We start from the raw sequence: 144,179 nt of genomic DNA on the forward strand, positions 1-144,179 counted from the left end.
TGGCGGATGGAGCACGATGGGGGGTGCGCAGCATGGGGGATGGAACACGATGGGGGTGCGCAGCATGGGGGATGGAGCACGATGGGGGGTGCACAGCATGGGGGATGGATCACGATGGGGGGTGCGCAGCATGGGGGATGGAGCACGATGGGGGGTGCGCAGCATGGGGGATGGAGCATGATGGGGATGCGCAGCATAGGGGAAGGAGCACGATGGGGGTTGCACAGCATGGGGGATGGAGAACGATGGGGATGCGCAGCATGGGGGAAGGAGCACGATGGGGGTGCGCAGCATGGGGGATGGAGCACAATGGGGGGTGCACACCTCCCCCCAAAACACACAGACACCGCCACACGCGTACCGCACAACACACCACACACACACTGGGAACCACAAACACCGCCCTACACAGACACCCACACACACAGACAATGCCGCACACACAACACCCAACACACAAACACCGCGGCATACACAAATATATGCACATACTGCGCAACACACACACATTGCGCAAAACATACTTCCCCCAAAACACACACACACGCACCGCACAGCCACACCCACACAAACCGCGCAACACACACAGCACCACACACACAATGCTGCAGACACACAGCGCTCCACAAACAACGCAACACACACAACTCAACACACAAATAACACCGCTTACACACCCCCACACCCAGACAACACCCAGAACATTTACAGTGCTCTACACAAACACTTGGCAACTACACACAACATCTAAATATATAACAAAAATCATACATTAACTGCATAATACGTAAATTTAGAAGGAAAACGGAGGAGGAAAGCGATCAAAGCCCAAAAGAACAATAGGAATCAGATGTTTTCAAAATCATTTTGACTTTATTTTTATTTTGGTTTTAATCATAACAGGTGAATGTGTGAGCGAAACATATTGTCACGCTTCTCGGTCCCCTGGTCCCGCTCTCCGGTCCCCGTGGCCCGCTCCCCGCTCCCCGGCGGCGTCCCCTGCTCACCACTCCGGTCCCGGCCTCCTCTTCCCCGCCTGCGGCCTCCATGCGTCCAGCTCCCCGCTCCCGGCACTCCTCTGCGACGTGCGACTCCCAGCCGGGCACCCCTGCTTCCTCTGCACCGCTCCCTGGACTGGCTTCTGGTACTTGGGCCTCGCGCATGCGCATTAGGGTGCGTGCGCGGTCATTGACCCTTTCTTAAAGGGCCAGCACCCAGAAACAGGAAATTGCATAGACAGGTACAGGGTATATTAAGATTCACTTTCCTGGTGGGCGGGGCCTGTTCTACGTGTTTAGCAAGCTAGTGTTCAGGTCCCCGTATTGCTTTGCCCTGTGCTTTGCCTTGTATTAACCCTGCCTGTCTCGCAGAGCCTGCCCTGCGACGCCAGCCGCTCCGAACCAAGTCCCTGGACCCTGACGGTGACTTCGGCGGATGTCCCACCACCTCTGCAGCTCCGCCAGTCTCCAGTCCCTGGCTCCGTTTGGTGACCCGTTCCATCGCTCAGCAGGTTCCAGATCCCGCCTGACCCTACAACCCGGCCTCGGACCCTGAGCTTCGTCACCCGGGCTACCGTCCTGAACTTCGTGTGCTCAGCGCCATCCACCTTTCCTGCTCATCTACGGACTGTCCAGCTACCAATAGTACCAATAGTGCTTCGGCTGCCGTGCATCAGGACCCTTTGGCGGGGTGACCGGCCTGGCTGCCTCCTCAGGGGAAATCGGTGTACGGTCCAGTGTTTCCACCACCCGGTCGTAACACATATGCATTATTGTACATGCAACGGAACCATATACTCATTTAGGTACAAATTTTTAGCATAATATAAGGCTGGAGCTGTATGTTTACTACATATATATAGTCTAGATGTCCATAATAGGACCTGTCTGCACTATATGTGCAGTGCAACCGCTAATAAAATATATAGAAACAACAGGAGGAGGTTCAGATATTAGATATAAAGAAATTTTATTTGTTATTTACATCAAACCAACCACCAGGTGGCGCTCATATATATTTCTACCACATGGCTGCACGCACGGGGCCACAAAATATCAACTACAGAAAATATGAAGTGCACATACTCATGTATTAAGTAGCATCTGCTTACTAATACACAGCTATAATCTAGATTAAGTTGGTATAAAGTAAACAGGAGAGCCACAACGTATCACTACAAATAAGTAAACTGAAGTGCACATACTCATGTAGTAAATAGCATCTCCTTACTACAACACAGCTGTGATTAGATTAAGTCAGTACAAAATAGGCAGGAGGAGGCTCTAGTGTTACATATAAAATTCTATCTATTTGTATTTACATCAAACAATCACCAGGTGGCGCTCCTGTGTACTACTACCATATGATTGCATACACAGGTCTACAGAGTATCGTTACCATTATATAGACTGAGATGCGCATATTCACATACTTAGAAGCGTCTCCTTGCAAATGCACACTGTGATTTAGATTACATCAGCAGGGGGACGCTAACCACAACATAGCATATCAGCTCCAGAGTACACTATACAGCAAGAGATTATAATAAAGGTTACCGTTGGTGGTGTGCAAGGCACCCGACACATGTTTCGGTTCTTAATCCTTCATCAGGGGGCGTATCTAATCAACCACACAGAGGCTTTTTATATCGCCCGCCTCCAAGAAATATCAATTCTGTATCTAACATTACCCATAATGATATGTACAAATAGATAGAATTTTATATGTAACACTAGAGCCTCCTCCTGCCTATTTTGTACTGACTTAATCTAATCACAGCTGTGTTGTAGTAAGGAGATGCTATTTACTACATGAGTATGTGCACTTCAGTTTACTTATTTGTAGTGATACGTTGTGGCTCTCCTGTTTACTTTATACCAACTTAATCTAGATTATAGCTGTGTATTAGTAAGGAGATGCTACTTAATACATGAGTATGTGCGCTTCATATTTTCTGTAGTTGATATTTTGTGGCCCCGTGCGTGCAGCCATGTGGTAGGAATATATATGAGCGCCATCTGGTGGTTGGTTTGATGTAAATAACAGATAGAATTTCTTTATATCTAATATCTGAACCTCCTCCTGTTGTTTCTATATATTTTATTAGCGGTTGCACCGCACATATAGTGCAGACAGGTCCTATTATGGACATCTAGACTATATATATGTAGTAAACATACAGCTCCAGCCTCATAATATGCTATAAATTTGTACCTAAATGAATATATGGTTCCGTTGCATGTACAATAATGCATATGTTTCGCTCACACATTCACCTGTTATGATTAAAACCAAAATAAAAATAAAGTCAAAATGATTTTGAAAACATCTGATTCCTATTGTTCTTTTGGGCTTTGATCGCTTTCCTCCTCCGTTTTCTTTCTAAATGTTGTTACACGATTTATGCCCTTAATATATGGTCCGTTTTTTCTTATGGTGATCTAAGTATGTATATATTCTGGTGATCTTCAATGTATAACATATCACGACTCACTTTTATCTATACAATACGTAAATTCTAGAATACCCGATGCGTTAAAATCGGGCCACCTTCTAGTATATATATATATATATATATATATATATATATAGCCAGATCACAAACATTTATCCAATGTAGCTTATAGTAATCTAAATACAAAGATGAGATAAGCATATTTTTTTCAGTGAAAATGAATTATCCACAAATTTTACAAAAAATCATATTCACAAGTGTAACACTCGCTACTAGAGATGGTACCGCGGCGAGCAAAAGTGGACCCCCTAGACCACAGAAGTACACGGGCTTGCCCTTTAGTGGAAGGTGCTTGTCTAAGCACTCACCGCTAAAGATGAGTGAACCTTTCAAAGTTCGGTTCACCGAGCCTTACCGAACAACAGTACGTTCGCCAAACTGTTTGTTGAACCGTTCGATAAACCTTTTCGAACCTCATTGTATTGAATAGGAGTTCAAACCTAAGGCAGAGAAAACAGCCTTAAGGGGTTTGAAAAGCTTCTAAAGCAGCAAAACTACATTTTACAGTGCAGCCCCACTGTTTTGGCATAGCCATTAGCTTCTTAAACTATTGACATCAAAAATATAGAGGTAGATGAGAGACAGGTGTAGGGGTGGTACTCCCATACTCCTGCCAGTACAGACAAGACACAACTTGGAGACCCATCTTGGAGTCTTGAGATTTAAAAACCTTTCAGGAAGACATCAGGACAGTGGCATCAATCTCCCCCCTCCCATTTTCCCATAGTGTGTTTGCACAGCTGGGAAGTATGGTGCATGCAACACACAGGATGTGGGCTGGCATTTTCTTTTTAAAAATCCAGAGAATGGAGTGACAGGCATAGGCTTTTTGCTGGAAGAACCTTGGCACTACAGACAAGACACAACTTGGAGACCCATCTTGGAGTCTTGATATTTAAAAACCTTTCAGGCAGGTAGCAGGACATTGGCATCAATTGACGTCCTCCTCCCCACTTCCTCATAGTGTGTTTGCACAGCAGGGATGTATGATCAATGTAACACACAGGAAGTGGGCTGGCATTTTAACTTTAAAAATAAAGAGATGCATGAGTGACAGGAATAGGTCTCTTGCTCCCAGAACCCTCTGCCAGTACAGACAAAACACAACTTGGAGACGCATCTTGGAGTCTCGATATTAAGAAACATTGCTGGCAGACAGCAGGACACTGGCATCAATTGACTGCCCCATTTGCCCCCCAGAGTGTGTTTGCACAGCAGGGAGATATGGCCCATGCAACACACAGGATGTGGCCTCTAACATGGGTCAAAAACACCAGGCATGGTCACATTCATAACAGCTAATGGGCTCTCCCTCACCCCAACTGTAGTAGGTAAAAAAGTGGAGGTTATGCAGTCAGAGACCTGTGTAAGAATAGTTTCGATGGTGACATAGGAGAAGGAAGAAACAGCAGATTTTGCGGCCGGTAGTTTCGTAGGCCCGGTAGTCCGCATTTTAGCGCAGTAAGATTCCCACAGTAATGAATGTTGCTTGCGCATGTGCTGATTCATGGATGTAGTAGTCAAACTATTTTAATTTTTGCCTCTACTGAGTCGTTGTTTACAACTTGTCAGATAACAATAGTTGGGTCATCCTTTGCGGTGTCAAAAAAGACCCAGGCAAAACAACCCTTCCTGCAAACTGCAGATCTTTGACTGCTGCTGGCCACAGAGTTGTGGCTGAGGATGCAGTGTTTCTCATGGTTGCATCACTAGGTGTTTGTGGGGGGAATTGCTATTATAACCTCGTCGTCTTTCTTATCCCCCACCTCTTCCTCATCTGCTGAGCACACCTGTGCATACCTCTGGATTCACACCAAGTGGGATTAGGCGCTATGTTGTCCCACTCCTCCTCTTCCTAACCTGACATCATATAACAGTACGTGTGTGCCTCAGGTATTTGAGTCTCATCATCATCATCATCACCTCCACCCTGGGGGTTAACATCAGTTGACGAGGGATGGAATCTGGCAAAGATTTTAGGCATTGGTGAAGGTGCTTTCTTCCTCTTGAGTTTGGGAATGTTTGGATCAGACCTCTGATGCCCATGGGATAGAATGTGTGAACAGCTCTGCAGACTCGCCCATGTGTAGCTCCTCACAGACAGTTTGCCGGTTGGAGATTTGTGACAGGGCGGAAACAAGTGTAATTGGGGTGGCACCTTTGAGGAATGAACTGTGTGTGATGTTGAGGTGCAGGAAGGAAAAGCAAGGTAGCTGTTAGATAGGAGATCTAGGAAACAAGAGGGGATTTGTTGTTTTGGTTAAAACAAACAGAGCTTTTATGGTTAATAATATTAACCCTCTAACGGCCACTACGCATTTCAACAGCTATTTGCTGTCTTCATCAGGTGATTAGAGGGTAAAAGTGCGGAAGTGACATATATAACTAGAAAAACACAGCGATTGGATGACGTGCCTTACCATAATTGGATAAAGGATTAACCTTTAAACCGCTGATAAGAAATACATGGACAAAACATCAGATATTTGAACTATCAGATGATTAAACTAAAATGAAATAAAATTAAAAGAAACAATAAAATTATAAGAAGAGGTGAGGACATGCTAACACGTGCACATCATGGAAACGTCCACGGGTGTTCATGTCGCCACCTGAATGCACTTTCCTAAAAATATTTACATAAAACCTGCAGCCAGCACCAACTTTCACAGTAACCCTAATAACCCTGAGTAAACCAATGGGGAGAATACCAAAAATTGATGTAACCCCAAAGATGGAAATATTATAATTAGTGCTTGGCAACATTGTCGATGGTGAGATAGTGCCCCTAAGGCGCTAGCGTCCCCAACTTAAAGATCCAAAAGCTCTCTTTTTTATTAAGCTATTCAAACGGTCAGGATAGGTGTCAGCAATCTTATCTATCTTATCTATAATGGTGAGGGGTTTTTTAATTTAGGTTCTCTTTTACGAAACATGTTATAATGTTTGGCCAGACTATGCAGTTGGTGGCCTGTCCGAATATTATTCCTGTGTTTGAATTGAGCATGCATGGTTTGCACAGTACGGCCCACATATTGAAGGCCGCACGTGCCAAAAGATATACTACATACATAGATTGGCAATTCAACTTATGATTGATGGCAAAGGTCACACCAGTGGTATATGAAGTAAAATATGTTCCTTCTTTAACAATGACATCACAGCAGAAACATTTCGGCGTACCACAAGAGTGAGAGCCAGGAGTGACCCCGTCCCGATTGTCGTTAGCTGGAATGACATTGCCTTTATTTAGAACAGATTTCCTTGATATGTTGCTGGGGGCTATCATATTACGCAAACATTTGTTCTTTCTATAGATGATTAGAGGTTTACCTGGTAAATTTTTTGAAAGTATAGGATTGCCCCTTAGAACAAACCAGAACTTATTCAATAAATCTTGGATGACTCTTCTGGATCGACAAAAAGTGGTCACCAAACTCCATTTACTGAAATCGGGTGTCCCCTTTGTATCTTTTTTTATCACGTTTATCTTCTCAATGCATGAGTCTTGGGACAATCCTCTGGTTTTCCTGAAGGCATCTTGTAAAAGTTTCAGGGGATACCCTTTCTGTAGAAAATGTTTTTTTCAAAATGGCGGATTTTTGGATGAAATCCGAATCTCTAGTGATGCTGAGGTGCAGGAAGAGGAGGCAAGGCCACTTGATGTTGTGCTTCCATACACTCTAGCACATCATGTTTATCAGCCTCATTTCGAAGTGGAAACGATGTGCAGCTGCCAAAGAAATCTAATGGAGTAGGCTGTCCAGTAACAAAAGTTGTTCTCATTTCTCTTGGGATAGGATAAACCAGTGTTTGTTCACTAGAGCTTTGACTAAATGAACTTACCACACTTCCAATGCCTCACCTATTCACTCTTCCACCACCTCCTCGTCATGATTTACCACTCATGGTTGATGTACCCTTCCCCTTACAAAGAGATGTTTCGCAACCCTACACCCACACCTGTCAGACCTGACACAAAACATATTTTTTTTTTATTTCCTGCCTGAGTTGGCAATATTGCGAAGGCACAAAAAGTTCCAATAACTGGAAATGGTTTGCTGAATAATTTGGAGCAGACACTGAAAACTGCCAAAACCTTTTTAGCTAGTTTACTAGCAAATCTACACCAGGCAGTAATCTGTGTTAGTGAGCACCTCTACTTTACTGAGATAATTAATACACCTCACAGGAGTGGCATATAAAGAATCTGATTAGACAGCATGATTATTGCACAGTTGTGCCTTAAGGTACCGTCACACATAACGAGATCGCTGCTGAGTCACGGTTTCTGTGACGCAGTAGTGATCCCGTTAGCGATCTCATCATGTGTGACACCTACCAGCGATCAGGCCCCTGCTGTGAGATCGCTAGTCATTGCCGAATGGTCCAGGCCATTTTCTTCAAAGGCGATGTCCTGCTTGGCAGGACACATCGTTGTGTTTGACACTGTGTGACAGGGTCACAGTGACTGCTGAGATCGTTATACAGGTCGCTACTGCGACCGTATCATTCCTGCATCGCTGGTAAGGTCTGACTGTGTGACATCTCACCAGTGACCTCCCAGCGACTTACCAGCGATCCCTATCAGGTCGCATTGTTTTTGGGATCACTGGTAAGTCATTGTGTGTGACTGGGCCTTTAGGCTAACCACAAGAAAAGGCCACTCTAAATGGTGCAGTTTATCGGACAGCACAATGTCCCAAATGTTGCAAGTTTTGATGGAATGAGCAATTGGCATGCTGACTACAGGAATATCCACCAGAGCTGTTGCCTGTGAATTGAATGTTCATTTCTCTGCCATAAACTGTCTCCAAAGGTGTTTCAGAGAATTTCAGGATGTCCACATCGTGCATCTTCACCTCCAAGATCATCTGAGACCAGCCAACAGGAGCTGCATCAATTGGTTTGCATAACCAAAGAATTTTTGCACAAACTGTCAGAAACCGTCTCAGGGAAACTCATCTGCTTCTCGTCATTACTATTGGGGTCTCCACCTTACTACAATTCATTGTTGTAACTGACTTGATTGGGCAAATGATCAAATTTGATATTGTCTGGCAAATTGGAGAGGTATTCTCTTTTAGAGTGACCTTTTAGTGTGGCCAGCCTAAGGCACACCTGTGCAATAATTATGCTGTCTAATCAGCATCTTGATATGCCATAGCTGTGAGTTGGATGGATTATCTCAGCAAAGGAGAAGTGATCACTAACACAGATTTAAACAAATGTGTGAGCAATATTCAAGAGAAAAAACCCTTTTGTGTACATCGAAAAAGTCTTACATGTTTGAAATCTGCTTATGAAAAATAGGAGCAAAAACAAAAGTGCTGTTTATATTTTTGTTCTATGTGTGTATATGTAGCACCCAGAGAAGGGGGTACTCGGTCCCGGGCAGTAACAATTGAGAATGTCACTCTGGTGGCCGTTACCCAGTTCCATGCCCTGGCCCCCTTTTGTTAATGGGGAGTATTTACAGGGGAGATAAGAGTTTTTGTCATGTGACGCCATCTGTGGGTTGCGGTTAAGGATGGAGAACCGCTGCTACTGAATGTGGGTACTCCCAGGGCTGGTGGTAGTGGCAGCTGTGATGGTAGGCCCTCAGCAGGTAGAGCTGTGCTTGGGAGATGTAACGGGGGCAATAACGGAGACCACACTAGGTTGTCTTTAACAGTCTCTACTCACTGTGGACCCAGGGCTTGCTGGTTCAGGTCCCTTGGAGGACAAGTGCCAATGTAGTGACCCAGGTTGTCTTGTCCCAGGCACTCTCAGTTATTGGGTCCCCGTAGCATGGAGCGTTTGGGGACCCTGACTGTCCTTTTTAGGGTGCAGTCTCCTTCTCTGTACAGTGGGCAGTGTGAACCCTGTGAGGACGTAAGTGTCCAAACCCCAATCCTAGTTTACTGCTGATGCCCCCGGATTATTTGGTTCGGTGAAGTCCGTGAAGGTGTCCTCACCGGGCAGGTATTTGCCAAACAGTCTAAAATTTGCGCTTGACCTAGGGCCCTGTGCCCCGTGCGTGCTCTGCTCCCAGCGATATCTCCGGTACCTGTCCTGGTGACCTCTCTCCTGTACCCCCGGGGTCACCGTTACACGGACCCAGCTCAGGCACGTCCGCACACCTCTCCTGTGTGCTACTCAACTGTCTCCTCACTACTGACTGACTGACCCCTCCCATTAGGCTGGCTATACCCAGGGACTTGTTCCCATGGCGACCATCCCCTTACATGGTTAACCCTCCATGCCCAGTGTGGAGTGGAGAACTAGGATTTTGGTCATGTTTCGGTGGAATCGGTACTGGTACTCCAGGTCCATGGGGGTAGGTTGCGCATCCCCAAGAGGATGCAGTTCTCTGTAATGCCCTCAGGGTCTCAGGGGCACTACATATATACCATGTGTATATATCTCATTCAAAGAGTTTTCTTAATTTTCATGACTCTGAAAATTGTAGATTCACATTGAAGGCATCAAAACTATGAATTAACACATGTGGAATGAAATACTTAACAAAAAAGTGTGAAATATCTGAAAATATTCCTTATATTCTAGGTTCTTCAAAGTAGACACCTTTTACTTTGATTACTGCTTTGCAAACTCTTGGCATTCTCTTGATGAGCTTCAAGAGGTAGTCACCGGAAATGGTCTTCCAACAGTCTTGAAGGAGTTCCCAGAGATGCTTAGCACTTGTTGGCCTTTTTACCTTCACTCTGCGGTACAGCTCACCAAAAACCATCTCGATTGGGTTCAGGTCTGGTGACTGTGGAGGCCAGGTCATCTGGCGTAGCACCCCATCACTCTCCTTCTTAGTCAAATAGCCCTTACACAGCCTGGAGGTGTGTTTGGGGTCATTGTCCTGTTGAAAAATAAAGGATGATCCAACTAAACGCACACCGGATGGAATAGCATGCTGCTGCAAGATGCTGTGGTAGCCTTGCTGGTTCAGTATGCCTTCAATTTTGAATAAATCCCCAATAGTGTCACCAGCAAAGCACCCCCATACCATCACACCTCCTCCTCCATGCTTCACGGTGGGAACCAGGCATGTAGAGTCCATCCGTTCACCTTTTATGCGTCGCACAAAGACACGGTGGTTGGATCCAAAGATCTCAAATTTGGACATATCAGACCAAAGCACAGATTTCCACTGGTCTAATGTCCATTCCTTGTGTTCTTTAGCCCAAAAAAAGTCTCTTCTGCTTGTTGCCTGTCCTTAGTAGTGGTTTCCTAGCAGCTATTTTACCATGAAGGCCTACTGCACAAAGCCTCCTCTTAACAGTTGTTCTTGAGATGTGTCTGCTGCTAGAACTCTTTGTGGCATTCACCTGGTTTCTAATCTGAGCTGCTGTTAACCTGCAATTTCTGAGGCTGGTGACTCGCATAAACTTATCCACTGCAGCAGAGGTGACTCTCAGTTTCTTTGTAGCGTTTGATGGTTTTTGCCACTGCACTTGGGGACACTTTCAAAGTTTTCCCAATTTTTCGGACTGACTGACCTTCATTTCTTAAAGTAATGATGGCCACTTGGTTTTTTTTTTACTTAGCTGCTTAGAAGTCCCACTTATTAAACCTGACAGGGCACACCTGTGAAGTGAAAACCATTTCTGGTGAATACTTCTTGAAGCTCATCAAGAGAATGCCAAGAGTGTGCAAAGCAGCAATCAAAGCAAAAGGTGGCTACTTTGAAGAACCTAGAATATAAGACATATTTTCAGTTGTCTCACACTTTTTTGTTAAATATTTCATTCCACATGTGTTAATTCATAGTTTTGATGCCTTCAATGTGAATCTACAATTTTCAGTCATGAAAATAAAGAAAACTCTTTGAATGAAAAGGTGTGTCCAAACTTTTGGTCTGTACTGTGTGGTGTGTGTGTGTGTGTGTGTGTGTGTGTATATATATATACCGTGTTTTTCCAAAAATAAGACACTGTCTAATATTTTTTTTGCCCCCCAAAAAAGCACTAGGGCTTATTTTTGGAGGAGGTCTTATTCTTGGAGAAACAAGGTTGGGGTAAGTTTACCCCCCCAAAAAAGCAGACCCCCCCCACTTCCCAGGAGATTCATACTCACCAGACCAGGACGTCTGTGTGGTTCCCAGGTCCTCCTGTGATCTCCGGTCGGTGCTGCACGCCGTCCTACCCTGCTGCTGGCTGACACGCTGACACACAGAGCAGATCGCAGGCACACACAGCAGATCACACACACACAAACACACACACACAAACACACACACACAAACACAAACACACACACAGCAGATCACAGATATACACAGCAGATCACACACAGCAGATCGCAGGCACACACAGCCGATCACAGATACACACAGCCGATCACAGATACACACATCCGATCGCAGGCACACACAGCCGATCACAGATACACACATCCGATCACAGGCACACACAACCGATCACAGATACACAAAGCCGATTGCAGGCACACACAGCCGATCACAGATACACACATCCGATCGCAGGCACACACAGCCGATCACAGATACACACAGCCGATCGCAGGCACACACAGCCGATCACAGATACACACATCCTATCCCAGGCACACACAGCCAAACACAGATACATACATCTGATCGCAGGCACACACAGCCGATCACAGATACACACATCCGATCGCAGGCACACACAGCTGATCACAGATACACACAGCTGATCACAGATACACACAGCCGATCACAGGCACACACAGCCGATCGCAGATACACACAGCCGAACGCAGACACACACAGCCGATCGCAGAAAAACACAGCCGATCGCAGACACACACACAGCGGATCACAGACACACACACAGCCGATCGCAGACACACACACAGCCGATCGCAGACACACACAGCAGATCACACACACACACTCACATCACATCACATCCAGCACTTACGGCCGCAGGGAATGAGAGCAAGTCACGTGTCCGGCAGCAGGTCCTGTTCGTTGCGCTCCACTGCACTGCCTCTCAGGATTCTCCCGGCGAGAAGAGATCGGTGTCACTGGATGAGGTGAGTGTGTATGCAATCCGATGTGTGTGCGATCCGATGTTTGTGTGTGTGTGTGATTTGATGTTTGCGTGTGATCCGATGTTTGTGTGTGTGATCTGATTATTAGAGATGAGCGAACCGGTCCCGGTTCGGCTCGAGGCCGGTTCGCCGAACAGGAGTCCCGTTCGAGCTCGGCTCGTCGAACGTTCGACGAACCGAACTCGAGCCAATAGGCTATAATGGGAGGCAATCACAAACACATAAAAATGCATTATAAATGTACACAAACAGTTAATAAACATTGCCATAACACTTACCGGTCCCCGCGATCCCTTCTCCACTCTGTCTCCTGCCGCTATTCCATCCGATGATCGCTTAATCCTCCCGGTGACCTGCACTGCCAGCAGAGATGCAGGACCTATCGTGAAGTCAAAATAGCCATGTGACCAGTCACATGGCTATTATCTCATTGGCTACAGACTGGTCACATGACTATGACACGTCATGTAGGACCTGCGAGTGCATCTCTCCGGTACACGGTGCACATATGTGTATCGCCGTGTACCGGCGACATGCTCTAGCACACGGTCGACTCCCCGTTCTGTTAGGGACCGGCTGACACAGCCGGTCATTAACGGAGATCACCGTTGCCATAGCAACGCAGTTAGCGGTGACGTCACCGCTAACCGCGGCTCCGAGAGCACCGTTGCTATGGTAACGCGTCTGTCAGCGTTACCGCTGTTACCGCTGACAGCCAGCACTGATCACTCACGGAGTGAAGGCTGCACGCTGCTTCCCGATTGTAGTGAGGATTGTAGTGAGGATGAGGTTCCCCAGCCCCAAGTGATGAGCTGGTGAATCTCATCCTTCCTCACTACAATCGTCACTACTACTACACTAGTGAGGATTGTAGTGAGGATGAGATGCCCCAGCCCCAAGTGATGGGCTGGTGAACCTCATCCTCACTACAATCGTCACTACTACTACACTAGAAAGAAAGAAGACAGAAGAGCAGGATCGTGGAGGGCTGACAGGGGGGTAATAAAGATGGAGTCTTTAATGTGTCTGTGTATTTATTTCTATTAAAGTATTTTTTCTCTGTGTGGTGTCTTTTTTTAACCCTTTATTGGAGATTCTTAATGGCCGGGTCAAACGTGCCTGACATTAAGAATCTCTGGCTTAATACTGGCTAGTAAAACAAAACCAGTATTAACTCATGATTACCCAACAAGCCACCCGGCTCCAGGGCTGTTGGAAGAGTTGGATACAGCGCCAGATGATGGCGCTTCTATGAGAGCGCCATTTTCTGGGGCGGCTGCGGACTGCAATTCGCAGCAGAGGCGCCCAGAAACCTCGGGCTAACCTGTGCTGCGGATTCCAATCCCCAGCTGCCTAGTTGTACCCGGCTGGACACAAAAATGGGGCGAAGCCCACGTCATTTGTTTTTTAATTATTTCATGAACTAAGTGAAATAATTAAAAAAAACGGGCTTCCCTATATTTTTGGTTCCCAGCCGGGTACAAATAGGCAACTGGGGGTTGGAGGCAGCCCGTGGCTGCCTGCTGTACCTGGCTAGCATACAAAAATATGGCGAAGCCCACGTCATTTTTTTGGTGGGCAAAAAAATTCTGCATACAGTCCTGGATGGAGTATGCTGAGCCTTGTAGTTCTGCAGCTGCTGTCTGCTCTTCTCCATACAGATAGACAGCAGCTGCAGAACTACAAGGCTCAGCATACTCCATCCAGGACTGTATGCAGAAGTTTTTTGCCCCCTGAAAAAATTATGTGGGCTTCGCCATATTTTTGTATGCTAGCCAGGTACAGCAGGCAGGTACGGCTGCCCCCAACCCCCAGTTGCCTATTTGTACCTGGCTGGGAACCAAAAATAAAGGGAAGACCTTTTTTTATTATTTCATGAATTTCATGAAATAATTAGAAAACAAATGACGTAGGCTTCGCCCCATTTTTGTGTCCAGCCAGGTACAACTAGGCAGCTGGGGATTGGAATCCGCAGCACAGGTTGGCCTGAGCTTTCTGGGCCCCACTGCTGCGAATTGCAGTCTGCAGCCGCCTCAGAAAATGGCATTTTTATAGAAGCGCCATATTCTGGCGCTGTATCCAACTCTTCCAGCACCTGCCTGCTATACCTGGCTAGCATACAAAAATATGGCGAAGCTCACGTCCTTTTTTTGTAGTTTTTTGGCAAAAAAAATAAAAAATGCTTCCCTGGATTTTCCATTGCCAGTGAAGGTAACACCAAGCAGTGGGGGTTAGCAGCCAGTAGCTGCTTGGATTACCCTTAGCTAGCAATACAAAAAATGCAGCGGGAGCCCATATATATTTTTTTTAATTATTTATTTAAATAACTAAAAATAAAATGGGCTTCCCTGTATTTTGATTGCTGGACATCACAGTGCTGTAAAAATAAATCTTTAAAAAATGACGTAGCGCTCCGCGGTATTTTTGATTCTCAGCGCAGATAAAGCAGACAGCTATGGGTTGCCACCCCCATCTGCCTGCCGTTACCTTGGTTGGCAATCAAAATACAGGGAAGCCCATTAATTTTTTCTATTTAAAAAATAGTTAAAAAAAAATGACGTTGGGTCCCCCCATTTTTGATAGCCAGCTAGGGTAAAGCAGACGGCTGTAGCCTGAAAACCACAGCTGGCAGCTTTACCGTGGTTGGGGATCCAATGTGGAGGTCCCCTCAGGCTCTTTTTTATAAATATTGTATAAATATTAATAATTACACAATAAAAGTAGGGTCCCCCCCAAATTGGATCACCAGCCAAGGTAAAGCGGACAGCTGTGGTCTGGTATTCTCAGGGTGGGAAGGTCCATAGTTATTGGGCCTTCACAGCCTAAAAATAGCAGGCCGCAGGCACCCCAGACGTGGCGCATCCACTAGATGCGCCAATCCTGGCGCTTCACCCCAGCTCATCCCGTGCCCTGGTGCAGTGGCAAACGGGGTAATAAATCGGGTTGATACTAGCTGTAAAGTAACCTGAGATCAAGCCCAGCAGTTTGTGATGTCATAGCGTCTATTAGATACTCAACATCATAAACTGTCAGTACTAACAAAAAAAAAAAATCGACAAAAGAAATTTATTTGAAAAAACAGTCCCCAAAACATTTCCTCTTTCACCAATTTATTGTAAGAAAAAAAATAAAGGGGTCCCACGACGACTCTGGACCGTCTAGAATATGGGGGGGAGACACTCAGGGAACGTATCCCCCATTTTCTAGGAGTGCGGACCCTTCATGTGAGGAGTGTGGGTGCAATGAATCTGCACTCACTCTTCTCGGGTCCACAGCAGCAGAGTCCATGTCGTAATGGTTGCTACCAATGCTGCAATGCCCTGCTCATGAGGTAAGGGCATGCCTAATCAGGAGAACTACTGTAGAGGAAGCTCTGCTCACTGGTATATAGGTGCTCAGAGGTAATAATAGATAAAATTAGTGAGTAACCTCGGCACTCTAAATCTCCCAGACTAAGTCAGTAAGTCACAACGGATAGTAATGCAAAATCACTCTTTATTGGTCCGTATTAAGAAAAAAATTTTTTTCATAAGCATATATGTTTTTGTCCAAAACAAGTTACAAATGACGTTTCGGCCTGAGCCTTCGTCAGATTGGACTTATCTGCATGTAATTATGAAAAATGACAATAATCAGTATCACATAAGAGTGAGAGAACAATAACATAAACTCGAACAATGTAGAGGTACAATTGGGATGCAGCAAAAAAATTGCAACACAGCAAGAAATGAAACACATGATACAAATGTCATAATACAGTACAAGGACAATATAGTAATGACAAATATGGGGTCAGAGTAGGCTTAGACAGCTCTGGTACGAAAGAGATGTCAATCATAAATCATAACATGTGCAGTAGGTGTAGAGCTACAGTGTGCATGGCAGAGCTAATGGGTAGACCGACCATAGAAAAAGAACGGAGAAAAAGTGGAGAAAAAGTGGAGAAAAAAGTGAAGAATAAGTGGAGAAAAAGTGGAGAATAAGTGGAGAAAAAGTGGAGAATAAGTGGAGAAAAAGTGGAGAAAAAGTGGAGAATAAGTGGAGAAAAAGTGGAGAAAAAGTGGAAAAAAATGGAGAAAAAAGTGGAGAAAAAGTGGAGAAAAAGTGGAGAAAAAGTGGAGAAAAAGTGGAAAAAAAATGGAGAAAAAGTGGAGAAAAAGTGGAGAAAAAGTGGAGAAAAAGTGGAGAAAAAAGTGGAGGAAAAGTGGAGAAAAAGTGGAGAAAAAGTGGAGAAAAAGTGGAGAATAAGTGGAGAAAAAGTGGAGAATAAGTGGAGAATAAGTGGAGAAAAAGTAGAGAATAAGTGGAGAAAAAGTGGAGAAAAAGTGGAGAAAAAGTGGAGAATAAGTGGAGAATAAGTGGAGAATAAGTGGAGAAAAAGTGGAGAAAAAGTGGAAAAAAAATGGAGAAAAAAGTGGAGAAAAAGTGGAGAAAAAGTGGAGAAAAAGTGGAGAAAAAGTGGAAAAAAAATGGAGAAAAAGTGGAGAAAAAGTGGAGAAAAAGTGGAGAAAAAGTGGAGAAAAAAGTGGAGAAAAAGTGGAGAAAAAGTGGAGAAAAAGTGGAGAATAAGTGGAGAAAAAGTGGAGAATAAGTGGAGAATAAGTGGAGAAAAAGTAGAGAATAAGTGGAGAAAAAGTGGAGAATAAGTGGAGAATAAGTGGAGAAAAAGTGGAGAAAAAGTGGAGAAAAAGTGGAAAAAAAATGGAGAAAAAGTGGAGAAAAAGTGGAGAATAAGTGGAGAAAAAGTGGAGAAAAAGTGGAGAAAAAGTGGAGAAAAAGTGGAGAAAAAGTGGAAAAAAAGTGGAGAAAAAGTGGAGAAAAAGTGGAGAAAAAGTGGAGAAAAAGTGGAGAAAAAGTGGAGAAAAAGTGGAAAAAAAGTGGAGAAAAAGTGGAGAAAAAGTGGAGAATAAGTGGAGAAAAAGTGGAGAAAAAGTGGAGAAAAAGTGGAAAAAAAATGGAGAAAAAAGTGGAGAAAAAGTGGAGAAAAAGTGGAGAAAAAGTGGAGAAAAAGTGGAAAAAAAATGGAGAAAAAGTGGAGAAAAAGTGGAGAAAAAGTGGAGAAAAAGTGGAGAAAAAAGTGGAGAAAAAGTGGAGAAAAAGTGGAGAAAAAGTGGAGAATAAGTGGAGAAAAAGTGGAGAATAAGTGGAGAATAAGTGGAGAAAAAGTAGAGAATAAGTGGAGAAAAAGTGGAGAATAAGTGGAGAATAAGTGGAGAAAAAGTGGAGAAAAAGTGGAGAAAAAGTGGAGAAAAAGTGGAAAAAAAATGGAGAAAAAGTGGAGAAAAAGTGGAGAATAAGTGGAGAAAAAGTGGAGAAAAAGTGGAGAAAAAGTGGAGAAAAAGTGGAGAATAAGTGGAGAAAAAGTGGAGAAAAAGTGGAGAAAAAGTGGAGAAAAAGTGGAGAAAAAGTGGAGAAAAAGTGGAGAAAAAATGGAGAAAAAGTGGAGAAAAAATGGAGAAAAAAGTGGAGCACCCTTTGGTGCCTTTCATGTGGCACTAAGGGGTGCTTACCTTTGTATTTAGCCAAAAAAATGAAAAAAAAAAATGACGTAGGGTTCCCCCTAGTTTTGTAGCCAGCTAGGGTAAAGCAGACGGCTGCAGCCTGCAGACCACAGCTGGCAACCTCACCTTGGCTGGTAATCCAAAACTGAGGGCACCCCACGCTGTTATTTTAAATTAAATAAATAATTTAAAAAAAAAACACGTAGGGGTCCCCCAAAATTGGATCACCAGCCAAGGTAAAGCAGACAGCTGGGGCCTGATATTCTCAGACTAGGGAGGTCCATGGTTATTGGACTCTCCCCAGCCTAAAAATAGCAGGCCGCAGCCGCCCCAGAAGTGGCGCATACATTAGATGCGCCAATCCTGGTGCTTCGCCCCAGCTCATCCCGCGCCCTGGTGCGGTGGCAAACGGGGTAATATATGGGGTTAATACCAGATGTGTAAGTCACCTGGCATCAAGCCCTGGGGTTGGTGAGGTCAGGCGTCTATCAGATACCCGACATCACCAACCCAGTCAGTAATAAAAAAAAATAGACGACAAACACATTTTTATTTGAAAAAACACTCCCCAAAACATTCCCTCTTTAACCAATTTATTAGAATGAAAAAGAAATCCAGGTCTGGTGTAATCCAAGGGGTTGCCATGACGATCCACACTGTCCCAGTCAATGAAGAGCAGGATGTTCCCCATTGGCTGGGAGAGCAATGCAGTGATCTGAGCTAACATCAATGGGTCAGCCCAGGTCACTGCAGGGCATGACAAGTGCTGCTGTCAGGAGCGAGGTACATTACCTGCGCTGATCTCCAGCACTGCCGACAGCCCCTGTCACTGAATTCAATGACCGGCTTCACACCAAGTATCGCGAGAGGTCCGTGACGTCACCGCTAGTCAGTCTCGGGTCGGAAGCGAGAGGTGATGTGACAAGCGGCGGCCATGGAGGACAGTGACAGCGCTGAGGTCGGGATGGCGGGACTTCATCACCGCAGGTAAGCCGAGCGGGGGGGGGTGCGCGCGTGTGTGTGTGTGTGTGTATGTATGTGTACATGCCGCGGGCAGGAGGGGGCGGAGCGAGCTGAGCGGGGAAGTGTGGGCTTCCTGCACGTAACTAAGATAAACATCGGGTTACTAACCAAAGCGCTTTGCTTGGATACCCGATGTTTATCTTGGTTACCAGCTTCTGGCAGGCTGCCAGCGATGGCTCCTGCACACTGTAGCTGTAAAAAGCCCTGCTTTTTGCTGCTAGAACCGTTCTCGAACGTATCTAGAACTATCGAGCTTTTGCAAAAAGCTCGAGTTCTAGTTTGATCTCGAACAGCCCCCAAAATCACTCGAGCCCCGAACTGGAGAACCTCGAACCACGAACCGCGCTCAACTCTACTGATTATGTGTGCGATCTGACTGTGTGCAATCCGATGTTTGTGTGTGAGATCTGGTGTGTGTGTTAGATCTGATTGTGTGTGTGTGTGTGTGTGAGAGAGCTGATGTGTGCGGGTGTGTGATCACTGGAGGTCCTGCTGCTCAGTATCGGGTGAGTGTAATTGCCAGATGCCGCTGTGTATAATGAAGTGTCCTGCAGTATCTGTAACTTTTTTACCTGCACGGACACTTCATTATAGATCCGCGACTAGGGCTTATTTTTGGGGGAGGGCTTATATTTAAGCCTTTCTCCGAAAATGCTGAAAATCCCTGCTAGGGCTTATTTTTGGGGGAGGTCTTATTTTTGGAAAAACACGGTATATATATATACACACTAATATATGTGTGTGTGTGTGTGTGTGTGTGTGTGTTTATTTGGATAGAGAATTCAGTAGTTGCATTACATTAGTGTGCACTCGAGTGTATAAAGAAAAATCATTGCTGCATTATGCAGACCACCATTTCCCATGAAATTTCAAGCCATGTACATATTATACATACTAGCCATCTTCTTTGAGACCACCCCTTAAATGTTTTTTAACGCAATTTTGGTGTCTTCTTGAAGATTTTTCACTGTACTTATTAAAAGCTGATCAAAAGCAATCTTTTTTCTAAATTACAGCTACGAGAAGTTATCATACAGCTTTCTTAAAATGTTTAAAGAACCATAAATGCCATTCAATGGTTAGAAACCGCTAAATAAAATGTTTAAATTAAACAGAAGACAACAAATCAGGCACAGATGCATATACACATATACTGTATACAGTGTCATTTTTCGTTTAGGTGTAAAGACAAAAAAATAATTCCTTGTAGTAGCAATATCAGAAGTACCAATATGTTGCTACTGTGTAGCAATTTCATAGCAGTCGCAATAATATGGCACAAGGTACTGAAGTTTTGCAGTAACCTCTAACCTCATACCTAGTGTTAATAAACTGAAGGAAAAGAGAGAACAGCAAGTTTCAAGAAGGCTTTTTCTTGTGGCGTCTCCATTAAGATACTTCACCATCTTTCATCTCACATAAAAGAAAAAATGGAGCGTTGACTACATAGACTTGTTATCATTCTTGCCATTTTCAAAAGTACTTGCAACAGGAGGAAAGGAAGTTGATGATGAAACAGAGGAAGACATGAGGTGGTCAGTTCCTGGATTATTAAATATCTGGCTTCAGGCATTCTACATTTACACAGTCTTTCTAAGAGGACAAAATATGTCTCAAGTTTACTTCTTGGCAGGAAGCATATACTGCAAGCACAAGGTGAATATATTGTTTACTGGTGAACATTGGAAAATATACATTTCAATACATTGCCATGTTATTTTCTTGTATTCCTGAACCTCCACACAGCAATATCAATTAAAATTAATCATTTTGACTAGCCATTAAGTTGATTTTCCAGGTTTATCATATTGATGACTTATTCTCACATTAGGGCATCAATATCAGTTTGGTAAATTCTGGCATCCCCATGATCACCAGGCACCACACAGATTCAATTGTGACAGATTTAAAGAATGAACAGTTGTACATCACCCCCCTGGTAATTGTGTAAACATTCTCAAGTACTACACTTCAGCTACTATTGAATGTCACGGATGGCAGGGAATAATAGGGGATTGGGGCTCCTAAACTGGCCCACAGACTAGGGTAGCCCTAGCTGTCCCTGATTCCAGAGATGCATCTGATGCTGACGATGTTTGGGCCACCTTCCTACCCCTGCTCCTGACCAGCCCTGATCAAGTACCACCACACTAACTACCCCAGGGGGGTAGGAGACCTGGATAGGAGTGTGTAATCAACAACAGTAATAGATAAATAGGGCAAACCAAAACTCTATCACACAGCATGCTCGCAGAGAGTAATCAGACAACAAGTGATAAGGAGTATAGTGAGGAGTGTCAGAGTCTATGGTCTGAACAGCGTCTGATGCCGCCATGACACTTGGCGAGTTTAGAGCAAAACACCATGTGACAAATTCAATAGGAATAGTAAGCAGAGTAAATAGAAAAGGGTTAACCATGCTGCCGGATAAAGAAGCAATCCAGGAAGATCAATCAAAGTTAATCATTCGATTTTATTGTTCTACACATTTCTGAGTACAATCACTCCTTTTCAGGAACAAAATCATCAACAGTTTTTTTGGGTGTTTTTGCTTATTTCTTTTCACTTACAGATTAGTAATGGGGGAGGTCTCATAAATGCCTCCCATTACTAATCTACGGCTTAGTGGCAGCTCTGAGCTGTCATTAACCCCTTATCACCCCAATTGCCACTATACCAGGGCAATTGGGATGAGTCAGGTAAAGTTCCAGGATTGTCACATCTAATGGGTACAACAATAGTTTTTGGCTGCAGGCTGCTATTTTTAGGCTGGGGGTCCAATAACCATGGGTCTCCCTACCCTGAGAATACCAGCCCCCAGCTGTCGGCTTTATCATGGCTGGGTATGAAAATTTGGGGTGACCTCACGCCATTTTTTAAAAATTTACTTATTTAAATATGTTTTTTAAAAAAACACAACCGGCCGCTCCTATTTTGATACACAGCCTAGATAAGCACACAGCCGGGGAGTGCAGCTTGTAGCTGTATACTTTATGTGTGATGAGTATCATAATATGGGGTGATGCAGGGACTGCTGGTGGCCAGAGTAAGCAGTGCATCTGAATGAGGTTAATGAGCAGCCCTGGAAGTAGAGTTACAGTTGTGCGTAGTCTCCCTTTTTTTCCAAAAATTGGGCCCCACACACACCCACCCCTTCAGTGGCAGCAGTTGTGCCCCAGTTGTACAATTCACAGCTAGATTTGCATCAAGCACATTCAAAAATACGCCATTCTTATCCGTCCCCAGGATGACACCGGGGTAGGTAGCAAAGTCTTTCCTGATCCCAGCTCTGTTCATCTTGGCTTCTTTTAAAAACACAGCAAGCAAGGGTTACTCCAAGCGGAGTCTCCCTTTTTTTCCAAAAATTGGGCCCCACACACACCCACCCCTTCAGTGGCAGCAGTTGTGCCCCAGTTGTACAATTGACAGCTAGATTTGCATCAAGCACATTCAAAAATACGCCATAATTAACCGTCCCCAGGATGACACCATGGTTGGTAGCAAAGTCTTTCCTGATCCCAGCTCTGTTCATCTTGGCTTCTTTTAAAAACACAGCAAGCAAGGGTTACTCCAAGCGGAGTCTCCCTTTTTTCCAAAAATTGGGCCCCACACACACCCACCCCTTCAGTGGCAGCAGTTGTGCCCCAGTTGTACAATTCACAGCTAGGTTTGCATCAAGCACATTCAAAAATACGCCATTCTTATCCGTCCCCAGGATGACACTGGGGTAGGTAGCAAAGTCTTTCCTGATCCCAGCTCTGTTCATCTTGGCTTCTTTTAAAAACACAGCAAGCAAGGGTTACTCCAAGCGGAGTCTCCCTTTTTTCCAAAAATTGGGCCCCACACACACCCACCCCTTCAGTGGCAGCAGTTGTGCCCCAGTTGTACAATTCACAGCTAGATTTGCATCAAGCACATTCAAAAATACGCCATAATTAACCGTCCCCAGGATGACACCAGGGTAGGTAGCAAAGTCTTTCCTGATCCCAGCTCTGTTCATCTTGGTTTCTTTTAAAAACACAGCAAGCAAGGGTTACTCCAAACGGAGTCTCCCTTTTTTCCAAAAATTGGGCCCCACACACACCCACCCCTTCAGTGGCAGCAGTTGTGCCCCAGTTGTACACTTCACAGCTAGATTTGCATCAAGCACATTCAAAAATACGTCATTCTTATCCGTCCCCAGGATGACACCGGGGTAGGTAGCAAAGTCTTTCCTGATCCCAGCTCTGTTCATCTTGGCTTCTTTTAAAAACACAGCAAGCAAGGGTTACTCCAAGCGGAGTCTCCCTTTTTTCCAAAAATTGGGCCCCACACACACCCACCCCTTCAGTGGCAGCAGTTGTGCCCCAGTTGTACAATTCACAGCTAGATTTGCATCAAGCACATTCAAAAATACGCCATTCTTATCCGTCCCCAGGATGACACCGGGGTAGGTAGCAAAGTCTTTCCTGATCCCAGCTCTGTTCATCTTGGCTTCTTTTAAAAACACAGCAAGCAAGGGTTACTCCAAGCGGAGTCTCCCTTTTTTCCAAAAATTGGGCCCCACACACACCCACCCATTCAGTGGCAGCAGTTGTGCCCCAGTTGTACAATTCACAGCTAGATTTGCATCAAGCACATTCAAAAATACGCCATAATTAACCGTCCCCAGGATGACACCATGGTAGGTAGCAAAGTCTTTCCTGATCCCAGCTCTGTTCATCTTGGCTTCTTTTAAAAACACAGTAAGCAAGGGTTACTCCAAGCGGAGTCTCCCTTTTTTCCAAAAATTGGGCCCCACACACACCCACCCCTTCAGTGGCAGCAGTTGTGCCCCAGTTGTACAATTCACAGCTAGGTTTGCATCAAGCACATTCAAAAATACGCCATTCTTATCCGTCCCCAGGATGACACCGGGGTAGGTAGCAAAGTCTTTCCTGATCCCAGCTCTGTTCATCTTGGCTTCTTTTAAAAACACAGCAAGCAAGGGTTACTCCAAGCGGAGTCTCCCTTTTTTCCAAAAATTGGGCCCCACACACACCCACCCCTTCAGTGGCAGCAGTTGTGCCCCAGTTGTACAATTCACACCTAGATTTGCATCAAGCACATTCAAAAATACGCCATAATTAACCGTCCCCAGGATTACACCAGGGTAGGTAGCAAAGTCTTTCCTGATCCCAGCTCTGTTCATCTTGGCTTCTTTTAAAAACACAGCAAGCAAGGGTTACTCCAAGCGGAGTCTCCCTTTTTTCCAAAAATTGGGCCCCACACACACCCACCCCTTCAGTGGCAGCAGTTGTGCCCCAGTTGTACAATTCACAGCTAGATTTGCATCAAGCACATTCAAAAATACGCCATTCTTATCCGTCCCCAGGATGACACCGGGGTAGGTAGCAAAGTCTTTCCTGATCCCAGCTCTGTTCATCTTGGTTTCTTTTAAAAACACAGCAAGCAAGGGTTACTCCAAGCGGAGTCTCCCTTTTTTCCAAAAATTGGGCCCCACACACACCCACCCCTTCAGTGGCAGCAGTTGTGCCCCAGTTGTACACTTCACAGCTAGATTTGCATTAAGCACATTCAAAAATACGCTATTCTTATCCGTCCCCAGGATGACACCGGGGTAGGTAGCAAAGTCTTTCCTGATCCCAGCTCTGTTCATCTTGGCTTCTTTTAAAAACACAGCAAGCAAGGGTTACTCCAAGCGGAGTCTCCCTTTTTTCCAAAAATTGGGCCCCACACACACCCACCCCTTCAGTGGCAGCAGTTGTGCCCCAGTTGTACAATTCACAGCTAGATTTGCATCAAGCACATTCAAAAATACGCCATTCTTATCCGTCCCCAGGATGACACCGGGGTAGGTAGCAAAGTCTTTCCTGATCCCAGCTCTGTTCATCTTGGCTTCTTTTAAAAACACAGCAAGCAAGGGTTACTCCAAGCGGAGTCTCCCTTTTTTCCAAAAATTGGGCCCCACACACACCCACCCATTCAGTGGCAGCACTTGTGCCCTAGTTGTACACTTCACAGCTAGATTTGCATCAAGCACATTCCAAATCCACAAGCATTTACTCTCCCCAGGATGATACAGGGGTAGTAAATTCCTTCTGGATCCATGACTAGTTCAGTTTGATGAACGTCAGTCTGTCCACATTGTCACTGGACTGACGCGTGCGCTTATCTGTCAGCACACACCCAGCAGCCCTGAAGACACGTTCAGAGACAACGCTGGCAGCTGGACACGACAAAATCTCCAAGTCGTAACTGGATAGCTCTGGCCATTTTTCTAGATTTGAAGCCCAAAAGGAGCAAGGCTCCATTTGCAAAGTCATGGCATCAATGTTCATTTGGAGATACTCCTGTATCATCCTCTCCAGCCGTTGACTATATGTCAGACTTGTTGTATCTGGTGGCCTTGCAAAAGAGGGTCTAAAAAAATTATGAAAAGATTCCATAAAATTGCTGTTACCAGCACCAGATACGGTCCTACTGGTACGGGTAGACTGTTGAAGATGACGAGACCGTCCCATGTTTGGCAAGTTACAACTGGAAGAATCACTCCCTGCACCTGCACAGTTGTTTGGTGGAAAAGCCGAGCTAAGATCGAGTAACAGCTTCTGCTGATACTCCTGCATACGTGCGTCCCTTTCTATGGCTGGAATTATGTCACAAAATTTGGACTTGTACCGCGGATCTAATAGTGTGGCAAGCCAGTAGTCATCATCACTTCTAATTTTGACAATACGAGGGTCATGTTGGAGGTAGTGCAACAAGAAGGCACTCATGTGTCTTGCGCAGCCATGCGGACCAAGTCCACGCTGTGTTTGTGGCATAGAGGTGCTAACCATTCTTTCTTCCTCTGACATCTCCCCCCAACCTCTTTCAACTGAAATTTGACCAAGGTCTCCCTCATCCGCTGCGTCTTCCATGTCCATGGACAGTTCGTCCTCCATTTCTTCATGTTCTCCTGCACCTTCCTCAACATCCCGCCTGCTACCATGCGCCCTTGTTGATCCCTGTCCCCCATGGTCCCATGCCTGCCGCCTTGGTGATGATGAACGTCTGGACCTTGGTGATGTTGTTGTGTCTTGCGCATATGAATCCTCCTGTAGTTCATCCCCTTCCTGTTGTCCCACCCCCTGACTCCGAATAGTGTTTAGCGTGTGCTCCAGCAAGTAAATGACTGGAATCGTCATGCTGATAATGGCATTGTCAGCGCTAAACATATTCGTCGCCATGTCGAAACTCTGCAGAAGGGTGCATAGGTCCTTGATCTGAGACCACTCCATCAGGGTGATCTGACCCACCTCTGCATCTCGTTGGCCCAGGCTATACGTCATGACGTATTGCACCAGGGCACGGCGGTGCTGCCACAGTCGCTGTAACATGTGGAGAGTTGAATTCCAGCGTGTCGCCACATCGCATTTCAGGCGATGAACCGGCAGGCCGAAAGACTTCTGGAGCGATGCAAGTCGCTCAGCTGCGGCGCTTGAACGGCGGAAGTGAGCAGACAGTTTTCGTGCCCTGTTCAGAAAGCCATCTAGGCCGGGATAGTGTGTTAAAAATTGCTGGACGACAAGGTTCAACACGTGAGCCATACAAGGTACGTGTCTCACCTTGCCCAGGCGAAGGGCCGCACCCAGGTTTGCAGCATTGTCGCACACGGCCTTACCAGGCTGCAGGTTGAGTGGAGACAACCATTTATTAAACTCGGACCGCAGAGCTGACCACAACTCCTCAGCTGTGTGACTCTTATTCCCAAGACATGTCAAGCTAAAGACCGCCTGATGCCGTTGCGCTCTGCTGCCAGCATAGTAATGAGGGGTGCGTGATTCCTTTTGCGCTGTGAGAACGCTGGTGGCCTGACCAGGCAGGCTTGGGGCGAAGGTGGAGGACCCAGATGAGGTGGAGGATGCAGAAGCAGTGGCGGAACTTGGACAGACAGAGGATTGACACACAAGTCGTGGGGACGGCAAGACTTGTGCAGCAGACCCTTCACCATCTATCACCATAGTTACCCAGTGCCCAGTCAGCGACATGTAACGTCCCTGTCCATGCTTACTGGTCCAAGTATCGGTGGTCAAATGCACCCGTTCACACACAGAGTTTCTCAAGGAAGCAGTGATGTTGTGTGCGACATGATGGTGCAGCGCGGGCACACCTTTCTTAGAGAAGTAGTGGCGACTAGGCATCTGGTACTGGGGCACAGCAACAGACATAAGGTCTCTAAAATCCTGTGTGTCCCCTAGGCGGAAAGGCAGCATTTCGGTAGCCAACAGCTTACAGAGGGATAGAGTCAACCTCTTCGCTTTGTCATGGGTCGCAGGAAGTGGCCTTTTATTTGACCACATCTGAGGGACAGAGATCTGGCTGCTGTGTGTAGACGGTGTTGAGTAGGGTGCCCCTGGAAAAATGCAGGTTTGTGAGGAAAGTGCTGGCGGAGACATGATGTTGCCTTCATCCAACGTTGGTGCTATCGATGTCTGAGAGAGCTGTACACACTCACTTGTTTCCCCTTCCAAACCAACTGACGACCTACCAAGCAAACTGCCTGTTGCGGTTACAGTGGTGGAAGTTGTGGGTGGAAAAACAGGTGTGACAGCTGTCCCCACAGTCCTAGAAGATGACGAGCGCGCGGATGCACTGGAAGGGGCAGGCGGTGGATGGTTCGCTCCGCTAGGCCGCATTGCAGCACGGTGAGCTTCCCACCGGGCCATATGATATTTATTCATGTGACGATTCATGGAAGAAGTTGTCAAACTGCTCAGGTTTTGACCTCTACTAAGAGAACCATGACAAATTTTACAGATCACATAATTTGGGCGATCTTTTTTTATGTCAAAAAAGGACCAGGCTAGGCAAGGCTTAGAGGCCATGCGACCTGTTGATCCAGCCCGAATAATGCTCAGAGGCAGAGTGGTGGCTGAGGATGCAGTTGTAGACGTGCTACCAGTACTCCGACTCTTTCCAGGAAGGCGCAAGGTAACTTCGTCATCAGTTGCATCCTCCTCCACCACCTCTGTTGACCTCCTCGAGTGCCTGACTGTGGGTTGACAGTAGGTGGGATCTAGAACTTCCTCATCAATTGTTGTGTTTGCACTCCCCTCCCCCTCAGACCGAGCCTCTTCTTGCCCTGACCGAATATTTAAGTTGTCATCCCAATCGGGTATCTGCGTCTCATCTTCATCAGTATGTTCCTCATTGTCTATAACCACAGGTGTTACAGTTTGTGACAAAGGGTCAACATTATGCTCAGAAACTTGGTCCTCACGGCCAGAATCAGAGTCACAAAGGTTCTGGGCATCACTGCAGACCATTTCCTGTTCTGTACTCACTGTAGCTTGGGAGCAGACCTCTGATTCCCAGGCTATAGTGTGACTGAACAGCTCTGCAGACTCAGCCATCTCAGTTCCACCATACTGTGCAGGGCTGATGGAGACTTCAGAGCTGGGAGAAAGCAAGTTTGATTGGGATGACAACTCAGAGGACTGGTGTTTTTTGGATGCGGTACTTGAAGAGGCTGAGAGGGCACTTGTTGGACCACTTGAGATCCATTCAAGCATTTTCCTTTTTTGGCCATCATCTACCTTTGTTCCTGTTGTTCGTGTCCGTAAAAAAGGGAGCACATCGGATTGTCCACGGTAAGTAGTAGACATCTTACTTTTGCTGGTAGATGCTCTATCTTCAGCAGATGATAATGGAGCTTTGCCACCTTCCCCACGGACAAAACCTTTTTTGCCTTTTCCACCACGCCTCTTCCCCTTTCCACCAGCATCTGTCATTTTGCCACTCATGTTGATTGTGACAAGATTGTGCACTGAAAATGTGGTAGTAAAAATTGAGAGGTGGTGTAGATTGCAGTGGTGATCTAGCTTTATTAACAGCAGAATAATAAAGAATAAATATCCCTGACAATGCAACTACAGCCCTTAAACTTGCAGCAAAAATTGCTAGTATAATGGCTTAGTTATAATGAGTTGGAGTGTGCAATGCAGGCAGAGGTGCTGCAAATGTCTTTGCACTAGTGTGACTAGACAACAGTCCAATAGCCACGTTTAGGATGCCACTAGGTACACTGAGTGTTTGCTAGTATAATGGCTTAGTTATAATGAGTTGGAGTGTGCAATGCAGGCAGAGGTGCTGCAAATGTCTTTGCACTAGTGGGACTATAGCAAAGTCCAATAGCCACGTTTAGGATGCCACTAGGTACACTGAGTGTTTGCTAGTATAATGGCTTAGTTATAATGAGTTGGAGTGTGCAATGCAGGCAGAGGTGCTGCAAATGTCTTTGCACTAGTGTGACTAGACAACAGTCCAATAGCCACGTTTAGGATGCCACTAGGTACACTGAGTGTTTGCTAGTATAATGGCTTAGTTATAATGAGTTGGAGTGTGCAATGCAGGCAGAGGTGCTTCAAATGTCTTTGCACTAGTGTGACTAGACAACAGTCCAATAGCCACGTTTAGGATGCCACTAGGTACACTGAGTGTTTGCTAGTATAATGGCTTAGTTATAATGAGTTGGAGTGTGCAATGCAGGTAGAGGTGCTGCAAATGTCTTTGCACTAGTGTGACTAGACAACAGTGCAATAGCCACGTTTAGGATGCCACTAGGTACACTGAGTGTTTGCTAGTATAATGGCTTAGTTATAATGAGTTGGAGTGTGCAATGCAGGCAGAGGTGCTGCAAATGTCTTTGCACTAGTGTGACTAGACAACAGTCCAATAGCCACGTTTAGGATGCCACTAGGTACACTGAGTGTTTCCTAGTATAATGGCTTAGTTATAATGAGTTGGAGTGTGCAATGCAGGCAGAGGTGCTGCAAATGTCTTTGCACTAGTGTGACTAGACAACAGTCCAATAGCCACGTTTAGGATGCCACTAGGTACACTGAGTGTTCGCTAGTATAATGGCTTAGTTATAATGAGTTGGAGTGTGCAATGCAGGCAGAGGTGCTGCAAATGTCTTTGCACTAGTGTGACTAGACAACAGTCCAATAGCCACGTTTAGGATGCCACTAGGTACACTGAGTGTTTGCTAGTATAATGGCTTAGTTATAATGAGTTGGAGTGTGCAATGCAGGTAGAGGTGCTGCAAATGTCTTTGCACTAGTGGGACTATAGCAAAGTCCAATAGCCACGTTTAGGATGCCACTAGGTACACTGAGTGTTTGCTAGTATAATGGCTTAGTTATAATGAGTTGGAGTGTGCAATGCAGGTAGAGGTGCTGCAAATATCTTTGCACTAGTGGGACTATAGCAAAGTACAATAGCCACGTTTAGGATGCCACTAGGTACACTGAGTGTTTGCTAGTATAATGGCTTAGTTATAATGAGTTGGAGTGTGCAATGCAGGTAGAGGTGCTGCAAATGTCTTTGCACTAGTGTGACTAGACAACACTCCAATAGCCACGTTTAGGATGCCACTAGGTACACTGAGTGTTTGCTAGTATAATGGCTTAGTTATAATGAGTTGGAGTGTGCAATGCAGGCAGAGGTGCTGCAAATGTCTTTGCACTAGTGTGACTAGACAACAGTCCAATAGCCACGTTTAGGATGCCACTAGGTACACTGAGTGTTTGCTAGTATAATGGCTTAGTTATAATGAGTTGGAGTGTGCAATGCAGGTAGAGGTGCTGCAAATGTCTTTGCACTAGTGGGACTATAGCAAAGTCCAATAGCCACGTTTAGGATGCCACTAGGTACACTGAGTGTTTGCTAGTATAATGGCTTAGTTATAATGAGTTGGAGTGTGCAATGCAGGTAGAGGTACTGCAAATGTCTTTGCACTAGTGTGACTAGACAACAGTCCAATAGCCACGTTTAGGATGCCACTAGGTACACTGAGTGTTTGCTAGTATAATGGCTTAGTTATAATGAGTTGGAGTGTGCAATGCAGGCAGAGGTGCTGCAAATGTCTTTGCACTAGTGTGACTAGACAACAGTCCAATAGCCATGTTTAGGATGCCACTAGGTACACTGAGTGTTTGCTAGTATAATGGCTTAGTTATAATGAGTTGGAGTGTGCAATGCAGGCAGAGGTGCTGCAAATGTCTTTGCACTAGTGTGACTAGACAACAATCCAATAGCCACGTTTAGGATGCCACTAGGTACACTGAGTGTTTGCTAGTATAATGGCTTAGTTATAATGAGTTGGAGTGTGAAATGCAGGTAGAGGTGCTGCAAATGTCTTTGCACTAGTGGGACTATAGCAAAGTCCAATAGCCACGTTTAGGATGCCACTAGGTACACTGAGTGTTTGCTAGTATAATGGCTTAGTTATAATGAGTTGGAGTGTGCAATGCAGGTAGAGGTGCTGCAAATGTCTTTGCACTAGTGTGACTAGACAACAGTCCAATAGCCACGTTTAGGATGTGTGAGACTGTGACCGGGGTTATCTATGACGGCCGGTATGTCTCGCCCCGGTTGTGCTCACTCCATGATAATCCACTATAGGGTTAATGCTGTTTTCCCTACAGGCTGAAGGGAGGGATAAATAGATTCAGGAACAAGGGCAGGTGTGCCGGGTGTGAGGGGGTGATCACATCTCCCTGAGTTCTCTGCCGGAAAGGCACCTATGTACTATTGTGAACTTTTTCTTTGGAATAAACCGTGTGCTGTGAACCTTGGTGCCTGGATCCCGTGTCTTCTGCAGCGCAGCCGACGACGCTACCTCACATATGGTGGAGAATGCGGGCATGACAGCCGGTGAGGTGTAGCATCCATCCCTGGTGACCCAGCTGCGCATGTCCTGGATTCGAGCGGCTATACTACAGCCCAAACCCGGCGACGCCATGGAGGACATACTAAAGCATTTGGCTCAGGCTAATGCACAGCAGCAACAGACCAATGCACACCTGCTCCAATCCTTGCAAATGCAGGAAAAAAAATTCCAAGAACAGATGGATCAGGCCAATGCACGTCAGCAGCAATCCTTGCAAGTGCACCAAGAACAGATGGAGCAGGCCAATGCACGTCAGCAGCAAGCCTTGCAATTGCAGGAAAAAAGGCACCAAGAACAGATGGTCCTCCTGGCCAAGTCGATCCGTGCCGGACCGGCAGCAACAACCCAGGGACCGGGTGACGACGGCAGCGTCCGGAAAGCGGTGAGACAAGCGTTGCAAAAGATGACCCTGGGTGATGATGTGGAAGCGTTCCTGGCGGTGTTTGAGCGGGTGGCTGAGCGGGAAAAGCTGCCGACCCCGCAGTGGGCTGAGGTATTGTCGCCCTATCTGACGGGGGAACCCCAAAAAGCGTACCTGGACCTCTGTGCCGAGGACGCCATTGACTATGTGACCCTGAAAGCCGAAATACTGGCTCGGTTGGGGGTGAATACCTATGTACGGGCTCAGCGGGTAAATCAGTGGTTCTATGAGGAAGCCAAACCCGTACGCTCACAGGCCTATGACTTGTTACATCTTGTAAAAAAGTGGTTGCAGCCTGACACTCTGAGCCCGGCGCAAATGGTGGAAAGGGTAGTAGTGGATCGTTTTGTGCGCACTTTACCCGTCACCGTTCAACGGTGGGTCGGACAGGGTGACTCGAGTACCCTGGACCAATTAGTGTCCCTAGTAGAGCGGCATGTGGCTACGCAGGACTTGATACGGGACACTGAGACTTTGCGTACCGCCCGTCGGTCCGGCCCCTCCAAGCCTAGGGCCAAGGACTCACCGCTGACACCGGTGCGGGAGTCCGCTACCGTCCCGTCTGAAGCCGCACCCTCCGTCCCTGAGGTCCGGAAAACTATGTACCCTAAACGACAACTCGTCAAGGGGGTGTCCTTCCCTATTAGATGTTGGCGGTGCCAGCGGGTGGGACATATGGAAGCCCAGTGTCCACTCACCACGGAGCCCATGGATTGTGGGGTTACCCGGCGAGGTTCAATGTATGCTCAGGTGGTGTGTACCGCTGACCTGGTCTACCCAGAGACTGAGCCCCACTTGTGCCAAATTCAGGTGAATGGATGTCCGGTTACAGGCTTGTTGGATTCCGGAAGCTTAGTGACCCTTGTGCGATCAACCCTAAGGGCTAAAGTAAAGGCCACAGGACGTACCGTGGGGGTGGTTTGCATACATGGGGACCGCCGAGACTATCCCACGGGGATAGTCACCATCACAGCACCTTGCGGTCAGTTGCAACATGAGGTGGGACTTATTAATACTCTTCCTTATGATGTGATCCTAGGAAGGGATCTGCCCTATTTTTGGACTTTATGGAAGGGACCTCCTAAGTCCCCTCAGATATTGGTCAGTCCGGGACCTGAGCCCTACAATCCTGAATCCGGGACGCCTGCCGTAGGGGTCCCCACGATAGGGACAGGATGTGAACCTGATAGGTCGCCCCTAGAGGTATTGGCAGGAGAGGCTGAGACGGTCGAGCCCATCCCGGAGTTGGAGGCGTCCCCGGATACATTTGGGACAGCCCAACTCCAGGACCCTACATTAATACATGCCCGGAGTCGGGTGACAGTAGTTGACGGGGTGGCACAGCTGCCTGGTGCCCAGGTAAGATACCCCCATTTCGCTCTTAAGCAGGATTTACTCTACCGGGTAGATAAAATACGGGGCGTAGGGGTAGAGCAGTTGGTGGTGCCCCAGCCGTATCGCCGGCGGGTCCTCGACTTGGCTCATAAACACCTGATGAGTGGTCACCTAGGGGTCAAGAAAACGCAGGAGCGAATATTGCAAAGGTTCTATTGGCCCGGGGTCTTTGGGGAGGTAAAACGGTTCTGCGAAACCTGCCCGGAGTGTCAGCTTACCGCACCCCTGACCCACTTTCGCAGTCCGTTGGTACCGTTACCCATTATAGAAGTCCCTTTTGAACGGATAGGGATGGATCTGGTGGGGCCCCTCGTAAAGTCTGCTCGAGGGCACCAGCATATCCTAGTGATCGTTGACTATGCCACCCGGTATCCAGAGGCGATACCTCTCAGACATACTGCAGCCAAGCTTATAGCTCGGGAGTTGTTTGCTGTGTTCTGCCGGGTGGGGTTGCCCAAGGAGATCCTTACGGATCAGGGGACCCCATTCATGTCTAAAGTGACCAAAGAGCTATGCCGGCTACTCCAGATCAAGCAGTTGCGTACGTCTGTGTATCATCCTCAGACTGATGGTTTAGTGGAACGATTCAATAAAACCCTTAAAACCATGCTCAAAAGGGTGATTTCCAAAGATGGGAAAGACTGGGATATGATGCTTCCCTATTTGATGTTTGCCATACGAGAGGTGCCACAGGCATCCACGGGGTTTTCGCCTTTTGAATTGTTATACGGGCGACATCCCCGGGGATTGTTGGACCTGGCAAAAGAAACCTGGGAGCAGGAACCCACCCCCCATAAAAGTGTGATTGAACACATTTTGGGTATGCAGAACCGCATAAGCGCGGTCATGCCAATTGTGAAGGAGCATTTACAGGAGGCTCAGGCCGCGCAAAGCGGCCGCTACAATAGACAAGCCACCGTGCGGACAGCCCGTTCTGGTCAACCCTGATTTCCGGAAGGAGTTCATAGTACAGACTGACGCCTCGGAGGTCGGCCTGGGGGCAGTGCTGTCTCAGGTGGTTCAGGGGGAGGAACACCCCGTCACCTTCTTAAGTAGGAAGCTCACCCCTCCCGAGCGGAATTATAGCGTAGTGGAGAAGGAGTGCCTGGCGATCAAGTGGGCCTTGGAGTCCCTACGCTATTACCTGCTGGGACGTCAGTTTCGCTTGGTGACGGATCACTCTCCACTGGTCTGGATGAGGTCCGCCAAGGAACGGAATGCCCGGGTTACCCGGTGGTTCCTTTCTCTGCAGAACTTCCGGTTTACGGTTGAACACCGGGCCGGTAGGTTGCAGGGCAACGCCGATGCCTTGTCCCGCGGCCCGTGTTTGATGGCAGGAGTTCAACCCCGCACGCTTGAACTGAGGGGGGGGTATGTGAGACTGTGACCGGGGTTATCTATGACGGCCGGTATGTCTCGCCCCGGTTGTGCTCACTCCATGATAATCCACTATAGGGTTAATGCTGTTTTCCCTACAGGCTGAAGGGAGGGATAAATAGATTCAGGAACAAGGGCAGGTGTGCCGGGTGTGAGGGGGTGATCACATCTCCCTGAGTTCTCTGCCGGAAAGGCACCTATGTACTATTGTGAACTTTTTCTTTGGAATAAACCGTGTGCTGTGAACCTTGGTGCCTGGATCCCGTGTCTTCTGCAGCGCAGCCGACGACGCTACCTCACAGATGCCACTAGGTACACTGAGTGTTCGCTAGTATAATGGCTTAGTTATAATGAGTTGGAGTGTGCAATGCAGCTAGAGGTGCTGCAAATGTCTTTGCACTAGTGTGACTAGACAACAGTCCACTAGCCACATTTAGGATGCCACTAGGTACACTGAGTGTTTGCTAGTATAATGGCTTAGTTATAATGAGTTGGAGTGTGCAATGCAGGCAGAGGTGCTGCAAATGTCTTTGCACTAGTGTGACTAGACAACAGTCCAATAGCCACGTTTAGGATGCCACTAGGTACACTGAGTGTTTGCTAGTATAATGGCTTAGTTATAATGAGTTGGAGTGTGCAATGCAGGTAGAGGTGCTGCAAATGTCTTTGCACTAGTGGGACTATAGCAAAGTCCAATTGCCACGTTTAGGATGCCACTAGGTACACTGAGTGTTTGCTAGTATAATGGCTTAGTTATAATGAGTTGGAGTGTGCAATGCAGCTAGAGGTGCTGCAAATGTCTTTGCACTAGTGTGACTAGACAACACTCCAATAGCCACGTTTAGGATGCCACTAGGTACACTGAGTGTTTGCTAGTATAATGGCTTAGTTATAATTAGTTGGAGTGTGCAATGCAGGCAGAGGTGCTGCAAATGTCTTTGCACTAGTGTGACTAGACAACAGTCCAATAGCCAAGTTTAGGATGCCCTAGGTACACTGAGTGTTTGCTAGTATAATGGCTTAGTTATAATGAGTTGGAGTGTGCAATGCAGGTAGAGGTGCTGCAAATGTCTTTGCACTAGTGGGACTACAGCAAAGTCCAATAGCCATGTTTAGGATGCCACTAGGTACACTGAGTGTTTGCTAGTATAATGGCTTAGTTATAATGAGTTGGAGTGTGCAATGCAGGTAGAGGTGCTGCAAATGTCTTTGCACTAGTGTGACTAGACAACAGTCCAATAGCCACGTTTAGGATGCCACTAGGTACACTGAGTGTTTGCTAGTATAATGGCTTAGTTATAATGAATTGGAGTGTGCAATGCAGGCAGAGGTGCTGCAAATGTCTTTGCACTAGTGTGACTAGACAACAGTCCAATAGCCACGTTTAGGATGCCACTAGGTACACTGAGTGTTTGCTAGTATAATGGCTTAGTTATAATGAGTTGGAGTGTGCAATGCAGGTAGAGGTGCTGCAAATGTCTTTGCACTAGTGGGACTATAGCAAAGTCCAATAGCCTTGTTTAGGATGCCACTAGGTACACTGAGTGTTTGCTAGTATAATGGCTTAGTTATAATGAGTTGGAGTGTGCAATGCAGGTAGAGGTGCTGCAAATATCTTTGCACTAGTGGGACTATAGCAAAGTCCAATAGCCACGTTTAGGATGCCACTAGGTACACTGAGTGTTTGCTAGTATAATGGCTTAGTTATAATGAGTTGGAGTGTGCAATGCAGGTAGAGGTGCTGCAAATGTCTTTGCACTAGTGTGACTAGACAACACTCCAATAGCCACGTTTAGGATGCCACTAGGTACACTGAGTGTTTGCTAGTATAATGGCTTAGTTATAATGAGTTGGAGTGTGCAATGCAGACAGAGGTGCTGCAAATGTCTTTGCACTAGTGTGACTAGACAACAGTCCAATAGCCACGTTTAGGATGCCACTAGGTACACTGAGTGTTTGCTAGTATAATGGCTTAGTTATAATGAGTTGGAGTGTGCAATGCAGGTAGAGGTGCTGCAAATGTCTTTGCACTAGTGGGACTATAGCAAAGTCCAATAGCCACGTTTAGGATGCCACTAGGTACACTGAGTGTTTGCTCGTATAATGGCTTAGTTATATTGAGTTGGAGTGTGCAATGCAGGTAGAGGTGCTGCAAATGTCTTTGCACTAGTGTGACTAGACAACAGTCCAATAGCCACGTTTAGGATGCCACTAGGTACACTGAGTGTTTGCTAGTATAATGGCTTAGTTATAATGAGTTGGAGTGTGCAATGCAGGCAGAGGTGCTGCAAATGTCTTTGCACTAGTGTGACTAGACAACAGTCCAATAGCCACGTTTAGGATGCCACTAGGTACACTGAGTGTTTGCTAGTATAATGGCTTAGTTATAATGAGTTGGAGTGTGCAATGCAGGTAGAGGTACTGCAAATGTCTTTGCACTAGTGTGACTAGACAACAGTCCAATAGCCACGTTTAGGATGCCACTAGGTACACTGAGTGCTTGCTAGTATAATGGCTTAGTTATAATGAGTTGGAGTGTGCAATGCAGGCAGAGGTGCTGCAAATGTCTTTGCACTAGTGTGACTAGACAACAGTCCAATAGCCACGTTTAGGATGCAACTAGGTACACTGAGTGTTTGCTAGTATAATGGCTTAGTTATAATGAGTTGGAGTGTGCAATGCAGGCAGAGGTGCTGCAAATGTCTTTGCACTAGTGTGACTAGACAACAGTCCAATAGCCACGTTTAGGATGCCACTAGGTACACTGAGTGTTTGCTAGTATAATGGCTTAGTTATAATGAGTTGGAGTGTGCAATGCAGGTAGAGGTGCTGCAAATGTGTTTGCACTAGTGGGACTATAGCAAAGTCCAATAGCCACGTTTAGGATGCCACTAGGTACACTGAGTGTTTGCTAGTATAATGGCTTAGTTATAATGAGTTGGAGTGTGCAATGCAGGTAGAGGTGCTGCAAATATCTTTGCACTAGTGGGACTATAGCAAAGTCCAATAGCCACGTTTAGGATGCCACTAGGTACACTGAGTGTTTGCTAGTATAATGGCTTAGTTATAATGAGTTGGAGTGTGCAATGCAGGTAGAGGTGCTGCAAATGTCTTTGCACTAGTGGGACTATAGCAAAGTCCAATTGCCACGTTTAGGATGCCACTAGGTACACTGAGTGTTTGCTAGTATAATGGCTTAGTTATAATGAGTTGGAGTGTGCAATGCAGCTACAGGTGCTCCAAATGTCTTTGCATTGTGTGACTAGACAACACTCCAATAGCCATGTTTAGGATGCCACTAGGTACACTGAGTATTTGCTAGTATAATGGCTTAGTTATAATGAGTTGGAGTGTGCAATGCAGGCAGAGGTGCTGCAAATGTCTTTGCACTAGTGTGACTAGACAACAGTCCAATAGCCACGTTTAGGATGCCACTAGGTACACTGAGTGTTTGCTAGTATAATGGCTTAGTTATAATGAGTTGGAGTGTGCAATGCAGGTAGAGGTGCTGCAAATGTCTTTGCACTAGTGTGACTAGACAACAGTCCAATAGCCACGTTTAGGATGCCACTAGGTACACTGAGTGTTTGCTAGTATAATGGCTTAGTTATAATGAGTTGGAGTGTGCAATGCAGGCAGAGGTGCTGCAAATGTCTTTGCACTAGTGTGACTAGACAACAGTCCAATAGCCACGTTTAGGATGCCACTAGGTACACTGAGTGTTTGCTAGTATAATGGCTTAGTTATAATGAGTTGGAGTGTGCAATGCAGGTAGAGGTGCTGCAAATGTCTTTGCACTAGTGGGACTACAGCAAAGTCCAATAGCCTTGTTTAGGATGCCACTAGGTACACTGAGTGTTTGCTAGAATAATGGCTTAGTTATAATGAGTTGGAGTGTGCAATGCAGGTAGAGGTGCTGCAAATATCTTTGCACTAGTGGGACTATAGCAAAGTCCAATAGCCACGTTTAGGATGCCACTAGGTACACTGAGTGTTTGCTAGTATAATGGCTTAGTTATAATGAGTTGGAGTGTGCAATGCAGGTAGAGGTGCTGCAAATGTCTTTGCACTAGTGTGACTAGACAACACTCCAATAGCCACGTTTAGGATGCCACTAGGTACACTGAGTGTTTGCTAGTATAATGGCTTAGTTATAATGAGTTGGAGTGTGCAATGCAGACAGAGGTGCTGCAAATGTCTTTGCACTAGTGTGACTAGACAACAGTCCAATAGCCACGTTTAGGATGCCACTAGGAACACTGAGTGTTTGCTAGTATAATGGCTTAGTTATAATGAGTTGGAGTGTGCAATGCAGGTAGAGGTGCTGCAAATGTCTTTGCACTAGTGGGACTATAGCAAAGTCCAATAGCCACGTTTAGGATGCCACTAGGTACACTGAGTGTTTGCTAGTATAATGGCTTAGTTATATTGAGTTGGAGTGTGCAATGCAGGTAGAGGTGCTGCAAATGTCTTTGCACTAGTGTGACTAGACAACAGTCCAATAGCCACGTTTAGGATGCCACTAGGTACACTGAGTGTTTGCTAGTATAATGGCTTAGTTATAATGAGTTGGAGTGTGCAATGCAGGCAGAGGTGCTGCAAATGTCTTTGCACTAGTGTGACTAGACAACAGTCCAATAGCCACGTTTAGGATGCCACTAGGTACACTGAGTGTTTGCTAGTATAATGGCTTAGTTATAATGAGTTGGAGTGTGCAATGCAGGTAGAGGTGCTGCAAATGTCTTTGCACTAGTGGGACTACAGCAAAGTCCAATAGCCATGTTTAGGATGCCACTAGGTACACTGAGTGTTTGCTAGTATAATGGCTTAGTTATAATGAGTTGGAGTGTGCAATGCAGGTAGAGGTGCTGCAAATGTCTTTGCACTAGTGTGACTAGACAACAGTCCAATAGCCACGTTTAGGATGCCACTAGGTACACTGAGTGTTTGCTAGTATAATGGCTTAGTTATAATGAGTTGGAGTGTGCAATGCAGGCAGAGGTGCTGCAAATGTCTTTGCACTAGTGTGACTAGACAACAGTCCAATAGCCACGTTTAGGATGCCACTAGGTACACTGAGTGTTTGCTAGTATAATGGCTTAGTTATAATGAGTTGGAGTGTGCAATGCAGGTATAGGTGCTGCAAATGTCTTTGCACTAGTGGGACTATAGCAAAGTCCAATAGCCTTGTTTAGGATGCCACTACGTACACTGAGTGTTTGCTAGTATAATGGCTTAGTTATAATGAGTTGGAGTGTGCAATGCAGGTAGAGGTGCTGCAAATATCTTTGCACTAGTGGGACTATAGCAAAGTCCAATAGCCACGTTTAGGATGCCACTAGGTACACTGAGTGTTTGCTAGTATAATGGCTTAGTTATAATGAGTTGGAGTGTGCAATGCAGGTAGAGGTGCTGCAAATGTCTTTGCACTAGTGTGACTAGACAACACTCCAATAGCCACGTTTAGGATGCCACTAGGTACACTGAGTGTTTGCTAGTATAATGGCTTAGTTATAATGAGTTGGAGTGTGCAATGCAGGCAGAGGTGCTGCAAATGTCTTTGCACTAGTGTGACTAGACAACAGTCCAATAGCCACGTTTAGGATGCCACTAGGTACACTGAGTGTTTGCTAGTATAATGGCTTAGTTATAATGAGTTGGAGTGTGCAATGCAGGTAGAGGTGCTACAAATGTCTTTGCACTAGTGGGACTATAGCAAAGTCCAATAGCCACGTTTAGGATGCCACTAGGTACACTGAGTGTTTGCTCGTATAATGGCTTAGTTATATTGAGTTGGAGTGTGCAATGCAGGTAGAGGTGCTGCAAATGTCTTTGCACTAGTGTGACTAGACAACAGTCCAATAGCCACGTTTAGGATGCCACTAGGTACACTGAGTGTTTGCTAGTATAATGGCTTAGTTATAATGAGTTGGAGTGTGCAATGCAGGCAGAGGTGCTGCAAATGTCTTTGCACTAGTGTGACTAGACAACAGTCCAATAGCCACGTTTAGGATGCCACTAGGTACACTGAGTGTTTGCTAGTATAATGGCTTAGTTATAATGAGTTGGAGTGTGCAATGCAGGTAGAGGTACTGCAAATGTCTTTGCACTAGTGTGACTAGACAACAGTCCAATAGCCACGTTTAGGATGCCACTAGGTACACTGAGTGTTTGCTAGTATAATGGCTTAGTTATAATGAGTTGGAGTGTGCAATGCAGGCAGAGGTGCTGCAAATGTCTTTGCACTAGTGTGACTAGACAACAGTCCAATAGCCACGTTTAGGATGCAACTAGGTACACTGAGTGTTTGCTAGTATAATGGCTTAGTTATAATGAGTTGGAGTGTGCAATGCAGGCAGAGGTGCTGCAAATGTCTTTGCACTAGTGTGACTAGACAACAGTCCAATAGCCACGTTTAGGATGCCACTAGGTACACTGAGTGTTTGCTAGTATAATGGCTTAGTTATAATGAGTTGGAGTGTGCAATGCAGGTAGAGGTGCTGCAAATGTGTTTGCACTAGTGGGACTATAGCAAAGTCCAATAGCCACGTTTAGGATGCCACTAGGTACACTGAGTGTTTGCTAGTATAATGGCTTAGTTATAATGAGTTGGAGTGTGCAATGCAGGTAGAGGTGCTGCAAATATCTTTGCACTAGTGGGACTATAGCAAAGTCCAATAGCCACGTTTAGGATGCCACTAGGTACACTGAGTGTTTGCTAGTATAATGGCTTAGTTATAATGAGTTGGAGTGTGCAATGCAGGTAGAGGTGCTGCAAATGTCTTTGCACTAGTGTGACTAGACAACAGTCCAATAGCCTTGTTTAGGATGCCACTAGGTACACTGAGTGTTTGCTAGTATAATGGCTTAGTTATAATGAGTTGGAGTGTGCAATGCAGGTAGAGGTGCTGCAAATGTCTTTGCACTAGTGGGACTATAGCAAAGTCCAATTGCCACGTTTAGGATGCCACTAGGTACACTGAGTGTTTGCTAGTATAATGGCTTAGTTATAATGAGTTGGAGTGTGCAATGCAGCTACAGGTGCTCCAAATGTCTTTGCATTGTGTGACTAGACAACACTCCAATAGCCATGTTTAGGATGCCACTAGGTACACTGAGTATTTGCTAGTATAATGGCTTAGTTATAATGAGTTGGAGTGTGCAATGCAGGCAGAGGTGCTGCAAATGTCTTTGCACTAGTGTGACTAGACAACAGTCCAATAGCCACGTTTAGGATGCCACTAGGTACACTGAGTGTTTGCTAGTATAATGGCTTAGTTATAATGAGTTGGAGTGTGCAATGCAGGTAGAGGTGCTGCAAATGTCTTTGCACTAGTGTGACTAGACAACAGTCCAATAGCCACGTTTAGGATGCCACTAGGTACACTGAGTGTTTGCTAGTATAATGGCTTAGTTATAATGAGTTGGAGTGTGCAATGCAGGCAGAGGTGCTGCAAATGTCTTTGCACTAGTGTGACTAGACAACAGTCCAATAGCCACGTTTAGGATGCCACTAGGTACACTGAGTGTTTGCTAGTATAATGGCTTAGTTATAATGAGTTGGAGTGTGCAATGCAGGTAGAGGTGCTGCAAATGTCTTTGCACTAGTGGGACTACAGCAAAGTCCAATAGCCTTGTTTAGGATGCCACTAGGTACACTGAGTGTTTGCTAGAATAATGGCTTAGTTATAATGAGTTGGAGTGTGCAATGCAGGTAGAGGTGCTGCAAATATCTTTGCACTAGTGGGACTATAGCAAAGTCCAATAGCCACGTTTAGGATGCCACTAGGTACACTGAGTGTTTGCTAGTATAATGGCTTAGTTATAATGAGTTGGAGTGTGCAATGCAGGTAGAGGTGCTGCAAATGTCTTTGCACTAGTGTGACTAGACAACACTCCAATAGCCACGTTTAGGATGCCACTAGGTACACTGAGTGTTTGCTAGTATAATGGCTTAGTTATAATGAGTTGGAGTGTGCAATGCAGACAGAGGTGCTGCAAATGTCTTTGCACTAGTGTGACTAGACAACAGTCCAATAGCCACGTTTAGGATGCCACTAGGAACACTGAGTGTTTGCTAGTATAATGGCTTAGTTATAATGAGTTGGAGTGTGCAATGCAGGTAGAGGTGCTGCAAATGTCTTTGCACTAGTGGGACTATAGCAAAGTCCAATAGCCACGTTTAGGATGCCACTAGGTACACTGAGTGTTTGCTAGTATAATGGCTTAGTTATATTGAGTTGGAGTGTGCAATGCAGGTAGAGGTGCTGCAAATGTCTTTGCACTAGTGTGACTAGACAACAGTCCAATAGCCACGTTTAGGATGCCACTAGGTACACTGAGTGTTTGCTAGTATAATGGCTTAGTTATAATGAGTTGGAGTGTGCAATGCAGGCAGAGGTGCTGCAAATGTCTTTGCACTAGTGTGACTAGACAACAGTCCAATAGCCACGTTTAGGATGCCACTAGGTACACTGAGTGTTTGCTAGTATAATGGCTTAGTTATAATGAGTTGGAGTGTGCAATGCAGGTAGAGGTGCTGCAAATGTCTTTGCACTAGTGGGACTACAGCAAAGTCCAATAGCCATGTTTAGGATGCCACTAGGTACACTGAGTGTTTGCTAGTATAATGGCTTAGTTATAATGAGTTGGAGTGTGCAATGCAGGTAGAGGTGCTGCAAATGTCTTTGCACTAGTGTGACTAGACAACAGTCCAATAGCCACGTTTAGGATGCCACTAGGTACACTGAGTGTTTGCTAGTATAATGGCTTAGTTATAATGAGTTGGAGTGTGCAATGCAGGCAGAGGTGCTGCAAATGTCTTTGCACTAGTGTGACTAGACAACAGTCCAATAGCCACGTTTAGGATGCCACTAGGTACACTGAGTGTTTGCTAGTATAATGGCTTAGTTATAATGAGTTGGAGTGTGCAATGCAGGTAGAGGTGCTGCAAATATCTTTGCACTAGTGGGACTATAGCAAAGTCCAATAGCCACGTTTAGGATGCCACTAGGTACACTGAGTGTTTGCTAGTATAATGGCTTAGTTATAATGAGTTGGAGTGTGCAATGCAGGTAGAGGTGCTGCAAATGTCTTTGCACTAGTGTGACTAGACAACAGTCCAATAGCCACGTTTAGGATGCCACTAGGTACACTGAGTGTTTGCTAGTATAATGGCTTAGTTATAATGAGTTGGAGTGTGCAATGCAGACAGAGGTGCTGCAAATGTCTTTGCACTAGTGTGACTAGACAACAGTCCAATAGCCACGTTTAGGATGCCACTAGGTACACTGAGTGTTTGCTAGTATAATGGCTTAGTTATAATGAGTTGGAGTGTGCAATGCAGGTAGAGGTGCTGCAAATGTGTTTGCACTAGTGGGACTATAGCAAAGTCCAATAGCCACGTTTAGGATGCCACTAGGTACACTGAGTGTTTGCTAGTATAATGGCTTAGTTATAATGAGTTGGAGTGTGCAATGCAGGTAGAGGTGCTGCAAATATCTTTGCACTAGTGGGACTATAGCAAAGTCCAATAGCCACGTTTAGGATGCCACTAGGTACACTGAGTGTTTGCTAGTATAATGGTTTAGTTATAATGAGTTGGATTGTGCAATGCTGGTAGAGGTGCTGCAAATGTCTTTGCACTAGTGTGACTAGACAACAGTCCAATAGCCACGTTTAGGATGCCACTAGGTACACTGAGTGTTCGCTAGTATAATGGCTTAGTTATAATGAGTTGGAGTGTGCAATGCAGCTAGAGGTGCTGCAAATGTCTTTGCACTAGTGTGACTAGACAACAGTCCAATAGCCACGTTTAGGATGCCACTAGGTACACTGAGTGTTTGCTAGTATAATGGCTTAGTTATAATGAGTTGGAGTGTGCAATGCAGGCAGAGGTGCTGCAAATGTCTTTGCACTAGTGTGACTAGACAACAGTCCAATAGCCACGTTTAGGATGCCACTAGGTACACTGAGTGTTTGCTAGTATAATGGCTTAGTTATAATGAGTTGGAGTGTGCAATGTAGGTAGAGGTGCTGCAAATGTCTTTGCACTAGTGGGACTATAGCAAAGTCCAATTGCCACGTTTAGGATGCCACTAGGTACACTGAGTGTTTGCTAGTATAATGGCTTAGTTATAATGAGTTGGAGTGTGCAATGCAGGTAGAGGTGCTGCAAATATCTTTGCACTAGTGGGACTATAGCAAAGTCCAATAGCCACGTTTAGGATGCCACTAGGTACACTGAGTGTTTGCTAGTATAATGGCTTAGTTATAATGAGTTGGAGTGTGCAATGCAGGCAGAGGTGCTGCAAATGTCTTTGCACTAGTGTGACTAGACAACAGTCCAATAGCCACGTTTAGGATGCCACTAGGTACACTGAGTGTTTGCTAGTATAATGGCTTAGTTATAATGAGTTGGAGTGTGCAATGCAGGTAGAGGTGCTGCAAATGTCTTTGCACTAGTGGGACTATAGCAAAGTCCAATTGCCACGTTTAGGATGCCACTAGGTACACTGAGTGTTTGCTAGTATAATGGCTTAGTTATAATGAGTTGGAGTGTGCAATGCAGCTACAGGTGCTCCAAATGTCTTTGCATTGTGTGACTAGACAACACTCCAATAGCCACGTTTAGGATGCACATAGGTACACTGAGTATTTGCTAGTATAATGGCTTAGTTATAATGAGTTGGAGTGTGCAATGCAGGCAGAGGTGCTGCAAATGTCTTTGCACTAGTGTGACTAGACAACAGTCCAATAGCCACGTTTAGGATGCCACTAGGTACACTGAGTGTTTGCTAGTATAATGGCTTAGTTATAATGAGTTGGAGTGTGCAATGCAGGTAGAGGTGCTGCAAATGTCTTTGCACTAGTGGGACTACAGCAAAGTCCAATAGCCTTGTTTAGGATGCCACTAGGTACACTGAGTGTTTGCTAGAATAATGGCTTAGTTATAATGAGTTGGAGTGTGCAATGCAGGTAGAGGTGCTGCAAATATCTTTGCACTAGTGGGACTATAGCAAAGTCCAATAGCCACGTTTAGGATGCCACTAGGTACACTGAGTGTTTGCTAGTATAATGGCTTAGTTATAATGAGTTGGAGTGTGCAATGCAGGTAGAGGTGCTGCAAATGTCTTTGCACTAGTGTGACTAGACAACACTCCAATAGCCACGTTTAGGATGCCACTAGGTACACTGAGTGTTTGCTAGTATAATGGCTTAGTTATAATGAGTTGGAGTGTGCAATGCAGAGAGAGGTGCTGCAAATGTCTTTGCACTAGTGTGACTAGACAACAGTCCAATAGCCACGTTTAGGATGCCACTAGGTACACTGAGTGTTTGCTAGTATAATGGCTTAGTTATAATGAGTTGGAGTGTGCAATGCAGGTAGAGGTGCTGCAAATGTCTTTGCACTAGTGGGACTATAGCAAAGTCCAATAGCCACGTTTAGGATGCCACTAGGTACACTGAGTGTTTGCTAGTATAATGGCTTAGTTATATTGAGTTGGAGTGTGCAATGCAGGTAGAGGTGCTGCAAATGTCTTTGCACTAGTGTGACTAGACAACAGTCCAATAGCCACGTTTAGGATGCCACTAGGTACACTGAGTGTTTGCTAGTATAATGGCTTAGTTATAATGAGTTGGAGTGTGCAATGCAGGTAGAGGTGCTGCAAATATCTTTGCACTAGTGGGACTATAGCAAAGTCCAATAGCCATGTTTAGGATGCCACTAGGTACACTGAGTGTTTGCTAGTATAATGGCTTAGTTATAATGAGTTGGAGTGTGCAATGCAGGTAGAGGTGCTGCAAATGTCTTTGCACTAGTGTGACTAGACAACAGTCCAATAGCCACGTTTAGGATGCCACTAGGTACACTGAGTGTTTGCTAGTATAATGGCTTAGTTATAATGAGTTGGAGTGTGCAATGCAGGCAGAGGTGCTGCAAATGTCTTTGCACTAGTGTGACTAGACAACAGTCCAATAGCCACGTTTAGGATGCCACTAGGTACACTGAGTGTTTGCTAGTATAATGGCTTAGTTATAATGAGTTGGAGTGTGCAATGCAGGTAGAGGTGCTGCAAATGTCTTTGCACTAGTGGGACTACAGCAAAGTCCAATAGCCTTGTTTAGGATGCCACTAGGTACACTGAGTGTTTGCTAGAATAATGGCTTAGTTATAATGAGTTGGAGTGTGCAATGCAGGTAGAGGTGCTGCAAATATCTTTGCACTAGTGGGACTATAGCAAAGTCCAATAGCCACGTTTAGGATGCCACTAGGTACACTGAGTGTTTGCTAGTATAATGGCTTAGTTATAATGAGTTGGAGTGTGCAATGCAGGTAGAGGTGCTGCAAATGTCTTTGCACTAGTGTGACTAGACAACACTCCAATAGCCACGTTTAGGATGCCACTAGGTACACTGAGTGTTTGCTAGTATAATGGCTTAGTTATAATGAGTTGGAGTGTGCAATGCAGAGAGAGGTGCTGCAAATGTCTTTGCACTAGTGTGACTAGACAACAGTCCAATAGCCACGTTTAGGATGCCACTAGGTACACTGAGTGTTTGCTAGTATAATGGCTTAGTTATAATGAGTTGGAGTGTGCAATGCAGGTAGAGGTGCTGCAAATGTCTTTGCACTAGTGGGACTATAGCAAAGTCCAATAGCCACGTTTAGGATGCCACTAGGTACACTGAGTGTTTGCTAGTATAATGGCTTAGTTATATTGAGTTGGAGTGTGCAATGCAGGTAGAGGTGCTGCAAATGTCTTTGCACTAGTGTGACTAGACAACAGTCCAATAGCCACGTTTAGGATGCCACTAGGTACACTGAGTGTTTGCTAGTATAATGGCTTAGTTATAATGAGTTGGAGTGTGCAATGCAGGCAGAGGTGCTGCAAATGTCTTTGCACTAGTGTGACTAGACAACAGTCCAATAGCCACGTTTAGGATGCCACTAGGTACACTGAGTGTTTGCTAGTATAATGGCTTAGTTATAATGAGTTGGAGTGTGCAATGCAGGTAGAGGTACTGCAAATGTCTTTGCACTAGTGTGACTAGACAACAGTCCAATAGCCTTGTTTAGGATGCCACTAGGTACACTGAGTGTTTGCTAGTATAATGGCTTAGTTATAATGAGTTGGAGTGTGCAATGCAGGTAGAGGTGCTGCAAATATCTTTGCACTAGTGGGACTTTAGCAAAGTCCAATAGCCACGTTTAGGATGCCACTAGGTACACTGAGTGTTTGCTAGTATAATGGCTTAGTTATAATGAGTTGGAGTGTGCAATGCAGGCAGAGGTGCTGCAAATGTCTTTGCACTAGTGTGACTAGACAACAGTCCAATAGCCACGTTTAGGATGCCACTAGGTACACTGAGTGTTTGCTAGTATAATGGCTTAGTTATAATGAGTTGGAGTGTGCAATGCAGGTAGAGGTGCTGCAAATGTCTTTGCACTAGTGGGACTAGACAACAGTCCAATTGCCACGTTTAGGATGCCACTAGGTACACTGAGTGTTTGCTAGTATAATGGCTTAGTTATAATGAGTTGGAGTGTGCAATGCAGGCAGAGGTGCTGCAAATGTCTTTGCACTAGTGTGACTAGACAACAGTCCAATAGCCACGTTTAGGATGCCACTAGGTACACTGAGTGTTTGCTAGTATAATGGCTTAGTTATAATGAGTTGGAGTGTGCAATGCAGGTAGAGGTGCTGCAAATGTCTTTGCACTAGTGTGACTAGACAACAGTCCAATAGCCACGTTTAGGATGCCACTAGGTACACTGAGTGTTTGCTAGTATAATGGCTTAGTTATAATGAGTTGGAGTGTGCAATGCAGGCAGAGGTGCTGCAAATGTCTTTGCACTAGTGTGACTAGACAACAGTCCAATAGCCACGTTTAGGATGCCACTAGGTACACTGAGTGTTTGCTAGTATAATGGCTTAGTTATAATGAGTTGGAGTGTGCAATGCAGGTAGAGGTGCTGCAAATGTCTTTGCACTAGTGGGACTACAGCAAAGTCCAATAGCCTTGTTTAGGATGCCACTAGGTACACTGAGTGTTTGCTAGAATAATGGCTTAGTTATAATGAGTTGGAGTGTGCAATGCAGGTAGAGGTGCTGCAAATATCTTTGCACTAGTGGGACTATAGCAAAGTCCAATAGCCACGTTTAGGATGCCACTAGGTACACTGAGTGTTTGCTAGTATAATGGCTTAGTTATAATGAGTTGGAGTGTGCAATGCAGGTAGAGGTGCTGCAAATGTCTTTGCACTAGTGTGACTAGACAACACTCCAATAGCCACGTTTAGGATGCCACTAGGTACACTGAGTGTTTGCTAGTATAATGGCTTAGTTATAATGAGTTGGAGTGTGCAATGCAGAGAGAGGTGCTGCAAATGTCTTTGCACTAGTGTGACTAGACAACAGTCCAATAGCCACGTTTAGGATGCCACTAGGTACACTGAGTGTTTGCTAGTATAATGGCTTAGTTATAATGAGTTGGAGTGTGCAATGCAGGTAGAGGTGCTGCAAATGTCTTTGCACTAGTGGGACTATAGCAAAGTCCAATAGCCACGTTTAGGATGCCACTAGGTACACTGAGTGTTTGCTAGTATAATGGCTTAGTTATATTGAGTTGGAGTGTGCAATGCAGGTAGAGGTGCTGCAAATGTCTTTGCACTAGTGTGACTAGACAACAGTCCAATAGCCACGTTTAGGATGCCACTAGGTACACTGAGTGTTTGCTAGTATAATGGCTTAGTTATAATGAGTTGGAGTGTGCAATGCAGGCAGAGGTGCTGCAAATGTCTTTGCACTAGTGTGACTAGACAACAGTCCAATAGCCACGTTTAGGATGCCACTAGGTACACTGAGTGTTTGCTAGTATAATGGCTTAGTTATAATGAGTTGGAGTGTGCAATGCAGGTAGAGGTACTGCAAATGTCTTTGCACTAGTGTGACTAGACAACAGTCCAATAGCCTTGTTTAGGATGCCACTAGGTACACTGAGTGTTTGCTAGTATAATGGCTTAGTTATAATGAGTTGGAGTGTGCAATGCAGGTAGAGGTGCTGCAAATATCTTTGCACTAGTGGGACTATAGCAAAGTCCAATAGCCACGTTTAGGATGCCACTAGGTACACTGAGTGTTTGCTAGTATAATGGCTTAGTTATAATGAGTTGGAGTGTGCAATGCAGGCAGAGGTGCTGCAAATGTCTTTGCACTAGTGTGACTAGACAACAGTCCAATAGCCACGTTTAGGATGCCACTAGGTACACTGAGTGTTTGCTAGTATAATGGCTTAGTTATAATGAGTTGGAGTGTGCAATGCAGGTAGAGGTGCTGCAAATGTCTTTGCACTAGTGGGACTATAGCAAAGTCCAATTGCCACGTTTAGGATGCCACTAGGTACACTGAGTGTTTGCTAGTATAATGGCTTAGTTATAATGAGTTGGAGTGTGCAATGCAGCTAGAGGTGCTGCAAATGTCTTTGCACTAGTGTGACTAGACAACAGTCCAATAGCCACGTTTAGGATGCCACTAGGTACACTGAGTGTTTGCTAGTATAATGGCTTAGTTATAATGAGTTGGAGTGTGCAATGCAGGTAGAGGTGCTGCAAATGTCTTTGCACTAGTGGGACTATAGCAAAGTCCAATAGCCACGTTTAGGATGCCACTAGGTACACTGAGTGTTTGCTAGTATAATGGCTTAGTTATATTGAGTTGGAGTGTGCAATGCAGGTAGAGGTGCTGCAAATGTCTTTGCACTAGTGTGACTAGACAACAGTCCAATAGCCACGTTTAGGATGCCACTAGGTACACTGAGTGTTTGCTAGTATAATGGCTTAGTTATAATGAGTTGGAGTGTGCAATGCAGGCAGAGGTGCTGCAAATGTCTTTGCACTAGTGTGACTAGACAACAGTCCAATAGCCACGTTTAGGATGCCACTAGGTACACTGAGTGTTTGCTAGTATAATGGCTTAGTTATAATGAGTTGGAGTGTGCAATGCAGGTAGAGGTGCTGCAAATGTCTTTGCACTAGTGGGACTACAGCAAAGTCCAATAGCCATGTTTAGGATGCCACTAGGTACACTGAGTGTTTGCTAGTATAATGGCTTAGTTATAATGAGTTGGAGTGTGCAATGCAGGTAGAGGTGCTGCAAATGTCTTTGCACTAGTGTGACTAGACAACAGTCCAATAGCCACGTTTAGGATGCCACTAGGTACACTGAGTGTTTGCTAGTATAATGGCTTAGTTATAATGAGTTGGAGTGTGCAATGCAGGCAGAGGTGCTGCAAATGTCTTTGCACTAGTGTGACTAGACAACAGTCCAATAGCCACGTTTAGGATGCCACTAGGTACACTGAGTGTTTGCTAGTATAATGGCTTAGTTATAATGAGTTGGAGTGTGCAATGCAGGTAGAGGTGCTGCAAATGTCTTTGCACTAGTGTGACTAGACAACACTCCAATAGCCACGTTTAGGATGCCACTAGGTACACTGAGTGTTTGCTAGTATAATGGCTTAGTTATAATGAGTTGGGGTGTGCAATGCAGACAGAGGTGCTGCAAATGTCTTTGCACTAGTGTGACTAGACAACAGTCCAATAGCCACGTTTAGGATGCCACTAGGTACACTGAGTGTTTGCTAGTATAATGGCTTAGTTATAATGAGTTGGAGTGTGCAATGCAGGTAGAGGTGCTGCAAATGTGTTTGCACTAGTGGGACTATAGCAAAGTCCAATAGCCACGTTTAGGATGCCACTAGGTACACTGAGTGTTTGCTAGTATAATGGCTTAGTTATAATGAGTTGGAGTGTGCAATGCAGGTAGATGTGCTGCAAATATCTTTGCACTAGTGGGACTATAGCAAAGTCCAATAGCCACGTTTAGGATGCCACTAGGTACACTGAGTGTTTGCTAGTATAATGGTTTAGTTATAATGAGTTGGATTGTGCAATGCTGGTAGAGGTGCTGCAAATGTCTTTGCACTAGTGTGACTAGACAACAGTCCAATAGCCACGTTTAGGATGCCACTAGGTACACTGAGTGTTCGCTAGTATAATGGCTTAGTTATAATGAGTTGGAGTGTGCAATGCAGCTAGAGGTGCTGCAAATGTCTTTGCACTAGTGTGACTAGACAACAGTCCAATAGCCACGTTTAGGATGCCACTAGGTACACTGAGTGTTTGCTAGTATAATGGCTTAGTTATAATGAGTTGGAGTGTGCAATGCAGGCAGAGGTGCTGCAAATGTCTTTGCACTAGTGTGACTAGACAACAGTCCAATAGCCACGTTTAGGATGCCACTAGGTACACTGAGTGTTTGCTAGTATAATGGCTTAGTTATAATGAGTTGGAGTGTGCAATGTAGGTAGAGGTGCTGCAAATGTCTTTGCACTAGTGGGACTATAGCAAAGTCCAATTGCCACGTTTAGGATGCCACTAGGTACACTGAGTGTTTGCTAGTATAATGGCTTAGTTATAATGAGTTGGAGTGTGCAATGCAGGTAGAGGTGCTGCAAATATCTTTGCACTAGTGGGACTAAAGCAAAGTCCAATAGCCACGTTTAGGATGCCACTAGGTACACTGAGTGTTTGCTAGTATAATGGCTTAGTTATAATGAGTTGGAGTGTGCAATGCAGGCAGAGGTGCTGCAAATGTCTTTGCACTAGTGTGACTAGACAACAGTCCAATAGCCACGTTTAGGATGCCACTAGGTACACTGAGTGTTTGCTAGTATAATGGCTTAGTTATAATGAGTTGGAGTGTGCAATGCAGGTAGAGGTGCTGCAAATGTCTTTGCACTAGTGGGACTATAGCAAAGTCCAATTGCCACGTTTAGGATGCCACTAGGTACACTGAGTGTTTGCTAGTATAATGGCTTAGTTATAATGAGTTGGAGTGTGCAATGCAGCTACAGGTGCTCCAAATGTCTTTGCATTGTGTGACTAGACAACACTCCAATAGCCACGTTTAGGATGCACATAGGTACACTGAGTATTTGCTAGTATAATGGCTTAGTTATAATGAGTTGGAGTGTGCAATGCAGGCAGAGGTGCTGCAAATGTCTTTGCACTAGTGTGACTAGACAACAGTCCAATAGCCACGTTTAGGATGCCCTAGGTACACTGAGTGTTTGCTAGTATAATGGCTTAGTTATAATGAGTTGGAGTGTGCAATGCAGGTAGAGGTGCTGCAAATATCTTTGCACTAGTGGGACTATAGCAAAGTCCAATAGCCATGTTTAGGATGCCACTAGGTACACTGAGTGTTTGCTAGTATAATGGCTTAGTTATAATGAGTTGGAGTGTGCAATGCAGGTAGAGGTGCTGCAAATGTCTTTGCACTAGTGTGACTAGACAACAGTCCAATAGCCACGTTTAGGATGCCACTAGGTACACTGAGTGTTTGCTAGTATAATGGCTTAGTTATAATGAGTTGGAGTGTGCAATGCAGGCAGAGGTGCTGCAAATGTCTTTGCACTAGTGTGACTAGACAACAGTCCAATAGCCACGTTTAGGATGCCACTAGGTACACTGAGTGTTTGCTAGTATAATGGCTTAGTTATAATGAGTTGGAGTGTGCAATGCAGGTAGAGGTGCTGCAAATGTCTTTGCACTAGTGGGACTACAGCAAAGTCCAATAGCCTTGTTTAGGATGCCACTAGGTACACTGAGTGTTTGCTAGAATAATGGCTTAGTTATAATGAGTTGGAGTGTGCAATGCAGGTAGAGGTGCTGCAAATATCTTTGCACTAGTGGGACTATAGCAAAGTCCAATAGCCACGTTTAGGATGCCACTAGGTACACTGAGTGTTTGCTAGTATAATGGCTTAGTTATAATGAGTTGGAGTGTGCAATGCAGGTAGAGGTGCTGCAAATGTCTTTGCACTAGTGTGACTAGACAACACTCCAATAGCCACGTTTAGGATGCCACTAGGTACACTGAGTGTTTGCTAGTATAATGGCTTAGTTATAATGAGTTGGAGTGTGCAATGCAGAGAGAGGTGCTGCAAATGTCTTTGCACTAGTGTGACTAGACAACAGTCCAATAGCCACGTTTAGGATGCCACTAGGTACACTGAGTGTTTGCTAGTATAATGGCTTAGTTATAATGAGTTGGAGTGTGCAATGCAGGTAGAGGTGCTGCAAATGTCTTTGCACTAGTGGGACTATAGCAAAGTCCAATAGCCACGTTTAGGATGCCACTAGGTACACTGAGTGTTTGCTAGTATAATGGCTTAGTTATATTGAGTTGGAGTGTGCAATGCAGGTAGAGGTGCTGCAAATGTCTTTGCACTAGTGTGACTAGACAACAGTCCAATAGCCACGTTTAGGATGCCACTAGGTACACTGAGTGTTTGCTAGTATAATGGCTTAGTTATAATGAGTTGGAGTGTGCAATGCAGGCAGAGGTGCTGCAAATGTCTTTGCACTAGTGTGACTAGACAACAGTCCAATAGCCACGTTTAGGATGCCACTAGGTACACTGAGTGTTTGCTAGTATAATGGCTTAGTTATAATGAGTTGGAGTGTGCAATGCAGGTAGAGGTACTGCAAATGTCTTTGCACTAGTGTGACTAGACAACAGTCCAATAGCCTTGTTTAGGATGCCACTAGGTACACTGAGTGTTTGCTAGTATAATGGCTTAGTTATAATGAGTTGGAGTGTGCAATGCAGGTAGAGGTGCTGCAAATATCTTTGCACTAGTGGGACTATAGCAAAGTCCAATAGCCACGTTTAGGATGCCACTAGGTACACTGAGTGTTTGCTAGTATAATGGCTTAGTTATAATGAGTTGGAGTGTGCAATGCAGGCAGAGGTGCTGCAAATGTCTTTGCACTAGTGTGACTAGACAACAGTCCAATAGCCACGTTTAGGATGCCACTAGGTACACTGAGTGTTTGCTAGTATAATGGCTTAGTTATAATGAGTTGGAGTGTGCAATGCAGGTAGAGGTGCTGCAAATGTCTTTGCACTAGTGGGACTATAGCAAAGTCCAATTGCCACGTTTAGGATGCCACTAGGTACACTGAGTGTTTGCTAGTATAATGGCTTAGTTATAATGAGTTGGAGTGTGCAATGCAGCTAGAGGTGCTGCAAATGTCTTTGCACTAGTGTGACTAGACAACAGTCCAATAGCCACGTTTAGGATGCCACTAGGTACACTGAGTGTTTGCTAGTATAATGGCTTAGTTATAATGAGTTGGAGTGTGCAATGCAGGTAGAGGTGCTGCAAATGTCTTTGCACTAGTGGGACTATAGCAAAGTCCAATAGCCACGTTTAGGATGCCACTAGGTACACTGAGTGTTTGCTAGTATAATGGCTTAGTTATATTGAGTTGGAGTGTGCAATGCAGGTAGAGGTGCTGCAAATGTCTTTGCACTAGTGTGACTAGACAACAGTCCAATAGCCACGTTTAGGATGCCACTAGGTACACTGAGTGTTTGCTAGTATAATGGCTTAGTTATAATGAGTTGGAGTGTGCAATGCAGGCAGAGGTGCTGCAAATGTCTTTGCACTAGTGTGACTAGACAACAGTCCAATAGCCACGTTTAGGATGCCACTAGGTACACTGAGTGTTTGCTAGTATAATGGCTTAGTTATAATGAGTTGGAGTGTGCAATGCAGGTAGAGGTGCTGCAAATGTCTTTGCACTAGTGGGACTACAGCAAAGTCCAATAGCCATGTTTAGGATGCCACTAGGTACACTGAGTGTTTGCTAGTATAATGGCTTAGTTATAATGAGTTGGAGTGTGCAATGCAGGTAGAGGTGCTGCAAATGTCTTTGCACTAGTGTGACTAGACAACAGCCCAATAGCCACGTTTAGGATGCCACTAGGTACACTGAGTGTTTGCTAGTATAATGGCTTAGTTATAATGAGTTGGAGTGTGCAATGCAGGCAGAGGTGCTGCAAATGTCTTTGCACTAGTGTGACTAGACAACAGTCCAATAGCCACGTTTAGGATGCCACTAGGTACACTGAGTGTTTGCTAGTATAATGGCTTAGTTATAATGAGTTGGAGTGTGCAATGCAGGTAGAGGTGCTGCAAATGTCTTTGCACTAGTGTGACTAGACAACACTCCAATAGCCACGTTTAGGATGCCACTAGGTACACTGAGTGTTTGCTAGTATAATGGCTTAGTTATAATGAGTTGGGGTGTGCAATGCAGACAGAGGTGCTGCAAATGTCTTTGCACTAGTGTGACTAGACAACAGTCCAATAGCCACGTTTAGGATGCCACTAGGTACACTGAGTGTTTGCTAGTATAATGGCTTAGTTATAATGAGTTGGAGTGTGCAATGCAGGTAGAGGTGCTGCAAATGTGTTTGCACTAGTGGGACTATAGCAAAGTCCAATAGCCACGTTTAGGATGCCACTAGGTACACTGAGTGTTTGCTAGTATAATGGCTTAGTTATAATGAGTTGGAGTGTGCAATGCAGGTAGATGTGCTGCAAATATCTTTGCACTAGTGGGACTATAGCAAAGTCCAATAGCCACGTTTAGGATGCCACTAGGTACACTGAGTGTTTGCTAGTATAATGGTTTAGTTATAATGAGTTGGATTGTGCAATGCTGGTAGAGGTGCTGCAAATGTCTTTGCACTAGTGTGACTAGACAACAGTCCAATAGCCACGTTTAGGATGCCACTAGGTACACTGAGTGTTCGCTAGTATAATGGCTTAGTTATAATGAGTTGGAGTGTGCAATGCAGCTAGAGGTGCTGCAAATGTCTTTGCACTAGTGTGACTAGACAACAGTCCAATAGCCACGTTTAGGATGCCACTAGGTACACTGAGTGTTTGCTAGTATAATGGCTTAGTTATAATGAGTTGGAGTGTGCAATGCAGGCAGAGGTGCTGCAAATGTCTTTGCACTAGTGTGACTAGACAACAGTCCAATAGCCACGTTTAGGATGCCACTAGGTACACTGAGTGTTTGCTAGTATAATGGCTTAGTTATAATGAGTTGGAGTGTGCAATGTAGGTAGAGGTGCTGCAAATGTCTTTGCACTAGTGTGACTAGACAACAGTCCAATAGCCACGTTTAGGATGCCACTAGGTACACTGAGTGTTTGCTAGTATAATGGCTTAGTTATAATGAGTTGGAGTGTGCAATGCAGGCAGAGGTGCTGCAAATGTCTTTGTACTAGTGTGACTAGACAACAGTCCAATAGCCACGTTTAGGATGCCACTAGGTACACTGAGTGTTTGCTAGTATAATGGCTTAGTTATAATGAGTTGGAGTGTGCAATGCAGGTAGAGGTGCTGCAAATGTCTTTGCACTAGTGTGACTAGACAACACTCCAATAGCCACGTTTAGGATGCCACTAGGTACACTGAGTGTTTGCTAGTATAATGGCTTAGTTATAATGAGTTGGGGTGTGCAATGCAGACAGAGGTGCTGCAAATGTCTTTGCACTAGTGTGACTAGACAACAGTCCAATAGCCACGTTTAGGATGCCACTAGGTACACTGAGTGTTTGCTAGTATAATGGCTTAGTTATAATGAGTTGGAGTGTGCAATGCAGGTAGAGGTGCTGCAAATGTGTTTGCACTAGTGGGACTATAGCAAAGTCCAATAGCCACGTTTAGGATGCCACTAGGTACACTGAGTGTTTGCTAGTATAATGGCTTAGTTATAATGAGTTGGAGTGTGCAATGCAGGTAGATGTGCTGCAAATATCTTTGCACTAGTGGGACTATAGCAAAGTCCAATAGCCACGTTTAGGATGCCACTAGGTACACTGAGTGTTTGCTAGTATAATGGTTTAGTTATAATGAGTTGGATTGTGCAATGCTGGTAGAGGTGCTGCAAATGTCTTTGCACTAGTGTGACTAGACAACAGTCCAATAGCCACGTTTAGGATGCCACTAGGTACACTGAGTGTTCGCTAGTATAATGGCTTAGTTATAATGAGTTGGAGTGTGCAATGCAGCTAGAGGTGCTGCAAATGTCTTTGCACTAGTGTGACTAGACAACAGTCCAATAGCCACGTTTAGGATGCCACTAGGTACACTGAGTGTTTGCTAGTATAATGGCTTAGTTATAATGAGTTGGAGTGTGCAATGCAGGCAGAGGTGCTGCAAATGTCTTTGCACTAGTGTGACTAGACAACAGTCCAATAGCCACGTTTAGGATGCCACTAGGTACACTGAGTGTTTGCTAGTATAATGGCTTAGTTATAATGAGTTGGAGTGTGCAATGTAGGTAGAGGTGCTGCAAATGTCTTTGCACTAGTGGGACTATAGCAAAGTCCAATTGCCACGTTTAGGATGCCACTAGGTACACTGAGTGTTTGCTAGTATAATGGCTTAGTTATAATGAGTTGGAGTGTGCAATGCAGGTAGAGGTGCTGCAAATATCTTTGCACTAGTGGGACTATAGCAAAGTCCAATAGCCACGTTTACGATGCCACTAGGTACACTGAGTGTTTGCTAGTATAATGGCTTAGTTATAATGAGTTGGAGTGTGCAATGCAGGCAGAGGTGCTGCAAATGTCTTTGCACTAGTGTGACTAGACAACAGTCCAATAGCCACGTTTAGGATGCCACTAGGTACACTGAGTGTTTGCTAGTATAATGGCTTAGTTATAATGAGTTGGAGTGTGCAATGCAGGTAGAGGTGCTGCAAATGTCTTTGCACTAGTGGGACTATAGCAAAGTCCAATTGCCACGTTTAGGATGCCACTAGGTACACTGAGTGTTTGCTAGTATAATGGCTTAGTTATAATGAGTTGGAGTGTGCAATGCAGGCAGAGGTGCTGCAAATGTCTTTGCACTAGTGTGACTAGACAACAGTCCAATAGCCACGTTTAGGATGCCCTAGGTACACTGAGTGTTTGCTAGTATAATGGCTTAGTTATAATGAGTTGGAGTGTGCAATGCAGGTAGAGGTGCTGCAAATATCTTTGCACTAGTGGGACTATAGCAAAGTCCAATAGCCATGTTTAGGATGCCACTAGGTACACTGAGTGTTTGCTAGTATAATGGCTTAGTTATAATGAGTTGGAGTGTGCAATGCAGGTAGAGGTGCTGCAAATGTCTTTGCACTAGTGTGACTAGACAACAGTCCAATAGCCACGTTTAGGATGCCACTAGGTACACTGAGTGTTTGCTAGTATAATGGCTTAGTTATAATGAGTTGGAGTGTGCAATGCAGGCAGAGGTGCTGCAAATGTCTTTGCACTAGTGTGACTAGACAACAGTCCAATAGCCACGTTTAGGATGCCACTAGGTACACTGAGTGTTTGCTAGTATAATGGCTTAGTTATAATGAGTTGGAGTGTGCAATGCAGGTAGAGGTGCTGCAAATGTCTTTGCACTAGTGGGACTACAGCAAAGTCCAATAGCCTTGTTTAGGATGCCACTAGGTACACTGAGTGTTTGCTAGAATAATGGCTTAGTTATAATGAGTTGGAGTGTGCAATGCAGGTAGAGGTGCTGCAAATATCTTTGCACTAGTGGGACTATAGCAAAGTCCAATAGCCACGTTTAGGATGCCACTAGGTACACTGAGTGTTTGCTAGTATAATGGCTTAGTTATAATGAGTTGGAGTGTGCAATGCAGGTAGAGGTGCTGCAAATGTCTTTGCACTAGTGTGACTAGACAACACTCCAATAGCCACGTTTAGGATGCCACTAGGTACACTGAGTGTTTGCTAGTATAATGGCTTAGTTATAATGAGTTGGAGTGTGCAATGCAGACAGAGGTGCTGCAAATGTCTTTGCACTAGTGTGACTAGACAACAGTCCAATAGCCACGTTTAGGATGCCACTAGGTACACTGAGTGTTTGCTAGTATAATGGCTTAGTTATAATGAGTTGGAGTGTGCAATGCAGGTAGAGGTGCTGCAAATGTCTTTGCACTAGTGGGACTATAGCAAAGTCCAATAGCCACGTTTAGGATGCCACTAGGTACACTGAGTGTTTGCTAGTATAATGGCTTAGTTATATTGAGTTGGAGTGTGCAATGCAGGTAGAGGTGCTGCAAATGTCTTTGCACTAGTGTGACTAGACAACAGTCCAATAGCCACGTTTAGGATGCCACTAGGTACACTGAGTGTTTGCTAGTATAATGGCTTAGTTATAATGAGTTGGAGTGTGCAATGCAGGCAGAGGTGCTGCAAATGTCTTTGCACTAGTGTGACTAGACAACAGTCCAATAGCCACGTTTAGGATGCCACTAGGTACACTGAGTGTTTGCTAGTATAATGGCTTAGTTATAATGAGTTGGAGTGTGCAATGCAGGTAGAGGTGCTGCAAATGTCTTTGCACTAGTGTGACTAGACAACAGTCCAATAGCCTTGTTTAGGATGCCACTAGGTACACTGAGTGTTTGCTAGTATAATGGCTTAGTTATAATGAGTTGGAGTGTGCAATGCAGGTAGAGGTGCTGCAAATATCTTTGCACTAGTGGGACTATAGCAAAGTCCAATAGCCACGTTTAGGATGCCACTAGGTACACTGAGTGTTTGCTAGTACAATGGCTTAGTTATAATGAGTTGGAGTGTGCAATGCAGGCAGAGGTGCTGCAAATGTCTTTGCACTAGTGTGACTAGACAACAGTCCAATAGCCACGTTTAGGATGCCACTAGGTACACTGAGTGTTTGCTAGTATAATGGCTTAGTTATAATGAGTTGGAGTGTGCAATGCAGGTAGAGGTGCTGCAAATGTCTTTGCACTAGTGGGACTATAGCAAAGTCCAATTGCCACGTTTAGGATGCCACTAGGTACACTGAGTGTTTGCTAGTATAATGGCTTAGTTATAATGAGTTGGAGTGTGCAATGCAGCTAGAGGTGCTGCAAATGTCTTTGCACTAGTGTGACTAGACAACACTCCAATAGCCACGTTTAGGATGCCACTAGGTACACTGAGTGTTTGCTAGTATAATGGCTTAGTTATAATGAGTTGGAGTGTGCAATGCAGGCAGAGGTGCTGCAAATGTCTTTGCACTAGTGTGACTAGACAACAGTCCAATAGCCACGTTTAGGATGCCCTAGGTACACTGAGTGTTTGCTAGTATAATGGCTTAGTTATAATGAGTTGGAGTGTGCAATGCAGGTAGAGGTGCTGCAAATGTCTTTGCACTAGTGGGACTATAGCAAAGTCCAATAGCCATGTTTAGGATGCCACTAGGTACACTGAGTGTTTGCTAGTATAATGGCTTAGTTATAATGAGTTGGAGTGTGCAATGCAGGTAGAGGTGCTGCAAATGTCTTTGCACTAGTGTGACTAGACAACAGTCCAATAGCCACGTTTAGGATGCCACTAGGTACACTGAGTGTTTGCTAGTATAATGGCTTAGTTAGAATGAGTTGGAGTGTGCAATGCAGGCAGAGGTGCTGCAAATGTCTTTGCACTAGTGTGACTAGACAACAGTCCAATAGCCACGTTTAGGATGCCACTAGGTACACTGAGTGTTTGCTAGTATAATGGCTTAGTTATAATGAGTTGGAGTGTGCAATGCAGGTAGAGGTGCTGCAAATGTCTTTGCACTAGTGGGACTATAGCAAAGTCCAAATAGCCATGTTTAGGATGCCACTAGGTACACTGAGTGTTTGCTAGTATAATGGCCTAGTTATATTGAGTTGGAGTGTGCAATGCAGGAAGAGGTGCTGCAAATGTCTTTGCACTAGTGTGATTAGACAACAGTCCAATAGCCACGTTTAGGATGCCACTAGGTACACTGAGTGTTTGCTAGTATAATGGCTTAGTTATAATGAGTTGGAGTGTGCAATGCAGGCAGAGGTGCTGCAAATGTCTTTGCACTAGTGTGACTAGACAACAGTCCAATAGCCACGTTTAGGATGCCACTAGGTACACTGAGTGTTTGCTAGTATAATGACTTAGTTATAATGAGTTGGAGTGTGCAATGCAGGCAGAGGTGCTGCAAATGTCTTTGCACTAGTGTGACTAGACAACAGTCCAATAGCCACGTTTAGGATGCCACTAGGTACACTGAGTGTTTGCTAGTATAATGGCTTAGTTATAATGAGTTGGAGTGTGCAATGCAGGTAGAGGTGCTGCAAATGTGTTTGCACTAGTGGGACTATAGCAAAGTCCAATAGCCACGTTTAGGATGCCACTAGGTACACTGAGTGTTTGCTAGTATAATGGCTTAGTTATAATGAGTTGGAGTGTGCAATGCAGGTAGAGGTGCTGCAAATATCTTTGCACTAGTGGGACTATAGCAAAGTCCAATAGCCACGTTTAGGATGCCACTAGGTACTCTGAGTGTTTGCTAGTATAATGGTTTAGTTATAATGAGTTGGATTGTGCAATACAGGTAGAGGTGCTGCAAATGTCTTTGCACTAATGTGACTAGACAACAGTCCAATAGCCACGTTTAGGATGCCACTAGGTACACTGAGTGTTCGCTAGTATAATGGCTTAGTTATAATGAGTTGGAGTGTGCAATGCAGCTAGAGGTGCTGCAAATGTCTTTGCACTAGTGTGACTAGACAACAGTCCAATAGCCACGTTTAGGATGCCACTAGGTACACTGAGTGTTTGCTAGTATAATGGCTTAGTTATAATGAGTTGGAGTGTGCAATGCAGGCAGAGGTGCTGCAAATGTCTTTGCACTAGTGTGACTAGACAACAGTCCAATAGCCACGTTTAGGATGCCACTAGGTACACTGAGTGTTTGCTAGTATAATGGCTTAGTTATAATGAGTTGGAGTGTGTAATGCAGGTAGAGGTGCTGCAAATGTCTTTGCACTAGTGGGACTATAGCAAAGTCCAATTGCCACGTTTAGGATGCCACTAGGTACACTGAGTGTTTGCTAGTATAATGGCTTAGTTATAATGAGTTGGAGTGTGCAATGCAGGTAGAGGTGCTGCAAATATCTTTGCACTAGTGGGACTATAGCAAAGTCCAATAGCCACGTTTAGGATGCCACTAGGTACACTGAGTGTTTGCTAGTATAATGGCTTAGTTATAATGAGTTGGAGTGTGCAATGCAGGTAGAGGTGCTGCAAATGTCTTTGCACTAGTGTGACTAGACAACACTCCAATAGCCACGTTTAGGATGCCACTAGGTACACTGAGTGTTTGCTAGTATAATGGCTTAGTTATAATGAGTTGGAGTGTGCAATGCAGGCAGAGGTGCTGCAAATGTCTTTGCACTAGTGTGACTAGACAACAGTCCAATAGCCACGTTTAGGATGCCACTAGGTACACTGAGTGTTTGCTAGTATAATGGCTTAGTTATAATGAGTTGGAGTGTGCAATGCAGGTAGAGGTGCTGCAAATGTCTTTGCACTAGTGGGACTATAGCAAAGTCCAATAGCCACGTTTAGGATGCCACTAGGTACACTGAGTGTTTGCTAGTATAATGGCTTAGTTATAATGAGTTGGAGTGTGCAATGCAGGCAGAGGTGCTGCAAATGTCTTTGCACTAGTGTGACTAGACAACAGTCCAATAGCCACGTTTAGGATGCCACTAGGTACACTGAGTGTTTGCTAGTATAATGGCTTAGTTATAATGAGTTGGAGTGTGCAATGCAGGCAGAGGTGCTGCAAATGTCTTTGCACTAGTGTGACTAGACAACAGTCCAATAGCCACGTTTAGGATGCCACTAGGTACACTGAGTGTTTGCTAGTATAACGGCTTAGTTATAATGAGTTGGAGTGTGCAATGCAGGTAGAGGTGCTGCAAATATCTTTGCACTAGTGGGACTATAGCAAAGTCCAATAGCCACGTTTAGGATGCCACTAGGTACACTGAGTGTTTGCTAGTATAATGGCTTATTTCTAATGAGTTGGAGTGTGCAATGCAGGTAGAGGTGCTGCAAATGTCTTTGCACTAGTGTGACTAGACAACAGTCCAATAGCCACGTTTAGGATGCCACTAGGTACACTGAGTGTTTGCTAGTATAATGGCTTAGTTATAATGAGTTGGAGTGTGCAATGCAGGCAGAGGTGCTGCAAATGTCTTTGCACTAGTGGGACTATAGCAAAGTCCAATAGCCACGTTTAGGATGCCACTAGGTACACTGAGTGTTTGCTAGTATAATGGCTTAGTTATAATGAGTTGGAGTGTGCAGAGGACAGGAGGGTACAGTGCCAGGATTGTGGGGCTCTGGGTAGAGGAAAGGAATCCTGCGTTTCTATTCCCTCCTAATGGGGAAATGCAGGGAGGAAATCTCTGACCTGACCTTAGATACACAGACTGTCGCTGTTTTCAGGACCTGTCACCTATGGCTCTGACCCTGCCGGTACGAGCCCTTAAAAGAACTGATGGAAAGTGCTATCCCTATGCTGTCCAGCGCTGTGTATGGAGCGCATACAGCAGTATCGGCGATAGGACTCAGGACGGAGCTGCCCAAGTGATGTCTGACACCAAGGACGCAGAAGAGATAATGGCGTCCTGGAGGAAAATGTCCGGTTTTACAATGCAGGGACATGTGACATGGACATCCTATCACACATGCCGTTGCTTCTCTGGCTAAAAGTCCACTTAGCTGTGTGTGTGTCTGGGATTGGCTGACATGCTGTCCCGCCCCATAAGACGCGCGCGCTTAGGGAAGGAAGACAAGGAAAAAAAAAAAAAATGGCGATCGCCATTATACAAACAGCAGTGAGCTGAAGACGCTGTTCACGCACACTATACACTGAAATGTCATAATAGTGTGAGTCACAGAGTGACTTACACTATTACAGCGGAAAGCCAGCTGGGAATTAGCTGTTTTTTTGCTGCTAGAACCTTTCTCGAACGTTTCTAGAACTATCGAGCTTTTGCAAAAAGCTCGCGTTCTAGTTCGATCTAGAACAGACCCCAAAATCACTCGAGCCTAGAACTGGAGAACCTCGAACCGCGAACCGCGCTCAACTCTAAACACAACCTGTTGCAAACGTCTGTAATACTGGCTCCTTTAATCATCTCTAAGGCTAGGGCCCCACTTTGCGTTCACCTACTTGCAGTTCTAAACGCACGTTTTGGGCTTAATTGATTTGACCAAAGTTGCCTTTTTCAGAAATTTAGCGCTGAAAACGCATGCGTATTTACCGCGTTTTAGATGCATTTTCAGCGCTTTTTACCTGCTTCTCCACCTGCGTTTTGATAGATGCATTTTTTACATCATGACAGTGCTAAATAAAGTTTAAATAGTCAAACTCAATGAAAAAATTGGAAAAAAAGAAACATCTATATTTTTGTGAAAAATAATTAAAATAGATTAATTTAATGAAGTTATAGCGGTAATATGATATTTAATGGAAAAATAGCAATAATTTATTAAAATTCTTATTTTTAATTGTCGGACTATGTGTGTGTGTATAGGGACATATGAAATCATTATTTTGATGTCCAAAAAGCATGCGTTTATGAAGTCCAAAATGCATGTTTTCTGCACTGGAAAAGCAGGTAAAACACAGGAATTTGCTGGAATCTTTATTTTTGCCATTTCTCATAGACTTCAATGTTAGCAAAACGCACCCAAAATGGCAAAAACAATTGACATGTTGCTTCTTTGAATGCATGTTTTTTGACACAAAATATGCAAATTAAACGCAGCGTTTTAAAACGCAAAGTGCGGACAAGAAATCACCATTTTCCATAGACTTTGCTGGGAAATCAAAACGCATGCCTTTTGGCATGAAAAAGGTGCCTCTCAAAAAGGACCTAAAAAGCACCAAAAATGCAGGTGGAAACGCAAGGCTTTTATTGAGTTTGACTATGTTAAACTTTATTTAGCAGTGTCATGATGTACAAAACACATCTGTCTAAACGCAGGTGGAAAAGCAGGTAATAGCGCTGAAAACACATCTAAAACGCGGTAAATACGCATGCGTTTTCAGCGCTAAATTTCTGAAAAAGGCAACTTTGGTCAAATCAATTAAGTCCAAAACGTGCGTTTAGAACTGCAAGTATGAGAACGCAAAGTGGGGCCCTAGCCTAATACTGCCTGGTGAAAACACCTCAAATATAGACTGGTGCACTACTGCTCTAAAACCGCCTGGTGCGAACAGCTCGAATATAGCCTTGTACATATCTACTCTAAGGCTGTGTGCACACTTTGCTTTTTTTCATGCGTTTCCGCAGCGTTTTCAACTGCAGCGTTTTAATGCAAAAATGCAGCGTTTTGATTTTCAAGCAAAGTCTATGGGAAATAGGGCTTTTTTGTGCGCACAATGCTGTTAAAAACGCATCAATTTTGATGCTGAAAATTTGTCAAAATCTCTGCATTTAAAGAAGCAACATGTCAATTGTTTTTGCCATTTTGGCAGCGTTTTGCTAACAGAGTCAATGAGAAGTTTCAAAACGCATCCTAAATCAAAATCCTAGCGTTTTACATGCTTTTTTGATGCTGAAAGCATGCTTTTTTTGACAAAATAAAAGCATGCATTTTTGACATTATATTAAGGGCATGATATGTCCCTTTACACACACACATAGTCCGACAATTAAATTAATGAAACTCAATAAATTAACGTAATTATATGCATAAATATTAGAACACAGTTATCAATTTAATAAAATTAGCTATTTTGTATATGATTTTAATCATGATATTTGTAATCTTTTTTTTCTTTTTTTTCATAGTGTTTGAATGTTTAAACTTTATTTAGTAGTGTATTTGTATTCAAAACGCATCTGACTTTAAGCAATGAAAAAGCATGTAAATCGCAGTAAAAACGCGGCCAAAACACGGTAAAAACGCAAGCGCATTTTTAGCGTTTTTGTGGTCAAAACCAAATTTGACAAAGACAATTTCTGCCAGAGGATGCATTTTGAAATGCAACTAACTCAACGCAAAGTGCGCACATAGCCTAATACTGCCTGCTGCAATACTGGTCTAATAAGCGTGGTGCAATATTGTGCTAATATGGCCTGGTGCAAAAAGCCGTAATATGGGCTGGTTAAATCATCTCTAATATTGCCAGGTGAAATACTGGTCTAATACAGCATGGTGCACTGCTGCTCTAATACGACCTGGTCTAAACAGCTGTAATACCAAAGTCTCATACATCGCTATGCTAAGTAGTGATGACACCTTCATGTAATCAGTAACTACTTGTAAGGTACAGTGCAAAGATGAGAAGACAAGGACCGCCATATTGGACTTCACTATTTGCTGGAATAGTTTGTGGGTGCCTTGTCATATTGCCAAAGCCCTTCAGGTGCCAGAAGAGCAGAAATCCCCCATAGGAGATCACATTTTACAAACTGCACCCCTTAACATTAGAAGTCCCAGAAATTTTGAGCTCCCCCCTGAAGTCCCGAAAGAGGGTCAAATGACATACAATAAACTGAATAGAACTAACTAGAAACTAAATGGCTAAACTTAATGGAAAACAACAACCTCCTGTAGTGCGACAGTAATGGCCTTAATTACAGAACTAAAGACGGTGATTATAGGATGTCAGCTAAAATTCTTCAGGTTATTCGACCCGTCTCTGGGTTCCAAAAGTAGAAATGTTAAATGACCCCTATCTGGGACTTCTAGTGTTAATGAATCCATCTAGGGGTGCAGTAAGCATATTGACACCACAGGTGTCTCACAAAATGTTATACTATTGGGCGGTGATGAAAAAATAATACACATTTTTACCACTAAAATGATGTTTTAGCCCCAGATTTCGAATGTTCACAAGTGGAATAGATAAAGCAGGCCTCATAATGTGTTACCACATGCCAGGCAGGAGTTCAAAGTGACTCCATCTGTCTCATTAAAGTGAATTTTCCGTTGTGAGTTTTGACTGAATCACGTTTTTCAGAGATTTACACGTAAACCCCAATGTAAGCGCTCAGCGTAGAGCACAGGATAAATGTGAGCTGAGCCTAAAGGGGGCTTTATACGCAGCGACATCGCTAGCGATGTCGCTCGTGAAAGCACCCGCCCCCATTTGTGCATCACAGGCAAATCGCTGCCCGTGGTGTACAAAATCGCTAGTACCCGTTACACGTACTTACCTTAATAGCGACGTCGCTGTGGCCGGCAAACAGCCTCTTTTCTAAGGGGGTGGTTTGTGCGGCGTCACAGCGACGTCACACGGTAGGCGTCCAATCGAAGCGGAGAGGCGGAGAGCAGCCGCATGAAAGTCACGCCCACCTCATTGCTGGAGGACGCAGGTACGGTGGGGTTCGTCGCTCCTGGGGTGTCACACATAGCGATGTGTGCTGCCTCAGGAACGACGAACAACCTGCGTCCAGCACCAGCAACGATATTTGGGAAATGGACGACGTGTCAACAATCAACAATTTGGTGAGTATTTTTGATCGTTAGCAGCCACTCGTACATGTCACACGCAATGACGTCGCTACAGAGGCCAGATGTGCGTCACGAATTCTGTGACCCCCAACGACATCTTGTTAGCAATGTCGTTGCATGTAACGGGGCCTTTACTGCAATCTTTGGGAAGCACAATGAACAAATCAACAGCAGTTGAAGAAATCTCTTTATTAATTTATTTTTACACATTTCACCTTGTGGCATAAGTGATTAGGCAGTTTTATGCTTCAGGCCAGTACGATTACAGCTATATATATTTATACAGCTCTTTTTAACTTTGGCTACTATCACTCTAAAAAAACCTTTTTTTACATATAGATTTTTTGCATCACTGAAATTTGAAGGCTATAGTCTTTTTGATATCTCTACTTACTGAGTCATGTGAGGGCTTGTATTTTGCGGGATGAGTTGCAGGTTTTTTTATACCATTTCGGCCACATAATATTTTCTGATTGCTTTCTATTCTACTTTTTGTGAGGCAGAATCAAGAAGAAACAGCAAACCAGGAATTGTTATTTTGTGGGGGGGGGGTTTATTCTTTGGGTCAGTACAAATACAGCTATTCTACAATTATATTTTTTTTTCACATTTTACTGTTTTTACATAAAAACAATGTTATAAAAAAATCTGTATTATTTTTGCATTGCTGTACTTTGAGAGCTGTAGATTTTTTATATTTTCCACTGGCAGAGCTGTATAGTGGCCTATTTTTTGTGAAACTATATGATGTTCTGAGCCACACCATTTTTTTTTTTTTCGGAACGTTTTTTTGTGATTTTTCCATTTATTTGTTTGCTTTATTATGAAAATACATAGTTTTTGCTACATTTTGTATTTTTTATGATGTTTACTGAAAAGTTTAACTAGTGTGGCAGTTTTAAAGGTAGGATTGTTACGGATATGGCAACACCAAATGTGTACTTTTTTATTTATTTTTGTTTTTACATAAATATGTACATTTATTGGTGTAATATTTTTTTTTCATTTTTTTCATTTTTATTTTCTGATTTTTTTAATCTTTTTACAATTTTGTTTTGCCTTTGCTTTAACTTTTACTTAGTCCCTATATAGTTTATTACCTTTTATTAGGTCGGTGTCACACTTGCGATTGCTTCGTGTCTATCTTGTGCGAGTTTCGCGGTGCATCAATCGTCACAGACTCACACTCTCCTCACAGGAGCGAGTTGGTTGCATAGAGATGCATGCAACTGACCCACTCCTGTGAGCAAAGTGTGAGTCCGTGACGAGTGATGCACCCCGAAACTCGCGTGAGATACACGCGAGGCACTGGCAATACCGGCCTTACAATGCACAAGGATTGCAATGGATCATACCTGTCGATGTTACACTGACAGAACCCCTGTTAGACCATGCTTGCAATAGCTGGCAGACCTGGAAGTCGTCATTTGACCACGGGTTGCCATGGCAATGATCGGGCCTTCATGATAACATTATGTGGGTCTTGATTAGGTGGGAGAGGTAGTGCTCTCCCTCTCCCAATCCCCTAAATGCTTCGATCGCTATTGATTATGTCATCTAAACAGCCAGGGGCATTATGGCCACCAGTCCTGTCTGTGACAGCAGAAGATTGGCTACAACTTATGCTATGTTCCTGGTGGCGATTGTGAGGGCAAAGCGCCTGACATAAATTTATGTCCTTTTGCGAGAACCCATTCTCGACCATGAAATGAACGTACGCCAAAAGTCGTGGTGAGGTTAATGGGTTACAGTTAAAGAATGCACAGTAATAGAGTTGCCAAAAGGACTCGATTAGTCATTCATAGGCATATGGCAATTTTTCCTGTTGGACACATCCTAACCCAACGGATTTAAATGTGCTGTGCTCCATCAGATATATAGCATCTGCCGAGTCTTTACAGCTCCTCCTAAGGTCCTTTTTGCACTGCTGGACTCTGCACAAACTGCTCTGCCATGTCCATGAGCTCTTAATTGAAACATTCCAGCAGATGTTTATGTGATAATGATAATTCAATGCATTTTATAATACAAAGTCATTGCATGTAGACAGCAGGTGATACCATGTTCAGATACCGTACATGTTTTTATTGTGTATGGTAAAATTGTCCATGCTATTTGAAAACGTTCAGAAAATGAATATTTCAGATACTTGATGTTCAGTCGTTATACAATACAAAATATTGGCTGTTTAAAACTATTCGGAACAGCACAGAAATAAGTTTTTTCCTTAAAGCATACTTTAAAGGTGTCCTATTCTTCCAGCTGGTGCATATATCACACGCAATTAACTGTGCACAGTAAAGACAGCTGACTAGTCTGGTCGCCCGCTATTACTTTGAATAATTTTGCTTGCCATGCATGACAGCTTCAAATTGGAAAGTAATTTAGTGTATTGAGTAGAAAATAAAAGAAGGATAATACAGGATTTTGTTTCCCTCTGGTTGTCAAGTCAACCCTGGAGAGTCGTCAAATCCACTTACACTTCACCTGCATGATGCATCACATCGAAAATATTAAAGCAAATAAAATATTAATGTTCCGCCATGAACACTGGGTGAATAGATTGAACATTGTTGTCTAATTTATTATCCTGACAATCTTGTCTCTGTGCAATGATTAAGATAAAGAGCCTTGTCTTGGGAGTATATGGTTGACAGCAATCTTATTTTTTTTTATACATTTCTGACAAATAGAATTCAGAACGACCATTATGTACCACAATGCTAAAATCAAGCAAACAATATATCAAAAACTAATTATACAGATATAAGAAAGTAGCAGGAGAAACTTTCTCATGAAAACTTTATTTTAAATCACCTGAAATATAAATGTCATTGCAAAGCACATACATTGTTAAATAGGCCAGATTTCGCTGGTGAGATATCATGAGCAACGACTTAGTATCTGATGATGAAAAAAAGTCGCTCTTCTTAGTCAGTAACGTACTAACATTATTAGCAATGAAAAAATAAAATACACAATTGCCAATCATAATTGTCCTTATGGTTATGACTACTGCAGATCTTTGCATTTCACAGGTTTTTTTCTTTTGATTTAACCTGGTCAGTATTATATACTTTGAATATTATCTGATCTCTGAGTACCAATATATTAATGAATTGTGGTAATATTGAATCACTGTATGGCAGTACTAGTATATAATTGTATTGCCTTAGTATTCTGTCATGCAGTCATAATATTTAGACACTGCATGGTGGTACTATTACAGTATTTTAACAGCAAGGTCTTGAATTACAAAAATCTCCTAGGAGACACTAATATAAAAAATAAAAAATAAAACTTAACATTTAATACCTCAGTTTAAAAAGTGAACAGGGTCACTGGAGATCGTGACATTCTACACAACAAACAAAAAACAAAAAATATACATCTAGTGTTTGATCACAGCCCTACATGGAAGTTTTCACCTGTAATGCCTAAGTAAACCGAGGAAGCAAGTACACTCGATATATGAGAATCGATTTTCCAGGTTTGCTGCATAAACATAGCCCGCTTACGGTTGGTGAGACCTGTTTCCTTTCTGTTGACGGAACCCCTTGGTGAGGAGGGTAGTTCCTTGAATAGTTAAACAGGGGATAATCTTTGGGTCTCCATGTCCATGGTGTGTGTATGGACAATTTGATGTGTCATATACATCGATGTTGATCCTTGAATAGCCTAACCTTGATACTGGGTGTTATTGTGTGCTCTCTACACCTTTGTGATGGTCTATGTAGGGCTGTGATCAAACACTAGATGTATATTTTTTGTTTTTTGTTTGTTGTGTAGAATGTCATGATCTCCAGTGACCCTGTTCACTTTTTAAACTGAGGTATTAAATGTTAAGTTTTATTTTTTATATTAGTGTCTCCTAGGAGATTTTTGTAATTCAACACCTTGCTGTTAAAATATTGAAATTAATTAAGGTTGATATAACTACGATTATTCTGCTATTATAATGGTACTATTACAGGACAATGTATAGCAACATTATTTGGCAGCTTGTGGTAGTATTATTTATTAGTTTGCAGTGTTAGGCTGGATTCACACTAGCATATGGCATCTGATGCAAGAGCATTGGATGCGATATGCTAATGACCCTTGGCCCAGGCTCTGCTGCAAGCATGAGCCGAGTGTAATGCAACTGTGATCCGATCCTGCGATCAGATCACAGCTGCGGAGGAAAGGAAGAGATTTATCTCCCCATCTCCTCCATTGTTAGCCTATGTGTTTATCACACTGTACTTGGATGACATCTGAGTGCAGTCCAATGATTCACTCATTCCCACAGACTTGTATGGCTACAAGTGATCCAAGACTCGCAGACAATCGCAGCATGCTGTGATTTTGTTCTTCAGTCCAATTAGGGCTGAGGAAAAACTCTCAGATCTGATCTGCAGCTTTGTCTTACATGGACTCAAGTGCAATGCCAGATTTTCTCACATTGCACTCGTGCGAGTGGTACACATGTGTTACTCTAGCCTTATAGTTTTGGTATTATATAGCAGTATAAATTGTATCTCATGCATATAAAGTGTTCTATAAAAGTGTTGTCATTATTACCTGCAGTAACAATAGGATTGATGGCCTTTTCAATAAAAGACAGAACTTAGCATGACAACAAAATGAGCAAATTCCCAGTACTAAGTAAATGAATAAATAGCAATAGTACATGGAAAAATCCTAATTAGTTAAGACTATTTAATCAAAAAAGCATGAAAGCTATCTACCTGAGACAAGGTGTACCCAATCAGTATGGTCCTTAACTCTTGTATCAAAATGGAGGAGACAGAGCAGGACCCAGACCTGACAGTTTAAACAACCTCCCGTGGAAAGCTATATAGACAAAATGCACAGCCTAAAGAGGTGGATCCATTCACATGTATGTACAGTGTACAGAAAACTAAAGTTAAGCCAAATAAATGAGCTGAAACACAGGTTGTTATTAGTGAAATGTGTAAGTGCACATTCCCACTGTGGTCATTTACAGACAGAACCTAGGATAAAAACAAAATCAGCAAATACCCTGCAGTAAGTAAATGAATAGTAATAGTACATATAAATAATATAGGGTGCTAATTTGACACCATTTTTATCAAAAGAGCAAAAAACCATCCCATCGTAATAAGGTGTACCTAATCAGGATGGGCTGTATCTATTTTAGTTCACCTCTCTATGTTCCAGCAGACCTCAAAATAGAGACGAGCAGCACTCTGACCTGATGGTTTAAACATCTGCCCTTGGAAAGTTATACAGATACAATGTAAAGCCAAAAAATGGGAGCCATGCATCTATTTTAACAAAGTATAAAAAAATACAAACCAAAGAATTGAGCCACAACACATGTTGATATAAGTGCAATGAGTACAGGTGCCCATTCACACTGTGGCCATTAATAAACTTAACCTATGATAAAAACAAATCAGCAAATACCCTGCAGTAAGAAAATAAATAGTAGTAGTACATGTATAACAAAGGGTACTTAGTTGACATTATTTTGATCAAAAAAGCATATAAGACATCTCATTGGTGTACCCAATCAGGATGGTCCCTAACTCTTTTAGTTTACCTCTCTATTTGCCAACAGGCCTTAAAATAGACAGGAGCAGAGTAAAGGGTGCTTTACACGCTGCAACATCGCAGAGGAGGGGCGGAGAGGAGCGGCCGGAACATGCCGCCCACCTCTTTACTTCCTCATTGCCAGTGGACGCAGGTAAGGAGATGTTCGTCGTTCCTGCAGTGTCACACATAGCGATGTGTGCTGCCGAAGGAACGACGAACAACATCGTACCTGCAGCAGCGATATTATGAAAAGGAGCGACGTGACAACGATCAACGATTTTTGACATTTTTGCGATCGTTGATCGTCGCTCCTTGGTGTCACATGCTGCGATGTCGCTAACGGCACTGGATTTGCATCACTAACGACGTGACCCCGACGATATATCGTTGGCGATGTCGCAGCGTGTAAAGCACCCTTTAAGAATCAGCCATGTCTGTTTAAACACCTGCCTGTGGAAAGCTATATACACAAAGTGCGCAGCCCAAAGGAGGAGCCATGCCCCTGTATGTGCAAAGTACAAAAAAACAAAAGCACAACCAAAGAAATGAGCTGGAACACAAGATGGTATAAGAACAATATGTAGGTGCAAATTCGCACCTTTTGAATAAAAGAAAAATTATGAGAAAATGTGTATCTAATATGGGCACTTTTCTTGTGTGAAATAATTGACTTTTGGAATGACTTTTGCCTGCATAATACATACAGGTGGTGGAAGAAGTATTGAAGATTAGAAGTCAGCAATTTTCTAAGTAAATATATTTCTAAATGGGTTATTGACATGAATTTCTCTTCAGATGTTGGTAACAACCCATGCAACCCATGCAATGAAATCAAGCCATACATGTCCATAAATTTAGTGATGGGTAATAATGAGAAATTATACAGGAAGAAGGATTGAACACATGAAGAAAGAGAGGTGCAAAAATACATAGAACAACATAACAATAGCTGAAATCTATCAGTAATTAGAAAACAATCCTACCATTAGTGAACAATAATATCAGTTAGTTCAACTGATACCCTTCAAAAAGGTGTCTCTTTACCAAGGTGCCACACATGAAGCATATCATGATGGGTAAAACCAGTGAGCTTACTCAAGACTGTCACAACCTTTTATTTAAAAACCATACTGATTTCTAAACTAATGAAGGTTCCAGTGAACACTGTTGACGCTATAATACGGAAGATGACAGAACATCATTTCATCATAAACTGCCACAGCCAGGTGCTCCCTTAATATTTTGGACAGATGAGTGAAAATAATTACTATAAGGGCTGTCCAAGATCCAAAAACCATCTGTCGAAGGACACAGAAAGACTTCAAATCAGCAGGTGCAATTGTTTCAAATAAAGCAATAAGTAATGCACTCAACCTCCATGGCCTGTATGCATGTTTACCACACACGACTCCATTGCTGATTAAAAAGCATATTCAAGTGTGTTTAAATTTTGCTCAACTACATGTTATACAAGCCTATGAAATACAGGGATAATATAATCTGGTCAGATGAGATCAATATTAAACTGTTCATAAATACACACCATATTTGGTGGTCAAAAGGTCGTGCATATCATCCTAAAAACTCCATACTAACAGTGAAGTTTGGAGGTGGGAACATTATGGTGTGGGCCATTTTTGAGCATATGGCACTGCAAAATTTTGTGTAATTGGAAAAAGATGAATAGAAAAAGGTACCTATAAATTATTGATAAAAATCAGTTGAAAATCTAGCAGGATGATGAAGATGAAATAAGGGTGGCCATTTCAGCAAGACGATGATCCCAAATACACAGACAAGGAAACTCTCAGTTGGTTACAGAGAAAAAAAATATAGCTGCTAGACTGGCACAGCCTATCATCTGATCATAATCCAATAGAAAATTTATGGAAGGAACTAAAGCTCAGAGTTCATACTGTAGAAAGAGCCCACAGAACCTTCAGGATTTGAAGAGTGTCTGTGTGGAAAAATGGACAAAGTAACGCCTGAGTAATGCATGTGTGGCCCTCTGGGAACTTACGGTTCCTGTTATAGGCTGAGGAGGAAGTGCAGGGCTTCGGCTTAGCGTGCTTTCCAAGGAAGATGGCGTTTTTGGCGTGAAAACAGCGGAAAAATGGCGGATGTCGCGGTAAAAAGGACTTGGATTCCCGGACTTCACTTTTCAAGGCGCACGTCACCCAGGTAAGTGGGTCCTACTCGCATCCTGTTCGTGACGCCAAGATTTTTGAGGTGTGCCGCCCCCGCGACGGCCAACTGGCTGCTTGGATCCAAACCCGCAGTGGCTCGAGGGGTCTCCGGACCAGAGGTGGGGTCGCGTGGCTGCTCGAAGTGAAAAAGGGGGAAAAGATATTTCCAAAAGGGGTGGAAAAATTGAGTAATGTTCGTGACGCCACCCACGGGTCGTGGTAAAAGTGGGATACCACCGCTACTGCGTTGGGGAGAGAGCGCCCAGGAGCAATGGGATGGCAGCTTGTGATGTTAACCCCTCCGTGGGCAGGGGGAAGGTGTCTCGGGGCTCGATGTTGGAAGGCTGAGGACCCGTCGGGAGTAAAGGGGCACAACATATTCACACAGTCCAGAGATGCTGACACCGACAACAGGTGAACCAAAGTCCTGAATGCCCTGTAGCCTTTGTTTGAACACGCTGGGTGCGTGCCCTTTTGGAATTGCTGGTTGGTCTGAAGCCTTGTCCCTTGGCACTGTGTTTACTCTTTGTGGATCCCTTTCGTTTGAAACTACTCGGGTCCCGCTCACCCGCATGGCTAGTGGAGTGAGCTTACTCTCAGGGTTCATGCTTGGGATTTTCTGGACGGCTTTGGGAAGTCCTATCCCTCTCGTTGCGCTAGTACCCCGATTTTGGAGCGGGTGGAGAACAGCTCGTGAAGACTCCGCCCTCATCGGGTGAATTACTGGGCTGCATAAAGCTACTTCCCAGCCTAGGGTCCACGTACCCCGTCGTGCCCTGGTCCCTGCCCGGTTGTAGCACAAGGCCACCAAACTGCCCTCCCTGGCAGTATCATGCCCCCTGTCACTACCCCCTGCAACCGGGGTTCCAGCTCTTTCCAGGCCAGGCCAACGTCTGGCACCTGGGACGGGTACAGAGCCCAGCTCCGCAGCGTGACCTTTTCCTGTCACGACTCACTGACTACTCTCTGACTACTCCTTGACACTTCTGGCCCTCCTTCTACCATCCCTCCATCGGGGCGGTCCTATCCCCCTTAGGCTGCCCAATGGGTTTCTGGTGGGTGTGGTGCAAAGTGTTGCTCAGGATTTGTGTATACCTGTTCTTAGCAACACCAAAGGGACAGAACCCGTAACCAAGGAGGAGCAGGTACCATGCAAGGGGCAGATTGCATGGCACCCTTGTGACGACCTGGTAGGCCAGGGCATCACATTCCCCTTTGGTTAAACGTAGCTCGTCCGTGAACTACAGGACACCAAGCATTTATTAAACTTGTAAAAGTGAAAAGGTTAACATTAATAACATTTATTAACAGGTTCATCCCACATTAAGGAGGCTCTTTTATTTGAACGCTACAAATTTTTTTGAGTTCATCTGCCAACAGGGGGGACGCCACCAGTTTTAATGGCAGCGGGGACTCAATCTGCCCCGTTGCAGTCCCTTCCTGCGACAGTCCAGTCCCAATGTCCAGGATCCCAATAACTCCCCACCCAAACAACCTGTTCCCCCTGGAAAAGGTGGGTCCTTGACCAGGTTAAGGTCCCGGGATGTGTCAGACGACTCTTGTGGGCACAGGAGGTGCAATTATGTACAAGACACAAGTTTGTGTTGGTCACGCCAGTCCTGTGACCGTATTCCATTTTTACTTAACTATTAAAACAACAAAGTCATTTTACCGGTTGTACACTTGTAGCAAATCTAGAGGAAAATCAGGTTACTTTTCCGTTCAATTTAAAACTGTTTCATTAAAGCATTCATTTTCTAGCATTTTCTATATGAAAAACAACAAACTGTGAAAAATAACAAGCGAAGGCACCGATACCTAACAATTCTATGGCATCGTTAACTTTGCAGTAATAACATTTATAATAGTAGATGGCCGGATCTTGTAGCCACGCCTCTTTGCGGCTGCGTGCTACCTCTGCCGACACATACCCTTCTTCAAACATCACATGCTTTGTCACTTCTAGGGCATACCAGCCCCGTTCCCCGCAGTGTCGGGTATAAGTGACCATTTCTTCAGGCTCCAAATTACGTGCGGGGTGCTTCCAAGGCAGATGCGGGGACATGTCCCGCCGGGACACAAACACCCCCGCTGTAAGGCCTGCTTCACGGATAAAACCCCATCCTTGCTCAGGGTCAAAACGATCCACAAGACCACGGCACCGTGGCCCTTTGACTCGTGAAGCAGCGCTCCTCACCTGCTCCTCTGCTCAGTTGCGGGCGGCAAGCTCCCGTCGTCGCCGCTCTCTGGTTACAATTTCCTGCTGTAACTCTTGGCTGTGTCGCTCCTAGTAGGGGGCGTCGGCGTCCGGCCTCAGCTCCCTAACTGGCTCTGGCTTGAATTGGACTCGTGCGGTCCCAACAGCCGTCGGGATGCCGCGCGGTAGTGGAACCGGTGGACTGGAGGGTCCCACTCCTGCTGCTGTAGGTAGAAAGACTGACTGCTCCACAGCCAGGGTTGCAGGGCCCGGGTGCTCCGCCTCTGAGGACGAGCCTGGTGATGCGGCCGAGTCTGGTCTGGCCGGGGTCCGGGTGACCGCTGACATGACTGGGATGACGGTAGACGTTGGGGCTGCTGCTGGAGCTTCACAGAAAAATATTGCAGGTTCCACTGCCGGGATTGGTAATGGTAGCTCGGCGTCCGCCGAGGACGGGGTAGGTGATGGTGGAGTGGTTGCCACAAGTGGGGGCGGACCGGATCCCTCAGCCGCCATGGCCAGATTAGGGTAATCAACAGGGACTGGGTAACCGCTTACCCTCTCTTCACGTGGGATTTCGATCTCACGGGCTCGCACCGCCTCCGTCAGGCTCCTCATCTCTTCCCTCCAGTGGTTCAGTATGAACAGGAACTGCGTCCGCATTCTCCTGCACAGCTGCTCGGTCTCCTCTTTGATCCATGTCGCGGTCCCAGGAACAGCACGTTCTAGTGACCAGCTTCGCTCCACCATCTTGCCTCTGCGACGTCCAGGAACTTTATGTCAGAGTCCTGGCATCCCTGCTTCTCTTCCGCTTTCGCTACATTCAGGCACACCCCCTCGGTTTTTTCCCAGCACTCTCTCGCGTGCTGTGGCCCTCTGGGATCTTCCGGTTCATGTTTAAGGCTGAGAATGAAGGGAGGGGCTTCGGCTTAGCGCGCTTTCCAAGAAAGATGGCATTTTTGGCGTGAAAATAGCAGAAAAATGGTGGACGTCGTGGGAAAAAGGACTTGGACTCCCGAACTTCCCTTTTCAAGGCACATGTCACCCAGGTAAGTGGGTCTTGCTCGCATCCTGATTGTGACGCCAAGATTTTCGAGGTGTGCCACCCCCGCGACAGCCCACAGGCTGCTTGGATCCAGGTCCGCAGTGGCTCGAGGGGTCTCCCTTTACAAAAGGGTGGAAAAATTGAGTAATGTTCGTAATGCCACCCACAGGACATGGTAAAAGTGGGATACCACCGCTGCTGTGTTGGGGAGAGAGCGCCCAGGAGCGATGGGATGGCAGCTTGTGATGTTAACCCCTCTGTAGGCAGGGGGAAGGTGTCCCAGGGCTCGGTGTTGGAAGACTGGGGACCCATCGGGAGTAAAGGGGCACAACGTACTCACACAGTCCAGAGATGCTGACACCGACAACAGGTGAACCAAAGTCCTGAACGCCCTGTAGCCTTTGTTTGAACATGCTGTATCCGTGCCCTTTTGGTGTTGCTGGTTGGTCTGAAGCCTTATCCCTTGGCACTGTGTTTACTCTTTGTGGACCCCTTTCTCCTGAAACTACTCGGGTCCCTCATGATTATGTATACCTGTTCTTAGCAACACCAAAGGGACAGAACCCGTAACCAAAGAGGAGCGGGTACCCTGCAGAAGGGCAGATTGCACGGCACCCTTGTGATGACCTTATAGGCTAGGGCATCACACATGCCACTGGTGTCTTACAGCTGTCATCACCCATAAAGGCTATTACTCATTACGTGTTCAATGCTTTTTCCGTGCATAATTTCTTATTACAGATCATTAAATTAATGGACATCTATGGTTTGGATTTTTTGCCTGTGTGGATTGGACACAAGCAATTGTTACCGACATCTAGTAATAAGTTCATGTCAATGACACCTTTTAGAAATATATTTATTTAGGAAATTGGTGACGTGTTCAATATTTATTTCACCTGATCTATATATATTACATATAATATATTGGGGAAGACATTTGGCAGGTACTGGTGAAGTGGGAATTACTCTCTACGGGGATAACTGGTAGGTATTTTTATGGAGACAAAGTATGCACTATTTATAACAAAGATACAACAGAGGAGTACAAGCTACCTGCTTGCAACCAAGGATTGAATTCACTGAAAAATCACCCGCACCCATCTAAAGGCCCTGTCACAGATAGAGATAAATCTGCGAAAGATCTGTGGTTGCAGTGAAAATGTGGACAATCAGTTCCAGGTTTGTGGCTGTGTACAAATGGAACAATATGTCCATGATTTCACTGCAACCACAGATCTGCCAAAGATTTATCTCTGTGTGTGACAGGGCCTTAAGGAAGGAAGAGGTATTTAAGCACCAAGATAAGATAAGAAGTCAATGCCAGATAACTGTATTAGGTGATGTGCATATGTTCATGTGATGCCCTGGACCAGCCAGGTAGTCACAGATAGAGCCTCGCACAACACCAGTCCCCTAACAAGGTGTCAGCAGCCAAACCATAAAAACCCTAGTCACCCCCCTCAGGGCTTGATGGACACACCAGGGGGCAAAGCTAGGCGGTTGGCCATGCCCATGGAGAGGTCCAGAGAGCCTGAGGCAGGAAAACACAGTTCAGTTGAGTTACAGAGGAGTCTGTTAGTGGAGGTGAAGCAGAGTGGAAGCAGGCCTGTGTGTCAAGTCTGCAGCTGACAGGTGCCAGGGTTGGAGCCCAGGCACCTTTGGCTAGGAGGCATACGGAGGCCTCTGCCTGCAGGAGCCAGGAAGACGGCTCAGTGGAACCATGGTGGACTGGGACAGGGTAGTGGCCCACCGGTACCGACCCGGGGAACCGACTGGAAACCGGAGCACAAAGTGGGGTGCTCAGACCCTGAAGCTAGGTCCAGAAGCTACTGGGGGCTAGCTAATTAACTGATTGCAGCCAGGACTATAGTTCCTTTCCCACCCAAAGTCCCGACTGAAGACAACAGCCCAACGAGGGGTATAGAAAGTCACCGCCATGGCAGAGAGATCCCACGGGCCAGCGTCTGCAGGCAAAGGGTTCTTCCGACATCTACAAGCCGGGGAGCGGACTCCTTTATTGCAAGTTCAGGTAGTCCATCATCACAAACAGGTGCAGGAGAAAGGCAGAGACCACCACCCGGGTGGGGGACCTGTCTGCAGCCGGCTGTGAGCACCAACCACCATCACCTTGGTTTACCAGAGACTTGTGTGTGTTTCTAATCGTGAGTACACCAGTGCCCTCTGGCCGCCCATCTCCCTGCACCGCCAAACACCCCCCAACGGGTCCCGGGGCCACCATCCCTACCCATGGAGGGATTAACAACTTGCTGCGTATTATCTCCCCGGGTGCCCCGTAAACCACAGCGGTAGTGTCCATCTTCACCACATCCCATGGGTGGCGTCACGAACTTAACCACGGCTCCGGCCGTACACCTGACGTCCCCTAAACTGCCAGCCCCTTTCAGATCGAAGTGACCACGGGGCCCCCGGGTCCGGAGACGCTCGAGCCAACCACCAGCGAGCCCGGATCCGAGCGGCTCGGCTGCAGCCGAGCACGAGGCGATACATTCAGTATTTGGTTATAGATATTTCTGTATAATGCAGCCACTGGTATGGTATATAAATTATAAGGACCTGAAATACAGCAATAATACCTAAAATATAACTTTTAATAGTTCCTCTAAAAATAGGGAAGGATCACCTTGCCTATGCATAAAAAATCAACTCAGGGATTAAATCGATTGCTAAAAATCCTCCAAAATACTGGGAGGGACCAGCAAACCCTGTGAAAATGCAAAAACACCTCAATAACAATTGGTGTTGGCAGATATATATATATATATATATTCAACCGAGATGGTCAAGATTTTTCACACAACTGCTCACTCAAACCCTGTTCACAATAACGGCAGTGGTGTTAATCACATCCAATAGTATCCTCCAGTTACTAATAGGAGGTAGTTTTTTTAGTGACCTTATTACCCACATACATTTGGTCACAAAGACAATGTTCATCACATCCGGTTAGAACAAATAAACAATATCCAGGAATGCAGAGATTCAAGTTGTTAACCTGGTATTGTCTGAAAGGGAACAATCTCACCCAATTGCTGGTGTCTTGTTTCCCAGATGGTCAGTGTGTCCTCATATTCGGCGTAGTCCAAAAAGACCCTCATCAAACAGGTCTAGGACCCCTTATGAATGGACTCACTGTCCTCTCCCAGAGTCTCCTTCTCCCTTCTCCCGACGCGTTTCTTATACACCATTCATCAGGGGAGCACAAAGGAGTGAACCTATACTGGGTTAATCTAGAATAAATGAGAATATGGGAAGAGTAAGAGGGGTTCTCAATTCCAGCCCCCAACATAAACCTCACACTACATAGAGGAAACATGGAGAAATAAGCGACTTACCAGACGGTGACAGCGCCAATCTTATAAGCTGTACACCGCTGCCCAGTAAAAGCACTTTTTAAATAATCACCACTCTCCTGCCGGCGTCTGACGTCACATCCCTGATCGCGCTCACCGCTTCCGCCCGGTGTTCCCTTTCAGACAATACCAGGTTAACAACTTGAATCTCTGCATTCCTGGATATTGTTTATTTGTTCTAACCGGATGTGATGAACATTGTCTTTGTGACCAAATGTATGTGGGTAATAAGGTCACTAAAAAAACTACCTCCTATTAGCAACTGGAGGATACTATTGGATGTGATTAACACCACTGCCGTTATTGTGAACAGGGTTTGAGTGAGCAGTTGTGTGAAAAATCTTGACCATCTCGGTTGAATATATATATATATATATCTGCCAACACCAATTGTTATTGAGGTGTTTTTGCATTTTCACAGTGTTTGCTGGTCCCTCCCAGTATTTTGGAGGATTTTTAGCAATCGATTTAATCCCTGAGTTGATTTTTTATGCATAGGCAAGGTGATCCTTCCCTATTTTTAGAGGAACTATTAAAAGTTATATTTTAGGTATTATTGCTGTATTTCAGGTTCATATACATATTTCTGCCCCAAACCTGCATCTCCGGCAAAAAAAACACTGTGTTTTGATGCAGTTCTGGTACATTTTTTGCCAAGAGCTGCAGATTTGGTGCAGAATTGTCTTCAATCAAATACTAAATGTGCGCACATCACTTAATGCAGTAATCTGGCATTGAGTTCAATGATTTCAACTGAGTTTACAGCTGGGGTTCCAATGGTACCAAGTGTGAGCACCAGTGAACCCGCTGCTGGATTGCTGGACTTCCAGATTGCAGGATATGACGTCAGTCAGGTCACCGGAGATCACACTCAGGGGCTCCCCCGCTGCCCTCAGTAAACTCAGTTGAACCTGCTGTCAGATATCTGCACCACTACGTAGCCATTTCCAGCAATCTGACAGTCAAGCAATCCGGGAGGGGGTTCAACTGAGTTCACTGGAGCGTGAATCCCAGTGACCAGTCGGATTGCTGGACTGTCAGATTGCGGACACGGCAGCACAGCAGACCAACAGTACAGTAGCTGGGAGATTCGGAAACCTTAAAAGGAGCCTTTAAAGGAGCATATAACATTCCTTGTGTTTCCAACTGCTGGGACATCAGGAGGCTGTGAGCTGTTACCAGTGTTCATAGGCTCCAGGTTTTCCAACAGCTGAGAATTCCAAGAAACTTAAAAGCTCCTTTAGGCCTCTCTCTCACATATGTGAAAATCACGCACGTGCCGTGAGACACATATTTTCCCTGCGTGTTGCGTTTGGTAGGTACGTGTCTCCGGCACGTGCGGGCCACATGTGTTCTACGTGGGCTATCCACGATAACACACGGAGAACCAGTAATTTGAATACTCACGTGGTCCTTGCTGCTTTCCAGGGTACTGATCTTCGGCTCCAGCCCCGCCCACTCCCAGCTGATGTTGCTTCTGGCCGAGTGGAGGGGCGGAGATTAGCGCCCGTGACATCACGCCCACCTCTCCTTAACATGCTCATAATGAGCAGCAGTCGGTAGCAACTGTTTGCAGGGGAAGATTCTGCAGGGCTTATGGAGGTGAGTATGTGTTTTTTTTATTTTAAAATAATGACACGTGTTTCTCCGGCGCATGCCACATGGGACTGCATCCACACTACATCCGTGTGGTACGGGTGTGGGCCGTGTGACACGCATGATGCTGGAGAAAAACGGACATGTCAGCGTGAGAAACACACGGACACACATAAGTACTGAACGGACACACGTTCCATTCCAAAATACTTATGTGTATCCAAACCATTAGGAATACATAGGTCCACGTGTGTACGTGTCTCCGGTACATGAGAAAACTGTCAAACACATACCGGAGGCATGAACGTGTGACAGAAGCCTTAAGGTTTCTGGGCTGCAAGGAGACCCGATGGCTGTGAGCTCTGGTAACCTTTTAGGTTACCAGAGGTCACAGCCACCTGGTCTCATGGCAGCTGTCAACTCGATAATTTTAAGGGAGCCTTTAACGTTCCTTCAGTTTCCAGCTGCTGGGTCATCTGAAGGTGAACTGTTACTAAAGTTCACAGCCTCCAGGTGTCCCAACAAATGGGAACTCCAAGAAACTTAAAGGTTCCCTAAAGGCTCCTTTAAAGTTTCCAGCCCTCACAGCTGCCAGATTACTGGACAGTCAGATTGCGGGACACGGGGCACAGCAGTCCGGCAATCTGGCAAACAGAAAAATATGGTCTTTCACCAACAGGGACTATCTTGTCTTCCTCTACTCCTAGATTCAGTCCGGCAATCTAGAAGTCAGGTCACTGGAGTTCACATCCGTGACTCCATGCTGACCTCAGTGAAAGTTTGACCTGCTGCTCTCAGTGAAAGTGGAACCCGCTGCTGGACTGTCATGTGGCTGTGTCCTGCAATCCAACGATCCATCAGTTGGTTCCACTTTCACTGAGGGCCACAAGTTCAAGTTTCACTGAGGGCAGTGGGGAGCTCCAAGTGTGAACTCCGGTGACCTGACTGTGCCACTCTCCCTCTGTCCTTCTCTGCTTCTCTCCCTTTCTCCCACTCTCCCTCTAATCACCGAAATCATATTAACTGACACTTAAGCTGTCTTATACTAAGAATGTCCTTTGATGCCTAAAGCAACCAATCAGAGCTCCTATTATTAATAGAAGCAGAGATTTGATTGGTTGCTATAGGCCCCTTGATAAATATCTAAGCCAACTGTCAAAACAGCAAATATATTACTTGACATATCTAAACAGTAAGAAAGCGTTTTTGGGGGGGTGAATAGCTGTAAAATGCTGGGTTATAATTTTCCCTCAAAACATAGTCTATGACATTCCCTGAGTCAAATGAAGCCACTGTGACAAATTTCATGATCGTAAATACAACGGTGCGGATTCCTTTAGTGGACATACACACACACATACACTCAGCTTTATGTATTAGAGATGTACATACTATGTACTGTATGTATATGTGTATCATGTATGTATTGTATAAATATATATGTATGCTGTGTTTTTGTATTGTATTTATATGTGTGCAGTGTGTTTATACAGTTAATGTATCAATAGAGGACAACAACAGAAAAAATAAAATACTTATTCTTAAAACAAGATTTAAAGTAGTAAGAATGAATCTACTCAAATGTATGTAAGGCCCCTTTCAGACGTCTGTGATTGATCAGGTACAAGCCACACGCATTGGTATGGCCATACGTGGGTCATACGTGTGTCACGCATGTGTCACTAGTGTGTCACACGTGTGCCATCTGTGTTTGCATACGTGTGACACGTTCCAGAGAAAACACAGGTCTTTGAAATAAAAACATTTTCTACATTCACCTCTATGTAGAGCTGTTTTCTTCGCCTCTGCTGTCTCCTGCTTCTGACCCCCGCTCATTATGTTCATTGATAACTCACTGCACTGAGAACCTGGAAGCCGGAGCATTGCAGTGACAGCATTAGGGACAGCATCGCCGGTGACAGGTGAGTATCCAGCAAGCAGTGTCTGTACAGTGATGTCCAGGAGGTCTTTGGAGTTCCCAATGAACTCTGATGACATCCTGATGACACCACCACGACACCTGCGCTACAGTGGGGGTCAACACGGTGACTTTGTGGGTTCATCAGAGTTCACTGGGAACTCCAATGACCTCCTGAATGTCACTGCACACACACTGATTGCTTGCTGAATACTTACCTGTCACCGGCAATGTGATGATGCTGTCCCTGGTGCTGTCCCAGGAGGCGCTGTCTCCACGATGCTCCGGCTTCCAGGTTCTCAGTACAGTGAATAATCAATGAATATAATGAGCTGGGGTCATAAGCAGGAGACAGCAGAGCCGAAGAAAGAGCACTGAATATAGTGGAATATAGAAAATCTTTTAATTTCACAGACCCGTGTTTTCTCCGGTACGTGTTACACTGATGTCACACAGATCATATCACTGTGCGATCCGTGTGACACCCATACTGCCGGAAAAAAAATGGACATGTCTCCGTGTGTCTGTGCGGGGTCACGAAGGGTCACACGGTCCGTGTCAAAACACGGCTGTATGAGTAACTCAAGGGAATAACATGGGTACGTGTGGCATCCATGTTAAAAACGGATGTCACACGTACCTGAAACACGGACATCTGAAAGGGGCCTTAAGTGTACTTTTTGACCAACTAAAGGGTTGGTCTCTATACTGTAATACTCTGAAGCCATTATAGCAAACAGGAAGCCAATAAATGAAACTGGAGCACTAACAATTGATATTGGTGTGACTACAAACATTTTTGAATCTTAAGAACAACTTTGGGCTTCATGCAGAATTGTAATATGATTTAGAATTTAAATAGTTTTAGAAGAAACATGCTCATCTTTAACTGTGACTTGAGTCGCCTGGTATATGATTAAAATCATTTGAATATCACTCATGCTTTGCAGAGGTATAATTTGAAGCAGAGAAAAACAGTGTGCTACTAAATGTGAGAAAAAGCTCGAAATACAACTAAAATCCTGAATATTTGGGATGATTTCTTTATAGAATAATTTTGTCTTGGGCAACAAAAATTGTACTGTACTGCAAAAATAAAGACTATAAGGAATGATTAGCATTTGAAGAAAGGTCCGGTATGCTAGCACATACTGATGACAGAAGTTTGCCAATCCAGCAAAGCGAATTAAAAGCAAAAAAATTCTTTATGATTGTGACTTCATTAAAATAGTAGGTATAATTAATAATCTTAGTGTATAACATGCTTATAATGCTACAAAGAATTCATAAAAGCTAGTAAATGTCAGTTTGTACCCACATGATACAATTTTTCCTTGAAGGGAATCAGGTTTTTGCTATCGTGTATCATATAGATTACCCATTGAAGCCCTTGTGAAGCAATCAAAAAAATTAGATTCAGGAACACAGCAGAGCTTCCCTCTCCCATATCAGACTCTCAATAGAGATTGTGCATTGACTGTGAAGGCTCAATCACAGCAGGGGGCGTGTTGGACTGCCATGCACATATTTCTACTCCAGTAATAGTTATCACTAGGTAAAACACCCTTTAGATTACATAAACAATTGTACACACACTGATAAGAGAAGGATAGTTGCTTTTTGGTATTCAACTCTTACATCATGCTGTCCTCAACTTATATATCAAAAACCTCCTGACTTTTCTACTTATATGAAGTATTTACATGAAATGGTTTGCCAGTTTCTATTGACATGATGCATTTTCTCTGCAAAAGTTATAATTAACAAATTTAAGACTTAACCCCTTAACACTGAAGCCCATTTTTACCTTCCTGACAGAGCCAAATTTTGCATGCTAACCAGTGTCACTTTATATGGTAACAACACTGGAACATGACAACAGATTCCAGTGATTCTGAGACTGGTTTTTCATGACAAATTGTACTTCATGATGTAACTTTAGGTCAAAATTTCTTATGTTTACTTGTGAAAATATCGGAATTCTTATGAAAATGTAGAAAATGTTGCAATTTTCAAACTTTCAAATTTTATATCACTCAAAATAGTTATTAAATAACATGTCCCACTTTACTTTACATCAGCATCATTGAAACATGTTTTATGTATTAGGAAGCTAGAAAGGTTAAAAGATTATCAGTAATCTCTTTTTTTCCGACAAAATTTACAAAACAAATTTTAAGGGACAACATTACATTTAAATTGACTTTGAGGGACCTACAGTTGAAGCCAGCAGTTTACATACACTATCGAAAAAGACACATATGCATTTTTTTTCACTATCTGACATGAAATAAGAATAAACCTTTCCTGTTTTAGGTCAATTGGGAACCAAAATTATTTATATTTGTCAAATGTAAGAATAATGACAAATATAAATAATCCATATATCCATATATCTAAATTGTTTTATTTTTTATTTATTAATGTCATGGAGGATCAGAGGCTAGTTTGTTGCCCTGATGGATAATTGATTATATTGTGGTAGATTTTTTCCTTATGTTTTTATAATTGTTTTATCTATATATCTAAATTGGTTTTTTATCTTGGTCAGAGTCTAATATTTTTATCCAGATGGATAGTGATTCCTTTGTAAAGCCCGCTACACACGCTTCAATATATCTCACAATCCGTCGTTGGGGTCAAGTTGTAAGTGACGCACATCCGGCATCGTTTGTGAGGTATCTGCGTGTGACAGCTACATGCGATCAGGATTGAACGCAAAACCGTTGATCGCAAACACATCGTATCATTCTCTAGAATTGAGCGTTTTGTTGCACGAACCTAGTCAATTGTAACGTGTGACATCCCTCATACGATTTTGTTGTCTGATGCTATGTGCGCAGGTGTGCGCTCTGCACCGCAGCTTAAAAAAGGTCTGCTTCAGAGCGCAGCTGAAAAGCTGCGTTCTGAAGCGCCTCACAATGTCTGTCATGCACTAATCTCTGTCAGTCCGTCACTATCTCTGTCCCTCACTCTCAGTCCATGTCAGTCTATCCCCCTCTCTCATATACTCACCGATCCCCGATCCCTGGCGCTGCACGGCATTCACACTGCTCCGGCGGCTTTTACTGTTTTGAAAAAGCCGGCCGCCCATTAAACAATTTCGTATTCCCTGCTTTCCCCGCCCACCAGCGCCTATGATTGGTTTCAGTGAGACACGCCCCCACTCTGAGTGACAGGTGTCACACTGCACCCAATCACAGCAGCCGGTGGGCGTGTCTATACTGTGTAGTGAAATAAATAATTAAATAATTAAAAAAACGGCGTGCGGTTCCCCCCATTTTTAAAACCAGCCAGATAAAGCCATACGGCTGAAGGCTGGTATTCTCAGGATGGGGAGCCCCCCACCCTAACAATATCAGCCAACAGCCGCCCAGAATTGCCGCATACATTATATGCGACAGTTCTGGGACTGTACCCGGCTCTTCCCGATTTACCCTGGTGCGTTGGCAAATCGGGGTAATAAGGAGTTATTGGCAGCCCAGAGCTGCCAATAAGTCCTAGATTAATCATGTCAGGCGTCTATGAGACACCCTCCATGATTAATCTGTAAGTTACAGTAAATAAACACACACACCAGAAAAAATCCTTTATTAGAAATAAAAACACACACATATACCCTGGTTCACCACTTTAATCAGCCCCAAAAAGCCCTCCATGTCCGGCGTAATCCAGGATGATCCAGCGTCGCTTCCACCGCAGCTGCATGGAGGTGACCGGAGCCGCAGCAGACACAGCCGCTCCGGTCACCTCCATGCAGCAAATGAAGACAGCCGTGCGATCAGCTGCTGTCACTGAGGTTACCCGCGGCCACCGGTGGATGCAGCGGTGGCCGCGGGTAACCTCAGTGACAGCAGCTGATCGCGCGTCTGTGTTTATTTGCTGTGTGGAGGTGACCGGAGCGGCTGTGTCTGCTGCGGCTCCGGTCACCTCCATGCAGCAGCGGTGGAAGCGACGCTGGATCATCCTGGATTACGCCGGACATGGAGGGCTTTTTGGGGCTGATTAAAGTGGTGAACCAGGGTATATGTGTGTGTTTTTATTTCTAATAAAGGATTTTTTCTGGTGTGTGTGTTTATTTACTGTAACTTACAGATTAATCATGGAGGGTGTCTCATAGACGCCTGACATGATTAATCTAGGACTTATTGGCAGCTCTGGGCTGCCAATAACTCCTTATTACCCCGATTTGCCAACGCACCAGGGTAAATCGGGAAGAGCCGGGTACAGTCCCAGAACTGTCGCATATAATGTATGCGGCAATTCTGGGCGGCTGTTGGCTGATATTGTTAGGGTGGGGGGCTCCCCATAACGTGGAGCTCCCCATCCTGAGAATACCAGCCTTCAGCCGTATGGCTTTATCTGGCTGGTTTTAAAAATGGGGGGAACCGCACGCTGTTTTTTTTAATTATTTAATTATTTATTTCACTACACAGTATAGACACGCCCACCGGCTGCTGTGATTGGGTGCAGTGTGACACCTGTCACTCAGAGTGGGGGCGTGTCTCACTGAAACCAATCATAGGTGCTGGTGGGCGGGGAAAGCAGGGAATACGAAATTGTTTAATGGGCGGCCGGCTTTTTCAAAACAGTAAAAGCCGCCGGAGCAGTGAGAAAGCCGTGCAGCGCCGGGGATCGGGGATCGGTGAGTATATGAGAGAGGGCTGGTAACTTCAGTTACTCAGGAGTTTAGCGGTCACCGGTGAGTCTTCACTGGTGACCGCTAATCAGGACGCGACACAGACAGAGCCGCAGCATCACAATGAAGTCGGGTGAAGTTCACCCGAGTTCATTCTGACAGTGCGGCTCTTTCTGTGTCTGTCATCTGCCATTCAGCTCTGCTACATGGCTGTCTGTGTCTGCTGTTAGCGGCCATGTAGCAGAGCTGAATGGCAGATGACATAGTAAAAACGCATCCCTACACATTACACACGCTTGGCAAGTCAATAAATAAAAAAAAAAAAAGGTGCTCAATGCATACGTCACAGAACACATGATCTAAAGGATCGCACACAAAATTGACCAATTTAACATAGACTACTAACGCTCGTGTGACAGCAAATGAACGACCAACGTGAAATCTCATAGATCCCGTATGCAACCTGGGCGTGTCACATCGCAAATGCGATTGTACAACTAATTGCAACGTGTAAAGTGGGCTATAGACTCCTTGCCGATTATTGAGCAAATTCATTTTGACGGGATCTGTTTTCAGGTCCGTCATATATAGATATATATGTGTAGTTCTGCACTGTATCTTAAATCTTAATTCTTTTTCCTTTATTAAGATTCCGTTTCGTTCCAATTCCTTCTCTTCTCATTTTCTCTTTACGCTTTGAACTCTGCTCACCCTAGCTCTAGTTTATTGGTTCATTCATTGCACCGGCTCCTTGCCTTTGATCGAACGCATGCGCACCTTGGTTTTTCCCACGCTTCTGAACTCTCGTCACCCCTATCTTGCCTGTGATTATACGCATGCGCACCGGGTTTTTTTCCCACGCTCCTGAACTCCAATCACCCCTACCTTTTCCTTTTGCACCCGATTCCTTTTACGGATGTATCATATTCACTACACATTTCTAATAGTAATACCATGATTTCTTCACTCTGATATATACACTTGTCTTCGGGTCAATACATTTGGCCGTTGCAACCTGTTGTTTCATTTTAACCCCTTTATATATGGGTTTACTACACTTATAGGTGTTTTAATAGATAATTTGTAGGGTACATATATGCATATATGCCTTTTGGTTTTATGTATTGCACTCATTTTGCGCTCACTATTAAATCATTCCATGGGATATATATGTTGTTTTTCCATGACACCATCGTCTATTCCGTATATGATTAATATTGGGATAGATTTTCTCACTTTTTACATTTTTTAGTAATTTCCTTTTTCTATGGTTTCTTCACCTTCTTTAGATCATGAACTTTTACCGCACATCGTTCTGGCTGTGTGGTCTAACTGCTTCACATTCCTTGGTCCTCATGAGGATTGATGGCCATGATTAGGTGTGGGTTCTATACCCTCTCACTGCGGTGTGAATTCTAATATGGTCTGGGACACAATAAACACATATATATGTATGGTTATACATTTTTTATTCATCGATGACGCATTTATGTTTTATGTTAATTGTTTTTAATTTTTTTGATTTACATTGGTCATTTTATTAACAAAGAGACTGTTGCCCTCGATACAATTCATTGTCTTTTGTTTTTTCACCGGACCACGTCACTCCTTGCAGGGATTGAAGGTTTTTCCCGCCGATTTTTTTCTTTTTGAGGGCGGTTCTTTGATGTTCCACTGGGTATAAACTGTCTGTATGCATGTGACTCTGCAGATTTGATGTATCTTGTGCTTGCTGGTCCTGAGGAAGGGGGCTGAGACCCCTGAAACGCGTAGACCTATGCCGAAATAAAGTGTACATTGATCAAGCTTACATCTGGGATCTCTGGCGCGGTTTTTAAAAACCCATCTCCGCTATCTCTCTCTAGAATAATGAGAGTGAGAGAGAATGTTTAAGGCATTTTTATTACTTTCCACAAAGTCAAAAGTTTACATATGGGCTAAAAGTACTATGCCCTAAAACAATATAGGTCAGCCCATATGATGATGTCATATCTTTAGAACCTTCTGATAGATATATTGGCAACTTTTGAGTTGATTAGAGATGTACCTATGGATTTATATTAATGCCCACCTCTCATGGGAAAGTCAAAAGAAATCAGCCGAGATCTCAAGAAGAGAATTGTGGACTTGCAGAAGTCTGATTCATCCTTGGGTGCAATTTCCAGATACCTTAAGGTGCCTCATTCATCTGCACAAACAATTATATGCAAGTACAAACAAGATGAGAATATCCAGCCATCATACCACTCAGAAAGGAAATGGGTTCTGTGTACCAGAGATTAATGTGCCTTGGTTAGACATGTGCATATCAACCAAATAACAAAAGCAAAAGACCTTGTGAAGATGCTGGTGGAAGCTGGTAAAATTGTGTCATTATCCACAGTGAAACGAGTAGTGTATCAACATGGACTGAAAGGCCACTCTGCCAGGATGAAGCCATTAGCCCCCAAAAGAAGCATCAAAATGCCAGATTATGTTTGAAAATGCACAAAGGAACACAGACCTTAATATTTGGAGACATGTTTTGTGGTCTGACAAAAATAAAATTGAACTGTTTTACCATGATGAACATCGTTACATTTGGAAGAAAAAGGAGAAGCTTTGAAGTCTAAGATCACAATCCAAACTGTGAAACATAGGGGTGGCAGAATCAAGTTGTGGGGCTATTTTGCTGCAGCAGGGACTGGTGTACTTCCCAAAATAGATGGCATCAAGAGGAAAGAAGATTATGTGGCAATACTGGAGCAACATCTCAAGACATCAGCCAGGAACTTATAGCTTGGATGGAAATGGGTCTTCCAAATGGCCAGTGCCCCGAGGCACACTGCCAAATTGGTTAGAAAGTGTAACGCCTGCCTGGATCCAAAGACTCAGACGGGCTGTAATGGACATGCTAGAGGGAAACTACTTCACCAAGCAGGACCCCCAGAACTCTGAAACACTTTAACCCCTATACAGGGATTTGGAATTACACAGGGCCCAAGGTGATCCCTACCTGTAGCAGGTTGCAGTTCGAGAGAGTAGTAGTAAGGCAGGGCCAAACCAGGAATTGAATAACAGGGACAGAATTGGTAGGCAAGGACGTAATCAGAAAATGTAGCAAAGGTCAAATCCGGATCGGGCAGCAAGGTACATAAACAGCAGGCAGGAGAGGTAGTCAGGAAACAAGGAGAAGTCAGAACACCAGAATCACAAAACAGAAAAGGGCGGAACAGGAGCCAGAATATCAGAACTCTCTGGCAGTGGTCAGCAGATAGGAGGGGAATTAAGAAGGGTGTGGTGTCTTCCCATTGGCTGTAGCTGAATGATGGTAATTTCAGCTAGAAGACACATGCTACCTATAGTCAGCCAGTGGTACTGCAGATCCCAAGGAAACCCAGCCCAGTGAATGAGCGGAGCCTGCACCCACCAGCGCCACTGGCATCGACTCCTCTCCCATCACCAGCACCATCCACGTCAGGAACACGGCGTCACCTGGCGATCGGAGTAGAAGTCACTGGAGCAGACTCCGGTGGTGACAAAACAGAAAGTGGCTTAAGGATAATAAAGTCAATGTTTTGGAATGGCCATCACAAAGCCCTGATCTCAATCCTATTGAAAATTTATGGGCAAAGCTGAAAAGGCAGGTGCAAGCAAGGCAACCTACAAACATGGCTCAGTTACACCAGTTCTGACAGGAGGAATGGGCCTCAATTCCTACCAACTATTGTGAGAAACCTGTGGAAGGATAGCCAAAATATTTGACCCAAGGGCAATTGCACCAAATATAAATGAAATGCATGTTAAGTTTTGACTTTGCAGAAAGTAATTAAAATGTCTTAAAACATTCTTTCATTATTTTCAAATTTGGCAAACATAAATAATTTTGGTAATCTTAATTGACCTAAAACGGGAAAGGTTTATTCTGATGTCATGTCAGATAGTGAGAAAAATATGCAGATGTGTCTTTTTAGACAGTGTATGTAAACTTCTGATTTCAACTGTATTAGGTAAATTATTGTTACATAATGGGAGTACCATGAAAAATCAATTAAGTACTCTAAGGTGAAAGTATAATAATGGATACATTTCTAAGTAAAGAATGTTTAAAGGTCAATGATAGACTAAATAGTGAAATATGTATATATATATATATATATATATATATATATATATATATATATATATATATATATATATATATATTTATAAAACCCATGAAAATAATGGTAAGATACACGAAACACACAGACGTGAGGTGAAAACTAGGCGTTAATAAAAAAAAAGAATTAGCAGTTAAAGACAGATTGCCAAACAGTTCTGGAATGGACTATATAATTACAGGGTCATGCTATACTATTTGCCTGGCACTTGTTCTTCTCACTGACAGCGGTGTCAAAAATCATTTTTGCAAGCATTTTCAAAGTCTGTTCCTAGTAATTAGCCAGTCCCATGAGTTGGTCTTTCTAGGTGAAAATGGCATGGTGGATATGTGATCACATCACTAATCTATAGAATAAAAGAGAAGAAAAAACGAAAGATTTAAATCAGCTAAAATCAAAATAGTGCATTTAAGCAAAAGCAAGAATCCTACCATACTATCCTACATACCTACACCTAAAATTATAATTATAACAATAGCAAAGCTGCAAACCCCAGGTTCTCGCTAAAAGTGAGGTGGGAGTGCCCAACCGGTATTTCCACATATTCTTAACTTGTCCAAAAGATTTTGGCCATATTACCACCTTTGGGTCCTAAAGAGACTTTATCAATACTGATGACGTTAAGAGAAAAAGATATTGTAGAATAAATTTATGTTGCACTTTTTTCATCTGATTATGGGAATGCTGTCATTCTTAATTTAATATTGTGAGAATTCAGTCAAAGATTCCGTAATATGCATCCATTTTTGTCTAGTTCGATGCTGCCTCTGTTTTCTTTACATATATTGTGATGTAGCAATACAGTTAATAGCCGCTATGTATCGCAAAGGCAGGGGTCCTGTGCAATGTAAACCTGGAATGTTTATTCTGGGACTTGTAGTTCCACAATGGTTGTTAGTGCATTAGTGATTCAGGGCCAGGTTTTCAAATAGTCAGAGTACTGTGTGGGTCTGGCTATTCACAAACCTCCACCCATGGGTGTGTCTCATGTGTGATATTGAGACGATATGTCTGGTCACATGTTCTCTCTGTGCTTGGAAGCAGTTTACTTCCTGGAGGCACCCTGTATGGAGACCGTGTGTGTGGAGTCTGCCTTGGCTCTCTGTTTATGAAGCAGCAGACCTCCTGAGGGTCTGGACTGACAGGAGACATTGTGTGGCTCTGAAACTCCTACAAGACGCATTCAGGAGAACCAACTGCCTATCCCAAGAATTTTGCATTGACAAGATAAATAGGGGGAAAATAAAAACACAAAGGGGACATCCAGCTTCAATAAATGGAGACTGATGACTACGTTATGCCACCCTAGAAAAGTTATCCAGGGATTACTAAACAAATTCTGGTTCGCTTTAAGAGGTGATCCTATACTCTCGAAAAACGTACCGGATAAACATTTATTTTTTCTAAAAATAATCAGGGGTTTATGTAACATACTAGCTCCTAGCAATATATAAATAAGAACTGCCCTTAATAAAAGATAAAGTAATTCCTAGTAATTATAATCGGGATAAAGAAAATCTGGGCTGCTATTCCTGCCGCGTGCCAAAATGCCTCTGCTGTGACGTCATCGTTAGTGATGAGCGAGTATGCTTGTTACTACTCGGTACTCGCACGAGTATCACTGTACTCGGGCTACTCGGCGGGGACCGAGTAATCTCGCGATACTCGTGCTGTACTCGTGGTCTTCATCCCTGCATGTTGGCGCTCTTTTCAGAGCCAGCCCTCATGCAGGGATTGGCTGGCAGACCACTGCAATGCCACAGCCCTGTTAGTTGTGGAATTGCAGTGATTGGCCGGCCCGCACAGCGTGACCGAGCCTTTATACCGGCGGGCGCGCTGTGCTCTGCTCACAGCCATCCAGACAGTCAGTGCAGGGAGAGTGTCGCTGCTTCAGGGAAAGGTTTGCGGCCCTTTATAGCTATTTCCGTAGCAGGGCTGCAAACAGTGTGACCAGAAGTCCTTCTCAGGACTATTCTAGTTGTATACAGGCAGGCAGGGTATAGCCAGGTCGGAGTACAGTAGCAGAGTCCTTCTCAGGACTATTGTTGCTATATACAGGCAGGGTATAGCCAGGTCGGAATACAGGCTAGTGACCAGAAGAGTCCTTGTCAGGACTATTGTAGCAGTATACAGGCAGGCAGGCAGGCAGGCAGGGTATATAGCCATTCCTAGTGGTGACCGTATACCAGCCTTCATCATATCTGGGGCTGGTGTACACAGTCTAAAACAGTCCAGATAGTGTCAGACTTCTCAGTAATTTTTGCTCCTAAAAACCTGTTAGGTTCTTAGTGCGTCCGTGCTTGCATTTAAAAACCGCACGTGTGTGCCTGTCGGTGGCAGCGTACAGGTGCACTTGTGCGTTATATAATAGTTTGTGAAAAACGCGCACAAGTGCACCTGTACGCTGCCACCGACAGGCACACACGTGCGGTTTTTAAATGCAAGCACGGACGCACTAAGAACCTAACAGGTTTTTAGGAGCAAAAATTACTGAGAAGTCTGACACTATCAGCCACTGCTGACTGACGCGTATTATACACTACACTTGTGCGTTATATAATAGTTTGTGAAAAACGCGCACAAGTGTAGTGTATAATACACATCAGTCAGCAGTGGCTGATAGTGTCAGACTTCTCAGTAATTTTTGCTCCTATCAGCCACTGCTGACTGACGTGTATTATACACTACACTTGTGCGCGTTTTTCACAAACTATTATATAACGCACAAGTGTAGTGTATAATACACGTCAGTCAGCAGTGGCTGATAGTGTCAGACTTCTCAGTAATTTTTGCTCGTAAAAACCTGTTAGGTTCTTAGTGCGTCCGTGCTTGCATTTAAAAACCGCACGTGTGTGCCTGTCGGTGGCAGCGTACAGGCGCACTTGTGCGCGTTTTTTACAAACTATTATATAACGCACTAGTGTAGTGTATAATACACGTCAGTCAGCAGTGGCTGATAGTGTCAGACTTCTCAGTAATTTTTGCTCCTAAAAACCTGTTAGGTTCTTAGTGCGTCCGTGCTTGCATTTAAAAACCGCACGTGTGTGCCTGTCGGTGGCAGCGTACAGGTGCACTTGTGCGTTATATAATAGTTTGTGAAAAACGCGCACAAGTGCACCTGTACGCTGCCACCGACAGGCACACACGTGCGGTTTTTAAATGCAAGCACGGACGCACTAAGAACCTAACAGGTTTTTAGGAGCAAAAATTACTGAGAAGTCTGACACTATCAGCCACTGCTGACTGACGCGTATTATACACTACACTTGTGCGTTATATAATAGTTTGTGAAAAACGCGCACAAGTGTAGTGTATAATACACATCAGTCAGCAGTGGCTGATAGTGTCAGACTTCTCAGTAATTTTTGCTCCTATCAGCCACTGCTGACTGACGTGTATTATACACTACACTTGTGCGCGTTTTTCACAAACTATTATATAACGCACAAGTGTAGTGTATAATACACGTCAGTCAGCAGTGGCTGATAGTGTCAGACTTCTCAGTAATTTTTGCTCGTAAAAACCTGTTAGGTTCTTAGTGCGTCCGTGCTTGCATTTAAAAACCGCACGTGTGTGCCTGTCGGTGGCAGCGTACAGGCGCACTTGTGCGCGTTTTTTACAAACTATTATATAACGCACTAGTGTAGTGTATAATACACGTCAGTCAGCAGTGGCTGATAGTGTCAGACTTCTCAGTAATTTTTGCTCCTAAAAACCTGTTAGGTTCTTAATGCGTCCGTGCTTGCATTTAAAAACCGCACGTGTGTGCCTGTCGGTGGCAGCGTACAGGTGCACTTGTGCGCGTTTTTCACAAACTATTATATAACGCACAAGTGTAGTGTATAATACACGTCAGTCAGCAGTGGCTGATAGTGTCAGACTTCTCAGTAATTTTTGCTCCTAAAAACCTGTTAGGTTCTTAATGCGTCCGTGCTTGCATTTAAAAACCGCACGTGTGTGCCTGTCGGTGGCAGCGTACAGGTGCACTTGTGTGCGTTTTTCACAAACTATTATATAACGCACAAGTCTAGTGAATACACGTCAGCACAGCATTGCAAAATGCGCAAGGGTGTTGGCAAGGAACAAGGAAGTGGACGTGATGGTGGTGCAGTTAGAGGCTGAGGTCACGGGCAAGCTCTAATTTCGCCAAAACAAAGGGCCACATCTAGTCGCTCGCACGTCCTGTCCCAAATTCTTGGGGACCGCAGCAGTACACCGCTCTTGAACCAAGACCAGTGTCAACAGGTTGTTAGTTGGATAGCGGATAATGCTTCCAGTCAGATTGGCACCACCACAAACACTCTGTCTTCCACACGGTCACGTGTCAGTAGCCGTGATACTGCACCGCACATTTCAGAACCTGATCCTCCTTCCTACCACAAGGCTGAGTACACGTCCTCGGACATTAATGATCCCACACTTGGACACTCGGAAGAGCTGTTCACGTTTCAATTCGCACATTCTGGCCTCTCGCCAGCTCATGTTGAAGTGGGTCATGAGGAGATCGTATGTACAGATGCCAAAATATTTGAGCAGCCACGTTCTCACGAAGTTGGCAACGTGTCTCAACAAGGGATGGACGATGATGAGACACAATTGTCAGGAAATCAGGAGGAGGAGCAGGGTGCGGAAGAGGAAGACGACGTGGTGGATGATCCAGTAACTGACCCAACCTGGCAGGAGGATATGCAGAGCGAGGACAGCAGTGCACAGGGGGAGGGAGGCGTAGCATCCCAACAGGCAGTAAGAAGCAGGGTGGTGGCTCCAGGCAGAAGTCAGGCAACCATTCCCCGGAACAACAACACGACACAAGGTGCCTGTACAAATGTTCGGTCTTCCCGAGTCTGGCAGTTTTTTAAGTTGGCTCCAGATGATTCTAAAAAGGCCATTTGCAACACCTGCCATGCCAGCATCAGCAGGGGTACCAAAACTAGCAGCCTGACCACCACCAGCATGATCAGGCACATGTCAGCCAAGCACCCAACTTTGTGGGAAGTACAACAGAGTCGAGGAGCAGTGCTTGCTGATGTCACTGCTACGTCTTCGCTGGTTGTGCATGCGAGCCAATCCCCTGTCCATGCTGCCTGCGAACAAGCCTCCTCCGGTCCTGCACCTGCAGTTGCCTACGCAGAAATAACACCATCATCAAGCACGTCCTTGTCCCAGCGCAGCGTTCAGTTATCCATTCAGCAAACATTTGAACGCAGGCGCAAATACACTGCCAAAGCCCCACATGCCACAGTTCTAAATGCTAACATTTCGCGACTGCTTGCGCTGGAAATGTTGCCTTTTAGGCTGGTGGAGACAGAAGCATTCCGCGACCTGATGGCGGCAGCTGTCCCACGTTACTCGGTCCCCAGCCGCCACTATTTCTCCCGGTGTGCCGTCCCCGCGTTGCATAACCACGTGTCACAAAACATCACACGTGCCCTGAACAACGCTGTTTCACCCAAAGTCCACCTAACCACAGACACGTGGACAAGTGCTTGTGGGCAAGGCCGCTACATCTCGTTGACGGCACACTGGGTTAATATTGTGGAAGCTGGGACCCAGTCTGAGCGAGGGACGGAACACGTCCTTCCCACACCAAGGTTTGCAGGCCCTACCTCAGTCAGGGTTTCACCCACACTCTACAGCTCCGGAATGTCATGCTCTTCAGCCTCCTCCTCCTCCTGCGCATCCTCATCCACTTTACCCTCCACACCAGTCCCAAGCTGGAAGCACTGCAGCACTGCCTCGGCGAAGCGGCAACAGGCTGTGCTGAAGCTAATCTGCATAGGTGACAAACCCCACAATGCAGAAGAGGTGTGGACAGCTCTGAAACAGCAGGCAGATCACTGGCTCACACCTCTGAACCTAAAGCCAGGAAAGGTTGTGTGTGACAATGGCCGGAACCTGGTGGCGGCTTTGAGGCGAGGCCAGCTGACACATGTTCCATGCGAGGCCCATGTGCTCAACCTCGTGGTTCAGTGGTTTCTAAAGTCATACCCAGAGCTGTCTGATCTGCTGGTAAAAGGTCGCCGCCTGTCTGCACATTTTCGAAAGTCACCTACTGCTTCAGCCGGCCTTGCCGGCTTTCAGCGCCGTTTGCATCTTCCGGCTCACAGACTGGTGTGTGATGTCCCCACGCGCTGGAATTCAACTCTGCACATGTTGGTCAGGATATGTGAGCAGAAGAGGGCAGTTGTTGAGTACCTGCATCACCTAAGCCGTCGGGAAATGGGTCAAACTCCACACATAACACCTGAGGAGTGGAGATGGATGTCCGACCTATGTACCATCCGCCAAAACTTTGAGGACTCCACCAAGATGGTGAGTGGTGATGACGACATTATTAGCGTCACCATACCGCTACTCTGCCTTCTAAAACGGTCTCTGCTCAAAAACAAACATGATGCATTGCAGGCGGAGCGCGATGAGTTGCAGCAAGAAACAGTAGTGGGTGTGGGTGATAACACACAGCCCAGCCTCGTCTCATCACAACGTGCAGTGGAGGACTATGACGAGGAGGAGGATGAAGACATGGAGCAACTCTCCGGCCAAATTGAGGATATGACATGCACACCAGTCATATCCTCGGTTCAGCGTGGCTGGCCAGAGGACAGGGTAGATGAGGAGGAGGAGGAGGAGGAGGACAGCATGTTCAGTCATCGTGTTGGTCAGGCTACTGAAGTCCTGGCTGTTAAGAGTCTGGCGCACATGGCTGACTTTATGGTAAGCTGCCTGTCTCGTGACCCTCGCGTTAAGAACATCTTGGCCGACAATCATTACTGGTTGGTAACACTGTTAGACCCACGCTAAAAGGAGAACTTTATGTCTCTTATTCCTGAGGCGGAGAGGTCAACCAAAATGCAGCAGTTCTGGAAGGCCATAGTCACGGAAGTAGGCAAAGCATTCCCCTCACAAAACGCTAGCGGCATAGGTTAGGAATCAGTGGACAACCAAGGCGTACAGCTGAGAGAGGCAGAAGTCCAATCTGCCAGAGGTAGGGGAACAGTCTTTAAGATGTGGGACAGTTTTCTCAGCCCCTCACGTACCACAGCCCCTGAGGTGCGGGGTAGTGCCACAAGAAATCCTAAGTTTGCCCAGATGCTCAAGGAGTACCTTGCAGATCGAACAACTGTACTCCGACATTCCTCTGTGCCTTACAATTATTGGGTATCCAAGGTGGACACGTGGCATGAATTGGCTCTCTACGCCTTGGAAGTCCTGGCCTGCCCTGCCGCTAGCGTTTTGTCAGAGCGTGTTTTTAGTGCCGCAGGTGGAATCATTACAGATAAACGCACCCGCCTGTCAACTGAAAATGCTGACAGGCTGACTCTGATCAAGATGAACAAGGGTTGGATTGGGCCAGACTTCACCACACCACCAGCAAATGAGAGCGGAATTTAAAGTTTGTAACGGGAATTTGCCATGTACCTCCACTCACCCATGGGTACACACTTCTGGACTTTGGATAATCGCTGGACTGCTCCTCCTTCTCCTCATGCGCCACCATGATGACCGTTACATTAGTTAGGCCTTTGTTTCAGGTATACCCCCAGTGGTAAACTTTTTCGCCCATTCTTTGCAGAATGGACATTACAACGACAGGAGACCCGCTCCTTTGCAATGGGAACAATGTTTTGAGGCCCTCATGCACGTCTCTATCCAGGGACAACGTGGAGCCTCCCAACTTTTGGCTGCCCTGCCTAAGGGCTATACTATAATACACCCACTTCCTGACAATGGACACTTAATGTTTTGAGGCCCTCATGCACGTCTCTATCCAGGGACAACGTGGAGCCTCCCAATTTTTGGCTGCCCTGCCTAAGGGCTATACTATAATACACCCACTTCCTGACAATGGGCACTTCAGGTTTACAGGCCATCATGATGGGGAGATAAGGTATGCAACACCAGTGACTATGTAAGGGGAATACATGAAATAGCAGAAACTGCTGTGTGAATACTGACTTGAAAAATCCAATAGCTACATGTAAGAGTGAAAATGTGAAAAATGGAATCTGCATTACTGCCATGAACATATGAATAAAGAGAAATTTAGCTACTGAATTGATCAATGCAATAGAGCCCCAACACTACGCCAAAGTATTTCTCTACGTTGGGGTCCCTAGCTTGTGTGTGTCCTCTCATGCAGTTAAAAAACTTACCGTGTATGGGAAGCTGAGACCCAGGCTATATATGCGTATGATATGGATTGGCAATAGGTGTGTGGGGAGGGTTCACAAACGAAAAAAACTACTAACAATAACAAATAACGTTTGGAACACCATTCTAAGTCTGAACTGGGTGCAAAAACCTAAAAAAACATCACTATGGGGAGATAAGGTATGCAACACCAGTGACTATGTAAGGGGAATACATGAAATAGCAGAACCTGCTGTGTGAATACTGACTTGAAAAATCCAATAGCTACATGTAAGAGTGAAAATGTGAAAAATGGAATCTGCATTACTGCCATGAACATATGAATAAAGAGAAATTTAGCTACTGAATTGATCAATGCAATAGAGCCCCAACACTACGCCAAAGTATTTCTCTACGTTGGGGTCCCTAGCTTGTGTGTGTCCTCTCATGCAGTTAAAAAACTTACCGTGTATGGGAAGCTGAGACCCAGGCTATATATGCGTATGATATGGATTGGCAATAGGTGTGTGGGGAGGGTTCACAAACGAAAAAAACTACTAACAATAACAAATAACGTTTGGAACACCATTCTAAGTCTGAACTGGGTGCAAAAACCTAAAAAAACATCACTATGGGGAGATAAGGTATGCAACACCAGTGACTATGTAAGGGGAATACATGAAATAGCAGAAACTGCTGTGTGAATACTGACTTGAAAAATCCAATAGCTACATGTAAGAGTGAAAATGTGAAAAATGGAATCTGCATTACTGCCATGAACATATGAATAAAGAGAAATTTAGCTACTGAATTGAACAATGCAATAGAGCCCCAACACTACGCCAAAGTATTTCTCTACGTTGGGGTCCCTAGCTTGTGTGTGTCCTCTCATGCAGGACCCCAACGTAGAGAAATACTTTGGCGTAGTGTTGGGGCTCTATTGCATTGATCAATTCAGTAGCTAAATTTCTCTTTATTCATATGTTCATGGCAGTAATGCAGATTCCATTTTTCACATTTTCACTCTTACATGTAGCTATTGGATTTTTCAAGTCAGTATTCACACAGCAGTTTCTGCTATTTCATGTATTCCCCTTACATAGTCACTGGTGTTGCATACCTTATCTCCCCATAGTGATGTTTTTTTAGGTTTTTGCACCCAGTTCAGACTTAGAATGGTGTTCCAAACGTTATTTGTTATTGTTAGTAGTTTTTTTCGTTTGTGAACCCTCCCCACACACCTATTGCCAATCCATATCATACGCATATATAGCCTGGGTCTCAGCTTCCCATACACGGTAAGTTTTTTAACTGCATGAGAGGACACACACAAGCTAGGGACCCCAACGTAGAGAAATACTTTGGCGTAGTGTTGGGGCTCTATTGCATTGATCAATTCAGTAGCTAAATTTCTCTTTATTCATATGTTCATGGCAGTAATGCAGATTCCATTTTTCACATTTTCACTCTTACATGTAGCTATTGGATTTTTCAAGTCAGTATTCACACAGCAGTTTCTGCTATTTCATGTATTCCCCTTACATAGTCACTGGTGTTGCATACCTTATCTCCCCATAGTGATGTTTTTTTAGGTTTTTGCACCCAGTTCAGACTTAGAATGGTGTTCCAAACGTTATTTGTTATTGTTAGTAGTTTTTTTCGTTTGTGAACCCTCCCCACACACCTATTGCCAATCCATATCATACGCATATATAGCCTGGGTCTCAGCTTCCCATACACGGTAAGTTTTTTAACTGCATGAGAGGACACACACAAGCTAGGGACCCCAACGTAGAGAAATACTTTGGCGTAGTGTTGGGGCTCTATTGCATTGATCAATTCAGTAGCTAAATTTCTCTTTATTCATATGTTCATGGCAGTAATGCAGATTCCATTTTTCACATTTTCACTCTTACATGTAGCTATTGGATTTTTCAAGTCAGTATTCACACAGCAGTTTCTGCTATTTCATGTATTCCCCTTACATAGTCACTGGTGTTGCATACCTTATCTCCCCATAGTGATTTTTTTTTAGGTTTTTGCACCCAGTTCAGACTTAGAATGGTGTTCCAAACGTTATTTGTTATTGTTAGTAGTTTTTTTCGTTTGTGAACCCTCCCCACACACCTATTGCCAATCCATATCATACGCATATATAGCCTGGGTCTCAGCTTCCCATACACGGTAAGTTTTTTAACTGCATGAGAGGACACACACAAGCTAGGGACCCCAACGTAGAGAAATACTTTGGCGTAGTGTTGGGGCTCTATTGCATTGATCAATTCAGTAGCTAAATTTCTCTTTATTCATATGTTCATGGCAGTAATGCAGATTCCATTTTTCACATTTTCACTCTTACATGTAGCTATTGGATTTTTCAAGTCAGTATTCACACAGCAGTTTCTGCTATTTCATGTATTCCCCTTACATAGTCACTGGTGTTGCATACCTTATCTCCCCATAGTGATGTTTTTTTAGGTTTTTGCACCCAGTTCAGACTTAGAATGGTGTTCCAAACGTTATTTGTTATTGTTAGTAGTTTTTTTCGTTTGTGAACCCTCCCCACACACCTATTGCCAATCCATATCATACGCATATATAGCCTGGGTCTCAGCTTCCCATACACGGTAAGTTTTTTAACTGCATGAGAGGACACACACAAGCTAGGGACCCCAACGTAGAGAAATACTTTGGCGTAGTGTTGGGGCTCTATTGCATTGATCAATTCAGTAGCTAAATTTCTCTTTATTCATATGTTCATGGCAGTAATGCAGATTCCATTTTTCACATTTTCACTCTTACATGTAGCTATTGGATTTTTCAAGTCAGTATTCACACAGCAGTTTCTGCTATTTCATGTATTCCCCTTACATAGTCACTGGTGTTGCATACCTTATCTCCCCATAGTGATGTTTTTTTAGGTTTTTGCACCCAGTTCAGACTTAGAATGGTGTTCCAAACGTTATTTGTTATTGTTACAGGCCATCATGCACGTCTCTATCCAGGGACAACGTGGAGCCTACCAATTTTTGGCTGCCCTGCCTAAGGGCTATACTATAATACACCCACTTCCTGACAATGGACACTTAATGTTTTGAGGCCCTCATGCACGTCTCTATCCAGGGACAACGTGGAGCCTCCCAATTTTTGGCTGCCCTGCCTAAGGGCTATACTGTAATACACCCACTTCCTGACAATGGACACTTCAGGTTTACAGGCCATCATGCACGTCTCTATCCAGGGACAACGTGGAGCCTCCCAATTTTTGGCTGCCCTGCCTAAGGGCTATACTATAATACACCCACTTCCTGACAATGGACACTTAATGTTTTGAGGCCCTCATGCACGTCTATATCCAGGGACAACGTGGAGCCTCCCAATTTTTGGCTGCCCTGCCTAAGGGCTATACTACAATAGACCCACTTCCTTACAATGGGCACTTCAGGTTTACAGGCCATCATGCACGTCTCTATCCAGGGACAACGTGGAGCCTCCCAATTTTTGGCTGCCCTGCCTAAGGGCTATACTATAATACACCCACTTCCTGACAATGGACACTTAATGTTTTGAGGCCCTCATGCACGTCTATATCCAGGGACAACGTGGAGCCTCCCAATTTTTGGCTGCCCTGCCAAAGGGCTATACTACAATAGACCCACTTCCTTACAATGGGCACTTCAGGTTTACAGGCCATCATGCACGTCTCTATCCAGGGACAACGTGGAGCCTCCCAATTTTTGGCTGCCCTGCCAAAGGGCTATACTACAATAGACCCACTTCCTTACAATGGGCACTTCAGGTTTACAGGCCATCATGCACGTCTCTATCCAGGGACAACATGGAGCCTCCCAATTTTTGGCTGCCCTGCCTAAGGGCTATACTACAATAGACCCACTTCCTTACAATGGGCACTTCAGGTTTACAGGCCCTCATGCACGTCTGTATGCAGGGGCATTGGTGAACCTCACAATTTTGGACTGCCCTGGCAAAGGAAAATACTACAAAGACTCACTTCCTCAAAATGGGCACATTAGACTCAGAGGCCTTTATGTACGTCTCTTCTCAGGGACATCGGAGTGCCACACAATGTTTTACGTAAAATCTTTCATGTATTAATCTCAAAAAGTAACATACATTAGCTCTATCTCACTATTGGGTATGTGCCCTTAACATTTCCGCCATGAAAATTCATTTTGGTGTCATTTTTGAAGGTTTTCTGGTGAGTCCGTAAAAATGGCGTAAAACGCGGACAAAATTGTTCACAGCTGTGACTTTTGAGTGATAAATGCTTCAAGGGGTCTTCCCCATGCTGTTGCCATGTCATTTGAGCACTCTTCTGAGACTTTTGTGACATTTTTAGGGTTTCTACATGCTGCCGGGGGTCATTTCACAAAAATACTTGGGTCTCCCATAGGATAACATTGGGCTCGGTGCTCTGGCCGAGTACACGAGTATCTTGGGATGCTCAGCCCGAGCCTCGAGCACCCAAGCTTTTTAGTACTCGCTCATCACTAGTCATCGTTAAAGGTGTAAAATCGTTTACCTCCCATACAACCGGTGCGACTTATTCCATCAATCATAGGATGAACTGTCAGTCCATGTATGTAGTTTATCTCTTAGAGTGCACGTGCGGCCTCCAATATGTGGGCTGTACGGTGCAAACCATGCACGCTCGACTCAATAAACACAGGCATAATGAAACTCACTATTATAGATAGGGTAGCCGATACTGATCCTGATCTTTTTAATAGCCTAATAAAAAAAGAGAGCTATTGAATTTTAAAGATAAATAAAAAAATCCATTTTAAAAGTTTATATTATAATTAATCAGACGACGACGTGCACATCCATGTGCATTGGTTATGCACACACATCAGCACATCCTTACCTCACTTTTGGTTCTGTCTTTGGCTTTTCTAATTCTGTTCATTTTAATTGTGTTGTTTTCCATGAAATGTCGATCAGTGGTTCAATGGTTAATTTTGGTTCTAATTATGATCAGGCACACCACCCAGTCATAATTTCTCAGCTGTATATGTCACTTCCACGTCTTCACCTTCTAATCACCTGATGAAGACAGCAATCAGCTGTTGAAAAGCGTAGTGGCCATTAGAGGGTTTTTAAATTAAATAAAAGGTTTGTAATTTTAAAGTCCTCCCTGTCTTCCTGCTCCCTAGCGCTCCTATCTGACCACTATTTCAATATCTTCACATACATCATCCCCTTGAGGGATTAACGGCAGGAGAAGCTCTGGGAGCGGCGAGCCTCCACAACATTTACTAGGATCCACGGTTGCTGTAACACTGGGTTGCTCTGACTGCACAGGACCAGCGGTGACGTACTTCCGGGTGCTCGCGGTCACGTGACCAACCTGGAAGGATTCGCTCCACTCTTTTCCCCAGGATTTCAGACAGCTCCTGGCTTTAGCGGGACCCCGTGGATCCTTTATTTCAACAACCGGGGTTGTGCATGGGTGCACAACCTTTTAAGGTGAGCAGCCTCCGGGCATTACCATAATCCCCTTCACCACCGGGTGCTACTCAGCGCATCTCCCTCTCTCTTTTGTAAATTGTGTGGCACAAGTCACAGATCCTGGTTGGTGATCTCAGTTATACAGTCTTTCTAGACGTCAGAACAGACAGGAGTCAATGTTTTGAGCCTTGCTCAAGCTCCAGAAAAGTAGCCTCACAAAAGGCCATTGTATACTTATTGAGGTCAGTGAATGGACAGTGCAATACTTCCGCTAGAATACTACTGCGAGGGTTCTATCCAAAGACATGGGGGCGTAAGCGTGAGTGAAACAGACTGTATGTCATAAATGTTTCTGTATAGCTGAAGGAAGGCTCATGTTTGATGCATGGAAAGCGGTTTAAGTTTTGTCTCAATAAACCAGCTTTTTATTTATATTTTTAGAGGTAGCACAGGAGAAACTGCCATTTAAAAGGTCAAGCGGTTTATTAAAACTGACATAAACCACTCTCACGGAACATAACATCAACCCAGATTTCAAGTCCATAATATTCGCGGATACAGTCATTCACAATTATATCCCACTGATCCTGTCCAGTATTCATTCATACGGATTTTAATTCCATTACCTAATGGTACGCCCGCATAGGTTTGGGTACAGTCCTTCACCTTAGTATCCCACTGACCCCCGCCAGTATTCACGCATATGGATTTCAAGTCTATTTTTTCACGGTCCTCCACACAGGTTCAGATACAATCCTCCATTATCCTAGTGAAACTATGTCTGCCTCTACTCAAAGTCGAAGTGAACCCTCAGAGAGGCTTCAATACTTTTTAAGAATTTAATTAATCAAAAATATCATATTATTGAAAATTTGAAAACTCAATTAGACTCAAAATACTTCCTATTGTATAAAAAATCCAGAAGAAAAAAATAACTTCAAGAAAATATATCTTGTAGAAGAATTTTTTTTTATTTTATTAAAAAATAATTTTTATTACCAATTAGATTAAAAATACAATTAATGTAACCGGTTTATGTTTTTCATGTATTTTGGTCAGCTTGCTCCCCATGCCTGAAAGAAATCTCCTCCTTCATTTGATTGCTTCAAACCTTTGGTCTTTATTTGCCAAACTGGTTTCAGAAATTTTGTACATAGTCGTTTAGTTGTTTTTTGTTGTTTTTTTTGTGTAATTGTATTCTTTATAAATAGCTATGATATTTTCCTTTCTTTTTAAGGATTCATGATATATGGTTCTCCTACTCCCTTGATCCTCCCCATTCCCCTTCACCCCCCTTTTTTTTAGCCTGTTTCCCTATTAAACTTTTGCAACCCTTCACATCCTAACTTCCCCTTCTCTTCCTCCTTCCCTATCCATACACAATTGTTTATTAGTTATAAGAAATCCTATGATTTATTACAAATTAATTTGATGTTTTTACATGACCTTTCCCATATATGTTATATAATCCCTAATAAAAATATTTTAAAACAAAAATACAATTAATGAATAAAATAATGGAGCCTCCAATGCAGAGAAATTCACCCTAAAGCACTCCAAAAAAATGGCAACACCACAGCGATACAAACTTTGCTGCTAGTGATCCCAAGTATTATATGGGTAACTAGGGTGTCAATACACTCATAGTATAGTGCATAGATTAATACACAAAATTAACCCACCAGAGACATTGCCTGCTAATAAACCATTAGCATCCAAACTCCTGCAATACTAATAGCGATAGTGCCCTAATAAATAGGTGAATCCAGACTGTATACCTGAACGTGATCAGATGTAAATATCCACTCCCAGCTCACCTCCAGATGCACGTTTCGTACACATGACTTCCTCATGGGGTGTTTAGCAGCCTCTTCACACTGATTCCTGTCAGTGCACACACTCTCTTGGTGGCTGCTTCTCACACACTGCTTCTCATACTGCTTCTCCCACTGAACATGTGCCAAACAAAATCTCCATTTTACAAACATGTGACACATATCAGACACACCCATGGTATATAGATAGTCAGACCCACCCATCTCTCCAGCTATCTGTAAATCTGCACTTGTGAATGTTTTAACAAAAACATGTGGCACTACAAGTAGCAGAACGAATATTCTGGTTCATACCACTTCTGTGGTACATGCTGGCCATTTACAAAGAAGTCGTTTGCCATATTAGATAACTTTGCTGAGCACACAGTTAAAAATATCTAAGTTGCTAACAAAGGGGGTCCTTAAGCCTCTGAAAACTAAAGTCTAAAAAATTAATATTCAAACAAAAAGTCACATGGTCTTGCCTTAAGGTCTCACAATGGTCATACGGGAATAGTGAATAAGTAGGCCCCCCAGAATGACCAAGAGACAGCACACGCCAAACAATATATGACAGAAGAAAAAAAGGAGTAATTATTTGCAATGAAATTACCGGTAGTTTAAAACTGATTTCATTGTATAATTATTCCTTTTTTTCATCTTAGTCTAAAAAAATTGTAGTACAGTTAATGGAGAATGCAAAGAATGTTTAACCCTTTGTGACTGCGGGCAGTAAAGTTACATCCTAGTGGTAATAGTGTTACTCCTACTGGCTGCCGCGGGCAGTCAGGGGCTTCAGCGCACATTTTAGCTGATTTATGCAGCTGACATGTATGCCTACCAGGTATGAGCTTGCCCATATCTGTTAACCCCTTAAATGCCGCTGTGAAACTGTCACAGCGGCATTATAATAGCATTCACGGTGTTCGTTTACTCACCGCCCAACACAGGAAGTCACATGATGTGATCACGTAGATCCGATGGTTGTCAAGGTAGCACAGGGTCATGTGATAACTCCTGTAGCTCACATGACTCATTTCCTGTCTCACACGGCTGAGAGCTGTGTGAGATAATAGATGAGCATATCTGGTGTTCACAGCTGTATAGCTGTGATCAGAAGATATAGAAGGGCCATCAGACTGCTGATTGTTATAGCCCCCTAAGGGGACTAGTAAAATAAAAAAAAAGTTTTAAAAAATTAAAAAAAATAAAAAACCTACAAGCTCAAATCACCCCCCTTTCGCCCCATTGAAAACTAAAGGGTTAAAAAACTAAAAAAATATACAAACATTTGATATCACCACATTCAAAAATGCCCGATCTATCAAAATATAAAATCAATTAATCTGATCAGTAAACGGCGTAGCGGCAAAAAAATTCCAAACGCCAAAACTATGTTTTTTGGTCGCTGCAAACTTTGCACAAAATGCAATAATAGGCAATCAAAACGTAGCATCTGCGCAGAAGCCGTCACTGAGCCATAGATCCTGAAAAATGAGAACGCTACGGGTCACAGGAAAATGGCGCAAAATGTACGCCACTTTTTTTGGACAAAATTCTGATTTATTTTTTTTTAACCCCTTAGATAAAAGTAAACCTATTTATGTTTGGTATCTACGAACTCACACCGGCCTCAGGCATCACAATGACACATCAGTTTTACCATAGAGTAAACACAGTGATTAAAATATCTCAAAAACAATTGTGCACTTTTTTTGCTATTTTTCTGTATTTGGAATTTTTTTGACGTTTTCCAGTACACTATATGGTAAAATTATTTCATTTAAAATTACAACTCAAAAAATGAGCTCTCACATGAATATATAACGGAAAAATAAAAACATTACGGCTCTCGGAAAAAGGGTGGTAAAAAAAACCCCCGAAAACGCAAAATCGGCCGTTACGAAGGGGTTAATATTGTGAATGGGCAAAAAATTGTGTATTTTAAAACACAGGCGACTAAAAATTACCAAAAGTTTGGACACACCTTCTCATCTCTAGAACAACTATTAAGAGGAGACTTTGTGCAGCAGTCCTTCATGGTAAAATAGTTGCTAGGAAACCACTGCTAAGGACAGGCAACAAGCAGAAGAGACTTGTTTGGGCTACAGAACACAAGGAATGGACATTAAACAAGTGGAAAGCTGTGCTTTGGTCTGATGAGTCAAAATTTGAGATTTTTGGATCTAACCACCGTGTCTTTGTAGAAAAGCTGAACGGATGGACTCTACATGCCTGGTTCCCACTGTGAAGCATGGAGGAGGAGGTGTGATGGTGTGGGGGTGCTTTGCTGGTTACACTGTTGGGGATTTATTCAAAATGGAAGGCATACAGAACCAGTATGCCTACCACAGCATCTTGCAGCGGCATGCTATTTCATCCGGTTTGCATTTAGTTGGACCATAATTTATTTTTCAACAGAAAAATGACCCCAAACACACCTCCAGGCTGTGTAAGGGCTATTTGACTAAGAAGGAGAGTGATGGGGTGCTATGCCAGATGACCTGGTCTCCACAGTCACCAGACCTGAACCCAATCGAGATGGTTTGGGGTGAGCTGGACCGCAGAGTGAAGGCAAAAGGGCCAACAAGTGCTAAGCATGTCTGGGAACTCCTTCAAGACTGTTGGAAAACCATTTCCGGTAACTACCTCTTGAAGCTCATCAAGAGAATGCCAAGAGTGTGCAAAGTAGTAATGAAAGCAAAAGGTGGTGTGACGCCCTGCCAAACCAGGTAGTCACAAAAGTGTACATCCTCCTTGTTACCACCAGAAACCCGCAATTAGGCATAACACACAGCCATTAAACCCTAGCCACCCCCTCATAATAATGACACACCAGTGGGCGGGATCAGGCGGATAAAAACGCCCACCTAGGGGTCCTGAGGTGTCAGGGGTCGGAACATGTCAGATCAGTAGAGAGTGTGTAGTAAAATGGAAGTCAAGTGCAGACTGTGCAATGTAGTCAGGGTAGTAGCCCTTGGACTAAACGGCTAGGTGGCAGACAGTGGGCAGGGCCACAGGCGACGGAGATCCGGTTGCGGGAGACCTAAAGTGGACTGGGGAAGGGTTGTAGCATGCCAGTGCCGACAGTGAGAATCTGGTCCAAAGGCCGTACACAGTCTTGGTGCCTGGACCCCAGGGCGAGCAAGGTTGCATGGCCTTCTCCAATTAACCAGCCGGGGACAAGGTTCCAGACTTTGTCCCATTAACTGCCCAGATAGAGCAAAACAGAAGCCTAACGCGGGGGATAGAACCCGTCAGAACCCGTCAGAACCCACTGAGATCCCAAGGGTCATCTTTCATGGGCCACAGCTCCCAACACACACAGAACCGGGAGTGCACTTTTCGGTTCCATGCAAAGTCGTCCAAAAGGAAAGACAAACACAAAGTGCAGGAGGAAGGTTCATTAACCTGGGTGAAGGACCCGAATGCACCCTCCTAAAGCAGTCGGCCACTGGCAACTTGGTTTACTACTGGACTTGTGTGAAATTACTGAACTGTGAGTACACCATTGTCCCCCGGTCCAGCCCGGCGCGCCACCTCCAGCAGCCATCACTCCCGTGTTCCGACACTGGGCCACGGGACTACACCTCCCCTACCCGTGGAGGGGATTCCATCTAGCTGCCCCATTCCACCAGCCCCGGGCGCCCCATCAACAGGCAGGGGCAGTGTTACCATCCCTCACCGTGGCCCACGGGTGGCGTCACAGACAAAATCCCCTTTAAATACCCCCCTTTATGACGGTTGTGAGGGCGGATGGCCGTGCAAGCCCGGGTCCGGTCACCACTCGAACCGTAGCAGTAACCGGGATCTGAGCAGCCCCAGAAGCGGCAGCGGCCCCAGCCCGCAACAGTACCTACTTTGAAGAACCTAGAATATAAGACATATTTCCAGTTCTTTCACACTTTTTTAAGTATTTCATTCAACATGTTATAATTCATAGTTTTGATGCCTTCAATGTGAATCTACAATTTTTAGAGTCATGAAAATAAAAAAACGTCTTTGAATGAGGAGGTGTGTCCAAACCTTTGGTCTGTACTGTGTATATGCATGCATATATACACGAGTTTTATATATATATATATATATACTAGAAGGTGGCCCGATTCTACGCATCGGGTATTCTAGAATTTACGTATTGTGTAGTTCATGTATGATTTTTGAGAGCAGTGTTGTTTGTGTGTTGCGTTGTTTGTGGAGCGCTGTGTGTGTAGCGTTGTGTGTGTGTGTTGCGCGGTTTGTGTGTGTGTGGTGTGTTTTGGGGGGAGGTATGTTTTGTGCAATGTGTGTGTTGTGCGGTATGTGCGTATATTTGTGTGTGCAGCGTTGTCTGTGTGTGGGTGTCTGTGTAGAGCAGTTGTTTGTGGTTCCCAGTGTGTGTGTGGGGTGTGTTGTGCAGTGCGCGCGCGCGTGTGTGTGTGTGTGTTGGGGGGAGGTGTGCACTTCCCATCGTGCTCCATCCCCCATGCAGCACACTCCCCATCGTGCTCCATCCCCCATGCAGCGCACTCCCTATCGTGCTCCATCCCCTATGCTGCGCACCCCCCCATCGTGCTCCATCTCCCATCCTGCGCACTCCCAAAGGTGCTCCATCCGCCATGCTGCGCAATCCCAAACATGCTCCATCCGCCATGCTGCGCACCCCCCATCGTGCTCCATCTCCCATCCTGCGCACTCCCAAACGTGCTCCATCCGCCATGCTGCGCACTCCCAAACGTGCTCCATCCACCATGCTGCGCACTCCCAAACGTGCTCCATCCGCCATGCTGCGCACTCCCCATCGTGCTCAATCCCCCATGCTGCGCACTCCGAAACATGCTCCATCCGCCATGCTGCGCACTCCCAAACGTGCTCCATCCCCTATGCTGTGCACCCTCCATCGTGCTCCATCTCCCTTCCTGCGCACTCCCACACATGCTCCATCCGCCATGCTGCGCACTCCCAAACGTGCTCCATCTGCCATACTCCGCACTCCCCATCGTGCTCCATCCCCCATGCAGCACACTCCCCATTGTGCTCCATCCCCTATGCTGCGCACCCCCCATCGTGCTCCATCTCCCATGCTGCGCACTCCCAAACGTGGTCCATCCGCCATGCTGCGCACTCCCAAACGTGCTCCATCCGCCATACTCCGCACTCCCCATCGTGCTGAATCCCCCATGCTGCGCACTCCCAAACGTGCTCCATCCGCCATGCTGCGCACTCCCAAACGTGCTCCATCCGCCATGCTGCGCACTCCAAAACGTGCTCGATTTGCCATGCTGCGCACTCCCAAACGTGCTCCATCCGCCATGCTGCGCACTCCCAAACGTGCTCCATCCGCCATGCTGCGCACTCCCAAACGTGCTCCATCCGCCATGCTGCGCACTCCCAAACGTGCTCCATCCGCCATGCTGCGCACTCCCAAACGTGCTCCATCCGCCATGCTGCGCACTCCCAAACGTGCTCCATCCGCCATGCTGCCCACTCCCAAACGTGCTCCATCCGCCATGCTGCGCACTCCCAAACGTGCTCCATCCGCCATGCTGCGCACTCCCCATCGTGCTCCATCCCCCATGCTGCGCACCTCCCAAACGTGCTCCATCCGCCATGCTGCGCACTCCCCATCGTGCTCTATCTCCCATGCTGCGCACTCCCAAACGTGCTCCATCCGCCATGCTGCGCACTCCCAAACGTGCTCCATCCCCTATGCTGCGCACCCCCCATCGTGCTCCATCTCCCATCCTGCGCACTCCCAAACGTGCTCCATCCGCCATGCTGCGCACTCCCAAACGTGCTCCATCCGCCATACTCCGCACTCCCCATCGTGCTCCATCCCCCATGCAGCGCACTCCCCATCGTGCTCCATCCCCTATGCTGCGCACCCCCCATCGTGCTCCATCTCCCATGCTGCGCACTCCAAAACGTGCTCCATCCACCATGCTGCGCACTCCCAAACGTGGTCCATCCGCCATGCTGCGCACTCCCAAACGTGCTCCATCCGCCATACTCCGCACTCCCCATCGTGCTGAATCCCCCATGCTGCGCACTCCCAAACGTGCTCCATCCGCCATGCTGCGCACTCCCAAACGTGCTCCATCCACCATGCTGTGCACTCCCAAACGTGCTCCATCCGCCATGCTGCGCACTCCCAAACGTGCTCCATCCGCCATGCTGCGCACTCCCAAACGTGCTCCATCCGCCATGCTGCGCACTTCCCAAACGTGCTCCATCCGCCATGCTGCGCACTCCCAAACGTGCTCCATCCGCCATACTCCGCACTCCCCATCGTGCTGAATCCCCCATGCTGCTCACTCCCAAACGTGCTCCATCCGCCATGCTGCGCCAGCATCAGCCTCTCTACCCGCAGCATCAGCCTCTCTGTCCCCAGCATCAGCCTCTCTGTCCCCAGCATCAGCCTCTCTTCTCCCAGCATCAGCCTCTCTCATCCCAGCATCAGCCTCTCTGTCCCCAGCATCAGCCTCTCTGTCCCCAGCATCAGCCTCTCTGTCCCCAGCATCAGCCTCTCTCCTCCCAGCATCAGCCTCTCTGTCCCCAGCATCAGCCTCTCTGTCCCCAGCATCAGCCTCTCTGTCCCCAGCATCAGCCTCTCTACTCCCAGCATCAGCCTCTCTCATCCCAGCATCAGCCTCTCTGTCCCCAGCATCAGCCTCTCTGTCCCCAGCATCAGCCTCTCTGTCCCCAGCATCAGCCTCTCTGTCCCCAGCATCAGCCTCTCTCCTCCCAGCATCAGCCTCTCTGTCCCCAGCATCAGCCTCTCTGTCCCCAGCATCAGCCTCTCTGTCCCCAGCATCAGCCTCTCTGTCCCCAGCATCAGCCTCTCTCATCCCAGCATCAGCCTATCTGTCCCCAGCATTAGCCTCCCCATCCCAGCCTTCCCCAGGATCAGCCTCTCTCCTCCCAGCCTCCTCCAGCACGCCATGCTCCTCTGCCGACACTCACAGATCCGATCGCATACACTCACACACACCAACACACACCCGATCGCATACACTCACACACACCCGATCGCATACACTCACGTACACACACATTGATGATATTGCACATACGCGCTCATACTCACAACATCCGGAGATACCACATGCTTCTGGCCATGTGATCCTCCGGCAGGTCCTGGAAGGTCACAACAGCACAGTATCGAGGCCGAGAAGCAAGCGATATCGCCGGATGCTGTGAGTGTGTGGATGCGATGTGATGTATGTGTGAGGTGTGTGTGAGAGTGAGTGTGAGCCGATGTACACTGGTAACTATGATACACATCGGGTAACCAAGGGACCTTAGTTACCCGATGTGTATAATGGTTACCAGCGTTCACGGCCTCCGTCAAGATCCCAGCATCGCAAGGTTATGTCTGGCGCTCCTGGGATCCTGACGGAGCCGGTGTAGAAGCAAACGATATCCCAGGATGTTGTGAGTGTGTGGATGTGATGTGTGAGTGTGTGGATGTGATGTGTGAGGTGTGTGTGAGAGTGAGTGTGATCTGATGTGTGTGTGTGTACTCACCTGGGAATCGGAGCTCCGTGTCAGTTGGGCCAGAGCGAGCGTGCATTGCGTGAGGGGGGCGGGGCCTGCAGAGAGCCGGGGCGAGAGGCCAATCCGTGTGGGGGGGCGGGGCCATGGCGAGCCCAGCGGCCAATCAGCTTTGTGTCACCGTAAGGACACAATTTTCGAGCAGGACAGACAGACAGACAGACAGAATAAGGCAATTATATATATATATATATATATATATATATATACAGTTAGGTCCAGAAATATTTGGACAGTGACACAAGTTTTGTTATTTTAGCTGTTTACAAAAACATGTTCAGAAATACAATTATATATATAATATGGGCTGAAAGTGCACACTCCCAGCTGCAATATGAGAGTTTTCACATCCAAATCGGAGAAAGGGTTTAGGAATCATAGCTCTGTAATGCATAGCCTCCTCTTTTTTAAGGGACCAAAAGTAATTGGACAAGGGACTCTAAGGGCTGCAATTAACTCTGAAGGCGTCTCCCTCGTTAACCTGTAATCAATGAAGTAGTTAAAAGGTCTGGGGTTGATTACAGGTGTGTGGTTTTGCATTTGGAAGCTGTTGCTGTGACCAGACAACATGCGGTCTAAGGAACTCTCAATTGAGGTGAAGCAGAACATCCTGAGGCTGAAAAAAAGAAAAAATCCACCAGAGAGATAGCAGACGTGCTTGGAGTAGCAAAATCAACAGTCGGGTACATTCTGAGAAAAAGGAATTGACTGGTGAGCTTGGGAACTCAAAAAGGCCTGGGCGTCCACGGATGACAACAGTGGTGGATGATCGCCGCATACTTTCTTTGGTGAAGAAGAACCCGTTCACAACATCAACTGAAGTCCAGAACACTCTCAGTGAAGTAGGTGTATCTGTCTCTAAGTCAACTGTAAAGAGAAGACTCCATGAAAGTAAATACAAAGGGTTAACATCTAGATGCAAACCATTCATCAATTCCAAAAATAGACAGGCCAGAGTTAAATTTGCTGAAAAACACCTCATGAAGCCAGCTCAGTTCTGGAAAAGTATTCTATGGACAGATGAAACAAAGATCAACCTGTACCAGAATGATGAGAAGAAAAAAGTTTGGAGAAGAAAGGGAACGGCACATGATCCAAGGCACACCACATCCTCTGTAAAACATGGTGGAGGCAACGTGATGGCATGGGCATGCATGGCTTTCAATGGCACTGGGTCACTTGTGTTTATTGATGACATAACAGCAGACAAGAGTAGCCGGATGAATTCTGAACTGTACCGGGATATACTTTCAGCCCAGATTCAGCCAAATATCGCAAAGTTGATCGGACGGCGCTTCATAGTACAGATGGACAATGACCCCAAGCATACAGCCAAAGCTACCCAGGAGTTCATGAGTGCAAAAAAGTGGAACATTCTGCAATGGCCAAGTCAATCACCAGATCTTAACCCAATTGAGCATGCATTTCACTTGCTCAAATCCAGACTTAAGATGGAAAGACCCACAAACAAGCAAGACCTGAAGGCTGTGGCTGTAAAGGCCTGGCAAAGCATTAAGAAGGAGGAAACCCAGCGTTTGGTGATGTCCATGGGTTCCAGACTTAAGGCAGTGATTGCCTCCAAAGGATTCGCAACAAAATATTGAAAATAAAAATATTCTGTTTGGGTTTGGTTTATTTGTCCAATTACTTTTGACCTCCTAAAATGTGGAGTGTTTGTAAAGAAATGTGTACAATTCCTACAATTTCTATCAGATATTTTTGTTCAAACCTTCAAATTAAACGTTACAATCTGCACTTGAATTCTGTTGTAGAGGTTTCATTTCAAATCCAATGTGGTGGCATGCAGAGCCCAACTCGCGAAAATTGTGTCACTGTCCAAATATTTCTGGACCTAACTGTATATATATAAAAGATGCCACTGTCTTTGCTGTTTTCACTCTCAGACAACTCCCATGAGTCTAAAAAGAATATTCCACTGAGTATTTTTGAAAACTCAATATTGCATTGGTATTTGCAATTCACATCAAATAATAGTAGAGTGTTTTTTGTATATACATTATATTTCTGTCTATGATAACGCCCCCTGGCTGATATTTTTATCTGACATGTTCAGTAGCATCCCTGGATAGATTTATAGAAACTGATCTGGGGGGGAAGATTGAAGCTCACATATCACAAGTGGGAAGGTTTTATAACAGCCCTTTTCAATGCATTTCTGGGGTTAGTACTATGTGGCACGGTCTTCTGCCTTCCCATACAGATACAAGCTGCAAAAAAAGAGTGAAGGAGCTTGAAGGGGTGAATGTTACATTAAAGAGAATCTATCAGCAGGTTTTTGCTATGTAGACTGAAGCCAGCATGATGCAAGGGTTGATACAGGTAGTTAAGGCATGCCTGTGTTGTCACAGTCTGAGCTTTTGTTTATTTGCTGTGTTTTTTAAGCAGTAGGACCCTTATCATTACACTGCTAGAAACTCATGTGCACAGCAGTCCCACATGCTCTCTGCTGTGATTGACACCTCGCTGTCAATGCACAATCTCTATTGAGAGTGTAGTGTGGGTGCGGCAGCTCCCTGGGCTCAGCTACGTGCTTAATTCTAAAAATTCAGATTGTATCAGAATGGCTTCAGCCAGTAATCTAAGTGATACACCGTTGGATTTAGAATCTCCTTGCCTGCATCATGCTGCTCTCAGATGTGGCAAAAACTTGTTGACAGATTCCCTTTAAAGCCTGGTAAGCCTGTTTTTTGCTTCAATATTGCTTATATATCACATATATTTTTTTTGTTTGTTTTTTTTCAATTCATGAGATAGCAATTTTAGGTAGTGAATGGAGATGACTGCAGAGAAGTCTAACATCAATAAGTAGTATAATAAAGAATGATGTGACGTCCAGTGATAGATAATTGAAAGAGATGCATTTGCTTAGCTAGGACTTGGCTAGACAAATATAACAGTAATATTCTTTCATGTCTGAAAATTGAATTTTATAAACAATCAAGACTGTGGCACAAAGGTGCAGTAGCATTTTGATACAACTACCTACAAACGCTGTATGACAATCAGACTCCAATATGAATGTTTGAGGTGTGACTCCAGCAGGGAAAAGTTGTTACATCTTACACAACAGTAAATTACATACCATATACAAGACTGGGGGAAATTTGCTGCCGCCAGTGTGAGGATTGCACTGCGCAGAACGTGAGGACATATTCTATAATATGTATTGTAGCTCATTGCTTGGCATTGAATAAACAGCAGGTGTTATGATCAGTTACAAACTGCCTGGAAGCATTAGAGGAAGGCAGATGCACTGAGAATATAGTTATCTAGGTTAAAAGTACACAAAGGAATAAACAGTAACAAGGATACCCAGGTTGGACTGGAATAGATTTTACTATAACAAGCTAGGCACGTATTGCAGGATTTTAATAAAGTAAAATTAATCAACATCTTCACCTTTGCCGCTTTTTTAATATTGTTCCTAGACATCTAAAATTAAAAATAAAAATTAATAATAATGTCAGCTATGCTCTCAGCACTTGTAATAGCTCTAAAACATAACTAGCTGTCTTAGATGTGGAAGTTCAGCGTCTTCAGAAATCAAGAAGGTTACTACTCAAATATAATCAGGCAATATATACAGTAAATATATATAGCAATATCTCCACCAAAGATCTGACAATCACAACACACATATGGTACTAAAAGAAGCTAAATATAAGCAGTAAGAAAAACATGACTACTACATAGATAAAGAACCAGATAAGGAATCAGAACTAAGGGTGGTGTCACACACAGCGACGACGACAACGACGTCGCTGCTACGTCACCATTCTTCATTTTTTGGTCGTCACTCTCCCGCTGTGATGCACACATCGCTGTGTGTGACAGCGAGAGAGCGATGAAATGAAGCAAGCAGGGAGCAGGAGCCGGCATCTGGCAGCTGCGGTAAGGTGTAACCAGGGTAAACATCGGGTAACCAAGGGAAGACCTTTCCTTGGTTACCCGATATTTACCTTCGTTACCAGCCTCCGCCGCTCTCGCTGCTAGTGCCGGCTCCTGCTCTGTGCACATGTAGCTGCAGTACACATCGGGTAATTAACCCGATGTGTACTGTAGCTAGGAGAGCAGGGAGCCAGCGCTAAGCAGTGTGCGCGGCTCCCTGCACATGCAGCACAGCGACGCGTGTCGTTATGATCGTTGCTGCTTCTGCTGTGTTTGACAGCTAAGCAGCGATCATAACAGCGATTTACAAGGTTGCCGTTGCATCACAGAAAATGGTGAGGTAACAGCGACGTCGTTGTCGCTGTCGCTATGTGTGAACCCAGCTTTAGTCTATTATATAGATAAAGAACCACAACCAAGCCTACTATTAATATTCCTGCACTCCAATGATTCGTACAGTGTCCCGATTCACCTAAATTTCCAGTGTGCAATGTGAGTAAGGCTGCAAGTATGGGATTTGCATAGTTGCAATCATGTGGCTGAAATAGATAAAAGAAAAACTCTAATGTAGAAGAGGGTAGGTCAGGAGCAGGGCCAGGAAGGAGACTCTGGCCTTTCCACTATCAGCAATATCCATGAAGATAGGGATACTATAGGACCCCTTAGCTTAAGGGACAGCTTAGAAGCCCCGGTTCCCTACTATCCCATAGTCATCATGACAAGAGGTCAGACATAGTAATGCATAAAAAAAAAACAAAAAGCCAGCACTAAATGTGCACTTCAGCACTAAAAATTCCAAACTGTACTTATTATAAAAATGTTGAGATTTTTGGCAAAAAATTGCAATTTCTTGAGCTGCCTCGCCACGTCACGGCAAATCTCATTTGGGGCAGTCCTACACTAAAATATTTTTATAAAATGTGCCATACGGCCTCACATATGAATAGTAGAACTGCTCTTAGCAGCACTCACCTGTTCTATTTCAATCCCGTACCCAAGTCATGGCTGTGGGCGGGACAGGCCCAAGCAAATGCTGCATGAAGTAATTAGCCTGTGGACAGGGCCTGATGGCCGAATGTGAACAGTCACCAACCGCCAAAATCTAGACAGGTGGAATACATCCCAAATTGGGGTGCATGGCAAGGTGGGGGTCAGCCACCGACCAATTCAATGAAGAAAAAACAAAAAGCCAGCACTAAATGTGCACTTCAGCACTCAAAATTCCAAACTGTACTTATTATAAAAAAAAGCCCACAGCCATGATTCAGTGATGGGTACGGGATGGAAATAGACCAGGTGAGTGCTGCTGAGAGTAGTTCTGATATTCCATATGTGAGGCCGTTTGGCACATTTTTTAAAAAAATTTTAGTGTTAGGACTGCCCCTACAGAGATTACCGTGGAGTGGCGGGGTGGCTCAAGAAATTGCAATTTTTTTTTGCCAAAAATCTCATATTTATAAGTACAGTTGGATTTTTTTAGTGCTGTAGTGCACATTTAGTGCTAGCTTTTTTGTTTTTTCTTCATAGTAATGCATAAGCATAGGTGTACAATCCTTAAAGGGAACCTCTCAGATGCATTATGCACCCATAATCACGATCAGTTCTGGGTGCATATTGCTAATCCCTGCTCAACTGTCCCTGTATACACTAGCATAGATAAAGAGATCTTTAGAAAAAGTATTTCTAATGATCTTTTATCTCATGCTAATGACTAGTCCCAAGGGTGTTATATCCCCCGACTAGCCACCCTTTTAGCATACACAGTGGTGTACTAACATGTTATTCAATGCAGCGTCATGAGCAGTGATGCGCATACCTGTGTTTGCTGTGAACACGCTTCTGAATGCCGGGCACTTCCGGTCATACGCAGTATGAAACCGGGTGTGCATGTCCTGGCTTCAGAGAAGTCTAGTGCACTTGACCAGAAGTGTTCGGCAAACAGAAGCCCAGTCACAGCAAACACAGGTACATGCGGCACCACTGGTGACGCTGCATTGAGTAGCATGTTAGTACACCCCTGTGGGCCTGCTAACATGCTAATGAAGGTGGTTAGTCGGGGATATACTACCCCTGGGACTAGTCCCTGCACTAATTAGCATAAGATAAAAGTTCATTAGAAATACTTTTTCTAAAGATCTCTTTATCTATGCTAGTGTACACAGGGACCGTTAGGCAGGGAATAGCAATATACACCCAGAACTGCTCGTCGTCCAAGGCGTATATTGTACCTGACAGGTTCCCTTTAAGAGCAGTGTAAAAACGTTGTGCTTTTCTAATCCTGAAGTAGCTGTGGTTACACATAAACATAGATCTACTACATAGTTGCCTTTAAATATATGTATTTTTGTCTTTTTTTCTAAGAGACTCACTAAGCCAAGTCACCAATGACCACGACAACTCCACAACAATGAAAAAGGTCATCGCATTTGATTAATCAATCATATAATTTCCTGTATATACTATCTTCTGATGCAATATACAGTACCACCTGTCTATCCATCCGATACATCAATATAACTAGTATATGCTATGCTGTTACTACAATATCAGACAGCCCAAACATATATTATGTAATAGTATACAGTATATCAAAAAAGTGAGTATGCCATCACATTTTTGTAAACATTTTACTATTTCTTTTCATGGAATAACACTGAAGATAGGACCCTTTATACAATGTAAAGTAGTCAGTGCAGAGGTGAATCTAGGCTTTCCAGCACCCGGGGCAAGAATTCAGTTTGGCGCCCCCCCCCCACCAAGCAATTTGGGTGGTCGTCATGTGACCAATCACTCATATGTGATTTGCATACACAGTCATGTGGTAACGAGCTTCTCTTAATAATTCTCTCAATGTTCAATGACAAGCGTATGAAGAAAAGCTAATTGTCACATGCAAGTATGAAAATCACTTATGAGTGGAGTGGCCATGTGGTGACAAGCGAGCAGAGCTGAATTGTGACAGTGGGTATATTACACGCTGTTAGAACTGAGGATACTACACTGCTTAATTTTGTAATTAAAGGGATTGTCCAGATTAGAGATGAAAATCTGCAGTGACTCTATTCGTGACTTCAGGCTTCTGAATTCTTACAATGTATGCTTTGCACACTTTTAGGATTCTGCGATGCCAGTGACGAGAGTGGACGATCATGGGAGCACAAGTATGAGATTTGTATACTTGTGGCCACATTCTGATTTGACGTGTCCGGCCTCAGTCAAACCATTTTCATTGAGCATGTCGGTTCAGTACGTGACCACATCTGTGTAAATCGCATACTTGCAGCTTCGTGACCTCCCTCTCTCACCGCCGGCACCAGAGAATCCTGACAGCATGCAGTGTGCACACTGTGAGAATTCACAAGTCTGCAGTCACATAGATTTACACACAGAGTGACTGCAGGCTCATCAAAAACTTGGACAACCCCTTTAATGCTCCTAACATAAATAAAAACATAGTAACCCTTAACTTGACAGACGTCACAAGCCTTTATTAAAGAGATTGTCCACCACTTTAACACTGAAGGCCTTTCCTTAGGATAGGTCACCAATGTCTGATTGTTCAGGATCCGGCACCTGACACCCCCGCCAATCGCCTGTTCTAGTTGTCGTGCCGGTGGTGGCCAGAAGTGCTCAGTTCTGGATCTGCTCCATCTTCTGATAGTGGCATCAGATTCCTATTAAAATCAATGAGGCGGATGTGCAGTACCCGGCCGCGGACACTATCAGAGGACGAAGCAGATCCAGAAATAAACATTTGCGGCCACCTGCACCAAGAACAATTGATAAGCGGGGGTCCCATTGTGCTCCCATCAGAAGCAATGCGCAAGTGGCACCGAGGCCTAATGATGGGACACAGTCAGTATCAGAAATAAACATTTACATTCAAGTACCTTATAGATAACGTTGTCTCTGAGTCGTTTTTTTCTATTCACCTTGTCCTGACGCCATGATGACTTTTCACATTCACATCTCGTCTCTGCAGATTTCCATTTTCTCCGGTCTTCTGTAACACATCCCATCACGATGCCCCTGAAAATAGCAGAATAATTATAATACTTCTATTTAAAAATATCTGCCCTACACTGTGCCCCAGAATAAATAATGACCCCTCATTGTGTTCTCTGCACAAAATATGACCCAGACACAGTCCCTCTTATGGTACATGCCCCACACACTGCCCTCTCCTTTCCATACTACTCTTCACACTGTCCTCTTACTGTATCACCCTATACTGCCCAGTCTTTATACTGTGCCCTCTCATCCCACCCCCTCCTCGCTATGGCCTCACACTGTCCTCCAATTCTGCCCTCTCTCCATACCATGTCCCTCCACTACCCAGTCTATATTCTGTGCCCCCTCACATTTTTCTCATCCCTTACTGTCTCCTCACTACCTCCTGCGTGTCCATATACTTTTCCCCTCACTCCCCATCCTGCCCAATTGCTCCTCATACCATGTCACTCTTTATTCTGTGTGGTCAAAATTTCTTTCCCATTTGCTCCCCATACCATGTCTGTATACATCAACCCTCCCTCTCCCCATACATCACCCTGCATCCTCCCTCTCCCCATACATCACCCTGCATCCTCCCCCTCCCCATACATCACCCTGCATCCTCCCCCTCCCCATACATCACCCTGCATCCTCCCTCTCCCCATACATCACCCTGCATCCTCCCCCTCCATCGCCCCTCATCATTTCTCTCCCCATAATCACCCCTCATCATTTCTCTCCCCATATTGTGTCCAAAGATGTTTCCATCTCCCATCCTCTCTTCCCACCATACTGTGTCCAAAGACAGTATCCTCTCACCCCTACTGTGTCTAGATACTGCCCCCTCCCCATCATCACTCCTCCATGCTGTGTCTTTAGATACTGCCCCCTCCCCATCATCACTCCTCCATGCTGTGTCTTTAGATACTCCCCTACCCCCCCCTCTATACCCTCATACTGTGTCCACTAATAGTTCCCTCTCCCCACCCTCTGCCCCCCCATCCTATGTGCATAGCTACCTCCCCCCTCACCCCATAATGTTCCTTCTTCGCGTCTTCAGCTCCACACTGGAGCACTAAACAGCGCTTTCTGCCGCCTCCGCGCTGTGGCTCTGACTTCCGGGTCAGCAGTGTGATCAGCTGACCAGATCACATGACCGCCGTCGCTCTGACCCGGAAGTCAGTGCCGGCGTCACCGTTCCAATTGTCCTCGCGTCTGACAGATGCAAGGACAATTGATCAGTGGGAGCCGTGCGCTGCAGATTCTATGAGTGCGGCTGTCAGCGTGACAGCCACGCTCAGAGAGTGGCGGCTCCCACTGCAGAGCGGCAACCGCAGCCTCCGGGGAGACTTTACACTGCCGCATCAGGCAGCCCGACAGCGCCCCCCTCACAGCTGCGCCGGGGCAGATGCCCCGCCAGCCCCCCCCCTAGATAGCCCCTGGTCAGTGTACTGTACTACTACTGTATGAACTGAGGATTTTGATTGCGTTAGGGCAATGATAACCAGAGATGGGTTCTTGGTGCAAAGACGTTTATAATATGCAACCAACAATATGTACACAAAACAGAACATAAACACAGTAGAACATAAACACAGTAAATACCTGCCAGGGTCGGAGCAAAGGGGAATTCCCGGGGCCACGCACCGGACTCCCCCAGGGAGACCACCAGGAGCGAACCCCTATACAGGGACTGTCTGGCGATCACCCCAGAAGGCCTAAATGCGCAGCAGCCGGGACACGAAAGGGCAACAGGTATAGTCCAAAAATGTCCGTACGTGATGTGAGTCCTAGGGTGGATATGAAATGGAAGGAACCGGGCAGAAGTGCCGACCAGAGATGGCAGACGGAGTCCGGGCACAGCTTGATGAGACCAGGTGAAGTCCAGAGCCGGTGTCGGGTGTTTTCAACAGGATCCAAATATCAATCAGGAACCAAGAGCAGCAGGGCAGGAGTACACAGGAAGCAGTATACTCAGGCAACTAGACTAAGCTTAGGGGCGAGCTTTTAAACAAATGAACAGGAAGTAGGGCAACAGAACAGAAAACTCCATGTTAACAAAGGGCAAGATCCTTCAAAAGAAAACTGGAAATCCTGGAACTCTGACATGTACAGCTTGTATAACACTGTAAATATGGTGTGTCCTCTACATAACTCAACACAGAGCCATTAATGCCTAGACCACTGGCAAAAAAAGTGAGTACATCCCTAAGTGAAGTGACCAAATTGTGCCCAATTAGCCATTTTTCCTCCCCGGTGTCATGTGACTCATTAGTGGTACAAAGTCTCAGATGTGAAAGGGGAGCAGCTGTGTGTCCAATATCCACATGACTCAGCATGAATTTATTTTACAGGTTTCAATTTCTTTTGTTGAAAGTCTAAAATTATCTACTGCATTTACAACTAAAGCCTGCTTTACACGTTGCAATTAGTTGTACAATCGCATTTGCGATGTGACACGCCCAGGTTGCATACGGGATGTTAAGAGATCGCACGTAGGTCGTTCATTTGCTGTCACACGAGCGTTAGTAGTCTATGTTAAAATGATCAATTTTGTGTGTGATCCTTTAGATCATGTGTTCTGTGACGTATGCATTGGGCACCTTTTTTTTTTTTTTTTTTTTATTTATTGACTTGACAAGCGTGTGTGATGTGTAGGGATGCGTTTTTACTATGTCATCTGCCATTCAGCTCTGCTACATGGCCGCTAACAGCAGACACAGACAGCCATGTAGCAGAGCTGAATAGCAGATGACAGCAGACACAGACAGAGTCGCACTGTCAGAATGAACTCGGGTGAACTTCACCCGACTTCATTGTCATGCTGCGGCTCTGTCTGTGTCGCGCCCTGATTAGCGGTCACCTGTGACCGCTAAACTCACCGGTGACCACTACACTCCTGAGTAACTGAAGTGTCCCCCCCTCTCTCATATACTCACCGATCCCCGATCTCCGGCGCTGCACGGCATTCACACTGCTCCGGCAGCTTTTACTATTTTGAAAAAGCCGGAAGCCCATTAAACAATCTCGTATTCCCTGCTTTCCCCACCCACCAGCACCTATGATTGGTTGCAGTGAGACACGCCCCCACGCTGAGTGACAGGTGTCACACTGCACCCAATCACAGCAGCCGGTGGGCGTGTCTATACTGTGCAGTGAAATAAATAATTAAATAATTAAAAAAACTGGCGTGCGGTCCCCCCAATTTTAAAACCAGCCAGATAAAGCCATACGGCTGAAGGCTGGTATTCTCAGGATGGGGAGCTCCACGTTATGGGGAGCCCCCCCAGCCTAACAATATCAGCCAACAGCCGCCCAGAATTGCCGCATACATTATATGTGAAAGTTCTGGGACTGTACCCGGCTCTTCCCGATTTGCCCTAGTGCGTTGGCAAATCGGGGTAATAAGGAGTTAATGGCAGCCCATAGCTGCCAAAGAGTCCTAGATTAATCATGTCAGGCGTCTCCCCGAGATACCTTCCTTGATTAATCTGTAAATTACAGTAAATAAACACACACACCCAAAAAAATCCTTTATTAGACATAAAAAGCACAAACATACAGTTAGGTCCAGAAATATTTGGACAGTGACACAAGTTTTGTTATTTTAGCTATTTACAAAAACATGTTCAGAAATACAATTATATATATAATATGGGCTGAAAGTGCACACTCCCAGCTGCAATATGAGAGTTTTCATATCCAAATCGGAGAAAGGGTTTAGGAATCATAGCTCTGTAATGCATAGCCTCCTCTTTTTAAAGGGACCAAAAGTAATTGAACAAGGGACTCTAAGGGCTGCAATTAACTCTGAAGGCGTCTCCCTCGTTAACCTGTAATCAAGGAAGTAGTTAAAAGGTCTGGGGTTGATAACAGGTGTGTGGTTTTGCATTTGGAAGCTGTTGCTGTGACCAGACAACATGCGGTCTAAGGAACTCTCAATTGAGGTGAAGCAGAACATCCTGAGGCTGAAAAAAAGAAAAAATCCATCAGAGAGAGAGCAGACATGCTTGGAGTAGCAAAATCAACAGTCGGGTACATTCTGAGAAAAAAGGAATTGACTGGTGAGCTTGGGAACTCAAAAAGGCCTGGGCGTCCACGGATGACAACAGTGGTGGATGATCGCCGCATACTTTCTTTGGTGAAGAAGAACCCGTCCACAACATCAACTGAAGTCCAGAACACTCTCAGTGAAGTAGGTGTACCTGTCTCTAAGTCAACAGTAAAGAGAAGACTCCATGAAAATAAATACAAAGGGTTCACATCTAGATGCAAACCATTCATCAATTCCAAAAATAGACAGGCCAGAGTTAAATTTGCTGAAAAACACCTCATGAAGCTAGCTCAGTTCTGGAAAAGTATTCTATGGACAGATGGGACAAAGATCAACCTGTACCAGAATGATGGGAAGAAAAAAGTTTGGAGAAGAAAGGGAACGGCACATGATCCAAGGCACACCACATCCTCTGTAAAACATGGTGGAGGCAACGTGATGGCATGGGCATGCATGGCTTTCAATGGCACTGGGTCACTTGTGTTTATTGATGACATAACAGCAGACAAGAGTAGCCGGATGAATTCTGAAGTGTACCAGGATATACTTTCAGCCCAGATTCAGCCAAATGCCGCAAAGTTGATCGGACGGCGCTTCATAGTACAGATGGACAATGACCCCAAGCATACAGCCAAAGCTACCCAGGAGATCATGAGTGCAAAAAAGTGGAACATTCTGCAATGGCCAAGTCAATCACCAGATCTTAACCCAATTGAGCATGCATTTCACTTGCTCAAATCCAGACTTAAGACGGAAAGACCCACAAACAAGCAAGACCTGAAGGCTGCGGTTGTAAAGGCCTGGCAAAGCATTAAGCAGGAGGAAACCCAACGTTTGGTGATGTCCATGGGTTCCAGACTTAAGGCAGTGATTGCCTCCAAAGGATTCGCAACAAAATATTGAAAATAAAAATATTTTGTTTGGGTTTGGTTTATTTGTCCAATTACTTTTGACCTCCTAAAATGTGGAGTGTTTGTAAAGAAATGTGTACAATTCCTACAATTTCTATCAGATATTTTTGTTCAAACCTTCAAATTAAACGCTACAATCTGCACATGAATTCTGTTGTAGAGGTTTCATTTCAAATCCATTGTGGTGGCATGCAGAGCCCAACTCGCGAAAATTGTGTCACTGTCCAAATATTTCTGGACCTAACTGTATACCCTGGTTAACCACTTTAATCAGCCCCAAAAAGCCCTCCATGTCCGGCGTAATCCAGGATGGTCCAGCGTCGCTTCCAGCGCTGCTGCATGGAGGTGACCAGAGCTGCAGCAGACACAGCCGCTCCTGCCACCTCCACACAGCTAATGAAGACAGCCGCGTGATCGGCTGAGCTGTCACGGAGGTTACCCGCTGTCACTGGATCCAGCGGTGGCCGCGGGTAACCTCAGTGACAGCTCAGCTGATCGCGCGGCTGTCTTCAGTTGCTGCGTGGACTTGGCAGGAGCGGCTGTGTCTGCTGCAGCTCCGGTCACCTTCATGCAGCAGAGCAGGAAGCGACGCTGGATCATCCTGGATTACGCCGGACATGGAGGGCTTTTTGGGGCTGATTAAAGTGGTGAACGAGGGTATATGTTTATGTTTTTTATTTCTAATAAAGGATTTTTTTGGGTGTGTGTGTTTATTTACTGTAATTTACAGATTAATCATGGATGGTGTCTCATAGACGCCTGACATGATTAATCTAGGACTTATTGGCAGCTATGGGCTGCCAATAACTCCTTATTACCCCGATTTGCCAACGCACCAGGGCAAATCGGGAAGAGCCGGGTACAGTCCCAGAACTGTCGCATATAATGTGGAGCTCCCCATCCTGAGAATACCAGCCTTCAGCCGTATGGCTTTATCTGGCTGGTTTTAAAATTGGGGGGGACCGCACGCTGTTTTTTTTAATTATTTAATTATTTATTTCACTGCACAGTATAGACACGCCCACCGGCTGCTGTGATTGGGTGCAGTGTGACACCTGTCACTCAGCGTGGGGGCGTGTCTCACTGTAACCAATCATAGGCGCCGGTGGGCGGGGAAAGCAGGGAATACGAGATTGTTTAATGGGCGGCCGGCTTTTTCAAAATAGTAAAAGCCGCCAGAGCAGTGTGAATGCCGTGCAGCGCCGCGCCGGTGATCGCGGATCGGTGAGTATTAGAGAGGGGGGGAGAGGGATAGACTGACATGGACAGAGAGTGAGGGACAGAGATAGGGACCGACTGACAGAGATTACTGAATGACAGACATTGTGAGGCACTTCAGAACGCAGCTTTTCAGCTGTGCTCTGAAGTGGACCTTTTTTAAGGCTGCTTTCACACTACGTTTTTTTAACATCCGTCATTAACGTTTTTTTAACGCAAAAACGGATCCAGTGCAAATGCGTTTTCATTTCAATGCATTTGCAATGGACTCGCGTCAACATGCGTTCACCTGCGTTTGCGTGCGTTATAGTGAGGATCCAGCGACTTGCAGTTTTTTAACTTATTTCAAAAACGCTACTTGTAGCGTTTTAGCTGCGTCCAAATACTGCAAATTGCTGGATCCTGGCTAAACAGCAGGCAAACGCAGGTGAACGCTGGCATGCTGATAGACAGGATCCTGCTTGCTCTACTGAGCATGCCCAGAAACCAGCCTCAGGTGATCAGTCTCTATCTCCCCCTCCCTCCACCTCCCTCCCTCTTTCCCCTCCCTCCCTCTCTCTCCACCTCCCTCCCTCTCTCCACCTCCCTCCCTCTCTCCCTTCCTCCCTCTCTCTCTCCACCTCCCCCTCCCTCTCTCTCCACTCTCCCCTGCCTGAGAGCGGAGAACGCTCGTAACCAAGGTAAACATCGGGTAACCGCAGTCTTAGTTACCCGATGTTTACGTTGGTAACGTGTGCAGGGAGCCGGCTCCTAGCAGCTGCAGACGCTCGTAACCAATGTAAATATCGCGTATCCAAGCAAGTTACCCGATGCTTACCTTGGTTACGAGCCTCCACAGCTGTTAAATGCCGGCTCCCAGTCTGTCACGTTCAATTCCCCTCACTCCCGATCACATGACTCCAATGCCCGCCCATAAACTTAAAGTGACAGGATCCTGCAAAATAACACATGCAAAGGATCCGCTTTTGCAGCAAAAAAACGTTCATGACGCATGTTAAAAAAATGTAGTGTGAAAGCAGCCTAAGCTGCGGTGCAGAGCGCACACCTGCGCACATAGCATCAGACACCAAAATCGTATGAGGGATGTCACACGTTACAATTGACTAGGTTCGTGCAACAAAACGCTCAATTCTAGAGAAAGATACGATGTGTTTGCGATCAACGGTTTTGTGTTCAATCCTGATTGCACGTAGCTGTCACACGCAGATACCTCACAAACGATGCCGGATGTGCGTCACTTACAACTTGACCCCAACGATGGATTGTGAGATATATTGAAGCGTGTGTAGCGGGCTTAAGAGACTATTTAGGATTCATATGGCTGGCTCATTTAAAACAGCGCCACACTTATCTACATGTTCTGTATGTGGTACTGCATCTCAGCCCTGTTTAGGTTAATGAAACTGAGAGGCCATAGCAGATATAACACATGGACAGGTCTAGTGCTCATTATACAGTAATACAGACATTTTTAGTTTTGTACAATCACCTTTAACCAGGGCCGGCTCCAGATTTTTGTGGGCCCCGGGCGGAAGAGTCCCAGTGGGCCCCATCCACACACCAACACACACATACGTACACATATATATGCATATTAAAAGACAAACTCACAAAAATACATATAGAACTGACACATCTATACAGTCATATACATTGACATACATAGATACACATCATACATGCATACAGACACACACAGCTCTGCTGGATACATAAAGACAGACACACATAGCTATGCTGCATATATACATACATACAGACACAGCTCTGCTGGATACATACAGACAGACACACATAGCTCTGCTACATACATACAAACATACATAGCTCTGCTACATACATACAGACACACACACATACTATGCTGCATACATACAGACACACATAGCTCTGCTGCATACATACAGAGACACACATGCGGCTCTGGGGGGCCCACACACGTGGCTCTGAGGGGCCCACACGCGCGGCTCTGGGGGGCCCACACGCGCGGCTCTGGGGGGCCCACACGCGCGGCTCTGGGGGGCCCACACGTGCGGCTCTGGGGGGGCCCAAACATACAGCTCCGGGGGCCAGCACATATGGCACCGGGGGGGCAGGGCATACACCTAGGGGGAGAGAAGCCCATACAGCTCACCGGGGCCAATAAATCGGGGCGGGGGAGGGTACATACTGCTCGATCACGGTGGAGAGGGGGCCCACACTGCACCGGAAAGAAGTTCTGTGCTGGGATTGCTGGCTGGCACTGCGCCTCCTTCGTCTGTGGGACTGAGCAGGACGCCGGTCGGTAGCTCCGCCCACAGATGAAGTTCAAACCAGGAAGTCTGCTTGCCTTAAAGGGATGGCGCCGCAGATTCCTGCCAAGCACAGCGGTCCCCGGAACTCGGCCCTGGGGCAGCAGAACTAAGGTGAGTGGACCCCGGCCAAGGGTCACCAGAACTGACGAGGCCGAGTGGCCCCCCCCGGCTCTCCAGGGCCCCGGCATTTGCTCGGGTATGCCGGGTGCTGACGCCGGCCCTGCCTTTAACATACACCATATTTGATAAGTGATGGAGGGCATTTCTGATATTAGCTTCATTTTAGCAGCAGATTCAAGGGGTGTTTTCATCTCATACAATTGTGGTCTATCTATAGGATATGCCATGAATGTATAATAAGTGTGGATCCCACCAATTGGATCTGCATGTGTCCTGAGTAGGAGAAATAGTCAGAATTCCATTTTAAGTTTTTAGGAATCTTGACCACCTTTTCATGAAAAGCAGCTCGCGATAGGGCTCCATTCTCAATATAGATTTGAGACCTGTGGGATGTGAGTCTACTATTCATTAATGTCATATCTTGGAGATATGGCATAAATGTAAAAGATCGAAACATTATTATTATAAGGGTGAGTTCAGATCTGATGGACTTGAGGTGCAGATTTCATGCCGCATATTGGCCACAGTTTATAGTACAGTACAAGTAGGTGGAGACATTGCATGGCAGGAAGAGTACTTTGTACAAGAAAAATAATCATAAATAAAAGTAAAATCATAAATAAAAATAAAAGATAGTTTCCTAAACTATCATGTATCCTGGGGAAACTGAATAAAAAAGATGAATAGGGTGGGGGCACCAAAAGGCAATTTTGTTGAAGGCACCATTAAGCCTAAGGCCAGGCCTGTTCTCTACTGTCAAGTGACATTAATTTCTTAGTTAATGCATATCTGTTTTTCATTAGTGAAAATGGAAACATGACTGTCATTTCGGTGCCAGAATTGTTTCCCCCCAATTCCTGGGTAGTAATTCTACCTGGTTATGCAATGATGCAAGATTAAGTTACATATTGCGGGCAGGAATCTGACAAACAATTTTAATCATAATGGCTTTGGAGAGATGATGTGACTTTCTGACATGGCAGTGAGAACCAGTATAGCAAATGCATTTTGACTTTTAATATATACTCTTATTGATGCAGCTTATATATCAATTCCAGCCATGACAGGTTCTGAGCTTTCAGAATTCACTGCAAGTTTTACTGCTGCTAGCAAAGTAGACCATTTCTGGCCTTATGCTGTATTAACTCCTCCAATGCTGTGCCACTATGATTGATTATGGCATCTATGCTAAAAGCTTGACAGCGACATGTATAAGTACTAGATACAGGAAAAGATATCTTTGAGAACATACAAGAGAATTCTTTCCATAGCTACTGCTATTTCATTTTACTAGTATAATTGACACATACCAAAAGTCTTGTGCTGGGACATTGAAGTAATGTAAAAATAAGACTAACAATCGTATTTAGGGAGACATCAGAAATCGTATAACATAGCGTGTATCTGCCTGTTAAAAAGTTCAATACTTTATCAGAAAATATTAAATACTAAAACAATTACTCGAATAATATATACAAAGATGGCAAATAATTATTAATATCCAAGGACCATAATATACATACAGGTGCATCTCAATAAATTAGAATATTAACAAAATACGTAATTACTTACCGGTAATGTTTTTTCAGAACCCATGACGGCACCAGGAGAAAGAGGGATCCACCATTCAAGGGTAAGAAACCTACAGGATAACTGGTTTTGGTAGTTGGGTCTTCAGCTGCCTGGGTGTCGGCGGCCGGGTCAGGTGCATTTGCGACCGGGGGCTGCTGACGGCTTGGTGGGGCCTGTAGGGTGTCACCGTTGGAGTGGGTGACCGGGATTCCTGCAGACTCTGCTACAGGCTATTCCTCCTCCAGGACTGGCGGCTCCCATTCTTCGTGAGCCCCATGGCTACCACTACTCCCATTATGGACGCCTCCCATTCGTGGATGGTGCCCCACTGCACCCTCCGCAGCATCTGACTCAACCAAGCCACCTCCGCTTCCATCTCCCGAGCACTCCAGAAGAGTGGACGCACCGGTGTTGCCCCATGATGGCCAGGGCTTGTCATTGCTGACACACTGCGCCTCATATGGTCCCGTTAAGTCTGTCCTGCTTGAGCGCCCAGATCCGACTCTCTTTCTGCTAGTTTCGTTTCTGCTTCTTCCTTCCATAGGAGGGGCGGGCCTTGGTTTTTGCGCCACTCTCCCCGCCAACCCACGAAGGGCGGGCATTCTTGTATCGTTTGTTGCACCGCAATGGCGACTGTCTTTTCAATAAATACAATTTCAACACAGTTCTTGAAGGTGCACAGTACCCGTTTTTAGCCTGGGAACGTTGTCTTGTTCATGACGAAAAATTGTAGCACGCAAGGGGTTAAATACTCGTTGCCGGGCTTGGTGATGTCGGGTCTGAGGATGTCACGGGGTGGCCCTTTCTGCCTGGTTTTGTGGCCCCGAGGTGTACAATAAAGAAGGGGGTAGTGATGGATGATGGTGGAGGTTGATTTTGTGACGCCACCTGCAGCATGCGGTAAGGGAATAGCCGCCGCTGCTGTCGTTGTCTTCTGGGGTGGATGGTAGTAGCAGTTAAGGTGTTTCTGCTCCCCACAGGTGGAGCAGGTTCTGGGGAGGATGATGAGGGGAGTAGTAATGGCGGGTGCCGAGGTGCATAGTGTCGGCATCGGGAATGACAGATGGCCACAGTCTCTGCGGGTTCCAGGTGTTTTACTCACAGTTCTGCTGCTTGCCAGGGTACTACCGGTCACCCACTGTGATGCCAGTACAGTGGTCGGTGGGCCCTTCCTCCTTGTGCTTGGTGTTGGATCCTCGTGGCCTGGAGCTCTTGGGGACCTCGGCTCTTGTAAAGTGTTTGCTCCCTGCCCATATGCAGGTGTTGTGGGTCCGTTGTGGGGGCCGGAGGGACGTGCAATCCCCAAAGCCTGCAGATTTTGATGGACGACTTGAAGTATATTCATCCTAGGATTCTGCACCCTGCACTGCGCCGGTCCCAAGGGGGCAATAAAGCTCTCCCCTCAGTGACCGTATCGACTCCTCCATCCCACCAGAGCCTCTAGTCAAACCCGGCTGCTTCCTTCTGCTCCTGATGGAGAACTCTCTAACTGTTGTGGTCACTCCTAAGTCCCCCTGGTGGTTGTTCCTCCCGTCCCAGGTCCCGCCACTAGTGCATTGGGGATCCCAAGTGTGGTGGTATCCTAAGGACCCAACCGTGTTGGCGACCCCTTTTGACCTGAACCTAGCCAGTCCACGGTAAAGGAGGGCAACCTGGTTGTGTGTGTATGAATTGTGCAAGTGGAACCGGCACGGACCTCCTCTGGACCCGGGCTTAGCACTGCACCTTAAGTCAGGTGCAGTATCCAGTGACGACTAGAGCCTCAGAGGTACCACATTTAGCCAATTGATTTAAGGGTTTGTCCAATACTGACAACTTACTTCCTGTAAATTACTTATATGTCCGAAGGTGGGGATAGAGAAGACCGCGTGACTCGCATGACATAATAAACTGACGTGAGCGCCAGGTGATCAGGTGCTGGCACCACTGGAACAGCTCCGTCACAGGAGATGAGTATAAGCTTTTTTATTTTAACAACGACAAACATGGGGAATGAAAATGGGCAGTCCTAGTAGTGGACAATATCTTTCAATATAATTGACAAAATTAATATTGAAATTAGTTTATTCTCAAAAAATGTTATTTGAACTTTAAAATGCTATCAAAAATTAATATTAACAGAATAGGCTTAGAGTGGAAATAAGATAGGATACAAAAGATAAACAGTGAGACTTACAGTGAACCATAATGGAGAGCTATTTTGTATGAATGACTCCTGTTCCAAGCTTCATTCACACATCAGTTTTTATTGTATGTGTTCTGTGGTTTTCACAGGCAGAACACAGATAGTACTACGGTTTTTGTTTTTTTCTGAGGACCACTGGAGATTTTACAATCTAAATTACCTATTCAAGCCATTGTCAGTGATAAAAATGGACAGAACACGGATGTCTTTTGAGTAACAGATGCTCCGAAACCAGCAGGAGTCAAGTCCAAACCTCCAGGTTTGGGGGCATCTAATATGTTGAGCATTATCCACTACCTAGCAGCATTTAGTGTCAAAACATGAGATTTTTCATCTTATTGCAATATCTCGACCAAAGGAGCTCTTTCTGTATCATTAAAACAGCACATACTGATCAGTAAAAGCTATAAAAATATTACAGATTGGTAGTTGCTTTTTTAATGATGCAGACAGTGCTCGTTTAGTCATAAGTGTGAGAAGGGGGATCCGCCTTTACGACTAGTCTGTGCGACTCGGTCTCCGGCGGGTATTAATGCATGTATTTCTCTGAAACGCCACAGTGTTTCAGAGTCAAACATACTGTACCTATCTGGGATAATACAGCCGGTGACTGGTACATGCTGCGCACAATTTCCTTTAAGTATAAAGGTCAGTGACAGGGCAGTGATAAGGACACTTTAAGAATTTGAATCTGCTATTATTTTCTTTGTGAGAAGAATTCATCTGATGTTTATTAATATTGGGATGATCAAAAGTAGCTTGGTTCACTTTGGTTAAATGTAGTGGAGATGCAATTACTATAAATTCCTCACAAGATGCTTCCCCTGAACAAAACAACAGAGAAGCTTCAGAACAATCAAGGGAATTCCAATTAAAAATTGTAACCTTGTACTACTATAATGAAAGCTGTAAAATTACATAACAAACCGGTAGTTCACGGAGCATCGCTACTATGTAGAGAACAAGTGATCAAAGATATCGTTTTTAATCCAGACATTCATTTTAAGTTTTAAAGGCCCCGTTGTAGTCAACAACAAATTCAGAGCTAAATAAAATAGGTTTTATTATACCATAAAATGTTTCACTTTTCACGTAACCTGTTCCACAATATTCACAAGAATTTATGTTAATGTAGAAATTCCAATTTACTTCCGTGTACTGTACAGGTGATAATTAATAGTTTGCTGGGAGACCAAACACTGAGATCAATTGTTAAAGCGTAAAGGGTGCTTTACACGCTGCGACATTGCTAGCGATAGCTAGCGATGTCGTGCGTGATAGCACCCGCCCACGTCGCTGTTTTGTCATGGGGGTGATCGCTGCCGTAGTGAACATTATCGCTATGGCAGTGTAACACACACATACCTGCTTAGCGACGTCGCTGGAGACACCGAACTATCTCTCCTTTAAGGGGGTGGTTCGTTCGGCGTCACAGCGGCGTCATTAAGCAGCCGCCCAATAGCAGGGGAGGGGCGGAGATGAGTGGCCGGAACATGCCACCCACCTTCTTCCTTCCTCATTGCCAGTGGACGCAGGTAAGGAGATGTTCGTCATTCCTGCAGTGTCATACATAGCGATGTGTGATGCCGCAGGAACGACGAACAACCAGCAACATGCACCACCAATGATATTGTGAAAAGGAGCGACGTGTCAACGATCAACGTTTTTTGACATTTTTGCGATCGTTGATCATCGCTCCTTTTAGTCACACACAACGATATCGCTAACGGCGCCGTATGTGCGTCACGAACACTGTGACCCCGACGATATATCGTTAGCGATATCGTTGTGTGTAAAGTACCCTTATGGTCTCAAATCCCGATGGTGAATGGATCTATAATCGAGCATGCCATCTTCAGCACAAGCATGGAATCATGTAATAAATATGCAGATCACATTTAGTAGTTAGGGGTTAAAAAAATATTTCAAAAAAGTATTTTTAAAAAATGTATTACTTTTCATAAAATGGGATTTATTTTGTGTTTAAATACATCTATGATTGAGTAGAGATGAGTGAATCGATTTATTGTGAAAGCTGAATTTTATGATATTCACAGATTTTTGCAAATTCTTTGTAATTTTTTTCTCTCAAACCACCAAAAAATGCTTGCTAACTATTACAAATTGTAAAAGATTGTATTGGCCACAAACCACTAACATGAGCATAGGTGCAATGACGTGGACTTCCTAATAATGTTTTGTGGCTATCACATCACATGGTATAGCGCAGCTAATCAGGAAGAACTATCGTAGCCTGTAGAAAAGCCAAGACAGGGATTGCAGCAGCCATTTTAGGGTGATTTTTGAATGGTGAGAGGACATCAGAGCTCACAGCTCATCAATAAAGAAAAAAAGAGAAAGTCCAAAAACATTGGATAAATCGTAATGAGAAAATCTTTATTCACTGAAAACAGATTTTACCCATGCATTGAGAATTTAGAGAAGTAAAGATCAGTGTTGGAGAAGAAAGAAGCATATTTATTTCATAAAAAATATTACAATGTGTATTGGTCTCATGTGTACTATTGATTTATAAAAAAAACCAATAGTAATTCTATTCCAGTACGTCCTATTTTTGAGTTAAGGCCCCGTTACACATAGCGATGTCGTTAGCGAGATCACTGAAATGTCACAGGTTTTGTGATGCAACAGCAACCTCACTAGCGATCTCGCTACATGTGACACATAGCTGTGACCGGTCCCCCGCTGCGATATCGCCGATCATACCTGAACTTCCTGGTTCATTTTTTGATCATTGGTGTCCCGCTGGGCAGCAGGCATCGCTGTGTTTAACGCCATAACAACGACGAGCAACCTCATTGGCTCGCCTGGGTGGAAACACTACACCTCTATCGAGGTCTGAGTCGTCAGAATAGCTGTGTGACAGGGTCCCAACGACTGCTGAGGTCGTTATACGGATCGCCGTATCGTTGCTGCATCGTTAATTAGATCTGCCTGTTTGCCAGCTCACTAGCAACCATGTAGCGATGTACCAGCAATCCTGACCAGGTCGTATCGTTGTCGGAATCACTGGAACGTCGCTACGTGAAACGGGACCCTTAGATCCCGCACAGTGATATACACTAGAGCGGGCATTACACACTGCGATCTTGCTAGCGAGATCGCAAGTGATCGTACCCGCCCCCGTCGGTTGTGCGCGCGCACAGCCTCGCTTACCCCCGTCACCCCCTGTCTTGCGACGTCGCTCTGGCCGGCAATCCGCCTCCTTTCTAAGGGGGCGGGTCATGCGGCGTCAAAGCGACATCACACGGCAGCCGTCCAATAGAAGCGGAGGGGCGGAGATGAGTGGGACGTAAACATTCCACCCACCTCCTTACTTCCGCATTGGCGGTGGAGGCAGGTAAGGAGATGTCCGTCGCTCCTGCGGTGTCACACACAGCAATGTGTGGTGCTGCAGCAACGAGGAACAACATTGCTAATTAGAAGACACCGATTTTTTGTTTTAGGATGACCTCTCCGCGGCAAACTATTTTGGCCGCTTTTGCGATCGTTTTAGGTCGCACATAAGTGTCACACACTGCATTATCGTTAATGACGCCAGGTGTGCGTCACAAACAACATGACCCCGATGATAAATCATTAATGATATCGTAGCGTGTAAAGCCCTCTTAGGTCCTAGCAATTATGTGGGCTCAAGAACTGTACCTGCATGACTGCCACCGTGAGCTTGGCTTAAGTGATAGCCACACTCTGGCTTTACTAGTCAGGGCTGGGGCCTATACCATTTGAAGCTGTTTAACCTCCTAAATGCTCTGATCAATAGCGATAGCAGCATATATAAGGTTTAGGAGAGGATATAGGCTCACTCTCCCACCCAATCAGCACCCCTAGGATGCAATTTCATGGTGCCAATGGTAGTCACGACAACCAGAGTCAAGTAATAACCTCTGGGTCTGCCAGTTATGGTGCCCTGTTAGACCACGCCAAGAGCATGGTTTAAAATTAGAGCTGATCGAACACCCAAAAATCCGGGGCCAGCGGATCACTGACAGACTTAAAAATAAGTACGATTCGCAATGGAATCCGGTGCCAATATAAGTCAATGGGGACCGGAATCCAGAGATTAAAAATGTTTGTGGAGGGGATGGGGGTTAGGAACGCGCGCGGTGTACTCATTGACATGGCGGCACACTTCTTCCGGGTCACGTTTTTCTCTTCCGGAGCCGACAATTCAATATTCATTGTTTTGCCCGCCCACCGGCGTGTGTCATTGGTTGCAGTTAGACATGCCCCCACCCCACCCTGAGTGGCAGCGTGTCAGCTGACTGCAACCAATCACAGGCGGCAGGGCGGCCGGTGGGCGGGGAAAGCAGTGTATCCGTCGCAAGTGTGACTCTGGCTTTTTTTTATTTAAATAAATAATTAAAAAATCCGACGTGCGGTCCCCCCTAATTTTCATCCTTAGCCATGGTAATGCCGGCCGGGGGCTGGTATTTCAGCCCGCAGCCGCCCGGTATTGCAACATCAATTAGATGTGGCAATCCCGGTACATTACCAGCTCTTCCCGGAGGCGAGATGCGGTGCCAGTCGGGGTAAAAGGTTTGTGATTACACGGACGTCTGTGAGATACCCGCATCACAAACCTGTAAATGAATGTAAATAAACACACACAGAGAAAAATCCTTTATTTAGAATAAAGCACAAACGCATCCTCGTTCACCATTTTATTACCCCAACACCCTGCAGCTCCGGTGTAATCCACACGTCCCACGGAGACACATCCGGCTCTGCTACATATCACACAGCTAGCAGCCGTAAAGCACGGCTGCCAGCTATGAGTGACTGTGTAGATACTGACTGAGCAGAGGCGGTGACAGACTGGACTATGACATTCTCTCCTCCGCAGATCCAGCCCTCCCCTCTTCAGTGCCGGCTCGCCCCCCCCCCCCGCAGCAGAGGTCCGCTCTCACTGACCTCAGTAGCAGGGAGGGACACTCGCATGACACTCGGCTCTGCTGTACTGCCAGCGTCAGCTGTGTGTCATGCGATAAGATCGCACCAGTGTAAAATCACACCGGTGCACGCGGAGATAGACAGCGGAGGAGATGGGGAGAAAGTGCTCACTCTATCTTATCCGCTCCTGTGATGCGATTGCAAGATCGCATCACAGTCGCATGACCCTTGGCTGACACCCGCAACAGAGGGTACGCAAGTGTACAAGAGCCCTCAGAAGTGTGCAGGTGATAATATGTCAGACTCGTGCGTGTTTGACATGACATCTTACCATACAGCCTGCCACTGTCTGAACATGAGCGTGCATATACCTAGAAACACACGCACGCTCCTGTCAGAAGTGTGTGCGGGCGATGCAATGTCAGACTTGTGTGGGTCTGATATGACATTACACGGCACAGTCTGCCACTGTCTGAACATGAGCGTGCATGTACCTAGAAACACATGCACACTCCTGTCAGATGTGTGTGCGGCTGGGCTGTGATGTCAGACTTGGGAGAGTCCCTCGCAAGTGTGACTGCTGCCTAAGATAAACTGCAAGCGTTTTTTTTTGTTTTTTTTAAATTTAAATAAATAATTAAAAACAAAACGACATACGATCCCTCCCAATTTTCATCCCCAGCCATGATAACACCAGCTGGGGCTGGTATATTCTCAGCCCGCGGCCACCCGGTATTGTCGCATCTATTAGATGTGACAATTCCAGTGTGATATCGGCTCATCTTGATTGCCCTGGTGCCGTGGCAATCAAGGTAATAGCAGGGGTTAATAACAGCACATGGCTGCTACTAAACCCTAGGTTTGTGATCGCACGGGCATCTGTGAGATACCCACATCACAAACCTGTAAATTACAGTAAATAAACAAGACACAGAAATCCTTTATTTGGAATAAAGTAGAAACGCAGCCTCCTCCTTCACCACTTTATTACCCCAACACAGCACTCCAGCACCGGCATAATCCACATGAGATCCAGCGAAGACACATCCAGCTCTGCTACATGTCAGAGCGAGCAGCCATAGAGCATGGCTGCCCGCTCTGTGTGCAGTCTATTACTGAGCCACGATAAGCGATGACTGTGTTGCGGGCGGGGAGGGCGCTGCGCTCACCCACTGCTCGGGTCCGGCTGCTGCTGCTCGCTCGGTCGGTGGCTCGA

Source organism: Anomaloglossus baeobatrachus, chromosome 1, assembly GCF_048569485.1.
Source record: "Anomaloglossus baeobatrachus isolate aAnoBae1 chromosome 1, aAnoBae1.hap1, whole genome shotgun sequence".
In the NCBI taxonomy this organism is placed as follows: Eukaryota; Metazoa; Chordata; class Amphibia; order Anura; family Aromobatidae; genus Anomaloglossus; species Anomaloglossus baeobatrachus.